Source organism: Amphiura filiformis, chromosome 1 (assembly GCF_039555335.1).
Source record: "Amphiura filiformis chromosome 1, Afil_fr2py, whole genome shotgun sequence".
In the NCBI taxonomy this organism is placed as follows: Eukaryota; Metazoa; Echinodermata; class Ophiuroidea; order Amphilepidida; family Amphiuridae; genus Amphiura; species Amphiura filiformis.
In genome coordinates, this window is record NC_092628.1 from 5827367 (window position 1) to 5971545 (window position 144179).

The 144179-nt window shown below is 35.8% G+C and overlaps 3 protein-coding genes and 1 non-coding gene across 4 annotated transcripts; 1 reads left to right on the forward strand and 3 right to left on the reverse strand.

Annotated features, from left to right (window-relative positions):
• Window positions 1–551: 551 nt before the first annotated feature.
• On the reverse strand, window positions 552–51180 carry LOC140154750 (uncharacterized). Its single transcript, XM_072177318.1, has 5 exons — window positions 51068–51180; window positions 50468–50613; window positions 10933–11044; window positions 1444–1590; window positions 552–805 (listed from the first exon to the last, which is right to left on the reverse strand). The coding sequence occupies exons 1-5, from the start codon at window positions 51178–51180 to the stop codon at window positions 667–669; spliced, it is 657 nt and encodes a 218-aa protein (XP_072033419.1). The 3' UTR covers window positions 552–666.
• On the forward strand, window positions 38819–38892 carry Trnat-ugu (transfer RNA threonine (anticodon UGU)). Its single transcript has one exon. It is a non-coding gene; the product is annotated as a tRNA-Thr (tRNA).
• Window positions 46668–71431, reverse strand: LOC140162900 (spindle assembly abnormal protein 6 homolog). The gene is made up of 4 exons (XM_072186584.1): window positions 71354–71431; window positions 61411–61532; window positions 52109–52257; window positions 46668–51793 (listed from the first exon to the last, which is right to left on the reverse strand). The coding sequence occupies exons 1-4, from the start codon at window positions 71421–71423 to the stop codon at window positions 51601–51603; spliced, it is 534 nt and encodes a 177-aa protein (XP_072042685.1). The 5' UTR covers window positions 71424–71431; the 3' UTR covers window positions 46668–51600.
• Window positions 71432–89155: 17724 nt separating this feature from the next.
• Window positions 89156–89911, reverse strand: LOC140154763 (uncharacterized). The gene has a single exon (XM_072177331.1). It carries the CDS (start codon window positions 89909–89911, stop codon window positions 89156–89158), a length of 756 nt encoding a protein of 251 aa, XP_072033432.1.
• Window positions 89912–144179: the final 54268 nt, after the last annotated feature.

Here is a 144179-nt window from a genome sequence, read left to right on the forward strand (position 1 = left end):
AGCCAAGGTGTGTTCCGTATAATGTGTCCCTGCTCTCTAAACATGCGCGCATATAATGGATTATAGGTACTTTTCATTAGCTGGTATCGTGCCCTAATTATAAAGTATAAATCATCACAACACAGATTATTAAATTTTTCCAACAGGTCTTTCAGACTATGTCGCCAATATTGTTCACAGATACGTTACCATATTTCTAATGGATAACAATCTGTGAAAATAATTAACTAGATGAATGTTCTCATATGTGATGGATCAAGCAGGCTCCATAGTTATATTATATATATGGAACATAACACAATGGTTTCAAAGTAAAAAAATAGGTCTATTAATGGCAAAAGTCCTGATGTTACGTTCATGCCATCACAGATACGTTACCTAAATTCTACCCCCCTTGGAAAAAACGCTGTGATAAATGAAGCCAAATACCATACCAGACTTTAGTACATTGGGTGATGACTGATCAAGTATGGGTATTAAGTCGGTCAGTTTTTACACTTGCACGATTAAGACAAAGATGGGAAAGGGTTTCACAGATGCGTTACCTGATACGTTACCCCCAATACGTACAAGTAATATTGCTCAAAAATGAAGTATTGTTGAAAAATCACCCATGCATTGTTTTGTGTTCTTAAACTATTAAAGTGTACGATTCTGAATGAATTTTTATGAATTCTTTGTGGTTGGCATTTTGTCATTCCGGAGACCAAACTTGAACGCTTTATCGGAGAATGGGCCTCTAGGTTGTTGAAACCCAACTTGTTGATGTTTCTGCTGGAGGTATTTCATGTCTAATGCTGGCTCACTGCAAACAAAAATCAAACATTAATTTATTATTCATTTACATACTGTACCTTACAGTATACTTTTGTGTTATTGTTATATTATATTGCTTTTTGCTTGTTTTAAACATTGATAACCGTGCAGTGGGTCATAAAAACACATTTTACTGTATTCCAGTCCCCCTGCAGAACATGCAATGATTAAAGGAGTATTTCGTGATCCTAGCATCCTCTTTTTATGACATTTTTCAGTACATATCCACGAAAAAAGCCTATTCCCAAAATTTTAGTTGATTCCGATTTTGCGTTTGCGAGTTATACATGATTATGTGTATTACACAGCTCCATAGACAATGCGTTGTAATTTCGTTCTGGTGCACCAGAACGAAAACTCAAATTTCACGATATCTTTGCAAAACGAACTAATCTGCAAGAAATATTTTGTACATAAACATTATGTAGCCCGAGGTTTCCAGTGATATAAAAATCTTAACTTTTTTTGAGAAAAGTGGGGGGATGAGGCTGTGGATCACGAAATGCCCCTTTAATAACCATCAAGACAAGAAGTATCCAAAATTCAAAAAGCACTGAACAGCAAAATCAAATTTTACACAAAAACAAACAAATAGATGGTTAAACAATGAAACAAGCAAACGTATACCTTGATAAGACAGCTGCTGGTCTTGTGATGGTTGACCTAGGGGTGGGCGATATCTCCTCAGGAATGGGCGGTATTGTTAAGCTGTAGGTCATTACTGAAGTACTCCAAGGCCGAGATGCTGCATGGGATGGAGGAAGAACTGGTGACCTGAAATAACAAAAAATATTAAGAAGAAGAATGATGGAGTGGTATTTAGCACAATTAATCAAGAGAAGGATTTGATATGATAATAAGCCTGTGAAAACCAAAATCCTGTCTGACGATTGCAGCGCTATTATCCCGGGCTATTATGCTGCCTGATGAAGTTAATAAGTTTATCATTACTGGGCCTTCAATAGAGGAGGACATTAAACGTCACATAAAGGGCAAGCTGGAAAATACTATCTGGTCTTAACCATGACATCATCAGAATCTAAAAAGGAAAAGGGATGCAACATCCTATGGAATTTTTCTTCCTATACCTGTGTGCTGTACCTTGCGTTGAGTATTGTCCCACATGCTGACTTTGCATGCAGGTTTTACATATGCACAGTGCTGGAACCTAGGATTGATTGCAGATATCTTTTTGAATAGCTGACATTTAACATGAACAGGGATGACTCTTCCTGTACAAAGGACCAAACAGCTTTACGTGACTTCCAAATGACAAGTAAACACCGTACACCTACCTTATATTTGCCCATGCTAAGCAGTGTGAGAAAAAATTCTTCAATTATATTCAGCAAGTAACTGAACATGATTGCAGGATTTCCGACCTTAAAAGAATGTTTTGATAGAGGAGAGGAATTTTCAAGGCAAGCCCAAGGCTTGGACTATCGCAGATCGTATTCTCCCAGATGACAGCGCAACGCCTTAGCCGCTCATGCTGCCATCTCGCCCTCATTGTCTGCACAACAAACATTATTGAAACATGACAGCCACTAAAGGATGTCGCTTTACTGAACCACTTTTTGATAAATTGATTTAATTAGGCTGGTTTGATGCCTGAATAAGTCCATTTACAACAAAATGGCTGATGGCCAGTAATTGCTCAGTCAACACTGCTGGCTGTGTATTATAGATAACACATAAACAAAATACCTATTCAATCATTACAAGATATAACAAAATTTCCCCAGCAAATATAAGCTGATAATACTAATCTCTTAAATCACACACACTTTGAATGATGATAGTACATGTACATGATGTAGGCCAGGACTCAGAGAAGATACCTCACCCTTCCCAGAATCCTTTGCAACATGATACATCACCTCATTTCATCAAATGACACTCCCATTACTTTGAACAGGTAACTTTGAAACATGGGTCGATACTTAAGAAATAAACATAATTTGCAAAGTCTGCATGACCTCTGTTCAATGAGGTACATATCGTCACAATCGACCCAAGCTGTACCAGATAGCAAATCAGGACAGAAAATTGAAATGGGAGAAATGCATTATGAGAAGTGTAAGACATCTTCTCTGGTAGGGACTACTTGCAACATATGGGCTACACGATTTTGAGATGTAATAGGGAGAAAAACCCTGTCTGACTTGTCTTACATGCTAAGATTTTTTTATTTTAACTCAATATCTGGGATATGTTCTCCTCTTCTTTATCTCATCATTGATTTATTCAATATGTGCTTACGTTTTCTTGTATCACTTATTTAAATTTGGAAAGATGGATCAGAAGCGCAGATATCCTCCAATGAGATGGAGGAAATATTAGTAAGTAGAAACTTACTGGTTTTGTCAAGGACAAAATGCCAATGTACATCGAGTTTGAACTCTGAACTCTACTAACATTAAAAACAACGAAATGTTCAGCCCTTTTAAGCCAATAAAAATATTGAAGCCACTCGCTTAAAAAAACAAAAAGCTCCTGCATTACATGCCTTGCTTGTATGGACTTAAATAAAGAGCATTAAGTTGTTTTCATCAGGTCCAAGAGTGTCCAGTCAATAGTAAATACTTGCTGACAGGACAAATTGCAAGTCATGCATACAGGGCTACTGCATGATTATCCACCATCGTACGGTCAACCTGCCTCTAAGCAAATAAAATCTTGGATGACGACTGCAAAAGTTTCTCCTAATCACTACATAACATGGTCCGGTAAACTTGCATCAGAGCAAATAACCTCTTGGATGATGACTGTAAAGTTTCCCCTAAAATGAAATCTAATTTTAAAGAAGAGAAGGCTGGAATGGGCGGTGATCAGATTACACCTACATATATAAAGGCACACTTCAGAGTCCACACCACTAAATAAGATAACCTTGCAGATGATGCATGCAAGAGCAACCAGTCATGCCTGTTAATGGAAGCATGCAACTGCAGTCGTCAAATTCAGAAAAAATCGTATTCTATGAAAATTGGTGTTTTAATATAATTTTTGTATCAAATCATAAGGGCATGTTCCAAAAGTGGAACTTATCTTCTATGTGTTAATTCTGGGAAAATGTTGAGGCTTTGTAGAGATACTAATTTTATTTGATTATTCTATTACTAGTACCTTCACAACACATTTGTCAAAATCACGCACTGTGATTGGTTGAAATGCATCAAGACCTTACCTTACAATAAATGAACCTTGTGTTCTTTTCGCACAAGAACGCACAGCAAAGCGCGATGGAGTGAGTACCATAACACATTCTACGCAAAGCATTACACTTGCTCACGCGTATACGATATACACTGTCACATACGCTTTTAATACACGTACACGCTCCACTTTCAAGTAAACAGCTAAAATACTTGGGCAAAACATTTTTGGTAATAGAAAGAAATAAACGGTGAAACATTATCCTTTTACCTAAATAAAGTGTCCTCGGCAGTGCACATGTTTAAATAATGGGTTCTGCTGCACATCACCCATTATTTACGTTTTTATGACATTATGTGAGTGTAAAGGATAATGCACTACATGTACCCTTTATTTCTGAAATAATATAGTAATCAGATGTGGGCGATTAGAAAAATTGGGTTGTATGATTTGTATCTCAAAATGTTAGCCATCAATATCAGCAACCAGTCACTTTATAGCTGTGGAAATTCCACTTGAAAAGCTGTAATTGTCAGTATAATATGAGGATGAACCAAAAGCTGACAGCATATTCTAACTTTTTAAAATATTCTAAGATATTAAAAGTTTTGTATTAATTTGGGGGAATCTCACAAGTAGTTTTACAAATTGTGCACTTACAGTTTTATAAGTATTGTATAAGTTATAAAAATGAACTTCTTGGTAATGAACACCAGTTGGAATCAAAAGACCTGTCAAACTGCAAGGTAATACTGTATGTGAATTGCCTAGAATCTCTACAATAAAAATACCAAATGTTCCTTTAATACTACAAATTCTGAAGAAGAAAACACAGATTCTGAACTTTCCCAAAAGCTTCAGATCATGCCCTAAAACATGACTGGGGGATGTCATACTGATCAATCCTACTTATAGCTAAAAACATGACTGGGGCATGTTGTTCAATCCACCTTAGCTGTGCCTATTGGTCCTTAAACCTTTCAAACACACACTGTGTAGGCCCTATATCCCATAACACCACTGGGGCAGATCATGTTGTTCATTCCTACTTGGTTGTGTGTATTACAGAGTACTTCTAAACATCCCTAATTTACATAAATCCAATTTTTCAAAGTTTAAACTGACTTTCAGTGCAACAAAATTCAACTAACCTTGAATGTTGGACACATCAAACGTTCAAGGTTAGTTGAATTTTGTTGTGCTGAAGGTCAGTTTTGGTAATTGTTTATCACCAGCACATTATGAACTTACATCCCAGCACATAAATCTCATGTTTCCAGCTTATCTTTGGGCCAAGTACTTCCGCTGATCAAAATATTTGATGAATACTTGAGAATTAATCTTTAGAACCACTTAACCAATGTTGGAACTTGGATTGTGTTATTTAAAATAGATTAGCGCAGTAAGAGCGGGGCGCTCCAACCCGGGGCTCCAACGCAAAGCCTTGTTGAAAGGCTACCCTAAACACCACTGGGGGCATAATCATGTATTTGATTGTCCTGAGCTGTGCTTATTGCATAGTACTTATCGCAACATTCTCAATTTACACAAATATTGTCTTTCCATCTTATCTCTCAATGATGATAAGTTCTGCTTCTAATCGAAGGATTTGACAATGGTAATTGAAGGATTTGACAATGGTAACCTAAGAATTAGTTTTAATATTCACTAATCCAATATGCATGATTAAATGATTTGTGTTTAGTATTTTAAGAGATTATGATAAGAAAATCGTGGAAAACACTTGAAAGGGCAGGTAAATGAACAGAGAAGCAATGACTGTCATGTAATGAAATCCACTTTGAATGAAAATTGATTTCAGTTGATGACAAATGTAAAAGAAATATCTTGTGAAATCTGTATGTATGCATCATACTCTGGCAATTGTTAGATTCTTTAATCTTTAATATAGTTCGGTGATTCCTGTAAATGTTACATTCAGTGGTTTTAAACTATACCTATTTAAGGACACTACGTATCCAGTTGAGGTACCAAAATATTTATACCACTTTCCTCGAGGGATTAGACCTTTCATTAGATTATGCGCGGTATATTAAAATTATGTATGTATGTATGTATTATCTTATTGTGATGCGATCAAGCAAAATCAGTCGGAACTCGGAAATATTGATTTTGAGATATAGCCAAACAAAGGAAATATTTTCTTTTGTTTCCTGTTGTTTTGGAAACTCTTTAATTGCTTATATCTTTGGAACGGGTTGTTCAATTTCAATGGGGTTTTCTGCAAAATCCAGCTGTGTAAATGTTTTTTACCAATCTATAAGAAACTGAAAATTTAATATTTCCGAGTTCCGACTGATTTTGCTTGATCGCATCACATATATGCAAAGAGGAAAAGGGAAGTTTATCAATATCAACAAACATGTCCCTAGTATTGGTTTGGCAGGTTGTTACCTTCAATTGAAGGAAACCAGATTTTGGTTATAATAATCAAAGTAACATAACATTCTTGGAATATTAGTTTAGTATCAGACAAGCAGATGTCATGAGATACACTTTAATATGCCACACTTGACAGATGGAAGATAACAGGGATCCTAAAATACTTATGGGATATCCCTAAACACTCGCAGGGGATTCAGTGGGAAGATTACGCATGTTACAGGCAAGGTATAATAATTCATAGGGAATAAGGACATTCACCCTTGCCTCTCTTTCTGTATCATTTCTTCCTCCGCTCTCCTCCTCCAATACCAAGCTCTGCATTCTTTAAAGGTTTATAACTGTGCATCGGTTATTTGGAGGGCATCATGAAAAATCTGAAACAGTTTGCCTTTGGAACCAAGGCATATCACTTGGGGCATACCCCAGGGATATTCCAAGGTCCAAAGCAAAATGTTCAGATTTTTCACAATGCCCGTCTTGGCCGTCATCTTACTAGTGCAAAGTTATTCATAACTGGTACTTTCATCTCTTCACTTTAAAAATAACACTAAATTTTCCTCAGAAGTTTGCAAAAATATTAGATAAATTTTCTTTTTATACTTTGCTTTTATGCAAAAATTGAACAGACTGAAACAAGATGACCAATAACAGAATTACGAATCACAATCTGTGCAAATATGGCAGCACGCAATCCAAATACGGCAGCCAGCCAGCACGCCCGCAGTTTGTTCAACGCACAGAACGGCACTGACGGAGGTTATAATATCTACGCTGACCCTGATGGGGCGGTAAGTCCACTGTTGAATATAAGTAACTGTGTTTGCGTTTGGGCAAATAAATATAAAAGCTTGGATCACATGTATTGCGTTCGGGGGGGTTCTTCGAAAACAAAATTACGGGGATGTGCCACGCAGACTTTCAGATACTGACTTTCTCTATATCTACTTTTTGCTGTTTTTGCCACCCATCAGTCTACCAATTTTTCACAAAAAACACCCAAAAAGCACCCAAATTTACCATTTGAAATTCAACGCTGCCACAAAATTGAATTTCACCTCGTATAACCGACTGATTTTCCTTGTCACATACAAGAGCATGGCCTATATCCGTCATATAACATTCCATAAAATGGGTGACAAACATGTGAAACTCTACACTACTGTGAAGTGTTGATAATCACACCATTTAAAAATCGTATCCCCCATAGCAGGCAAGCATGGATTTTATAAACTACTAGTGCACCTGCAGCTGTGAGAGCCCTGATGCTGTGAGAGCACTGGCATGATAGCATTTCTGTTTGACCCCAGATGACCTTGGTGTAATTTTTTTCATGCCCCCCTCATACAAAGGATTCCACCTATCAAGTTTAAGGCCAATAGGGCAAAGTTTAAATTTAGCCCCTACATGACCTTTGACCTCGGTTGACCTCAATTTTATTTTGCGCATATATTCCCCTCGCATCAAGGATTCCACCCACCAATTTTGAGCCCGATAGGACAAAGTTTGAAATCCATGACCTTTGACCTTTGACCTCGGATGACCTCCATATAATGTTTTTCATGCTCCCCTCATACGAAGGTTTCGACCCACCAAGTTTGAGCCCGATCGGACAAAGTTTGAAATTTGACCCCTCCGTAATGACCTTTGACCTCGGTTGACCTCGATTTTATTTTGCGCATTATATTCCCCTCCTATCAAGGATTCCACCCACCAAATTTGGGCCCGATCGGACAAAGTTTGAAATTTTGACCTTTGACCTTGACCTCCGATGACCCTCAAAACCACATGGCCAACATGCTTTTCCCAATACCTACCTATATCCAAAATTTCAGCACGATGCGTTGAAGTGCGGCGAAACGCATAGCCGGACAGACAGACAGATAGATACACAGATACACAGACAGATAGACAGAGACCGCTTATTATTTTATTAGTATAGATATGTGTACAAAATGCCCGGGCAAAATGATCAGGCACAACGTAGCGGATGTTGGTAAAACTAGTTTGGAAAACGAGGCCATGTTAGTTTTATAGGGCCAGATAGTATTATACTTTAATAAGTGTTGTTTTTGAGTTCCATAAAACACTTGAATCTCGAGAAATCCACATCCAATTTCGATATATTTTTGGGATAATGTTGCATTATTAAAAGGACATAATATATGGCACAGGGCATATCTGGTTCAATTGTAGGAGCAACATGATCAATATTACTTGTTTTACACCAGCTTCGTGTTTAAATCGCCAGCTCCCATTTAAAATGTTACAGTCAACAAGTGGTGAATATTAACTGAGTCATTCTGAAGATTTTGTCCTTTTTTCGCGTCCTGTTTTTATTTATCTTAACTCCTCTTTTTGTCCTTCTCTTTCAGACATCTTCTTTCTCCTCTTTCTCTCTCCTCCTCCTGTCTCTCTCTCTCCCTCTCTATATCCATTAGTATATTTCCAAATGTGTCCACATTGACAGCGAATGATGGGAAAACAGCTTACACCTACACTCCAATGTCCTATTTTTTTTATTAACTTGAAACATTTTTAAAAATGGGGCATGTATGACAACATCTGAAATGTGCAATACATCTTGAACAGTGATATTCTTTATTCCTCCTTGTGGAGAGAAGTGCTGTTGTGAAAATATCCACAATATCTCAGCAAAACTTTGTCATTTTAGAGTGCGTGGTTCCCAAGGTGGTCAAAGGTAACTGGAACACCCCGCGGGTACTATAACTCATAATGAATCTTTTTTTCTGCATATCATGGTATATAGGAAATTATGCTGTGTAACTGAACGGGAGATTGCTTTAGTGCATTGTGTTTTACACTTGTACTTGTACCACTACAGATGCATGTATTCAAACCAATTAATGCCAAGAGCATTTAGGGCTCACCTTGTTACGTAATGTTTTTTTTTTTTGAGAATTACTAAAATCATACAACACAGTATAATGAAGTCAAACATTCATATTGAATTTGAAAAATTCAAATTGAATTAAAACTTTTCAGGTGCAAATTTTAAGTTTACTTTACTTGTTAGCACTAAAACAGACTAAAGTTTGACAACAAACCATTAGGTTGATAGAAAATGCATTAAAATGGGAGTCTCCATGAAACCATCCCACAAATGGAAATGAAAATGTACTTGTGTATGCATGCAACAATTTAGTATTTTATTTCAGAACCCATGTTTTTTAAGTGAAAGTGCAGCATTACTCTTTTCCCCTGATCAATATTGAACGGAAAGAGAATCTTTACAAATGTATGGAACTTGAAGAATTTGTAGATGTATCTAGGCACAGTGATGCTCATGAATTACAAGTAGTACTTATAAAAAGGTATAAATTTGCATATAATTTTGAAGAAAAATTCCCACTTCTTTATATTACTTAACATGCAAAGCCTGGTATTGAGTTACCTGTGACTTGATCAGTGTATGATTAACTTCAAACCATTTTCAGTAAAACAAAGAACTAAAATGAAACAATCAATATCCATTGATGACTTAAGGCCTCTTCATTGTCTAGACGGTTATCAGGACAATTGGTTAGAAAATTCAAGATACTAATTGAGTAAGCTTGTGAAATAGGCAGGTGCATGTATAGTCAATATATAAAGGGATAAATGAGAATAAAAAGAACGCTACGAATACCTGAGCTTTCTCTATATGTGATACGTCCATAGAGGCCAAATGAGATATTTTTGAAAATTAAGTTAATTTAAGCATAATTATAAATGCGATATTATAAACTGAAAGGTCTAGCATACTTGGTTCTCAAGTTTTATCCTATGTATAAAGGTTGTTTGTAGAGACACTGCCCAGCAAACACAAAACGTTTTAAAAACGTTTTAAATGAGTTATATTTTGGCTTTTGGTTTAGATAAAAACGCTTTCATAACATTAAAATGTAGGGTGATATAAAGGTCATGCTAACGTTTTAAAACGTTTTTTATAAAAACACACTACAACAATATTTTGAAATGTTTTCAAAAAATGTTATTGTAAACTATTTTTGCAAACATTTCTGCCAAATATTGTGTCAATACTTAAATAACATTATGTTGAAATATTTAAACCCAGCAAACACAGAAATGTTCTTAAAATGTTTTTTCAAAACCTTTTAATAACATTTAAATGTCGGGTTATATAAAGGTCATGAAAACATTTTAAAAAATATTTTATTTTTTCAACCCCAAAATAACATTCTGTTTAGAAAGTTTTCAAAAATGTTTTCAAGAATGTTATTAAAACGTTTTTATACCATTTATATAACCCGACATTTAAACGTTTTCTGTAAAACATTTTTGTTTGCTGAGCAGTAGATTATCAAATTTTTTTAAGGTTAGGAAAACGTTTTATACTCTTAATATACCCTTTATATAACCCGACATTTAAACGTTTTCTGACAACCTTTTATAACCTTTTGCGAATGAGGTAAAAAACGTTTTGTATTTGCTGGGTGCTATTTATGTGGTACATACATGTATGACTGAAATTAGTCATTTTTTATTAGGGATGGGATATTAATAAAGTCAAACACAGTAGTTCAAACTTACTGAAGGTGCAGTAGCATGTTTATAAGCAACTTGTGGACCTCCTGATGGTGCTGCATCAAACATTCCAACAGGTCTTCTATGTAACTGACTTGCTTGTTTAACCAGTTGATTACTGTAATCAAAAGAAAGAGAACACCAATGTCAATATATATATTACGCTTCCAAATGGTTCAAATATAAAGCATTGCATACTCTTTTAGATGCATCATACTTCCATGCTGAGATGTACCCACATTGTCATCCTCATGTGCAGACAAGGTAGAGAAGGAAAAATGATTTATTGTATCACAGATATTCATAACAAAAAGATGCCACTAAGCCTACATTAAAGATTACAGATTCTCTATTTGACCGATTTACCTCAATTTGTTTAATGACTTGATTGCTGTAAGAGAAAATAAAGGAAAATATGTATGAACTATGAATAAAACTGAATATGTTGAATGTGGGTAAATGGTCATGTTAACGAAGCACATTTCAGTTTCAGATTTGTACATTTTCATGACTATATTTTGGAATAAGAATGAAAAATGCTTTAAAATGAGGACAAACAACCCTTGAATTGGACCAGAGGTTCTTACGATAGCTCTTGATATTTTGAGAAAATATCTTTTCGGACTTTCTATGTTGAAGCACATGTGGCTAGCATGCAGACTATTACACTTTATAAAGTAGACCTACTTCTGTGCAAAATGTCCTACTTGTTTAGCTGTAATATTCAAACCATGTATATACTGTTTGTTTTTTACCTGTTTTTCCATTTCGTCCTCAAATAATTTCAAACCCTCGTCATTGTAGCTGTGGTTATACAGTCTGGAAGTGCCCAAGATATAGCCTACACATAATGTGCATTCAACTTAGCATACAGGAAGACGCAATAGACAAACATCCATAGCTAAAATCACATGTGAAAATGTTGGGAAGCTTTATGGATTTCATGTATTCCCGATCCCATTGAATGACGCTGAGTGCTAGCTGATGATTGTGATACATGTTTAAATCAACATTGCTTTGAGTTTATTAAAGGGGATGGGTGGAACAAAAACTTCAAATATGAGATGTAATATATGTATTCCACCTTGTTCTTGCCACACTGATGAAATATTCTTCACCTCACCCACAATTCACACATCTTAGCTACTCCGCTGTGTAAGAGCCACAAATTAAACTTCATTTCACCTAGTTAATTTTCTATTTGAATGCTAAAATATAGTGTTTTTGCCACATTCAACAGCTTTAACTCACGGGATATTTGAATTAATTTACTATACCATCCCTGTCAATACATTATTGCTAAGGCTATACTTAATGGATTTAAATGACAGTTTAGAAATAGACTGTGGTCTCCAGAGCAGAAAACTGAGACCCTTGTAAGGTATTTATATAAGTTTACAACAAAAGAGAACATATATCCTACAGGAACAGACAAATAGAGAGCAGACACTGGGCTATTCCAGTTAAAATCCATATACCCCCATGGAAGTCATGACCTTAATCTCCCATACAGAGAGTGTGGGTATCACATGGGTTACCTGAATGGGGGTGACTCCATTTAAAATTCACACTCCCTGTGTGGGAGATTAAGGTCATGTCTTCCATAGGGGTGTATGGATTGCAACTGGAATAGCCCATTTAGAGCTGTTACAGCTGCACATTACAGCCACCTCAATCTATGTGTGTCTTACAGCTAAGACTGTATCATATGGCTTTAAGGCATATCACTCAAGTGGAAAATAGACCATTGTTTTGTTTTGTAAAAGTAGAACATGTTTCCCCAGCGGCAAATGATGTCTCATTTCATTGGTTGATGTAGTGTTCTACTTAGCTTTATAAAAATGATTATTGTCCACATGTTGAAAGCAACATATTCTATAACCCTAACACAACTCATGGTTTTCTTGCTATTGGAAGGGGAAGAAGAAATGAAAAAGGAGAGAAGATGAACAAAGACGTCACTTGGTACCCCCTGAATTTGAACCTCTTAACCCTCTCATGCCAAGCAGTTAGATCACCGACCTGTAGCCATGGGGGTTTCACTGACATGGCCAGCGATTCCTGTATATATGACTTCGGCTGATTGCGTCATAGCATCACATTGAATATATGCATACACAGTGGTTTTGATAGTGAGTTTTTAGTGAGTTTCAGTCGCGTTAGGTTAATTTGTACATCTTTGTCTTTGCTGTGTTTTTAGTTTGCTATCATGTGCAGATGAAGTGGGTATTTGACTCATTCTATACCCAACTGTGAACGATGATAAGTTTTACTTTTTTTAACATACTCCCTCTCAGAAAAAAAGTAATTTGATAAAGTGGAACACGGGTTCTCAACTTCATTGCTCGCGGACCACTGAGGGCTAAAATCAATGCAAAGATTGTTGAGGGACATAATTATACACCTTGGTTTGCTATGTTTACTGTACATCATTTTCAGAGCTGTTCAAGGGCTAACCACTCGTCAGATCTGGTCTGCGGACCGCCAGTTGAGAACCCCTAAAATAGAACATTATCCTTCAAAACCAACTTTTTAGGTAAAATCGTGCCATTTGCAGCACTGTGTAACATGTGTTAAGTGCATATCAGATATTCAGTCAAACGGATGACCCAAACTAAGATTCGATAGCTTTGAAAGTAAATAAAATATGGGCAGAGCAGGAAATGTATCTCTTTTGTGACACCGCAATGATAGATTTTCTTTGGTGTACCTGGAGAAATCATCCCATTGAAACAAGAAAATGTAGGACAGCCTGTAACCCTGCATAAGCACTGACGATATGATCTGGCAACGTGATCATGCCAGTTGGTTGTCACTTGATTTTTGTAGATAATGTCTGTCTTAAGAGGTGATCAACTTCTTTTGTGGGCTTTTAATTTCAAGTTGAAGATAATCTATCTCAGGAATGGAAAATCAAATTTCAAAGTCTTTTCTAAGATGCTATAGTTTGTTAACTGTGCAGGGAATATGAAATAGATAAATTATATTGGGTGAGTGGTTCATTTAGCTTGATCAAATCATGACAATTCATTGACTACTGAGTAGCATATTGATGCTTATAGTAGCAGTGGGCTATACATGGGTGATATTTAGTTTGATTTTCTAAAGAGTTTTTTAAAATTCCATTTGCCCTATCTCAGCATGAAATGACAAAATTTTTGGCAGGGGGTCTGAGAAAAAAGTGTGCAGTGCCCTCTTGTTTCACCATACCTTATCTTTGTGGAGGAGTTGATTTGAGTACAAAATCCTTCATAGTACTCCTTTTCTGGCATATTGCTATGATTTTGGTGTCTAAATATATGTAAATGAGCTAAAGATACATACTTTTGAAAGTTCCACGAAAATCAGACATTACGTTTTCTTAAAAATTGCCATTTTGGGTCAAAATTGAGCGTGAGGGCGCTTTTCAAGATTTTGCGCAAAGTTTCTTCCTTTCGGTATTTTATTGTTTACATCTATGTAGATACACCGAAGTTTGATCTGCTCGAGAAATTTGAGCTTTTTAGCAGAAGTAGTTTGTCCGCAACGCTCATCAGAACGTTCATTTGGATGTCACCATTGGATTTTACATGATAAAAGTCGTTGACCCCCATGTATTTGTATAGCAGTATCGAAGGAACATTCAAACGAGTGCTAGGGACAAACTACTGTGATAAAATGCTAAAATTTCTTGAGCAATTGAACTAGTGATCATCTTCATAGCTATTAACTTAAAAACAGCGAATGGATGTAACCTTGCGAAAAATCATGAAAAGCGCCCTTATGCTCAATTTCGACCAAAAATTTCCATTTTTAAGAAAACGCAATGTCCAATTTTCATGCACCTTTCAAAATTAAGTATTTTGAGCTCATTTACATATTATGTAGACACCTAAATCATAGCAAAATAATTTTGTACTCGAATCCACTCCCTCCACAATGATAAGGTATGGTGACACAAGAGGGCGATGCACACTTTTTTCTCGGACACCAGGCCAAAAATTTTGTCATATCATGTTGAGATAATAGAACAAAAAAAACAACTGTTTACAAATAAAAATAACCAAAAAAGTCATTTTGACTTCGATATAGCCCACTATTACTTATAGTGTGAATGATTCATGGGTAAAACTTAATGCAAATAGCAAATGAACTTAAACATTAAAACATGGTTTGTAACTTTTCTGCTGGCCTCCAACTCACATTTATAACTTGTAAATTGTAATATTAATACTCTGTGTGCTATCCATATTATTCAACATAAAAAGTCCGAACTTTTGAGATGTTTTCTCAAAATATCAAGAGCTATTTTAATAACCACTGAACCAATACTAAGCTTGTTTGTACTCATGTTAATGCCCTTTTCATGCTGATTCCAAATATGGTCATGAAAATCTACATTTCTGAAATTTGTGTATTTTTACAAAAAATGTTGAAACTCGTCGTCTACGAGTATAGTCTGAATGGAGACTAGGTTTAATTCAATTCTCATCATCATTAACCCATACTTGCCATGCATAATTATAAGAAGCACACTGCATCAGTCATGTAGTGTGAATTCCAAAGCATAACCTGATTTAATTAATATTAATCAAATATTTTCATAATTATCCATGATTACCAGGCACAGCAAACACATTATAATTCATCATAGCATGCAAATTTGAACATTTTAAAATCCTATGATTGTGTATTCTACAAAATAGTTTTATTGTGTACCATGACAACTATATTACTCATAAATCATATTACATGCATTATTATAATACGTCATTAATACATCCTTGTTCACTGATTTGTTGAAAGTTTTCCATGTGCAAGTTCTATTATACGGTATACGGTATTCGCTATACGCTATTCGATCAGGCGAGTATAGGTCAGTTTGCCAATTTTAAAACTGAACCTTTGTCTAATTAAATGCTTGTAACTTTACTTCTTGAGGTCACATTGCATTCAATGAGGTGTCATAATGTGCAGAATTAGATAGTACATCTATTAAAACAATAAATTTACCCACATATGGTTTAGTTGTAATATTATGAACACGCACGATTCCCACTATACTATACTATACTATACTATACTATACTATACTATACTATACTATACTATACTATACTATACTATACTATACTATACTATACTATACTATATTATATACCTCATATATAGATTCCTGTCATCTGATTGGTTGAATGTGCAGTCATTGAATTAATTATGCCCTCAAAATGAACTATGGACCGGTCACGTGCGTCCCGATCAAACTGCGCAATCGCAACATCCACGTATCCATTCGGTATATAAAACAAATATTGACTACTTTATTCGTGACATGGTTAAGATTATAGGCCCGCGGTGATCTCAAAACCATGCTGTCACCGCGGGCCTATAATCTTAACCATGCCCTCATAGTAGTCAATATTTGTATACTATACTATACTATATTATACTATACTATACTATACTATACTATACTATACTATACTATACTATACTATACTATACTATACTATACTATACTATACTATACTATATACCTCATATATAGATTCCTGTCATCTGATTGGTTGAATGTGCAGTCATTGAATTAACTATGCCCTCAAAATGAACTATGCACCGGTCCATGGAAATGAACTATGGACCGGTCAAGTGCGTCCCGATCAAACTGCGCAATCGCAACATCCACGTATCCATTCGGTATATAAAACAAATATTGACTGCTTTATTCGTGACATGGTTAAGATTATAGGCCCGCGGTGATCTCAAAACCATGCAATGACCCTCGGCTGCGCCTCGGGTCATAGCATGGTTTTGAGATCACCTTGGGCCTATAATCTTAACCATGCCCTCATAGCAGTCAATATTTGTATACTATACTATACTATACTATACTATACTATACTATACTATACTATACTATACTATACTATACTATAATATAATATACTATACTATAATATACGCAGGTATACGGCCTTTTCGAATAGTGACCTCTTATGTGACCCGGTACTATGAAATTGCTTTGCTCGATTAAAGCTATACGCGTGCGCCTGCAAAACATGCACCGTATACCCGAATAGTATACTTCTATGTGATCGCAGCCTTAGATAACACACAATATATGACATGTTTAATGAAGATAGAACATTAAAAAAATGTTATCTAATGAAGATAGCATTGTTAGAGATAATGAAGAGAGCATTGTTAGAGATAATTTGGACATTGCAAAAAAACCCCAATACATGCTATCTACTGAAGATTGCATTGTCAGAGATAATTTTGACATTGAAATACATGCTATCTAATGAAGATAGCATTGTCAGCGATAATTTGGCCATTGAAAATACATGTTATCTACTGAAGATAGCATTGTCAGAGATAATTTGGACATTGAAATACATGCTATCTACTGAAGATGGCATTGTTAGCGATAATTTAGACATTGAAATACATGCTATCTACTGAAGATAACATTGTCAGAGATAATTTGGACATTGAAATACATGCTATCTACTGAAGATAGCATTTTCAGCGATAATCTGGACATTGAAATACATGCTATCTACTGAAGATAGCATTGTCAGTGATAAAATGGACATTGCAATATGAGCTATTTACTGAAGATAGCATTGTCTGTGATAATTTGGAATTGAAATACATGCTATCTAAGGAAGATAGCATTGTTAGCGATAATTTGGACATTGAAATGCATTTTTAGAGATAATTTAGACATTGAAGTATGTACTATCTATTGAAGATAGCATTGTTAGAGGTACATGTAATTTGGGCATTGAAATACATGTTATCTACTGAAGATATCACTGTTAGAGATAATTTGGACATTGAAATATGTGACCCACCATAACAAAACCCGCCGTAAGTCGCAAAGCATGAATTGGAGATACGGGCCGTTGAAGTTGGAATAGGGGTGAAAAATCATCATTTTTTTATGTTTTAGTATCTGAATGTGTGTTCTTTCATAATAACGAAGTATTTTTACGATATTAACAATGTTTTTACCTTCAAAATCCTGACATTTCTCAAGCTAGTCATTATCAAGATATTCCCAAAATATTCCTAAACATGCCGAAAAACGTCATTTACTTCGATATATTTCATGATTTTACCGCTCGTGTATAGAATTATCCAGCACTTTACCTACACATGCGTAGTCTAGAATCACGTAACCTCTTCACTTCAACCAATCACAACTTGAAACGTCACTCTCCAAGGTCACGTGACATTACCATATAAGGATCCAAGGTCACGTGACATTACCATATAAGGACATGCGCAGAATTCAACTCCCTCCACCAAAACAAGGCACCGCATTTAAGTGGAGGGAAGTGGAGCCTCCACTTAAATACGGTGTTATCTACAAAATAGGCAACATCATTTAAAACACATTTCAACGCAACCAGCTACTGAAGCAGTTGATGTTATAAGCGATGACAACGATGGTGTGTCAGGCAAAAAGCATGATAGTGGTACAGATTTGGATTCACGTGCTATCTACTGAAGAAAGCATTATCAGAGGTAATTTGAACATAGAAATACATAGCACTGTTAGAGATAAACACACATATGGGTAAAGTCAAAAATAAATGGCACCGTTTGGTTATTGATGCCTGCTGCGCTAATGAAAAAGACCAGATAAGAAATTCATCTTTCAAAAAATGTGTTATGATATGTTCTTTAACCACAGCAATTTGTAGTATCATAGCTGTCATCTAAAAAATAATATGCCCAATTTTCTTCCCCATGGTCAGGAGTGTTACATGTTAGCGTGACAAGAAAAAAGGAACTTGTAATTTTAATCATGCACAGTAAAATATAAAAGTTTTTCATTTGTTTTCATGACATTTTGTGAAGTGTCAGCTATTATCAAGTATCAAATTATTACATATTAGTCGCTTAATAGTCTACTTATGAACATGTGAACACTACATGGTGCGAAAAATAAAATATGTTCCAAAAATCACTTGTCGCCAGATTGTGTAGCATTGTAAGGTTATGATGACACTAATAATCTATTTCAGTCTGGTTTTAGTAAAAACAACACTTGGGCCAAACTTGGAAAAAATAGGAACTCAAAAACAAGAAAAAGATTTGCCATTGCTTGAACATGTTTGCTACAGCTATCTAAATAGGCAATGTCAGAAGTGTTACACAGAATTAATTGATTGGCAATAATTCAAATTTCTGAAGAAACTACCAGTATGTTGGTGTTCTTTTAGCCCTGAAAATATATTCCTGAAGCCAAACTGCTGCAATCAGGATATATTCAAGACATATGTACATAAAACCATGGTTTTCGAGATTTTCACAAAATTTTCACTCCTGACAATCAAGTGTAAGTAATTTAGGTTCAACAATAAAATTGAACTAATGTAATTCAAGTTTTTGCCCCTTTTGAGATAGCCATAGATAGTATCACCAAAAAATTACAAAAACTACTTTAGAAAATGTTATTTGTAAATTTATATTTGAGGCTATACAGTTACTATAGCAAAGTGTCAGGAGTGTTACAAAACATGCAAGCTGGGCTCAAAAAATAAAATTGAACGTCAGTCACCTAAATTCTGTGCTTTTTTGAGAGTGCCAAAGATGTTGTCAACAAAAATTACAAAGACTGTGTTTAGAAAATGTAGTTTATAAAATATTTTAGGCCATACAGGCACTATACAGTGTCGCCCTACTTTGATTGATCCTTACATCAATTTGAAGAACAATGTGATGCTAAAACTTCAACACAGCTTTTGCACATCATATTGCATTATAAATACAAACTTAAACAGGAAATAATTTAAGACGTTTCTTGTGACAAACAAAAACTTTTGTTCCTGATTTCCACAAATTTTTAGGTGTTTTAATGAAAATTTCAATTTTTTTTTAAAACTTTGTTTCCATGTGAAAAATTCAGCATGACTATTTTAGTTTAGCATCTAAGTAATTCATTAAAACTCAAAGAATTAATTATATGCATAATCTTGTCAAAATATAACAAGGAATGACATGGAACTTTTGTGTTATGTTTCTGAAGATTTTAGACTACTTTTGCCAATAAACCAGTTGAAAAAATATATTTAGTAACATCACTGATGTAATTTTTTTCTTCTTGACTTTAGATATGTTGTGCTTACAATAAGACAACAATTACATTTCTGTTTGTAATTTTTACCCTTTTGTCACACTTTGGTGCCATTATTTCTGATTATACCCATATGTTATCAACTGACGATAGCATTAGCCCCAATTTGAACATTTACTGATGAAAGCATATATGTGACGTGTCATGTCAAAAGGAGACACTTTTGGGCAGGATCGTAAATGGAGAAATAGCCAAAAATCTGCCTGGGGGCGATATTTTCACAATTTGGATTTGTTACGAATTTGTGATGTTATTCATGTTTAAAATATTGTCTGATAGGTTCAGACCAGAATATACCTGGCATCTTGTATTTTTTGATACATTTTTCAAGGTAATTCCTACTCTCAACATTGTCAATAATATTTTTAAAGGCCGATATCTCAATTTCCAATTTTATAATACCGTAACTTACGAACTCAATATCTTCGCTTAGGAATATCCGATTTCATTGGGGAAAACGGCGTTGTGGAGCAAAATATCTCTTTATTTAAGATATGTAAAAACCTCAAAATTGATAACCTGCCCAAAAGTGTCTCCTTTTGACATGACATGTCACATATACATTGTATGTAAAGCATAGTATATGTGCTCTTTAAAGTTTAGATGATACAATTGTAGTCAATTTGATGCTGAATCACATATGTAAGTTAGTGGGTGGCATAGCTTAGTACAATAATGTCAACATGTTTTGGTAGTAAACACATAGCATACGCTTAACTTGTTTTTCTTCAATCTAAATCCTCCTTCAAAGCTTTGGAATCATTGTATCATGGAAAAACAAAACATACTACATTATAGCCTAAGTGTAAAATTACAGACAAGTAGTTAGACTCATGAATGTATGCATTTAATGTATGGTTCTAGATTTACATCATAAATTCATAACATTAACGGTTTTATGCAGGTCTAATACATAATAAATAACACATGAGTAAAATGTGTGATCAGAGGATTAATACTTTGCCAACATCAATCAATATGTCAATGAAGTTGTCAGACCTACATTTAATAAATAGTTATTATGTCCAGGTATATAGCTTGAGGTGCATAATCAAAAGGGAGTATATTTCACACCCACACATACTGCCAAACAATAAGGACTAGGGATTTTGCCACTGAGCACCTACTGCAATAAGGAGGTCGGATTCTAATCACCAAACCATCAATGTTTCTGATATACAAGACCTGCTCTCACTAAATGAGTGGAGAGTTGCCAGGGAAGGAAATGAGATATGGCTCATTGAACATGTCACAAAGCAATAGAAAACAACAGAATTTGCAACTTTCCTCTCAATTTGTGAGAGCAGGTCTGAAGCAGCCAGGTAACACTGGATATGACTTACACCTACATATGGTGGATGTTCATGCATTTTAGGTTTTTTGTTTTGTTTTATGGTCTCTAGAGGTAGGTAGGAGACTTTTAGCCCTGGAGAGCAGTTACGTTGTGGAAATTGTGATCAGCAATTTTCTTTGGTTATCATATCCCTGCTTTTCTAAGCCATGAAAACTGATTCAGCAGGCCCGCTATCGATTCGATATACTTAGAGCAGAGCCCAGCAAACACAAAAACGTTTTTAAAACGTTTTAAATAAGTTATATTTTGGTTTTTGGTTTAGGTAAAAACGTTTTAATAACATTAAAATGTCGGGTTATATAAAGGTCATGAAATCGTTTTAAAACGTTTTGTATGAAAACACACTATAACAATATTTTTAAAATGTTTTCGAAATGTCATTGTAAACTATTTTTGCAAACATGTTTGGCCAAATATTTTGTCAACACTTAAATAACATTATGTTAAAATATTTGCACCCAGCAAACACAGAAATGTTCTTAAAATGTTTTTTACAAAACGTTTTAATAACATTTAAATGTCGGGTTATATAAAGGTCGTGAAAACATTTTAAAAACGTTATTGTAAATATTTTGGGCAAACATTTTTTGCAAAATATTTTCAACCCCAAATAACATTTTGTTTAGAATGTTTTGTACCAAGTTTTCAAAAATGTTTTTGGAATGTTATTAAAACGTTTTATACCCTTTATATAACCCGACATTTAAATGTTTTCTGTAAAACATTTGTGTTTGCTGTGCAGTAAATTACCAACAAATGTTATTTAATGTTATGAAAACGTTTTATACCATTAATGCACCCTTTATATAACCCGACATTTAAACGTTTTTTGACAACCTTTTATAACCTTTTGCGAATGATGTCGAAAACGTTTTGTGTTTGCTGGGAGGTAAGTGGACAAGACTTACAGATATATAAGAATAAATTGAAAAGTAAAAAAGAAAATCCCAACGCCCTAACGTTTGACACATCTTACATAAACCGGATAACCCACATGCACCCCCACACACACATACACCCAAAACAAGTTTGGAATGTATAGGCACTTTGCCCCCAGGGCACTTTGTTCTCAAAAGTTTTACAAACACAATTTGCAAAGTTGATTAATAAAAAAAGATGCAGCATGATCTGAAATTACAATGTTCTAAAGATGCTTAGCGTAGCATAAGAAAATGTTGAATTCAAACACACGATGCAGCTTTAAAAATGTTGATTTTGAAATTTTTTGTTTATAATACAAGTGTCATGGTTTTCTGTCATAAGGGTCCGTTGTGGTCCTGCCCCTTATTGGCCCACAACGACCCCGAAAAGGGTCACGACCCACAGTTTGGGAACCGCTGGGTTAGGGTTGCAAATTGGAGTTAGCATTGTGGCTGACAGCAGGAATCCATATACAATTAAAATCTATATGTGCAGTAGCATGCATGCACATGGATAAATCGAAAACTAGTTACAAGATGCCCCGACCTGCTTGCCAGCTTCCAAATGTAGTGGACTATAGATGTTGATGATTTGTGTTTACCTGCTTTAATTTGTCATCTTGTCAGGTTCAAAACAGGTTGAGATGACATATAAAAGAAGCCAACACTTGTGTGTTAAATTGAATTCTCCATGCTCACAAATGTCATCAATTTATTGATATAATGGCGTGAATAGTAAGAGGCTATCTATGACAACAGCATCCTGAAGTAGCAGTAGAATGCAGCAATATGGCTATAATATGGACTTATCAGCAGGCTAGAGGTATATACAGAGAATACAAGATTGGAATTGTGCGGATTGTTGAATTTATTCCTATGAGTATCGTTTGCATATTATAGAGTGCAGTATAAGCAAGGCTGAGCACTTATGTGTTACAAGAACCAAGCTGGGTGTTTTGGTTTTTGTAAAACCATGAGGTAATGCATTTCAGAATAATTGACCCTTGACCCTTAAAACGAGGGTTCACCCACACAGGGATGTGAGATTCCACAAAGTGTGTGTTGTTTGTGCATTAACACTTTTCATTCACAGGCTTTAATTACTGGGTACAATTTACAAAAGCCTTCTGGTGTATCGCTAGAAAAGCGTGACAAACAAAAATACACTTTTTGCTCATGTATTTGCAACCTTGTTTTGGTAGGAAGATAGCTGATATGTGGAAATGGTCAATAGAAGTAGGAGCTGAAGACCAAATGCCACAGCTATTGCAAATTAACACCCATATCATGTGATTTTCCTCCTGACATAATGTACACTGTCTAACATCCATGGGCTCTCTAGGGATGGGGTGCTAATTGGGTTGAATACCCCCGGGGTAGGGGGTACTCAAGTTTAGTTTGGATAGGGATGTGCCGCTGAGAATTTGAAAAGGTACCCATCAATATCAAGAAATTTGGACCCATTGATATATATATTCGGCCAAATTTAACACAAATTGTCTAAATTTGTACAAATTTTTCTCCAAATTTAGGAGAAATTTAAAAAATGTTGCAGACAGTGGCTATTTTCTGAAAGGGGTCATTGATATTCCAAAAGACTGAAAATGCTACCCATGTTTGCGGCACATCCCCATATAGTCACAAGTACCCCCCTGGGTGAATACCATAATATGAGTAATGCCTGCATTAGATACACATTTTCAATTTCAAATGGAGTCACACACATTTAGGTAACCCAATTTAAAATTCACACTCCTTGTGTGGGAGATTAAGGTCATGTCTTCCATAGAGGTGTATGGATTTCAACTGGAATAGCCCATTTATCCACTTTCATTGCATCTGTCTCATTTACAGTAGTTGCTTCATTAGTTGCTTCATTCCCAATTATATGCAAATAAGATAAGCCTAACGCCTAACCCTTATTTGTATATTGGGGAACATTTAAGTATCTGCCCATTGCGCTAACATCACCATGATCTAATACTTGATTTATATTAGAACTTTCCCCATCTCTGCACCCTTTTTCTCACTTATTTGCATATAGAACAGCATGCATTGAGGATAGATTTAAAACCACCACATCTTTTTGTTTCTTATATCCGAGGAATTTCCCAACGGATGCAGCCCAAAGGAATATTCAGCTCTAGGTGGAAAGAAAAATATGCAGTCGTTCCTAAAATAGCTGATCAATGCAAAGTCTCTAATGTACAAATTTGGAGATCAACACACGTCATGAATGATGCCCTAGACTATATATTTGAGTCAAACAGTCCTGAAAATACAAATTTAGGCCAAGTGGTGCACCTTTCCTGTAATCAAATATCAGCCTCTGAAACATCCTTTTGACCTGTTTTCATCCCCTATAGTTATCAATTCCTGCTGTTCACTGAATAACACGTTTCATACCCTATAGCAACAAGTGTTTATGAATACTAAAATACACTCAAAGTACCTGGTATGGATATTATCGAAATGCCATGAAGTTGGCTTCAGTTTTCATATTTGAATCATATAATACTCATCTCTGACTGCTGCTGACCACATTGAGGATACATGTCATGATATAGGACAGAAAAAAATCGGGTTCTTATTTAAAAAAAACCATATCTTTTGAACGCAGCAGGAGCTGCAAACACTTTCAGATCTGCACAAGCTTGAAGACTAGCTAAATAGATGGGTAATGTCTTACAATGCATCAAAATACTTCATCATGAAGATAACAAGCCCAGTTTGGTTGCAATACGATTTAAACTGTTCATATGACATCAATTTTAAACATCCGGTACAGAAGTACGAAATGCGGAAATCGGACAGTGCAAAAACAGTATGCCTCGTGGTGAAGGGATAATAAAACTCAAACAATGTTAGATTGCAGAAAGGTAAATAAACTCTTGCAGAGTCTTTAATAGCTGTCTGCAATTGATGGGGATTCTACAAACATTGTGGGTAATTAAAAATATAAATGATCACTTTGGTGAACAGTTACAACAATTTTGTACTAAATACATCATTGTATCTCTGCATTTTCTCTTCACTTCCCTTTAAATTGGCCATGTTTTTCTTGTAGCACAAGTAGATGTTTTCAAGTCCAAATCTGCATGTACATATGGCCTAATTGATTTCCTCTCTCTACATGTATGTCAAGGTCCATTTATATAGTCCCAATTCTGTAAGCAATACCATATATGGCTAAGTATCACTATCCACTCCAGCCATCAGCCACCACTCAAAACAGGTCAATAAACCCAATACCTTACTGATATCATCCTTTTGGTCTGGAGAAACTTGCACAGTACAGAATATCAAACGTAATAGTCCCAGTTTAATGAATAAATTGAGCACGGCTGTCTCTTTTCACTCTAAACAGACGAATCAGATAGTTGGATAAAGAGGATGGGACTATAAGCCAGACAATTTGAAGGAGATAAGGAGTTGAGTGACCACTTGTTAGGAAAACGAAAGTTCAGTCCTCATTTCCCTGCATCAGAAATGACAAAATTCATTAAAAGCCTGATTGCACGGTCATCTCAAAATGTGGTTCTACCTCAAAGTGTGTGCTGTGTATGCGTACGCCTGTCAAACGCATGATTTAATCACCGTGTATACGCTTTGCAAAAGTCTTCTGGCAAGCAAGAAACAAAAAGGCACATTTTGCGCATTCGTTTGCAGGGAGAACCTGGTTTTGGTAGCAAGATGGCGGATCCGTGCAAAAAAATTAACAAAAATGGCAGACAACTATATTTTACTCATCTGGTGACATGTAAAGCATAGTAAGAAAACAAATCCCTTCACCTCAGACTCAATGCCTTGCTGAATAATTCAGCAACCCCTGATCCAGCAAATCCAAGTGACTGATTTTAATCCCAATTAAAAAAGACATTTTTATTTGTTTTTAATCCCTTTATTTTTATTACTTGATACCATCTTGTACTTCCAATTCTAGATAAGCCTGACAAAAATATCTGTGATGATATAAGAGTATTTTTTTCAAGTGCAGGTCTTACCAATGTGGTTATTGAATCTACATACAGGGTTGATAAAAACAAAATATGTGGTACTACTTTTATTTTCAATCAAAGTACAAATTAAAATTTAGTCTGAAATGAAAGCTCAAGCTTGGGAGTTTTATTGCATACAGGCTGTATCAAAAATGATTGGTACCCATCAATTTTTGGTGTTTATTAACAAGCCTGCTTCTTCCATTTTCAGTATTGGATCCTCTTGAAATGCCCAGAATGTGTAGTTAAACCTATAACATTCATCTATCTATAAATTAGGCAAAAAATCTTGTATTTTGATGTGACAGCCTCGTCCATAATCACTGGAAACTGATGAGTACTAACCATTTTGATACACCCTGTACAACATTTATTACATGCAGTTATTGTCTAGATTTGGGAATGAATGGAGGGTTACACCTGAATATTTGAATGGGGGAAAAATATCCCCATTATAATTGCTTAATGGAGTGGTTTTTGAGATATGTGTCATTTTATGAAGATGTTTTAAGAAGATCATAACTCAAGAACAACAAGACCTACAAAAGAGTAATTGTGATATTTGAATTATTCATCAAGTCTGCTTCAAAAAACCACAACAATTTTCATCAGAGGTTATTACTATTCACAGGATACCATATTTTGACCTATTCACAACAGCTAAATACTCTAATTGGCCTTATGAATTAAAATTGCTATTACCCACTGAAGGCTGAAAATGTGTTGTAACATGTTGTTGTTGTCGATATATGAACATGTCACAGTCCCGGGGGGGGGGGGAGGTTCTTCAAAAAATTTTGTACGGGGGGGGGCCACACAGACTTTCGGATGCTGACTTTCTCTATACCTACTTTTTGCTGTTTTTGCTACCCTTCAGTATACCAATTTTCAAGAAAAAGCACCCAAAAAGCACCCAAATTTGCCATAATTGGGCGCTTTAATGGCATTTTTGCCCAAATACGCCCAATTGGGCGCATTGGTATCCACTGAAAACCCACCCATCGATATACCAAAATCGCTGAAAAGATACCCCAAAACCGTGGCACATCCCCGTATACCTTCAACCAGGAAGAACCCCCCCCCCCCGGGGTCACAGTGGTCTGGATAGCAATGTTCAAATTGAAACCCGGTATTTTGACCTACCCTGAACAAACGTTGCTATCAATTTAAGATAAGATAATATTAGGTATATCACCTCAAAAATAAGCGCAGCAGAAAAACGTTATTTAATGTTTTTACATGAATGAGCTTTATTAAAGCATCAAAAATCAAAAAACGGAATTGAAATCGGTCAATGCATTGTGATGTAGTGTCAATTTTAAGATGCTCGTAAATGGAATTAAAACCTGCCACAAATGGCTATAATGACAAAATTGGCACATTTCGAGATTTTGAAGGTTTATTTGGACGCTTGCTTGAACAAGCAGCGTTAATTTAAGTACCACAGGTTAAATGCCTATCTTTCCTAACTTCGTTAAAGAAAACAAAATTTAAAAATCTATCATTGAATAATTATAATAAATTAACCAAATATACTATTTTAGCAAATTCAGCCAATCTGCAGACAAATTAAAGGTGAAAACATGACTAAGTTCAGCTAATTAATATGCAAAATTGATGCCAATAGAAAACCGTACATGATATCAGGGTGCGGTTTTTTTTTCACACATATGTATACAGAGTTATTTTAATTGATAACAAAAAATACACAAAAGTAATTAATTATGCAAATTAGCTAATTACAGGTAATTATGTATTCATGATATTTTTATGTAAATTAGGCATGAGTTATTTTGTGTTTTTTCAATATTTAATGAAAGTCTATTCATTCACCATAAATATGTCAAGTATGAACCTGTTATGATGTTGAATAAAGAAACTGCAGTTAATTACTTAAATATAATACAAAACATACAAAGTTTGACATTTTCACGATGTCTGGAATAGAATTTTCATTTTTTTCTGTAAACATGGTATGTGTCACCATTGCTCAAAGCCAAATCCGAAAAGTAAAAATCATAATTCATTTGCAATGAGACTTTAAATGAACATTTTGTTATCTGGATTAACATGGGTTGACAAATGGTAAACGGAAAAGCCATCCCCACTGTACCGCGTATACAAAAATAGTATGGCCTTGGACACACACAATGGCTTAGAGCTATTGAGGTTGGGAAATTACTCCCTAAAAATATCTTTGATATAATGTTTTGTTTCAACTAGTTTTCTCGAAGTGTTTCATTCGTTTTCGACGGAAATAATTTACATGCTAAGAAAGATTAGTATTTCAGCTAAATGGTGGTAGGTCCCTTTATTTCAACAGACCTATATTTACTGATTTATGAGCGATCTTCAAAAATCCATAAAAACAGGCAGTAGCTCTTAAACAAAACAATTTTTAATTTTGAGGGACCCGATGGTAGCCTCGGAAAGGCTTCACACACCATATATTAAAAATTCAAACAATTTGGATAAATGAAGCATACTGAGGAAATTCATTTATCGACATGGATGTTTTCTAAAATTGGCCAACTTTGAAGCGCGCTCTTTTCAATTCACTGTTATGCTTGCATGCACAGTGTAGCAGAATTATTGTGCAGCCACTGTGACATACCTAATAATATACCTTCAGGCCCCTCCTAGTCGAGCTCCAGAGTTGATTGAAATCATATCACTGTGAAGGGGGAGCATACTTGCTTGCTTGCAACTGTTACCCTTTTAATTATACACTAAGAGCATTTTCTTTATTATGTTGCTGTCACATAGCCTGACATCGTCTACGGCAGGTGAATTTAGTGGTGTGATTACCTGTGATGCCTGTAAAAGTCAGCGTAAACTGTTTCTATATTCCTAAGGCTTTTATTTTTATTGATACCCTTTTTGCACTTCAGATTTAAAAGCCTGACAAAACAGAACATCAATTTGCTATGACATAAAGTGCTTTGAACCAATTAGATACATAATATACAGGCTTGATACATAGACAGTCTACACATTATACCCTTAATCCGTAACAAATTATTTTTGCAGCAACCTTTTTGCTTTTGTGAAATGACAATATGTCTGATATTCAGTGGCAATTAAATTTTGAGAATTTTCTTGGTCCAACATTATATGCTTTACAAAAATGAAATAGATGTTTCTTGGAATTTAATTTGCAAAATCAAAAGGTTTTTGTTAAGCATAAGTTTTGCTGAAGGGGTATATTCAAATTTTTTGTACACTTTCAATTGTAATTTTTTCCTCTGAAGGGGTATATAACACATTGCCCAGGTTTTTTAATATTTATTTTGGAATACTTTTTCAACAATGTAAGTCTCAATATCACTGAATTGTTGACCCAATTTCTTTTTCAACAGGCAGGGCCTTCAAGAATCTCCATTTTTGTATGTTGCAGTCCACCATGAATGCTTTTATAAAATTACCTGTGCCACATCTTAACTTTGTTTCTCTACCCCTTCTTGGATATACAATGTATAGATTAGGAAATTTGGGTATGTGACCTTGACATACGATGCTGGCTAATCTGCCAAAAAATGTGTGAAATTTGTCAAATTGTCTTTTTGGTGAAAGGCGATATTCAAATAATCAATGCTTATATGAAGGCAGCTGTAGACCCCCATTACCAGATGAAAATATCAGGTATTTCTATATCAAATCATAGAATCATAAAATAGCAACAGTAATGTTTTATTGGAAATAATGCAGGCCACACCTTCCTGAAGCTTAAACTGGCCCATAAGGAAAATGACCTGCTACGCTCAATTACAACGCTTTCAGTGAAGACCAGAGTTGAAGCGTGGATGACGTCAACTGTATAGTCCCATAATCTCTGCAGTGGACTTTTGACTCGCAATATCATAAGTGCCCTAAAGTATTCTCTTATTTGAAAGCAAAATGCATCCTCCCTTCAGGGGTGTCCAATAGAAGCTACTTACAAAGAAAATGCCACTATAGGTAAAGGAATAGAAAGAACAAAATATATTTTGCAATATTCCATTATCAGATGAGCAAAATACTTCCATTCATGGTCAATGGTCTTGAGAACACTTGTTGTGGTTCAACTCGAGTTCAGTAGTGACGTAGTTGCATATTTCGCATCACAGTATCGATTTTAGTGAAGCTTATCTCTTACGGGTAGAAGCATATTGTATCAGTGAAATTTGGATGCAATATAGATGCAATATACAGTAAGCCAAATAATTAAGGTACCAGCAGTTATGTTCTGTTCACCCCTGTATATCCTAAACAAAGATGAATATGTTAAAATTCAAACCAGCAGCCAATACCTGTACCCTTTAGCTCTGATATAAGACCCCACTTGTTTAAATTGGAAAAGAATTAAAGAAATGGTGGTCTAAAACCCAAGGAAGTAACGAAATCAAAAGTTGCACTTTCATGTTTTTATAAATGGAAAGCACATCGCTAGTTTTATGTGCAAATCAATGGAAGCACGGCGCAAATTCTCTTGTTCGAGAATACTTTGTGTACAAATCATTAGGGCATTTAATCAGGTAATGGAGCAAAACTGCAACTTTTGAATTTGCATCTTCCTTAGGTTTTAGATCATTGTGGCTTTATTTCTTGACCAATTTTAATGAGTTGGGTCTTAAATCAGAGCTGAAACATTAATTATGACATTTCCGCCTTTGTTTAGGATATACAGGGGTAATAATAACTGGTACCTTAATTGTTTTGCAGACTGTAGTTGCAACCTTCATATATACAAGTAGTCCAATAATAATATCATGTGGTTTAATAGCAGACTTGGCATGCAACACCATTCTATTTTAAAGTTGATTCTTGAGTTTCTCAGTGCCCGCCCAAAATTCAATTTTAGAATCTTTAAAAAAAATAATATTCAAAATGTTATATTTTGTCTTTGTTTTTAATCCAAAATTCATGAAACATGGTCCAAATACTAAGTATCTCTAATTCATGTATATTTCTTGACTCTTTTTATTGAGTTCATCAGGATATAATATTATATATAAAACCCACATTTTGTTGAATAATGAATGATTTAAAGGAAGGTGACCTGATATATTTGGAAAATCAAATTCTTTAAAACTTACGTATAACATAAAATGTCATGCCTTTCAAGCAAAAAAAAAAAAAGAACATGTAAATGTTTTTTTGTAAATGTGACTAATTCCTAATGGAATTACCGACATTTATACAGTGTGATATTGGTAGTCTACAGTGTTTTTATTAATGATAATCATCATGATCATGTAATATATTGATTTCAAATGAAAGGCCCTATTTTTCTCATAAACATATTGAAATTAGAAGTTCCAACTCAGTGTATTTCCCAAGATATCATCAAAAAACTGCCTAATTAGTCTCAACTATGGTATATACCATAGTTAAGACTAATTCGGTAGTTTTTTGATGATTTCTTCGGAAATACACCGATTTGGAACGCCAAATTTCAATATGTTTATGAGAAAAAAAATATGAGCTTTCATCTGATACCAAAATCAGCATTTTGATGAGGTAAAGTGGGTGATGAGATTTTAAATCAGGTTACCCACCTTTAAATAATGCAAATCAGGTTACCCACCTCAGAATTGATATTCATTGGCCTACAATCATTCAGTTCACTTTAAATGTTAACAACACAGGACCATTAAAAGTAAACAGAAATAAAAATAAACTGTAAACGTTTTTACCCCAAGCTCTACTTAATTATTTACTTCATTTTGCAAACAAACTAGTAAAGATTCATCATTAAAAAAGCAATTTATTTTGATGAAATAAAAACAAACTTGTAGATGTTTAGAACAATCTTATTTACAACAATAAAGCACATTAAGTTATCTTTTGATAGTTGTGAATTATTCAGTACATTAAGGTAAATGAAAATATTAACACTATATTATCTTTCTAGAAATTACATTTGTTGATAACTTTATCATTCATGAAGAATAAGGAAAAAGGACTCTTGACTTTTACCCAGGTTTTTGGCGATATTTTGATAAATCATAGATGATAATTAGCTGAAATTACAACCAGAATAAAAAGTGAAACAACTGTTAAACACATTTTTCTCCACTTAAAATGCACAGCAATTTCCAATTATGAGATTCTAGATGCAACAAATATTGCCCAACTTATTACAGTCACATGATATTCAATATACATGTACATCAAACAAATAAAAAACTGTTTGAATTTGAAGATTTTGAAAAGATGCTTTTTTTTTCTTTTTTTTTATCTGTGCTTATATTTCGACTCCTTCCCAACTTTTATACTTTTGCATAATGAAGTTATGGTACTTTCCTACATGCATTTCTGAGAGGGCACAGCTGCCTTTAATGATAGCTAATTACGTAGTTTGATTTCAGAATTGAAAACATCCACTCAGACTTTTTATAGGACAATATTTTTCAAACTTGCTTTCAGTAGACTGCCACTTACATGCATCGGTGAAACTAACAGAACATCCTGTCTTCCCACCAATCTTGCTGCAGGGTTGTAGCCATGAACTATAAAAGCTGAATTGGTCAAGACCGTAAGACGGCAGATTTTGTCTTTACTCACATCACCCTCATTAATGTGTAGTGTTTGTTGATCTAAAAACAGCCAAGGCGAACAGGTTCTCGATTTGTGGGTGTTGCTGCAACGTATTAATGCCCAGGATCAGGAGCTCCAGCTTCAGACCTGTGATTCTATAATGGATTATTTTATTTCATTTGTGATCTCATAATTATTTCCTTTTTTCACAAGTCTTTACATAAAACCCTGCCATGCATTATCACAGCATTTCTAACAAAACCAGTGCATATAGCCCATAGTTTGGACAAATTAAGAAAATTGCTTTATTAGGGGTGAGATAACAGCTGCAATGTGCAGATTGACTTCGTTGATGCTCCACAAACAACGACTACCCTATTTGGCAAGTAGGCTACATGTACATAACAAGGTTCAATGTGTGATTTCACTACTGCATCATGGGATAGCATGGGTGTTCTCCTGTGAATGAGACCCTTAACATGGCAGTCTCATTCACTTTACACTTTAGGCAGCAATAAGATCCAAAGTACATTTTCAACACTTTCTAAATTTGAGATCCCAGATCCCATTAATTCAAAATCTTTCCACATAGTTACATTACTTGTCCCAGTTATTCAACATTGGTAAGAATGCATCTCCTTGATGACCTAAATATAATATTTAACTTCAAAAAGTCATGAATAAATAAATTGGCAAACAACCAAGTAAAAGCAAGCAATTTTGCAACTGCGATATACAAAATTGTAAATGCCTACCCATGAACTAGAAATATGCAGACAAACTTTAAGTTGAGAATTTTCATAAAAAGAGTATCTGTGAATCTTATAAAGACCCTGTTTACACAGAGCCTGAAGTCGACTTAAGTTGAATTTGAACTTGACTTTATTTGTGTGTAAACAGGGTCGTTGTGTTTTGAACTCGACTTCAGAAGTTCTCCCTGGAGCCACTTTTATCAAATTCAAACTTCACTTTGAAGCATGACCAAGTGATGGCGTAAAAGTCGAATTCACAATTTGTTTTGAAGTCGACTACCATGTAAACACCCCATCAGCAAATATTTATGCTAATAGTTGGTCGCAATCTAAATCCGACGTCGCAATTGAAGTCGACTTCTCTCTGTGTAAAAGGGGTCTATGATATAAATCTTATCTCGCAAACATACCATGAGCTAACAATTGCGGCCAAGTACGTGTTAAGTCATTAAGAAAGGCAATTTATCTGGATATGGGTACAGATACAATGGAAAGTGTACCAACATTATCTTCACCTTTAATAAAATGTCAGCAATGATGAGATTAAGGGAGCGTACACTCATATATTTGCTACTAAATTACTTTAAGTGACAGGCAAAAAAACCCTATTCTATGTGCCCGATTGACCCAGATATTGAATATTGGGGATAATATATTGTTTTCGCTAAAAACTATCCAGCATTGTAACTATTAGTTTCACGCCTCACGGCGCCTTATAATCTTTCTAATCTTATAGAACCAATTGCTATCTTCAAATGGATATTTATGATGAGAACTTACCAACATCAACATTTAATTTTGGCAACATTTGGGCAACATATGTACATAGCAACTGTATTAACAAGCACTCCACAATGCAGCTCTACAAAGATCTTCAAGTCCATTTCTAGTTCATCATATTGGTCAACGAACCAGACAACGGCTCAAAATCCCAGACCACTTGTTCCAAATAAGGCAAATATCAAAACAATCCCTGCCCGTACTCTAAAGATTTTCCCTATATTCTACACATAGAGCTAAATTGAAATACAAGGGCATGTTTTCATACCAAATAAGATTGTCAATATGAATAAAAGCTAACTTTGTACAATGCAGACAAACCTTTAGATATGGCTGATGTGCCCTTCAATTTAAAGCCATAGTGCAAGATATACTGTCCCAAAAAAATTTATGATATTCACAGACTTTCAACCACAGACAACTACAGACTATTATCAACAGTCAAAGTCCCTGTGAATGCTGTGAATTCTCGCATATTCATGAAGGCCGATCATTTGATTGTGCCGTGTCTAGCAATCATGCCAGCGTGCCTTCGCGTATACACGCTAGAGCTTTGCATATCTTTGCGTTTATAAGAAAGACCGTAAAAATACGCGGTATAAGTACATAGCAGTTTCACCTGTCGCATTTCATAGCACAATCGGCCCTCATTATCGGGTGATGCTGAGACTTTGACAGTTTTGAGTTTGTAATCTCTTTTGTCCATGCTTTCAACAATGAGAGTTAATGCCTTGCATGCTGGCCATATGGGTCTTCAACATAAAAAGTCCAAGTTTCTAAAATATCAAGGGCTATCTCAAGAACCACTGAACCATAACTAGGCTTGTTTGTACTCATTTTGATGCATTTTTAAATGCTGATTCCAATGAAGTGGAGAGAGTTAACATTATTTGAATTTTGAATTAGAAATAGCCGATAGCAAAAAGCAGGGTTGGGTGTTGGGGTTAAGAATACAAAATTATTCTTGTCCCATGCAGACATAGACAGACACACAACAAATTGTCTTCATCAGTAATTAATGTGAAACACAGATTCTATGAACATCAACAACACATTCCAAGTAAATTTGCACATATCTCCTTACCTAGCGAGGCTTCATTGGCTACCTGTCCACCAATGTGTTAAGTTTAATTTGCCTTTTTATATGTACCAATATTTGAAAGACTCTACCAAAATATCTCTCCTCTGATATTGTTTTATACAACACTCAAAGCATATCTCATCATTATCTACGTTTATCATACTAGGCTCAATATTACCAAAACACATCGATTTTGTGATCTGTCTTATTCAATTAAAAAAAAAATCATTGCAAGCACAATTTGTATGATGTGTTATTGGCTGCTTCAGTTGCTCGACAGTCTCCTATATACGTACATATCAGCCTTTTTGTGTTCGAAATGAAAACATGGGACACTTAGCACGCAACAGCTGAAAATTGATCGTGCGAAAACAGACACTATAATACTAGCCACTTACGAAGCAATTCTCCCCAACCCAAATAAATGCTCTCAAGTGGTCTATTATGTAGAGATTAGGTTGCTCAGAGTACAGACGATAAACAGACCAATAGTCTGGACGTTGCAACCAAAGGACGACACTCCTCTTGCACATGCATGGTCATTCTATGCCATCCAGGGCTATATGTTTCAACCCAGTGGTCCATAACATGTGGCTCATCGGTCAGGTCCAACCTGTTGACCACTTTGATGTCTCAAGAATCCAATCTGGCTACTTGACCAAGCTTTCATGGTGCACTGGGAATTGCCAATAATTATATTGATAGTATGCCTCTTAGCTTTCAATCTAGAATATTTGTCATGCTCTATGCATAGTAGCAACCAGGGCTGGACTTTTACACACACACGCCCACTACACACGCCAACGGCGTGTACTTTTTCCTGTCAGGCGTGTAACATAAAAGTACCGATCACAGTACACACTCTATTTGGCAATTTTAGGCTAAAAGTTCCATTTTTTTGCGCTCTTTGTATGAATTTGTTCTACTTTTGCACTATAGAGCCCCTTTTCAGCCCCAATTTTAGCTTCAATATGGCAAAACTGTTTGTGCGCTTCACACGCATTTGTAACGTAAACTTGGTGGTGGATATGCATATTAGCAAGGATTGTGAATATGGTATGGCCATTGACCAACAATTTCAATGTCACGGAGGTCCCCCTAAACGACTTCGGAATAATTTTAAATTTGGTATCTACCAAAACACGTTTCAAAACGTAAAAAGGGGCCAAGTTTAAAAAATCTTTCCTGTGTGGCTTTTCACCCTTTTTTAAACTTGGTCCCATTCAGTAAAGTGGTACCGTAATAACATGAAGAATGAGTCCTAATTTCTACATGCAACAATTAGGTTTAAGACTGTTCGAAAGCGGTGCAATATGACGTAGGCTATGTATTATCAAAAACATTTGAAGGTTTATGTTTCATTATATTGCGTGTTCATAAAGAGTAGTAGAGTATTATATATACTTAGCAAATGTTACATATTACAGGCCCTACATCTGTACATAAGGCGCAGGATCGCACAAGACGATGAAGAATTTAACAAAGTGAGTATTTGCTACTTTTGCTTAAATCAAAATACATTATAACGTCTTTACGGAAAAACTTCAATCAAGCACGAACATTAATTAATTTACTCTACAAAATGAACACTGACAACTAAGCAAACAAACAAGTAGCCTAAAGATGACTTCGTATGGGTCTTTAGAAACTTTCATAAATGGGACCAAGTTTAAAAAAGGGTGAAAAGCCACACAGGAAAGATTTTTAAACTTGGCCCTTTTTACGTTTTGAAACGTGTTTTGGTAGATATTAATTCTTTTTTTGAGGTAAAAAGATATTGCGCGGTAAGTGGTTCTTTGTAGCCATGCGAGGCGAAGTAGTTGATATCCATATTTCGCGGTTAATGGTTCTTTGTAGCCCTGCGGGGCAAATTAGTTGGATATCCATATTTCGCGATGAGTGGTTTTTTGAAGCTTCGAGGGGCAAACTAGTTGGATATCCATATTTCGCTGTAATACAAAGCTGTCTTTTTATCTAGTGTTTAGACAATGTTTACTCAACCATTGCTATCAATGGATGTTGCCATTTTTGACGATTTCCAACTTTTGAAATGCCCAAAATGAATCAATAAAATCGTGTATAAGATATTTGCGGGGATATTTGGGCGCGATTACAAAAAATTAGAAAATAAATGGGCACTTCTGGGTTGGGTATCTATAGAGGCCCTGCATGAAATTATTGATTGGCTCCAAACAAAGAATTTGAACCGGTGTCCTTCACCGTAGTTATGGCGGAGTACAGTCCATTCAATCAAATGTTGTCATCAACCTATTTGATCGTAGTGCAGGGTTATGTGTGTGAGACGAACTGTCACGGTAGATTGCAATCATGCTTTTGTTGAATGCATTTGAGTAGTCTGCCATATTTACGGGATGATACGTCACATGCAATGCCTCTATAGATTCTATAGAATTTAAGTATGATATATTTTCGATGGTAATATATTTTCACTTTCAAAGTTTGTAGTTTTCATAATTGCAATTTCTGAATATTATATAAAAAGCGGGAATAAGTCTATAAATGTAAGAGTATGGGATCATTTTGAATGTTAATAAATGCGAAACGCCGGCGGTAGACACCTGCAAGATCAGGGATTGCCGCGATTCTTGCAGTAGCTTTTATGAATAGAATACAATAGTGGATACAATAGCGGATACAATAGCGGAACAATAGAGCTCTCTTACGGGTAAATAAACCTCGTCGCGTTTTGCTAATTTCACTTCTTCTTTTTCATGAACTAACCGTTATTTCATTAAGTAACCGTTATTTTTTAAAACTTGGCAAAACCTCGACACGAGGTTTTTAATGAGTAATGTATTTACAATGGCATGTTTTGAGACTAGGGACAAGAAATTTGTGTGACATGAGATGCTCCCTATTCCACGTATGTAAATCATTTACGCCGGAACACTTCGCGCGCTCGCAACTACCATTTGCACGATGTGTGATTTTACAGTAGCTGTAAACCAGTTTTAGCCTGTTCAATTTTTGAAGCTTGGGCGAAATATAAGTTGTGATTACAATTAGTTTTTGATGAATTAAACATGACAGATAGGAATTCAGTTAGTAACTTTGCATCAGTCATATGCCAGGCATTATGAAAAATCTAAACATTTTGCTTTGGACCTCAGAATATCCCTCGGTTCCAAAGGCAAAATGTTTAAATTTTTCACAATGCCCTCCAAATAACTGATGCACAGTTATTAACCTATACACAGCAGCTGTCTTAAGTAAACTTCAATTTGAAAAGTCTATTGCCTTGGGCATTCTGGACAAGAGAAGGCACTATAACATTAACACAGAATCATCAAAATGAGAGGGAAACATTATTATTAATTTTTTTTAAATTCTCCAGCGTGCATCTTTAGCTCAGTTGGTTAGAGCGTCGTACTTGTATTACGAAGGTCGCCGGTTCGAATCCGGCCAGATTCACTTTTCTTCAACGTTTACGTGCCCTGGCTACTCTGGGGAAAGATTCCAATTTGTTCATCCTATTAACCTGGAGAACTAAGTTTATTAATTTTCATACTTATGTAATTTATTATAAATATGCAGTTCTGGTGCCTTCCGCTAGGAACGCGACGAACATCATTCCAAAAGGACAGTGAGCAGTGGTATGGGTTGCAAGTCTGATGAAGATGATAGATTATCATAGAAACGTCACTGAATACGTGAGTAAATATACCATATTTTACTACTGGATTTGATATGATGAACTTTCAAAACCATTTTAAATACAATCCAGATGAACTTGTTCAAAGATTTGAGAAGTAATTATGGACAGGAAGCGGTCAAAGACCTCCGTTCGCTTGAGAACATTGAACGTAAAATACCAAGGTTCAGATGTCACAGAGTGTTTACTCTCCGTGCTAAAGACAGTGGATTGATACCACCCAATCTACGCACCAAAAATGCTCAGTTTATAATACATAAAGCCAATAAAGCTCTTGTTAGGGACAGGATTCGTATCATAACCAACAAAATCAAGACTTTTGAGAGTGAAAAAACGACAGCGAAAGAACAATTAAATTCCCGCGATATATCACATGACCTTCAAGACAAAATCTCGCGTCATGTCGAGTTTTCTCACGAGAGCAAATTCCTACATGTCCGGGAACGTCAAACCCGAAAGTTACAATGGCTATCGGAAAAACAATCAACTTCATCAACTTGGAGAAAGGACAAGATTACAGTGGAACCTGATCTCAGCGGTACTCAACTAAAAAGATGGGTGAAAAACTTGTCCAAATATAAACTGTCTGAGCCACAAACAAAAGTTTTAGCCCGCGGTTTAGGTTTTGCTGTAAGCCCTGATTACATCAACCATCCGTCCATTATCGACGATCATATAGTCGCCGTTGAAAAAGCTTGTTGAAAACTGCCCAAATCGGAAGCAGAGCAACTCCGCGCGGAGATCGTCGCGTTGGGACATTTAAATCTTGCAAATCCCTCCCTCAGCATCAGCAAGGATGAAAGACAAGCCATTAAACAGCTTCAGGAGGAAGATTCTGTCCTTGTTCTCGGTGCCGACAAAGGCAGAGCTACTGTCATCATGGATAAACCTGAACATTGAACTGAGCTAAAGATGCACGCTGGAGAAATATGAACAGGAACAAGAAGGGAAAATACCCTTTCTTGACACTCTCATAATAAAGAAACCCGACGGCTCGGTCAAACTCTGCATTTACAGAAAAAGTACCCAGACTGACCAGTATCTGCAGTTCTCTTCCCTTCCCATCACCCGCTCCGCCAGAAACTTGGTGTCATCAGGACCTTATTAGATAGAAGTGATTCCATTGTGACAGAGGAGGATGACAAAGAGCAAGAAGAGCAACATATCCACAAAGTCTTGTCAATATGTGGCTACCCCGACTGGGCTGTGAAAAGAGTCAAACATGACAAAAACAATCCAAAACCTAAGAAAACCACCAAGAGTAAAACCAACGAAGCTAACACGTCCAAAGGCCTTGTTGTGGTTCCTTATGTTGCGGGACTTACAGAACGCGTTTCGCGTGTTTTTCGGAAACACGGGTTCTCAACAGCCAGCAAACCACATAGAACCTTACGTAATATGTTAGTCCACCCAAAGGACAAGTTAGATTCCCTTCAAAAAACAGAGGCAGTTTATGAAATCCCTTGCGCGGATTGCCAAAAACATATATTGGTGAAACCGGTCACTCTTTTGGTGTAAGACTCCAGGAACATCAAAAGGAGGTGCAAACGTTTGAACTTAAGCAATACACAAGAACAACTCACAAATCACGGATCAACACAAATCTGCTATCACGGATCATGTTGTGGGTAAAAACTACAACATTGACTGGGATCAGGCTAAAGTTATAGACAGAGAGTCGGACAAAACTACCAGATGGCTTAAGGAAGCTATCTGGATTCGGAGGAGAGGAGACAATATTCTCAATAAAGACGATGGGGCATACAAGTTACATAACATCTTTGACCAACTCATCGCCACGCCCCCTATGACGTTCGCCAAAAGGACAGTGAGCAGTGGTATGGGTTGCCAGTCTGATGAAGATGATAGATCATCATAGAAACGTCACTTAATACGTTTCAAAACCATTTTACTACAATCCAGATGAACTTGTTCAAAGAACTGGGAATAATGTTGATTTAGCGGTTGTCCAGTATGGAAGACATAACACTTGACAAGAGCACTACAGATAAATAGAGAATGAGGTGCTGATTTAATTCATTCCCCTCTTCCTGTGCAACATTAACACAGGTCTGTGACTCCTATGAAGTTCAAATTGAGGGCTTAAAGTCAGAACCATCTATGTCCAAAATTACATGTCACTCATTTCGGCAACACATGAACGGTTAATTATGCCCTCCATAATAAATGTGACTTTGGGGTATATGCATGGTCATTTGCAGCTACTAGCGTCCTTTATACGTTGCACGACCGTGCATATACCCCAAAGTCATTTGCATTTATGGAGAGCAGACGTAACCGTCCATTTGTTGCCGAAATGAGTGACATGTAATTTTGGTCATAGATGGTTAAGCCCTCGAAATTTATATAGTAACCGCTGTATAAGTGAGATTAAGTATACATTTTCGATTAATTTTCCGAATTTGCCACTACTTAACTGTTTTACTTTTTATAATTTGTGATTATATGCTTCCTAGTGCTCATTTTTAAATTGCAAGTTTTTGACAAAGGCATAAAGTAATAAAAGTCATATAACTAATGCAAGCAGCAGGACAGTACACAGATGTATGAGCCATGCAAACTGTGCTGAGAATATATATCTATATCAGCTACCCCAATACCAACACAAATATCCCATCCATTGTCATCGTTAAATGCAAGACTCGAAGGATATTGGCAAACTCTTGAATAAACACAAGTACTAAGTGACTTTATTTTCAAGGCGTCCTATTTGACCCATTTCACATCGTTTATTACAGAAAAACAATGCTCTTTTCTGTACCATATTCGTACACCGTTAGTTAAAACATGAGCATTTTTAATCAAATATAATGTAAGTGTGTCAAAAGAAGCTATATCTTACGCTACTGGTATTATTGACTTGCTATTAAAGGCGCGATTACAAAAAGCGGTGTGCAAGAAGATAAAACCGAACCTGGTCCACACTAAGAAGTGCCTCATTCGATAAAACTAGTTACTCTTCAGTTGTTAATGATATTGAATTTAAACAATGTAACTGTTCATTTTTTTTGCCAATGGTATTTCCACTTATAGGTTACCAAAGTGGTCTTTCCACTTGCAAGATTTAAATGTTGCTGAATTTTCAGTGAAGTAGTTGTAGTCCTTGCCCCTATAATATACATATATCTTATTTGTCACCAATGCGCTATAATTTTTAGAAAAATGCAAAATAAGCACAAAATTGGGCAGGTGTGTAGTACCCCCTTAAGTAAATGTCCAAGGAATAATTTGCTATATGGCCACACACTAATAGTCGGATATAACTTACTTATGAGTGTGAAATATGACTAATATGTTTTGCTCTAATATTGACATAATTATGAGGTATATTGAATAAGAATATAACGGGTAACCAGTGGGCACCCTTGAGCATTCCGAGGAATTCAGGGTCAAAGTTTACGTAGGGGTCAAAACCCAAAAATTGTTCCGATGGTTCTAATGGTTCTAAATAGAGATCCTAAGGCTTGATATAAGGGACAGATATGCCGGACAGATGAAGTAGACAGACAGATATTTTTAAATGCCAAATCTGGGTATATTTAATTTACTCAGAAATTTTATTTCATTTTATATCACAATTTCATACAACTCTACAAACATTCTAGAGGCAATTTGTAATAAATATTATATACAAATAATGGTAGCAGCTTCTTCTGCTGCTTGCTTTACCTTATTAGTGTTGAATATTTTCTACTTTGCCTAATGGCTATACATAGACCATCACATACGCGTCATGGTAACATTTTGCGAACAAATGTTCTTGATATTAAATTATTATTTTAAACACAATCAATAATGCTGTAAATGTTCCTAATAAAGTATTGCTTACCTTTAGATTTTGGTAGCTGCAAACGTCTTGATATCATTAAGTAAAACATATTATGAATATTCATCATTGCTCTGGAGATGTTCTTTACATCTCAGAAGCTTTCAAAATTAATAAGAATTTTACTCTCAGAGGAGGCAAAACATTCACCAATGACGCCATGTATTTCAATAAATATTGACAATGTCTAGGTCGGACAAAAATATCATGAATATTTATCAATGCTCTGTACGGGACACAATAATGCGGATAACTATGCGATTACGTTCATGAGGTTGATTGTTTTGTACCCTTAGGGGAGATATAAATCGAGGCCATATAGACAGCTAGTGGTATTGACTGCTAAAATTCGGATCAATCCATATTTGGGCACACAATTATACATCAAGAGTGTATTGAGGTTATTTTATCTTTGGGGAAACATTGGCAAGACCAATGGGCCTACCCAGATAGCAAGACAACGTTGGCCCAACGTTGGCAATGGTCGGCATGGTCGCGGTCGGTAAGCCGACGCCAAGCCAACGTTGGACCAACATTGACATGCCAACCTTTAGTCATGGTTGGTATGAGAACGTCAGGCCAACGTTGGGTCAACGTTGTTATGCCAACCTTATATTATGGTCGATATGCCAACGTCAAGCCAACGTAGCCAGCCAACCTTAAAATGACGGTCAGCATGCCAATGTTGGGCCAACGTTGTTGTGCCAACCTTAAATGATGATCGGTATGCCAACGTCGAGCCAACGTAGCCAGCCAACCTTAAAATGACGGTCGGTATGCCAACGTTGGGCCAACGGTGTTGTGCCAACCTTAAATGATGGTCGATATGCCAACGTCGAGCCAACATAGCAAGCCAACCTTTAAATGACGGTCGGTAAGCCGAGGATGGGCCAACGTTGTTGTGCCAACCTTAAAATGATAGTCGGTATGCCAACGTTGCACCAACGTAGCCAGCCAGTCGTAAAATGACGCGTTGTTACGTGGAGGTTGGGCCAACGTCGTCGCAAAAACGGTTGGAATCCCAACATTGGACCAACGATGGTATAAACGGTTGTTCAAGTCATGGAAATTGTCATGTTTATAATTATTTTCTTTTTACTACTAAGGCGTAAGAGTGACATTAAATAAAGACTATAAAAGCCCCACTAGATAAACTTATAATAATATTAAATATTATCAAATAATAGTAATAATAATAATAATAACAATAATAATAATTAATAATAATAATAATAATAATAATAATAATAATAATAATAATAATAATAATAATAATAATAATAATAATAGGCCTAATGAATAATAATGATGATAATGATAATAATAATGGTGATGATAATAATGATAATGCTTATAGCCTACTAGGTACCCCCGGTATGTAATTATATTTAACAATATTGCTTTGGAATTAAATCAACAATAAGAATTTTATTTTTATATTACTTTTTTTTTTAAATCAACATTTATAGAAAATGTTATCAATATTCACAGTAAATTTGATCAATATCCCTAAAAATATGCACTTTGGCAGGTTTAGTCATGAAAATATAGCTTATATTTACTTAAAACACTTGTTCAACTATGTAATCCCAGTTAGCTCAATTGGTAGAGCATCAGACTGTTAAACAGAAGGTCCCTGGTTCGAATCCCGGTAGGTACTAAGGTAAGTGACTTGTGTAAGTTAAGGTAGTTAATTTGTCTTCGTTGTAAAATAGAGAGCCAGGTAATTTAAGACTTAAAGTAAGCACAGTATACACAAGTAACTAATTGTTTTCATTTTTTTTTCTCATTGGGCTTGTTTGCCAATGGTTGGCTCAACGTTGGCTATTGGTTGGATCAACGTTGGTCAAATAACGTTGGCCCAACATCAAAGATCCAACGTCGCAAATTACATTTGCATTGCGGTTGGGTCAAAGTTGGCTCGACATTGGCCCAACGTTGGCCCAACGTGGTGGTGGTTGGGTGCCTGGCCAAAATCACGTTGGGCCAACGTCGAAAAGCAACGTTGACCCAACGTGGTAAGGTCAGTTTGCTCACGTTGGCCCAACGTTGGGCCAACGTAGTGTTGCTATCTGGGTAGGAATTCAAATTTAGCTATTGTCTTTATAATGAAAGGTTTAAAACTTTTAACTCATCATTTCTCAATGGCAAGTTTTGGAGTTATTAAAATGTTTAAAGTGGTGACTGAGGCTGTCAATCGGGTCATACAGTTTTAAGATTCAAACAGCGCAGTAAATTACAAGACAGATCCCCGACTGTTTCCATGTGCTTGCCATCCACCCATTTCCAGTGATTGGAGATAAAAAGCTCTGTCACATTTGAAAACAATGTTAATGTATTTTAATTAATACAATAAAAACTTAAGCAACAAATCTAGCCTGTTCTTTTCAAGTGGATCAATGATTTTATTTGGAAATGCCACTGGGAGAGTACTGGACATCAAAAACGTACCAATCATTCTGACACCGATGGCGAAAGCTGAACACTTCATTTCTATTTGTTAGAATCCACACTTCAGGTCATCACCTTTGGAGCCAGTGATCATGGTGATACTCAATATCAAGGTAATTTGAGTATTAGGGCCTGCATGGTTAAGGAAGTCCGGAAGTCCAATCCACAAACCATAAATATTGGTCAGTGGTGCAGTAGGGATATAATTTACCTAATAGGTGTCATTGACTCTGAAGAGTGCTAGAGTTTTACTATTTCGGTGGGAAGGTATGGCATATTGGGTAAGTGTCCCTCAAATACATTGCAAACTTGCGGAAATCGAAAGCGGAATTGTGACATGATTTTCATTTGAACAACTATTTTAGTGTCATCCCTAAATTACAGCAAGGTTTAGGTTATAGGTAGAATATGTGAAGGTGCGATAGATATGCAGGAATTGCTTTCAGTAAACAGTAGGCCATGTTTACAAGACAGTATTTACACACAAAATGCATATAAAGATACCTAGTTTTGGTTCAGTGGTTCTTGAGATGATACAATGATACAACATTATTGTAAGATGGCAGTAGCATTTTACGATGCTGGGTCCACATACAGAATGGAATTTTGCAAGCAGGTCGTGACATTTGGCTTTGAACTTGTAATTCGAATTGTAACTGGAAGACTGACAACATATTTTACACTATCAAATACAAATATAGAGGTCATTAACTTTCACTCAGTTCCATGCAATTAACTTTTGCAGTCTCACGTCAATTCTGTGATTTCATATTTTAAATAGCTTCAGAGAAAATTGATATTCTGCCATAACCAGTACATAGTCTTGATTACAACTCTTACATGTCAAGATTTGTGACATGCAATGTGGTCAAGTACAAGTCTAATGGTTAACAATTCTTTCCATTATTTTTCTCTCAACAAACCAAGCAGTCCTTTGTTGAAGACTACATATTACTGCAAAACAGCAGACTTAAGGTGCCTGAAGAAATTGACATTTCACACATGTTGAACATACAAATAAAACATATAACATACCATTAGGAGTAAATTTTGCACACAAGCAAATAATATTTATGGTTTTATCAAATACTTACAGGTTAGATAACATCGAAAGTTAATTATGTTTCATGATTTATGGCTAACATAAAATGAACTCGCACATAAATACATTAGAGTGACTGACTCCCATGTGTACCATAGGACTGACGGTCAAACCAAAGTAAATACCTTGGTCAAACAGTCCAATGAATATTGGCCTCACAATTTTCATTCAGAGTGAAAATTCATCAATCATATTTAAATGTTACAATAAAGTATAAATTGTTATTGTTAACAAAGTAATATTGAACTGATTGTTATTGTTAACAAAGTATGCTTTATGCTAGTACACAGCAGGCATGGCTTTATGTTAACATGTCTTGACATTTCTCAGGACATCAAATGTTAGCGATAGCTTTCCTGTGCCTGCAGTCCTAATGGATATGATTGCACCATTTAATTCTGTAGACTATGTCATTGCCCTGTAAGTCACTACCACAGTAAGAATACATACCCTCGATACAAATATCTATCTCAAAGACAATCTATTATTCACAGAAATAATGTGCTGTAATATGACCATATGACAGTAATTCTTTAATACATACATGTATGTGATTTGTGAGCATTGTAATACAAACTTGAATATTGACAAAGCATCGATTCTATGTCACACGTTTTATGCACAACTGCTGCGGTTGTAAAATTGAGATCTAATAATCATTGCCTCGTGTATCCAGGCAACCCTAAGAAAGAGAAAACAAAGAAAAATGTCTCTCAGTAGTCTGGATTCTGCAATTATGATACAACTAATTAGGACAAATTAAACCACAGCAAAGCCACATCTGCTGCAAAAACACTTTCACTTAAGACACATTGCAAATACGATATCTATACACATTTGGATATATATTTCCAAGTGTAATACAATAAAAACAGGTCATATTACCCAAAACAAAGGAAGATAAACAATGAAATTCTCCAAACTGTCATACATGTGTAGATTATCTGATTAGATGCTATACTTGCCTGCAAGGGAAGGTTTTCTTTAACCATGTTAACAAACTACAAATGTAAAAGTATCTTGAGTCATCAAATGTTTGAAAATTCCCCATTCAAATGGGTTTTTATCTTTCCCATTCAACTTAATAAGTTTTGGCAAAACAGCTTTTAGAATGCGTCTTTCGTGATCTAAATTCATCTAAAATTGAAAAAAGAAGTACTCATTTTGGTCCCAATTCCACTATTTATGTCCCATTGTGGGACACTCCAATATGATCGATTGCTCATAGCATTACACATGCAATGATATCTGTGGTCCCAGCAGATAAGGCATCTGTTTTACATGCATGCTTTGTATGCATTTTGAGTGAAATTTACTTATATAAAAAATGTGTTCAGTACTAATAAGTCCTCACAAAAAGTAACACAGCCATTATAAATACCCCTATAGCTTATATAATTTCAACACAGGAGGATGCTTTATTTATGTGCATTTTGATAACCCATTCATCCAATGTTGTTCAGTATTAACAACACAGTACAAAAATACCCGAATTTAAAAGTTGCAGTTCACAGCGATCAATGGTTATTACGAAACATTGTGGCATGTAAAATCCACCATTATCTTGGCACTGAATTCAAATCAATTCAAGAAACTGCAACTTTTAAATTCTGTGTTGTTAATATTGAACGACATTGGACGTATGTAGTATCAAAATGCGCATAGAATCTCATAGATAAACCACCTTTCTATGTTACAATATTGTGTTATATTTTTGAGGTCTTTATAATGTGCACAGGATGTAGTATAGTATTGCTACCCAGCAAACACAAAACATTTTATAGAAAACGTTTAAATGTCGGGTTATATAAAGGGTATAAAAATGTTCTAATAACATTCAAAAAACATTTTTGAAAACTTGCTGCAAAACATTCTAAACAAAAAATAATATTATTTAAGTGTTGAAAAATATTTTTGAAAAATGTTTGCCCAAAATGTTTTACATTAACCTGTTAAAAACATATTCATGACCTTTATATAACCCGACATTTAAATGTTATTAAAACGTTTTGATTAAACATTTTAAGAACATTTTTGCGTTTGCTGGGTAATCTCAATATCATTAACTTTACAGGCTTTGTCAAATATGCTGGCGGTACTTTCAGTCCCCTATACACTATAAGCTAACATTATTTATGTACAAGGTTGAACTTGATATTTTAATTATGAAGAAAGGAGGCAGCCTACATGGCTTCTCTCATTAAAAATCTATGAGTATAGTCAAGTCATCTTGTATTTTCTTCCACAGAGTAATTCTTGAAACAATTAAGAACCCATTTTCTGGGCTATTCCAGTTGAAATCCACCCCCCATGGAAGACATGGCCTTAATCTCCAACATAGGGGTGTGAATTTTAAATTGAGTTACTTGAATGAGTGGCTCCATTTGAAATTTACACTGTGTGTGAGGTTAAGGGCATGTCTTCCATAGACGGATGAGTGGCTCCATTTGAAATTTACACTCACTGTGTGTGATATTAAGAGTGCACCAGTAAATATAAGTCTCCTACACCCTGGGAGGAAAAATCAGTGTTTCAAATTAGGAAAAGTGCAATGTGACTTAATATAATACAATAGAAACTATTAGGCCCCGATTCATATTTAATCCTGATTTAGGCCTGGGAAATATATTGTCTAAACTTTCAAAATGTATTACATTCCAGAAACACCTGCAAGCTATTTGTGAGGTGGTGTAAGATGTATGGGCTATAGCCTAGGGTGCTTTAGTCTGCATTTTTTCTGGAAAAAGTCACTGGACTCCGTATATTTTCTCTACACTGGATGTCTTTATCTCACCTTCAACTTGCAGAAAGTGTAAGTTTTGAAGAACTGAGTCGCTCTGGAGTCAAGAAAATGATGTTTTCCTGGACCCCGTTTGTACAGAAAGTCAATGGAGGCTATTTACTGGTGTGCACTCTGAAGGGCATGTCTTTGGATTTTAACTGCAAAAACCCAATTCTACCTTTTTTATGTCATGCTTATCTAGGCATTTTACATATATCAAGCATATCTAGGCATTTTACAGCAGAAATCTAGGAGATAACGCTGATGAAACTTCTGCAGCACAAATGACCTGGTAAAGGGGTTGCGTTACGAGTAGATAGCTGGTCGGAGCATTTTTACAGGACATGCAATTGTAGCCAATGAGCTTATTTCCCTGATCAGCACTGACTGTAGCAAAGTCATTTATCATGGTACATCTGCCCCACTTCTACCAGATGAGCCACATGGAGAGTGGATTTAATGAATTGATTTTCTTCTTGTTCATCTGTACAATTATACTGCATTCAATATTATTCATTGTGTAAGCTTATGAATTGAGGCTAACTTTGATAGCATAATAGGATAATGGTTTTAAAGTTTGAATAACATAGATATATCAAATGTATTGTAGTACTACTACATTATACTATAATAATATCAAATATACACAATCAAATTGATTTAGCATCTTAAGTATAATTACAGCTGCAAAGGAAAACATTCAAAATTGAAGTAGTGGTGGGAAGTTAAGTGTTTTATTCTATTATATGAGGTCCATAATTCCTATTTGTGTCATCTTAGCTATTTGATTTACAGCCATCATGCAATCATGAATTATTATTTGTTTTATTATTTTTAACCTGATTTTTTCATGTGTACAATGTATACATAACTATTTGAAAACCTAGTTTCCACAGAATTAGAGAAAAGTTTGCAACATTTAATTTGTGAGTTATGCCCCGATGTTTAATCCCTGGAGCATATGCATTCAGGTAATTATAATTTATATAACTTGCCAGGATTGCTTCATCATTTGGTGCTCAAAAATCATTTTCTATTGTTCTCTGGTATGATCAATGAACCATATCTCTTTTTCGACCATGGCGACCGTTTGCTTATTTGTGATAACAAGTCTTATTTGTAATGTTTAAACATGTGTTAACTTTCACCTACTTTGAAGCAACCAAATGTGTTGTGTTGGTAGGAAAACAAAGTAATTGTGACTAATTATCACAATGGCAATAATAGATCTCCCGTATAACTTGATAGTTAAATCATCAAGGTAGTCATAGTCCTTTAATTTTGCTTCATTATTTTTGCTTAAAATAGAGAGTAGAAATTTCTAACAGTCATTACGATTATTGTTATTTTAATTGAAATAATACATGTTTGACAGAAATTGTACATCATGGCTTTAATGCGATATAATTTGATGATAAAAATAAATGGGGGACAACGACCTTTTCATTACTCAATAATCATGTTTGCTGTTTGCTAACTCTACCCATATGTGTCATTTTCACATTGTATTAATGTCATTATACACCATTACATGTGCAATTTGCTCCATTGTAATAAGCATCGCTTCTATAGTTTATTCACCCCTTTGTAAGAAAATTAGAGCCAAGATAAGAAAATTATATGTTATGGCTGGATCATGATTTTAATATTGGGTTTTGCAGAGGAAACCAAGAACATGACATAAAAGCAAATCTTGTTTTGGGTTTGAAAATAAAAAATAAATAAATAATAAAATAAATGGGATGATATTACGTAGTTGTTTGTAATTGTTGTGGGAAGTATGCACTCATGAGTGATGGACCACCATTAGATGCTGGTGTGCTGGTACTAGGATGAGGAGGTCCTGGTTTAGGCCCTGATGACATCTCAGGCCAGGGATGATATTATGTAGTTGTCTGCAATTGTTGTGGGAAGTATGCACTCATGAGTGATGGAGCACCATTGGATGCTGGTGTGCTGGTACTAGGATGAGGAGGTCCTGGTTTAGGCCCTGATGACATCTGAGGCCTGGGATGATATTACGTAGTTGTCTGTAATTGTTGTGGGAAGTATGCACTCATGAGTGATGGAGCACCATTAGATGGTGGTGTGCTGGTACTAGGATGAGGAGGCCCTGGCTTAGGCCCTGATGATATCTCAGGCCTGGAATGATATTACGTTGTCTGTAATTGTTGTGGGAAGTATGTACTCATGAGTGATGGAGCACCATTAGATGCTGGTGTGCTAGTACTAGGATGAGGAGGCCCTGGTTTAGGCCCTGATGACATCTCAGGCCTGGGATGATATTACGTAGTTGTCTGTAATTGTTGTGGGAAGTATGCACTCATGAGTGATGGAGCACCATTAGATGCTGGTGTGCTGGTACTAGGATGAGGAGGCCCTGGTTTAGGCCCTGATGACATCTGAGGAACTCCAGGTTGATGAAACCCAACTTGTTGATGTTTCTGCTGGAGGTATTTCATGTCTAATGCTGGCTCACTGCAAACAAAAATCAAACATTAATTTATTATTCATTTACATACTGTACTTGACAGTATACTTTGGTGTTATTGTTATATTATATTGCTTTTTGCTTGTTTTAAACATTGATAACCGTGCAGTGGGTCATAAAAACACCTTTTACTGTAGCTATTATTAGTATCCCTTTGTGTTTTAAACAGAACATGCAATGATTAATAACCATCACGACCTTTAAATAAGTATCCAAAATTCAAAAAGCACTGAACAGCAAAATCAAATTTTAACAAAAACAAACAAATAGATGGTTAAACAAGAAAACAAGCAAACATATACCTTGATCTTGATAAGACAGCTGCTGGTCTTGTGATGGTTGACCTAGGGGTGGGCGATATCTCCTCAGGAATGGGCGGTATTGTTGAGCTGTAGGTCATCACAGAAGTACTCCAAGGCCGAGATACTGGAATGGAGGAAGAACTGGTGACCTGAAATAACAGAAAAAAAATAAGAAGAATAAGAATGATAAAGTGGTATTTAGCACAATTGATATCAAGAGAAGGATTTGATATGATAATAAACACATGAAAACCAGAATCCTGCCTGATGATTACAGAGATATTATGCTGTATGATAAAGTTAATAACTTTATCTTTCTTGGAAAAGGCCAGGCTGAAAAATACCATCTGGTCTGACCATGACATATCAGAAAGGAAAAGGACACAACAATCTATGGAATTCTTCTTCCTATATATGCTGTACCTCAATTGTAGAGTATTATCCAACAGGCTTTGAATGCAGTATTTACATACATGTATGCACAGTGCTGGAACCTAGGATTGATTGCAGATATCAGAACTGGGAATAGTCTCCCTTCTTTTTTCGAAAAGCTGACATTTAACATGAACAGGGATGACTCTTTCTGTACACAGAACCAAGCAGCTTTGTGTGACTTCCAAACGACAAGACAATGCACACCCACTACTTATATCTGCACACACTAAGCAATGTATGGAAGTGAGAAAAAATTCAACAATTATATTCTGCAAAGTAACTGAACATGATTGCAGGATTCCTGACCTTAAAAGAATGTTTTGGGAGAGGAAGGGAATTCTAAAGGCAAGCCCAAGGCTTGAACTATCGCAGATCGTATTCTCCTAGATGACAGCGCAATACCATAGCCGTTCGGCAATCTCGCCCTCATTTTCTGCACAACAAACATTATTGAAACAAGTGACAGCCACTAAAGGATGTCGATTTACTGAACTACTTCTTGATAAATGGACTGGTTTGATGCCTAAAGTGCATTTTATTAATTGCCCAGTCAAGACTGCTGGCTGTAGATCAAACATGATAACTTTACAATCATTAAAATGCCTGATAAGGCCAGTAATTGCCCAGTCAAAACTGCTGGCTGTATTAAAACAAAATACCTATTCAATCATTACAAGATATAACAAAATTTCCCCAGAAAATTATAAGCTGTTGATACTAATCTCTTAAATCACACACACTCTGAATGATAATTGTACATAATAGGCCAGGACTCAGAGAAAATACCTTACCTTTTGAAACATGATACATCACTTCATTTCATCAAATGACACTTTAACCGTTTGTTTTCATAACGAGAATAGACTGGCTAAACATGGGTGGATACTCAAGAAATAAACATATTTTGCAGGATCTGCATGTCCTCTATTCAATGAGGTACATATCGTCACAACCAACCCAAGCTGCATTAGATTGCAAATCCGGACAATATTGAAATGGGAGAAGTACATTATGGGAAGTGTAGGACATCTTTTCTGGCAGAGACTACTTGCAACATATAGGCTTCAAAACCCTGTTTGACTTGTCTTGCATGCTAAGATTTTTTATTTTAATCAGGCATATTCACCTCCTCTTTATCTGCTTATTATCTCATCATTGATTTATTCAGTATGTGCTTACATTAGTAAAAATGGAGATGTTCAGATCTGATGAAGTCCTCCTATGAGATGGACGAAATATTAGTTTAGTAAACAGTTACTGGTTTTGTCAAGCAAAAATCGACAATTGATGTACATCGAGTTTGAAATCTGAACTCTTCTAACATTAAAAACAACGAAAGGTTCAGCCCCTCTAAGCCAATAAAAATATTGAAGCCACTCGCTTAAAAAAACCGAAATGCTCCTGCATTACATGCCTTGCTTGTTTGGACTTAAATAAGAGCATTAAGTTGTTTTTATCAGATCCAAGAGTGTACAGTCAATAGTCAATACTTGCTGACAGGGCAGATTGCAAGTCATGCATACAGGGCTACTGCATGATTATCCACCATCGTACGGTCAACCTGCCTCTAAGCAAATAAAATCTTGGATGACGACTGCAAAAGTTTCTCCTAATCACTACCTACTATGGAACGGTAAACTTGCATCAGTGCAAATAACCTCTTGGATGATGACTGTAAAGTTCCCCCTAAAATGAAATCTCATTTTACACAAGAGAAGGCTGGAATGGGCGGTGATCAGATTACACCTACATATATAAAGGCACACTTCAGAGTCCACACCAATAAATAAGATAACCTTGCAGATGATGCAAGAGCAATCAGACATGCCTGTTAATGGAAGCATGCAACTGCAGTCGTCAAATTCAGAAAAATCATATTCTATGAAAATTGGTGTTTTAGTGTAATGTAAATCAAATCATAAATAAGGGCATGTTCCAAAAGTAGAAATTATCTTCTATGTGTTAATTCTGGGAAAATGTTGAGGCTTTGTAGAGATACTAATTTTATTTGATTATTCTATTACAAGTACCTTCACTACACATTTTTCAAAATCGTGCACTGTGATTTGTTGAAATGCATTATGTGAAAGACCTTACCTTACAATAAATGAACCTTGTGTTCTTTTCGCACAAGAACGCACAGCACAGGGCGATGGAGTGAGTACCATAACACATTCTACGCAAAGCATTACATTTGCGTACGCGTATAATATTTCTGCGATATACACTGTCACATACGCTTTGGATACACGTACACGCTCCACTTTCAAGTAAACAGCTAAAATATTTGGGCATAAAAGTGATATTTTCTCTTTAAATCGCACTATTTTGTTTAAATTCTGCTGCACATCACCCATTATTTACGTTTTGATGACATTATGTGAGTGTAAAGGATAATGCACTACCCTTTATTTCTTAAATAATATAGTAATCAGATGTGGGCGATTAGAAAAAATGGGTTGTATGATTTGTATCTCAAAATGTTAGCCATCAATATCAGCAACCAGACGCTTTATAGCTGTGAAAATTCCACTTGAATAGCTGTCATTTTACACAGTATAATATGAGGATGAACCAAAAGCTGACAGCATATTCTAACTTTTTAAAATATTCTAAGAATTAAAAGTTTTGTATTTGCTATTTAGGTGAATCTCACAAGTAGTTTTACCAATTGTGCACATACAGATTTATATGTATTGTATAAGTTATAATTATGAACACCAGTTGGAATCAAAAACCCTGTCAAACTGCAAGATAATACTGTATGTGAATTGCCTAGAATCTCTATAATAAAAATCCCAAATGTTCCTTTAATACTACAAATTCTGAAGAAGAAAACACAGGTTCTTGAACTTTCCCAAAAGCCACAGATCATGCCTTAAAACTTGACTGGGGGATGTCATACTGATCAGTCCTACTTATAGCTAAAAACATGACTGGGGCATGTTGTTCAATCCATCTTAGCTGTGCCTATGGATCCTTAAACCTTTCAAAAACACACTGTGTAGGCCCTATACCCCATAACACCACTGGGGGGCAGATCATGTTGTTCATTCCTACTTGGTTGTGTGTACTTCTAAACATCCCTAATTTACATCCCAATTTTTCAAAGTTTAAACTGACTTTCAGTGCAACAAAATTAACCTTGAATGTTGGACACATCAAACATTCAAGGTCAGTTGAATTTTGTTGTGCTGAAGGTCAGTTTTGGTAATTGTTTATCACCAGCACATATGAACTTACATCCCAGCACATAAATCTCATGTTTCCAGCTTATCTTTGGGCCAAGTACTTCCGCTGATCAAAATATTTGATGAATACTTGAGAATTAATCTTTAGAACCACTTAACCAATGTTGGAACTTGGATTGTGTTATTTTAATAGATTAGTGCAGTAAGAGCGAGGGCGCTCCAACCCAGGGCTCCAACGCAAAGCCTTGTTGAAAGGCTACCCTAAACACCACTGGGGGCATAATCATGCATTTGATTGTCCTGAGCTGTGCTTATTGTATAGTACTTATCCCAACATTCTCAATTTACACAAATATTGTCTTTCCATCTTATCTCTCAATGATGATAAGTTCTGCTTCTAATCCAAGGATTTGACAATGGTAACCTAAGAATAAGTTTTAATATTCACTAATCCAATATGCATGATTAAATGATTTGTGTTTAGTATTTTAAGAGATTATGATAAGAAAATCGTAGAAAACACTTGAAAGGGCATGTAAATGAACAGAGAAGCAATGACTGTCATGTAATGAAATCCACTTTGAATGAAAATTGATTTCAGTTGATGACAAATGTAAAAGAATTATCTGAATATTGCATTATCATACTGTTTGTGAAATCTGATGTATGCATTATACTGTGTTTATTTGGCAATTGTTAGAATTGAGGATCTTAGAGTTCAGTGATTTCTGTAAATGTTACATTCATTGGTTTTAAACTATACCTATTTAAGGACACTACGTATCCAGTTGAGGCACCAAAATATTTATACCACTTTCCTCGATGAATTAGACTTTTCATTAGATTATGCGCGGTATATTAAAATTGTATATGTATGTATTATCTATAATTATGCAAAAAATAAAAGGGAAGTTTATCAATATCAACAAACATGTCCCTAGTATTGGTTTGGCAAGTTGTTACCTTCAATTTAAGGAAACCAGATTTTGGTTATAATAATCAAAGTAACATAACATTCTTGGAATATTAGCTTAGTATGAGACAAGCAGATGTCATGAGATACTGGGAAACTTTAATATGCCAATACACTTGACAGATGGAAGATAACAAGGATCCTAAAATACTAAATCCCTAAACACTCACAGGGGATTCACTGGGAAGATTACACATGTTACAGGCAAGGTATAATAATTCATAGGGAATAAGGACATGCACCCTTGCTTTCTTCTCTTTCTGTATCATTTCTTCCTCCGCTCTCCTCCTCCCAATACCAAGCTCTGCATTCTTTAAAGGTTTATAACCGCGCATCGGTTATTTGGAGGGCATCATGAAAAATCTGAAACAATTTGCCTTTGGAACCGAGGCATATCATTTGGGGCATACCCCAGGGATATTCCAAGGTCCAAAGCAAAATATTCAGAATTTTCACAATGCCCGTCTTGGCCGTCATCTTACTAGTGCAAAGTTATTCATAACCGGTACTTTCATCTCTTTACTTTCAAAAATAACACAAAATATTCCTCAGAAGTTTGCAAAAATATTAGATACACTTTGCCTTTACAAAAATTGAACAGGCTGAAACAAGATGACCATTAACAGAATTACGAATCACAATCTGTGCAAATATGGCAGCACGCAATCCAAATACGGCAGCCAGCACGCGTGCAGTTTGTTCAACGCACAGAACGGCACTCACAGAGGTTATAATATTTACGCTGATGGTGTGGTAAGTCCACTGTTGAATATAAGTAACTGTGTTTGCGTTTGGGCAAATAAATAAAAACGCTTGGATCACATGTATCGCGTTTATTCATGAGGATATGAACTATTTACTTTCTTTCTATATTTTTATAATCTTTATTTCAATGCTTGTGAGCATCTCTCTTCCCTCTCTTCATAATCAAGAAACTTCACTCATTGCTATGTTAAAAGTCTGTTTTCTTCAATCGATAGGTCAGTCACTCAGTCAGTAAGTCCAATCAAAACAGCAATTTGAGTAACTCTGCCTATAACACAGGAACATCAATACCTTTGTTCAAATTGTCTGGCATGCTACAATCTGAAGTGTTTTAGATATCACACAAACCAGTAATAGCACTCTGCCATAATAAGCAAGTCAGAATAATATGAATATGATACAATAATAGAAAGGGAGTCACTTTGCTAACAAAATTCCTGTTTAATATAAACTGAGCTCAAAAAGAAACTTATAATTTTTCACAAGGTCATATCTTGAAATCCTGTCCATCAAATTGAACCAAAATTACACACATATTTACTTCAATACTCTACTCTTAACACATGTCAGTAACCAAGCAGTTATCCAACTGACACAACAGCAAAATCAGGGTTCGCAGGTTTTTGCCGCAGGTTTTTGCCACTTGGCAAAAACAGTTTTTGCCAGTTTTTGCCGGCAAAAATGGCAAAAACGAAAAAAGTGATTTATAGTTCAGTTTTTTCATCTCAAAACAAATAATTAAGTTACAAAAATAAGTTCCAGAGTGTAACAAGGCCAGATTTTGTAATTATAAGCAATATATTAAGAAATTAAAGGCATGCGTTTTCATTGCTCAAGTGCAGTTAACCGAAATGTGGCATGTATCAAATTCAAAACTTTTTCATTTAAGGACTTAATGAGACAAAAAATATGTTGAATGATTCGTTAAAAGTTGTGTGTTACTGTTTATGAGCTTCCTGTGTCACGTTTTAATATTTGAGTGACTATATGTGAGTTTGTGCCAGTTTTTGCCATTTTGCCGGTTTAAACCAGGCAAAAACTGGCAAAAACAGTTTTTGCCAGGTTTTTGCCACTTTGTCGGCAAAAACAAGTTTTTGCCGGCAAAAACCGAACCCTGAGCAAAATGCACTGACATGGGACAGCTTCCTGGACCACATTCACAGCCCAGTCCTGTTTCATGAAAAAAGTGTATGAAAAGCAGAAAGCAGCACCGTTTTATCATCTGTGCAAGGATCTTGTGGGCATTCTCACAGATTTTTTTGTCCTGGGTGCCAAATGTTGGGCTGTGAAAGTGAAGGAAGTCCAGGAAGCTGTCCCATGACAGTGAATTTTGCTGTTGTGTCAGTTGGACAACTGCTTGGTTACTGACATGTGTTTGGAGTAGAGTATTAAGGTAATCCTGTGTGTAATTTTGGTTCATTTTGATTGACAGTATTTTAAGATATGACCTTGTGAAAAATTATAAAGTTTCTTTTTGAGCTCAGTTTAGATTGCTCTTGTCACTTTCACAGACAACAACATTTTACGCATCTTATCATAATGCAATACATGACACCTGACACTGCCTGATAAGATATGCTAATCTTTATTTGTAAAATGGAAAGAAACTCAACCCTGCCACAAAATTGAATTTCACCTTGTATAACCGACTGATTTTCCTTGTCACATACAAGAACATGGCCTATATCCGTCATATAACATTCCATAAAATGGGTGACAAACATGTGAAACTCTACATTACTGTGAAGTGTTGGTAATCACACCATTTAAAAATTGTATCCCCCATAGCAGGCAAGCATGGATTTTATAAACAATATTTACTGGGTAAGAAAATATGTGTGCAAAATGATCAGGCAACACGTAGTCGATGTTGGTAAAACTAGTTTGGAAAACGAGGCCATGTTAGTTTTATAGGGCCACATAGTATTATACTTAAGTGTTGTTTTTTAGTTACACGAAACACTTGAATCTCGAGAAATCCATATCCAATTTCGATAGATTTTGGGATAATGTTGCATTATTAAAAGGGCATAATATATGGCACAGAGCATATCTGGTTCAATTGTAGGAGCAACATGATCAATATTACTTGTTTTACACCAGCTTCATGTTTAAATTGCCAGCTCCCATTTAAAATGCTACAGTCAACAAGTGGTGAAAATTAACCTATAACTGAGTCATGATTTTATCCTCTTTTTCTCATCCTGTTTTTTTTAATCTAGATTGTCTTCTACTCTTTTTGTGCTTCTCTTCAGACATCTTATTTCCCCTCTTTCTCTCTCCTCATCCTAGTCTCTCTCTTTGTTTGTTCACTCTCTCTCTCTCTCTCTCTCTTTCCCCTCTTTTTTTCTCTCTCCCTCTCTATATCCATTAGTACATTTCCAAATGTGTCCACATTTACAGCGATTGATGGGAAAACAGTTTACACTTACACTCCAGTGTCCTATTTTTTTTATTAACTTGAAACATTTTTTAAATGGGGCATGTATGACAACATCTGAAATGTGCTTTACATCTTGAACAGTGATATTCTTTATTCCTCCTTGTGGAGAGAAGTGTTGTTGTGAAAATATCCACAATATCTCAGCAAAACTTTGTCATTTTAGAGTGCGTGGTTCCCAAAGTGGTCAAAGGTAACTGGGACACCCCGCGGGTACTATAACTCATAATGAATCTTTTTTCCTGCATATCATGGTATATAGAAAATTATGCTGTGTAACTGAACGGGAGATTGCTCCTGTGCATGTATTGTAATTTATACTTTCAGAGAAAGTTACCATTACTAGAGCAGAGTCATGCATGTATTCACTCCAATTAATGCCAAGAGCATTTAGGGCTCACATTGTTACGCAAAGGTTTTGTGAGAATTACTTAAATCATGCAACACAGTAATATAATGAAGTCAAACATTCACATTGAATTTGACCCGGGAAATTCATATTGAATTATAAATTTTCAGGTGCAAATTTAAGTTTACTTTAATTGTTAGACTCGAGTTTGACAACAAACAATACAGTCCTCATTAGGTTGATACAGTATTTTTTTAAGTGTATTCAAATGGGAGTCTCCATGAAACCTTGTAAATGAAAATGTAATATGTATGCATGCAACTGAGTCCTTAATAGCATTTTATGTTGGAACCCATGCAATATTGTAAAGTGCAGCTTTACTCTGCCCCTGATCAATATGGAACAGAGAGAGAGAATGTTTACAAATGTATGGAACTTGAAGAATTTGTAGATGAATAACATGTATGTACTGATAAAAAGGTATAAATTTCTATATTTTGAAGAAAAAAATCACCCTACTTTATATTGCTTTACATGCAAACCCTGGTATTGAGTTACCTGTGACATGATCAGCGTATGACTAACTTCAAACCATTGTCAGTAAAACAAGTGACATCAATCAATATCCATTGGAGGTAAAAAAAAGGCAGACTGGTCTCTTCATTGTCTAGACGGTTATCTGGACAATTGGTTAGATGATTCACGATACTAATTGAGTAAGCTTGTGAAATAGACAGGTGCATGTATAGTCAATAATACTATGCATAGGGATAAATGAGAATCAAAAGAAAGTTACGAATACCTGAGCTGCCTCTATATGTGACACATCCATGGAGGCCAAATGATACATTTTTGAAAATTAAGTTACTAAAAGCATAGTTATAAATGCAAACATTACAATATTATAAACTGAAATCCTAAAAGGTCTAGCATACTTGGTTCTCAAGTTTTATCCTATGTATAAAGGCTGTTTGTAGAGACACTGCTTCCTTGCACAACAAGAAACAGTAAGGTATTTCTAAAAATATATATATATATGTTGTATGTGGCAGAGTATGTAACTATTTATGTGGTACATATGACTGAAATTAGTCATTTGTTATTAGGGAAGGGATATTAATAAAGTCAAACACAGTAGTTCAAACTTACTGAAGGTGCAGTAGCATGCTTATAAGCAACTTGTGGACCTCCTGATGGTGCTCCATCAAACATTCCAACAGGTCTTCTATGAAAATGAGCTTCATTGACTTGCTTGTTTAACCAGTTGATTACTGTAATCAAAAGAAAGAGAACACCAATGTCAATATCAATATATATTACGCTTCCAAATGAACTATGAATAAAACTGAACGTGTTGAATGTGGGTAAATGGCCATATGTTAACGAAGCGCATGATAAACCGCAACATACAAATGAAGCCAGAAAGCTCACAGCCAACAAATATATAGTCATAAAAATAATGTAAGAGCATCACACAACATGAATTATAATGGATACAACTGCTGTTTCAATGATATCTTGAAAACATTAAAAGATTGAGATAACATGATGGGTGTCAGTAGTGAATACATTTGAGGAGCATAATTTGACAAAGTGCAATTTGAAACTGGTTTGAGTGACTTGACATCGTTTGGTTTCATGACACGAATAATGTCTTAGGCTGAGCGGATGCTTGCGCTAACTAGGCAGTAGGGAGAGAGTTAGGCATGATGAGAAGTAATTTTATTTTATATATTTCACGGTAGTTTCCTACTTTTTACTTTTGTATTTATCATGATGAGAAGTAGCCAGGTACAGGTACATTTGTAAATATACACCAAGATTTTGAAAGCAATTCAATCTGTAACCAGCAGTCAGTGGAAATGTTTCAGATAGATTGTGGCATGATCTTTCTTTAGAGCATGATACACAAAGCTTTGCTGCACAGTTCTGAAATTAATTATACATTGCAGTCTTTAAATTCCCGTGTTGGTAGAGCCATAGAGGAGAGTGTTGCCATGATCAAGTCTTGACAAAGATGGCAGGTTTTGTTATCAAGGAATGTCTGCACCTGTAAGATGGTGCATAATTGAACATTTAAGCTGGTACGCAAAGATGTAATTTGAGGTGACATAGTCATATATTAATACCAATATGAATATAGTGGGTATAATAATAGCAGAGAGACGAATAATACATAATGTCAATTCTGGTGCATAAGGCTCTGGAACTTGATCATCATCATCATCATCAGCCCATATCATCCCACTGCTGGGCAAAGGCCTCTCCCAGATTTTGCAAATTTCTCCTGTCTCCTGCAATTCCTGTCCAGGCTGCTGTTCCTAAGTAGCTGACCAGCTCATCTATCCATCTACAAATGTAGCTTGAGGTCATCCTCTTTTTCTTGCTCCATATAACAGTGTGAGCTGACTCCATCATCCATCTGTTATCCTGCTCAGATGACCAACCCACTTCTACTTCATTCTTTTTACTGCTGTTAAAACATCCTTTACTCTTGTTTGTTCCCTAATCCAGATGTTCTTTTTCCGGTCTCTCCTTGTATACCCCAGCATCATCCTTTCCATACTTCTTTGTGTACTATGAAGTTTTCTTTCCATATCTTTGTTTAATGTCCAAGTTTCAATTCCATATGTTATGGCAGGTAAGATGCATTGATTGAAAAGCTTCCTTTGTCTCTTTATATCTGCTGAAAGCTGATAACTTGATAATTTAAGCAAATACTTATCACTCAAAAATATATACAGTTTTCATGAACATCAATACTTTCTGCTTTACAATGAGTTAACAGATTATAATGAAGTTTGTGCATGCCCTCAATTATCCCATCCGTATACTTATGAACAATAGCCCATACATGTATATGTAATTTAACATGCTTTGATAAAGGACACACTTCAATGTCCTTTTTAGAATTGTCTGGTTTCTTGTTTACAACTAAGTCCATTCTTTCTCTTATTACACGACATACAGTAAAACAAAACAAGAAATAATTTAAAGGGATAGTATTATGGATGGAGAGTGATTTATCTACTTGTCACTAAGAGGATCTATGCTCTGATTTATTTGAGAGGAATTTTGATCAAACCAAGAGCATCTTAAAGAAAGAAACATGATTGTGATGCACAATAGAAATGGGGAACACTTTATAAAGCAGACCAACTTATGTTCAAAATGTCCTACGTGTTACAGCTGTAAGAGACCATGTCTTGATTGTTTTTTAACTGTTTTTCCATTTCATCCTCATATAATTTCCGAGCCTCGTCATTGTAGCTGCTATCAGTGGTTATACATTCTGAAATTGCCCAAGGTAGGCCTATACACATTATGTGCATTCAACTTAACATGCATGAAGATGCAATAAACAAACATCCATAGCTGAAACCACATGTGAAAATGTTGCGGCACTTTATGGATTTCAAGTATTCCTGATCCCCTTGAACGATGTTGAGTGCTAGCTGATGATTGTGATACATGTTTAAATCAACATTGCTTTGAGTTTATTAAGGGGATGGGTGGAACAAAAACTTCAATCAAATAAATTATGAGATATATTCCACCTTGCCCTTATACATGTTATATGAAATAGTGTATTCTCCACCTCACACATCTTAGCTACTCCGCTTAGACAATAATAACTGCGCACCATCTATTTTGAGGTCATTGTGTGAAATTGGAGGGTTTTGTTTTGGGCCGAGGTATTTTCCGAGGCCCAAAACAAAACCCGACAATTTCACACAATGACCTCAAAATAGATGGTGCAAAGTTATTATTGTCATTCATTACCGTTTTTTGTACAAAATCCTATCTTTCCTTCGTATTATTTGCTGGAAATTTTTCGAATATTTCAATTTATTTAGTCGTCATCCCTCATTAATAATGGGCGAATCCTGACTACATGACGTCATTGGCATGGATACAGGGCATTTATGCTATCCATATTCCGGGGCCCCTTGATTAATTGATTAATTTGACCGTTGACTGCGGTACTGTTGATTGTTGCTACAGAAATGTATTTTTACATGAAACTTTATTTTTATATCGTGACATCGTGATATTTGGCTATCGTAATTGTGCATGCATGAGACGTGTAGGCCCTACGTGTGTGAAATTGGAGTCAATAGAGAGATTGCGATTTTCCAAACGTAGACGTAGGACGTACGTTTTTACGTACGTTAACACGTACGTTTTTACGTAGCTATGTATTGCAGTGAGGCCACATACTTTACCAACGCTCGTGTTGTGGCGCTATGTCCTATAGTCAGTCATCTGGTGATTTGTTTTGCATGAAATCAGCCCGGGTAGTCGGTGGGGTCAGGGATCAATAAAGGGATCTTAATCCTCTCTACGTCATACATAAATTCGCCCAGTCTCATTTCCCTAATATTAAATTTAAAAAAAAATGGAATTTCAGTTCGGCACAGGTGGGCCTCGAACCCACGCCGCTGTTACATACAGAATACAGAAGTCCAGCGCACTAATCCACTGGACCACATGAAAGTTCGGTAGCCATATTGAATTTTAAACATATAGGCTATAGGCAACTCCAACATTGATCGGGTATAGACCACTTGACATGTGACGTCATTGCCCGGCAGTATGCGCGCGAATTATGACAATTTCCATTGTTCTTTGCCCTGCAGTGTGCGTACGCATCGTAGTTTGCTCAGGGCACGTGCGTTTCAAATCGCCCACCATATTTCTTCTAGTACAAGAAAGCCATTGAACAGTGTAGCGGTTTGTTTGAGCATATCGACAGACGAGTCCCTCGCCTTTGTTGATAAACAATGATTTCATATTAGCATACAGTACTCATCAGTTAATAGCCACTTGGTGAATAGATGGGCATTATCAGCTGTCAAAGAGATGTCTTATGCAGCTGCCAATCACGATAGAGTCTTGAAAACATTTTGTTATAAACCCAAAAGTGATATAAGGACAAAACTGTGCATGTTGGTACTTGATTGTTTGGATTCTTATATGTTGAAAATCCATTGTAGTTGTATTTTATGTGTAGTGTATATTGTTTATAAATTATACAGCTTTTCAATTTTGGGCATTAATGCTCTGTTGCACTGTTTTCATCAACCTATTTTATCGTAGTGCATTTCTTATGTGTGTGAGCCGAAATGTCGTGGTAGATTGCAATCATGCTTTTGTTGAACTGTACTCCGCCATAACTACGGTGAAGGACACCGGTTCAAATCCTTTGTTTGGAGCCAATCAATAAAATAATCCAGGGCCTCTATAAGTTAAGAAGTGACGTAATAATCGCAATAGATGAATACAATGTTTGAATAGATCGCCCAACCATGCCAACACAAGCAGATTGCACTAATCACCTGTGTATGTCTGCAAACATAGATTGAATACAATACAGCTCTTTTCAAAAATACTAATCTTATAGGTGCGAGTGAACCGTTGCCTTGCCAGAGGTCTATACTTTGAATTTGTGTGTAAATAAATAAATAAATAAATAAATAAATAAATAAATAAATAAATAAATAACCGATCAGGAATTGTGCATATTTGAACGTGTTCCTAATGTTCCTAAAATATCTGAGCCAAACTTTCCTTGCCCCCCCCCCCCCCACTTTCGACCTGCAAAAAAAAATGCTTGCCCCCCCCCCCTTTGACCTGCCAACCAATCTTTGACCCCCCCCCACCCCCTATAATACTTCACCACCTCGGGGATACACAAAGTTATTGCACCACCCCTCAGCTGTACAAAAAAACACATGATATTTTGACTATAACATTCGTCGAGAAAGACTCGTTCTCTACGTTTCCTTTACCTAGACTCGAGGTAAAATCAGCCTATTTCCACGTGGAACCATGGTGGAACGTACGTTTTAATGCTACGTTGAGTCCAAAATGTCAAATCGCAAGGTAATTTTTATACGCAAAGTATCACACACATTTCAATAGACAATCTCTGCGTATGAATATTGCGTTTAAATTTAGTCCATTTTTAACACATCGCTGTACCTTTATTATAATGATATGTTACAAACAAACAAATCATAATAATAATTAGACTTTCCTTCGTATGTTCATTATCCTTGACTGTCTTTAACATATTGTGAAATGGACAAATTTTGTGCATTTTCAACGATGTATCTACGTCGATTTCGCACGTGGAATATCTTCAAAAATAGCTAAATACGTGACCTCGCTTCGATACAGGATAGTGGTTTTGAATAGATCAAAGTACGTCCGATGTCTACGTTTGGAAATCGCAACCTCTCTACTCTTGGCCCAAGATGCAGATTTTCTGAATGCGATATGCGTGAATGAGTTGCATCAATCATGATTATTGCACGCGGCCGAGTTTATATTCTCATGTTTACAAGTGGACCTGGATATATTGTATACTTGGATTTAAATGGATGAATAGTTCTACCATTAGGGTTTACACCCGGTAAGTAGGTTTTATAGGTTTTATAAATGTGATTACAATTTTATTGGCTTAAAATCAGAATTTTCTCTTGACCCACCAAAGGCTGACAATTATACCGTACGTACCGGTGGCTGAGTGACAGTAAAAATAGAGCTCAGGTTTTCCTTGCACTGTATCTTCAAATCTCTAGGCCCTATTTTTCCATATTGGCCAGCATGCTTATAATTTATATCATCATGATTACTTCTACGCTTTTTTAGCCTGGCTTGAGCATTTTGTTTAAGTCTGGCACTGCTGGCCCAACCAAGCATTCATGCCTGTCCGGCATCATGAGCGCGAGCATTCAAGTGTCTCTGCACGGCGCGACCGTTTACCGAGCATGCGAGGACCGTTTAAACAAAGTTGCAGAATGATCCGAGAAAAATAGAATGGAATGTAATGATGCTCTAAAAATGAATTTAAAAAACAGTTCCAGGTTTATATTACCTAGCCCGAGGTAGCCTACTCACAGTCACACCTCCGTCACTACGATGACTGACTTTCTATGGTGAGGAACAACAAATGCTAGGCCTAGCTAGCATGCTAGGCCCCCTGTGCCATGATGTTTCTGCTACATGATATTTGTTAGGCCTACCATTTACAAATACCTGAAGAAATTAATTGTTTATATTGTGAGGAACATGGGAAAGAACAACCAGCATGCCCGGCCAGCATAACTATTTATAGGGCCATGATATTTTGAGCTTCATAACTATTTATAGGGCCATGAATGATATTTTGAGCTTCAAATTACCATACAAAATAATAAATAGCTAGCCTATTCAGTAATTTTCTCATCTGGATGATAATAAAAATCAAGATTCATATTTTGTTAGTGGTTTTAAAGCCGGACGTGTAATTTATTTTACAAACAAAATATAAGATTTATTTTCCAGTTTTGTCAATAGTCCACCATGCACAATACTGATGTTTTCCTGGGTTTTTTTTTTGGGGGGCAAGCCGTGTTCCCGCTCGTCCACATTTGCACTGCACACAGTACGACGATACTCTCGAAGAGAGGAATGCACTCACCGGTAGAAGAAGAAATGTTTCATTTCAAAAATATCTAATTTCATGACTAAATATCCTTCAAGTACACAATAACAAATTTATATTTTTACACCTTCACTGGGATGTCACGGAGGCTTGCGCCTTAAAATAATTTTATTGTAATATCGTTTGGTTCCTGCTGTTGTTGCTATTTCTTGTTGTTGTGACTCGTCTATTCTTTTGTTTTTTTCCTGTTTGGAATTCCCCAATTGTATTTGTTACGGTCATACGATGCAATCATAATTATTGAGAGAGCAATATTGAGAGCAATAGATGCCGGGATCGGCCAGCAGCTGAGACCTAGACGCAGGTCGTAAAGCTCACTCCGGGAGCTCACTCGATCAACGTAACACAGGGACAAACATATTAGGAAAAATTGTTTACATTTATTCAATATTCATTCAAAACAGGACCCTGTTTTGTTTAGAATGTGTGTGCATATTTATTGGTTTACCTGCTGTGATCGGACTGCTTTTATTTATTTTTTTGAAGGTAGTCGCCATTTGAATTGGACGCTGCAATTCGCAATGATGCCAATTCTTTATCCATGTTCGGGGCCCCGATCACCCCATGTTTTGATTGCTACGTCAGACGCGGAAGTCATTGTTGCGCGTCCGGAGTCAATTGTGAGATATTAATGACCTCGAATTGCGTTCGCGGTTTTCACAAATAATAAAATATGATTGGATCACACGCATCATGCATATTCATGAGGTTATGAATGTGTAAGAGCCACCAGTTAAACTTCATTTCCCTTAGTTAATTTTCTATTTAAATTCAAGCAAAAATATAGTGTTTTTGCCACATTCAACAGCTTTAACTCACGGGTGATTTGAATTAATTTACCTGTCAATACATTATTGCTAAGAGCAGAAAACTGAGACCCTTGTAAGGTATTTATATAAGTTTACAACAAAAGAGAACATATATCCTACAGGAACAGACAAATAGAGAGCAGACACTGGGCCATTCCAGTTAAAATCCACATACCCCCATGGAAGTCATGACCTTAATCTCCCACACAGAGAGTGTGGGTATCACATGGGGTTACCTGAATGGGGGTGACTCCATTTAAAATTAACACTCCTGTGTGGGAGATTAAGGTCATATTTTCCATAGCAGCGTATGGATTGCAACTGGAATAGCCAATTTAGAGCTGTTACACCTGCACATTACAGCCATCTCAATCCATGTGTTTCTTACAGCTAAAACTCTATCATATGGCTTTAAGGCATATCACTCAAGTGGAAAGTAGACCATTGTTTTGTTTTGTAATGTAGAACATGTTTCCCCATCAGCAAATGATGGCTCATTGCAGTGGTTGACATAGTGTTCTACTTAGCTCTATAAACTGATTACTACTGTCCATATGTTGAGAATAACTTATTCTCTAACCCTAACACAACCCATGGGTTTTGTTTTTTTGCTATCGGAAGGGAAAGAAGAAATGAATCAGGAGAGATGGTGAATAAGAAGTCACTTGGTACCCCCTGAATTTGAACCTCGGACCCCAATAAAGTAGAACTGGAGCTCTCAACTTATTTACTTTACTTATTTACTCAATTTATTACCGAGGGCTAAAATCATTTCAAAGATTGTTGAGGGACACACTTTGGTTTGCTTTGTTTACAGTGCATTTCAGGGCTGTTCAAGTGCTAACCACACTGGTCAGCAGGTCGGATCTGGCCCACGGCCCACCAATTAAGAACCCCTGAAAGAGAACAAAATCCTTCAAACCAACTTTTTAGGTAAAATCGTGTCATTTGCAGCACTGTGTAAAGTGCATATCACATATTCAGTCAAACGGATGGCCCAAACTAACATTCGATAGCTTTGAAAGTAAATAAAATATGGACAGAGCAGGACATTTATCTCTTTTGTGACAACGCGATGATAGATTTTCTTTGGTGTACCTGGAGAAATCATCCCCTTGAAACAAGAACATGTAGGACAGCTTGTAACCCTGCATAAGCACTGACGATATGATCAGGCAACGTACGTGATCAGGTGAGTTGGTTGTCACATGATTTGGAGATACTGTCTGTCTAAAGAGGTGATCAACTTCTTTTGTCGGCAACTTTTAGCTTCAAGTTGAAGACAATCTATCTCAGGAATGGAAAATCAAATTTCAAAATCTATTCTAATATGCTATAGTTTATTAACTGTGCAGGGAATATGAAATGGAAAATTTATATTGGGTTACAAGTGGTCCATTTAGCTTGATCAAATCATAATTCATTGACTCCTGAGTAGCATAATTGATGCTTATAATGCTGAATAATTCATAGGGCAAACTTAATGCAAATAGCAAAGGAACTTGAATATTAAAACATGGTTTATAACTTTTGTGCTGGCCTCCAACTCACATTTATAACTTGTGAATTATAAAATTGCACATGTTTGTAAATTGCAATATTCCACATTATGAATTAAAAAGAGCCAAGCAAGAATCTGGAAGCTATCAAGTAAAGACTGTGCTTGGAAGCATTGTGGTGACAGGTGATTTTTAAGTCACCTGTCAAAAACACTTAAAAGTGTTTGAGGACATTTTGTGGTCACCTAATTGACTGGCATAAAGGTCATGCAAAGACAAATGACAAGTTCTCATTTCAGAACACTGAGATAAATAGGACAAAAAACTACATAAACCAGACACACATTCCATTTGGGGTACACAGCAGGATAGCTCTTTCATATGTGATGAGAGAGTAATGTGTAGTGCAAAAGAATGTGAGAAAAATACACCACACCTAACATTGACACAAAGTGCTACCTAATGCTTCTCATTTTCAAGAACGCTGGTTAACAATAAGCAGAGTATTGTCTCATTTCGTAAACAAAAGCCCACACAGAATTGTTTTCTAGCGTTCGCTTTATAATCGTTCACCCAACTGAAACTATAATACCAGCTCATTGCTTCATTGTACATGTAAAGCAGAAACATATGTTGTGTGTATTTAACCAGAGAAGATATGATTTAATCAGTTGAGCTGTTTTCAATTAGTGTTATCTTGGTTTAATAGCTTTTAATGGGGTTTAAGTCCTGCAAAGGTCGTGGTGAATTTTACTGTAGACATGACTGCATCATGTACATGCTTAAAATAGCATTTTAATTTGTGGATTCAATTACATGCTATCTACTGAAGATACAATTGCAATTAAAGGTAATTCGGCCATTTACAGATGTGCTATCTACTGAAGATATTGATTTGTTGGAGTCAATTTGAAGAACGTCCATTAAAATTCCCATTAGGTGAAGTGCAATTGTTAATTAAGATATGGCATAATTCCTGCCCGCTTCCACAGCATTATAAATGTGTCGCAGAAAATGGACCATTATGACAAAATGAAGCATCTATAGACCACTTGACATCATTGTTTATCAACAAAGGTGAGGGACTGGTCTATCGATATGCTTGAATGAACCGCTACACTGTTCAATGGCTTTCTTGTACTATGAAATGTGGTGGGCGATTTAAAATGCCCTGAGCAAACTACGATGCGTACGCACACTGCAGGGCAAAGAAAAATGGAAATTACCATAATTAGGGCGCATACTGCCGGGCAAATATGATGCCACATGTCAAGGGCTATACACAAACTCACCATTTTCATTTGTTTTCAGCAATTGTTTACTTTCCTCCAATTTGGCCTTCACACTCTCAAGTTTGTCCATTAAATTCTGATTCTGAAAATGAGATAAACAAATTGAAAACATTGAGTAATGAAGGCATAACATGTTTTACCGTTGTCATACTTGATGCAATTGACCACAGGAAATGGAAAATTAAGAGCAACTTTGCCATTTGCAGTGAAGCCCGTCATACTAATTTGGCAATTCCAATTTTTGCCAGGGGGGGGGCAATTGCCCCCCCTGCCCCCTCCCCCCCGGCAGCTACGCCACTGGCCCCACAGGTACATACTTCTGGTTGTGGTAACCACAATTCACCATGTTTTGTTCACACCATCTAAATGAAGCAGATGAGACCTGTTCTCATGATGGTACATTGAACATGACAGAAAACAAAAGAATTCTCAGTTGAAAATTTCACCATGAACAGCATGGAAACAATCCTATGCACTATAAAGCTTGTAATCCCAAGATTATGAATCTCGACATAACTCAAAAATGAAAATGTGCAAATTGATTCATCGTAAGTCCTTTGCATTAGGAAATAAACCTACGATACCATTCCGGGGTGATCATTTAGTAACTGGAAAAGTTCTGGAAAAAGTTACTGGTTAGTGGGGCATTACTCCTGAGTGTTATAGGCATACATATGGTAGTTTCAATTATGCATTTTTCAAACCATGCATCACCTAACCATCAACAAATAATGTGACACTTCATATGAAAAAATATACACTCTTGACAGACATAAAGAAGATTTATAAATGCATGCAAGTAGTTTCTTTTGACACGTTTGCTATTATTCCCAATTATGACACGTTTCTTGTCAGATTTACACAATTCATGATCTGAAATTATGATACATTAAGGTAGTCGTCATTGCTCCGCAAATCATTGCTTCATGCACAACAAAGTCTCAACTAAACAATTATTCATAAAGTATGGATTTATTTCATTGCTGATGACATATATATAATAATTCAAATTCTAAGAGGATGATAATTATTGATCAAAACACCACACATCTGTAACAATGAAGTATACTTAGTACTTTCTGTTTCTTCATATTCAGGAAGTATAAATATCATGACATGGAAACGTACTTCCTAAGAATTAGGCCAGCCATTAAACACTCAATCATACCAAATAAATAAATAAATAAATGTAGATATTTATATACTATATAGCGCTGAATGCCGTATACAGCCTCAAACCGCCTTCCCATTGCACCTGGGTGGGGTGAGGCAAGCGAGGAAAAGCGCCTTGCCCAAGAGCGCAACACGGTGGTGGGACGGGGAATCGAACCCACGCACATCGAGCAAGCTCTCAGAGTCCAAGGCCGTAACCACTGAGCCACCGTGCCCTCAAATGTTAAATATAATTAATTTCTTATAAGAAAGAATGGCATAATCAAGCCATTCACGTATAACTCAAGCAAACAGCAATATACGCTTAGACTGTATACACTACATAATAATATAAAGTATGAATTTTATGGTTTCACAGTCTACGGATTTGACATGAATTCAATCATCATCACCACGAACCCATACTTGCCATGCATAATTTATAAGAAGCACACTGCATCAGTCATGTAGTGTGAATTCCAAAGCATAACCCGATTTAATTAATATTAATTAATTATTCTCATAATTACCAGACACAGCAAACACTTTATAATTCATTATAGCATGCAGATTTGAACATTCTTAAAATCCTACGATTGTGTATCTAAAAAAAAAGTTTTATTTCATACCATGACAAAGTCATTCCTCAAAAATCCTATTGCATGCATTATTATTATACTTCATTAATACATCCTTGTTCACTGATTGGTTCAAAGTTGTGCAAGTTCTATGTGCTATTCCCCACTAAACATGGCATTCACATTAGGGGTACATTAATAGAATGGTTGCAAGCGTCCCTCAAGCATAAATAACTGTTTAGTCATAAAAAATATATGAAGATAGCATTGTCAGCGATAATTTAGACATTGCATTACATGCTATCTACTGAAGATAGCATTGTCAGCGATAATTTGGACATTGAAATACATGCTATCTACTGAAGATAGCATTATCAGCGATAATTTGGACATTGAAATACATGCTATCTACTGAAGATAGAATTGTCAGGGATAATTTAGACATTGCATTAGATGCTATCTACTGAAGATAACATTGTCAGCGATAATTTGGACATTGAAATACATGCTATCTACTGAAGAGAGCATTGTTAGAGATAATTTGGACATTGAAATACATGAAGATAGCATTGTTAGAAATAATTTGAACATTGAAATACATGCTATCCACTGAATATAGCATTGTTAGAGGTAATTTGGACATTGAAATACATGCTATCCACTGAAGATAGCATTGTTAGATATAATTTGGACATTGAAATACATGCTATCTAATGAAGATAGCATTGTTAGAGGTAATTTGGACATTGAAATACATGCTATCCACTGAAGATAGCATTGTTAGAAATAATTTGGACATTGAAATATACATGCTATCTACTGAAGATAGCATTGTTAGAAATAATTTGGACATTGCATTACATCACTATTACATGCTATCTACTGAAGATAGCATTGTCAGCGATAATTTGAACATTAAAATACATGCTATCTACTGCAGATAGCATTATCAGCGATAATTTGGATATTGACATCATCAGCCGTATTCAGCCCACTGCAGGGCGAAAGCCTCCCCAAGTTGGCACCAAAGATTCCTGTCATTTGCTTTTTGGTGAAGCCCAGCATACATCTTTCCATGCTATACTGTGCAGTTTTCAGTTTTTGCTCCATCCTCTTATTGAGGATTGACATACATGTTATCTACTGAAGATAGAATTGTCAGAGATAATTTTGAAATTGACATACATGCTATCTACTGAAGATAGCATTGTCAGAGATAATTTGGACATTAAAATACATGCTATCTACTGAAGATAGAATTGTTAGAGATAATTTGGACATTAAAATACAAGCTATCTACTGAAGATAGCATTGTTAGAGATAATTTGGACATTGAAATACATGCTATCTAATGAAGATAGTATTGTTAGAGATAATTTGGACATTGAAATATGTGCTATCTACTGAAGATAGCATTGTCAGAGATAATTTGGAAATTGAAATACATGCTATCTAATGAATATAGCATTGTTAGAGATAATTTGGACATTGAAATACAAGCTATCTACTGAAGATAGCATTGTTAGAGATAATTTGGACATTGAAATACATGCTATCTAATAAAGATAGAATTGTCAGAGATAATTTGGACATTGAAATATGTGCTATCTACTGAAGATAGCATTGTCAGAGATAATTTGGAAATTGAAATACATGCTATCTACTGAATATAGCATTGTTAGAGATAATTTGGACATTGAAATACAAGCTATCTACTGAAGATAGCATTGTTAGAGATAATTTGGACATTGAAATACATGCTATCTAATGAAGATAGAATTGTCAGAGATAATTTGGACATTGCATTACATGCTATCTACTGAAGATAGCATCGTCAGCGATAATTTGGACATTGAAATACATGTTATCTACTGAAGATAGCATCATCAGCGATAATTTGGACATTGAAATACATGCTATCTACTGAAGATAGCATTGTTAGAGATAATTTAGACATTGAAATAAATGCTTTCTACTGAAGATAGCATTGACAGCGTTAATTTGGACATTGAAATACAAGCTATCTACTGAAGATAGCATTGTTAGAGATAATTTGGACATTCAAATATGTGCTATCTACTGAAGATAGCATTGTCAGTAATAATTTGGACATTGAAATACATGCTATCTACTGAAGATAGTATTGTAAGAGATAATTTGGACATTGAAATTCATGCTATCTACTGAATATAGCATTGTCGGTAATAAGTTGGACATTGAAATACATGTTATTTACTGAAGATAGTATTGTAAGAGATAATTTGGACATTGAAATTTATGCTATCTACTGAATATAGCATTGTCAGTAATAATTTGGACATTGAAATACAAGCTGTCTACTGAAAATATTATTGTAAGAGATAATTTGGACATTGAAATACATGCTATCTACTGAATATAGCATTGTCAGTAATAATTTGGACATTGAAATACAAGCTATCTACTGAATATAGCATTGTCAGTAATAATTTGGACATTGAAATACATGCTTTCTACTGAAGATAGCATTGTTAGAGATAATTAGGAGATTAACACACATCATTACTGAGGATAGTATTAGCGCCAATTTGAACATTTACTGATGAAAGCATTATATATAGCATAGTATATGTGCTCTTTAAAATCTAGATGATAGCATTGAAGTCAATTGGATGCTGAATCATGTATGTAAGTTAGTGGGTGGCTTAGCTTAGTACAATAATATCAACATGTTTTGGTAGTAAACACATAGTACACGCTTATCGCTTAACTTGTTTTTCTTCAATCTAAATCCTCCTTCAAAGCTTTGGAATCATTGTATCGTGGAAAAACAAAACATACTACATTATAACCTAAGTGTAAAAATACAGACAAGATGTTAGATTCATGAATGTATGCATTTAATGTATGGTTCATAACAAAGACTTGATACTAGATTTACATCATAAATTCACAACATTAACAGTTTTATTGGCTATTGTCAATACATAATAAATAACACATGAGTAAAATGTGTGATCAGAGGATTAATACTTTGCCAACATCAATCAAGATGTCAATGAAGTTAGAATGCTTTTCAATAGCTTTTTAATGTCAGACCTACATTTAATAAATGGTTATTATGTCCAGGTATATAGCTTGAGGTGCATAATTAAAAGGGAGTACATTTCACACCCACACATACTGCCAAACAATAAGGACTAGGGATTTTGCCACTGAGGCCCAACTGCAATAAGGAAGTCAGATTCTAATCAGCAAACCATCAATGTTTCTGATATACAAGACCTGCTCTCGCTAAATGAGTGGAGAGTTGCCAGGGAAGAAAATGAGATATGGCTTATTGAACATGTCACAAAGCAATAGAAAACAACAGAATTTGCAACTTTCCTCTCAATTTGTGAGAGCAGGTCTGAAGCAGCCAGGTAACAGTGAATATGACGTACACCTACATATGGTGGATGTTAATGCATTTTAGGTTTTTTGTTTTGTTTTATGGTCTCTAGAGGTAGGTAGGAGACTTTTAGCCCTGGAGAGCAGTTACGTGGTGGAAATTGTGATCAGCAATTTTCTTTGGTTATCATATCCCTGTTTTTCTAAGCCATGAAAACTGATTCAGCAGGCCTGCTATCGATTTGATATAAACTGGCCTCAAAAAGAAACTTATATCTTTTCACAAGGTCATATCTTAAAATCCTCTCCATAAAAATGAACAAAAATCGCACACAGGATTACTTCAATACTCTACTCTAAACACTGGTCAGTAACCAAACAGTTGTCTAACTGACACAACAGCAAAATGCACTGACATGGAACACCTTTCTGGACCACATTCACAGCCCAACAGACTTCTTTTGCTGGGTTCCAATTATTCACCTGTACATGAACAAATATTACACACAGGATTACTTCAATACTCTACTTTAAACACATGTCAATAACCAAGCAGTTGTCCAACTGACACAACAGTAAAATGCACTGACACAGAACAGCTTCCGGGACCACATTCACAGGCGAATAATTGGAACCCAGCCAAAGAAATCTGTTGGGCTGTGAATGTGGTCCATGAAGGTGTTCCATGTCAGTGCATTTTGCTGTTGTGTCAGTTGGACAACTGCTTGGTTACTGACATATGTTTAGTAATAGTTTAGTATGTTTATAATTTTTGTTCATTTTTATAGACAGGATTTTAAGATATGACCTTGCGAAAAAATATAAGTTTCTTTTTGAAGCCAGTTTACTTAGAGCAGAGGTAGGTGGACAAGACTTACAGATATAAGAATAAAAATAAATTGAGAAGCAAAAAAAAAAAAAAAAAAAAAAAAACCCAGCCCCTAACGTTTGACACATCTTACATATAACCCACATGCACATATCCCCCCGACACAAAACAACCAAAACAGTTTGGAATGTATAGGCACTTTGTTCCTAAAAGCTTCTAACTGTAGTAGATAAAAAAAAGACTAAATCGCGTCTGACGTCATCTGTCAATCAAGCACGGTTTGTTTACAAGTGTCGAGCTGCTGAACGCGGCGGTATAATCAGGCGCCTTATTGTTAATTTTGCACCTTCAAACATACAAACCATCTCAAAAGTTAGATAGGAAATTTTCTTTCCCGAAGGCACCATGTCAACAATGCCTAGAAAAGTTGCTTTTTGACTTGTAAAAGTACGTATTTTTTTTGTTGCTATTTTCTGCTATTTATTTCCTCCGATCGGCACCAGATAAATCGTCTTCCTTTTACGCGCTATTAACCAATCAAGGATCGTAGGGAATTTGATTGACAGTGACATTAGACGCGATTTAGTCTTTTTATCTCTGTCTTTCATTATAACACTGGTGTGTTAAATTGAATTCTCCATAGTCACAAATGTCATCAATTTATTGATATAATGGTGTGAATAGTAAGAGGCTATCTATGACAACAGCATCCTGAAGTAGCAGCAGAAATATGGCTATAATATGGACTTATCCGCAGGCTAGAGGTATATACAGAGAATACAAGATTGGAATAGTGCGAGCTGTTGAGGTTATTCCTATGAGTATCGTTTGCATATTATAGAGTGCAGTATAAACAATGCTGAGCACTTTTGCACATCATTTTAAGGACATGCTTGTTATTAAATATGTTACAAGAACAAAGCTGGGTGTTTGTTGTTTGTTTTGTTTTTGCAAAACCATGAGGTATTTAATTGACCCTTTACACGCTTATCTCAAAACGAGGGTTCACCCACAAAGAGTTCTTTCGTGAAATCAAAAGAATGCATCAATTACAAATGCAAAACAATACACAATTGTTTTTACTGTTTTATCATGATACAGGTATAATTAAAAGATAAATATTTCACATTCTGCTGTAAAATTAAATACCGGCATTTTATTAAGGTAAATACTGTTCTCTTTGTTACTCAAGACATGTTGGGTAAAAGACACACATATACTGCACACTTATGTTAATGAACTTAGATAAGGTTATGAAATTTGACAAATTAATGAAATTAGACAAAATAATGCACGCGCCCATGTTGATGCGTCTAATGCACGAGCCCCGAAGAGGGGGAGTGCATTAGACGCATCAACATCAGCTACCATTGGTTTACATTTACTGCCCTATTCCCTAGTAAAAGTGGCACAATTGTGATTTTACCCTTTCGTTGTTAACTAAACATATCTCGAGATTTAAAAAAGCAAATTGAACAGAACAAACATTATTTGAGAGCTAAGACTATGCCCTTGACGTTGATGTAAGCATCATGTCACAACGGTATTTTCTAATTGTCACAGAAGGCGCTTTTCACTTGCACAATTTTTTTTTTTAGACAGGCTGTATATAATGTGTACGAACATTTGACCTAACATCTATAACTAATACTTACAATAGAATTTGGTCCTTAAAATATTTCCATGTCATTGCCCATCAAGTCACTGCCACGGGAAGAATAAATACCCTCGAAACAAATATCTCTATCAAAGACAATGTATTATTCACAGAAATAATATGTGCTGTAATGTGAGCATTGTAATACAAACTTGAATATTGGAAAAGCATCGATTCTATGTCACACGTTTTATGCACAACTGCTGCGGTTGTAAAATTGAGATCTAATAATCATTGCCTCATGTATCCAGGCAACCCTAAGAAAGTAAAAACAAAGATCAATGTCTCTCAGTAGTCTGGATTCTGCAATTATGATACAACTAAATAGGGCAGATCACACCACAGCATAGCCACATCTGCTACAAAACACTTTCACTTAAGACACATTTCAAATACGATATTTCACATTTGGATATATATTTCCGGGTGTAATCCAATGAAAACAGGTCATATTACCCAAAACAAAGGAAGATAAACAATGAAATTCTCCAAACTGTCACACATGTGTAGATTATCTGACTATACTGGCCTGCAGGGGAAGATTTTCTTTAACAAACTATAAATGCAAAAGTTGAAAGTATCTTGAGTCATACAATGTTTGAAAATTCCCCAATCAACTTTTTTATCTTTCCCCATTCAACTTAATAAGAAAACATCTAGTTTTGACAAAACAGCTGTTAGAATACATCTTTCGTGATCTAAATTCATCTAAAATTGTCCAATGATATGATAGATTGCCCATAGCATTACGCATGCAGTGATATCTGTGGTCCCTGCAGATTGTGTCCCCATAAGGCATCCGTTTTTAATAATACATGCATTTGCATTTTGAACAGAACAAACATTATTTGAGAGCTAAGACTATGCCCTTGACGTTGATGTAAGCATCATGTCACAACGGTATTTTCTAATTGTCACAGAAGGCGCTTTTCACTTGCACAATTTTTTTTAGACAGGCTGTATATAATGTGTACGAACATTTGACCTAACATCTATAACTAATACTTACAATAGAATTTGGTCCTTAAAATATTTCCATGTCATTGCCCATCAACTTTTTTATCTTTCCCCATTCAACTTAATAAGAAAACATCTAGTTTTGACAAAACAGCTGTTAGAATACATCTTTCGTGATCTAAATTCATCTAAAATTGTCCAATGATATGATAGATTGCCCATAGCATTACGCATGCAGTGATATCTGTGGTCCCTGCAGATTGTGTCCCCATAAGGCATCCGTTTTTAATAATACATGCATTTGCATTTTGAGTGAAATTTACTTTTGAGATAATTGGCGGTCATTCCAAATCATCCCCAAGTCAACGAGGTTCAGGAATGTCCTCTCATTATTAATTGGTGATTATATATACATACCTAGACAAAATTCAATGCTTTGTAACCCAGCACTTGAACAGGATTTAGCCAAAACAAACAAAGACTAGAGCTATTTAAGGATGTAAATAGGGAGAAGCTTATTATTATCTTCAGCAATAGGATTATTGATTGGTTTAAAAAGTGTTTGACTGGCGCTATCAAATGAGATACATGTTGCACCAAATTGAGGTACCTATGAATACGACCTTCACGCACATTTTACACTGTAACTCGGAATACAATTTGCAGACAATACAGACATTTTGAGACCTTTTCTGTGTTTGACCCTATGGAGTCCAAATTGCAATCTTTGACTTTTTCGCCAATAACTCCAGACTGATTGGCCGTAGGTAGGTCAAACTCTATATTTTCTGAATCCTTGTAATATGGATAATATTTTGCAATAGGTTTTAACAAAATCGAAACAATTTTGAAATTTGACCCCTATGTAAATTTTGATCATGAATTCCTCAAGGGTGCCAGTGGGCACCCGTTATATTCTTATCCAATATACATCATATGTCAATATTAAAGCAAAACATGTAAGTCATACCAAGCTTTACACTCATAAGCAAATTCTATCCGACTAAAGTGCGTGGTCTATTGGTAAATTATTCGACATTTACTTCAAAAAGTTCTTTATGCATGAAGTGAACATTTAAATCCTGCAAGTGGAAAGACCACTTTGTAACCTACAAGTGGAAACACCACTGGTAACAAAAATAAACAGTTACATTGTTTAAATTCAATATCATTAACTACTGAAGATTAACTAGTTTTATCGAATGAGGTACTTCTTAATGTGGACCAGGTTTGGTTTTATATTCTCGCACACCGCTTTTTGTAATAGCGCCTTTAATAGCAAGTCAATAATACTAGTAGCGTAAGGTAGCTTCTTTTGACACGCTTACATTATGACTTGATAAAAAATGCTCATGTTTTAATTAAGGGTGTACGAATATGGTACAGAAAAGAGCATTGGTTGTTCTGTAATAAACGATGTGAAATGGGTGAAATGGGACGCCTTGAAAATAAAGTCACTTAGTACTTGTGTTTATTCAAGAGTTTGCCAATATCCTTCGAGTCTTGCATTTAACGATGACAAAGGATGATATACCGTAAACGTTCGCCTAATGGCGCTATGGAGTGCATGGAAATGAGAGAGCGCCATCCCTGTAAAAGTCGACTATTATCACTGATCATTAAGGGTACGTGTAGTTAAAAGGGTGAAACCTATCGACACATACAATTATGAACAAGATCGAACAAACTTGTTCATGATAATGCGATAATCATTCACCTGATACGTTGTGGCCCAGTGAGCAGAGCATTAGACTATAGTGCGAGGATAAAGAGAACTTGTGGAAAAGATTGATGGTTCGAATCTCATGTCATGATGTAGTAATTTCTGACAGATTATGATGCCTGTCAATGTGTTTTTTTCTGATTTGAGCAAATTTTATTCTCTATTTTATCTTTAACATTGTTTATATAATTTTATTATTTTATCTTATATGCGTCTTTTTTCATGCTTTGTTTTTATCGTTTCATTTTAATCAAATGTTGTAATGAACCTATTTAATTGTATAAGCATTTGTCATGTGTGTGAGACGAACTGTCGTGTGCGACAAGTCTTTCAATTCGCGCGAGTGTCCTTGCCTATGCATCAGTGGTCATAAGAGGCATATCATTTTATTCGAAGGGGGTCCCAAATATACAGGGGGTCATAAAGTCTTGGAAAGAATAATAGGAGGGGTCATAAAATGTTTTATGACCAAAATGTAGGGAGTCACACGATGACCACAGAAAGTGTGTTATTTTATTCAAAAAGACTGATTTCAATACAATTTTGGGGTTTGGGATCATAAATTTTTTGTTGCCGAAATGAAATTTTATTGACGCAGACTTTTTGTAAATTTGGGACCCCCTTCCGAAAAAATGATAGCCCTCTAAGAGGATTCAAAAGATAACCTCTGCCCCAATAATCCCTAGCTATATTTGTTTGAAACTGTTCCACGGAGGATGTATCATAATAGGCTCAGTCTTCAAATGATATAAATAAAATTTGAATGAGTGAACGAACAAAATCATACAACGACCAACTGAATAGAGGCTGTGCATATGACGTATCATCCCGTAAATATGGCGGACTACTCAAATGCATTCAACAAAAGCATGATTGCATCTACCGCGACAGTTTGTCTCACACACATATCAAAATGCACTACGATCAAATAAGTTGATGACAACATTTCATTGAATGGACTGCACTGCGCCATGATTACGGGGAAGAAACCGGTTCAAATCCTTTGTTTGGAGCCAATCGATAAACGCAAGGCCTCTATAGCTATCATTGAATACTGGCTAGGATTCCACAACACAATGAGAACATGTTATAAGGCGCTTTGGAAGGCACGCAATACCCCAATGGCTTTCCATATTATGTGCACTCAACAACTATTCAGTATCGAAGCCCGGTATCAAAGTTACGTAATGTTACTCTGTCAACGGGATCACGCGCTTTAAAAGTAATGAACCACGATCGAAACAATCAGTATAGAAAAAAGGCATACCAAAATAGCGTGATCGTAATGATCGCCATACAAACAGTGCTTGGTTTCGATACCATCACGGAGTTACGTATAGTTAGGGGAAAAAGTTCACTTTGGTGACCACTCTCTGGCTAGTAAGGTTTGACGATTGATTCGTATTCTATGGACCATTTAGAAAAAAATTAGCCACCATGTCCCTCGCGAAAATCCCGGCATTTTTCGCTAGAGGCCAAAATCCAAAATGGCCGCCGCCACCATTTTGAAAATTTAAGTTTTGAACCAAAGCACCTATAATCATGCACAAAGACACTTTTTCGGATATGTCGTGTTTGATGACGTAAAATCGATATTATATTTCTGCTAGATATTGTATGTAACATATTATCGATTTTTCGTCATCAAACATTCGTTAGAACTTAAATATTACTGGAAATAGAATGGCAATAGATTAAATAACGTACATATTGTACATACAATATTGTACGTACAATTCTCGGAGTCTGAAGCTCGCTTTACTGTTAAATGTAGTGGAATATATCACGCATTGATAGGCAGCAGGTGGAGCAAATTTTGTCAGCGGTTTTTGTTGCCGTTTGTTCGCAGTGCCTATTATTCTAAAAAAAAAAAAAAAAAAAAAAAAAATCACAATATTCGTTCGTAAAATGGGGACAAAATCCAAAAACTTTTCTTGACCCTTCTTCACATAAAAGTGGGAGTAGAAATCAAGATTCGAACAAGTACCATTCACCATTCAAGGCGCACCCTCTACCGACTGAGCTAACGGGTCAGACAATAGAAGAGTGTAATTTTGAACTGAAGAATAAAAAAAAAATATGAAGAAATTACAATGTTATAAAAAGATTTACCAAAATGAGTTAGGTATAACGTATGAATCGATTTACAAATTAAGTCAAATGGCACTTTGAGAAAGAATACCTGAAGAAACCCAAAAACATCTGCTGCTCTAGCAACTAACCTAGTGACCTAAAGTATTGGGTCATGTCACGATATTTTTTCTGAGGCATTATGTCCAGGTTGCTCAATTTAACATACACGTATCCTTAATGCTGTTGAGATTTTACAAGGATGGCGCTCTCACATTTCTAAGAATCCAAAAGCGCCATTAGGCGAACGTTTACGGTATTTGTGTTGGTATTGGGGTAGATGATGTAGATATATATTCTCAGCACAGTTTGCATGGCTCATACATCGCCAAATGTACTGTCCTGCTGCCGGCATTAATTATATGACTTCGCGTACTTTTATTACGTTATGCCTTTGTCAAAAACTTGCAATTTAAAAATAAACACTAGGAATCATAGGTTCACAAATTATAAAAAGTAAAACAGTTAAAAAGTGGTAACTTGACTCAGAAAATTAATCGCGCGAAAATGCATACTTCAGCTTACTTATACAGCGGTTACTATACTTTCGATGGCTTAAAGCCAGAACCATCTATGACCAAAATTACATGTCACTCATTTCGGCAAGAAATGGACGGTTACGTTTGCTCACCATTATTATACAAATGGCTTTTGGGTATATGTATGGTCACGTATAACAGACGCTAGTAGCTGCAAATGACCATGTATATACCCCAAAGTCACATTTATTATGGAGGGCAGAATTAACCGTTCATGTTGTGCCGAAAAGAGTGACATGTAATTTTGGATATATGGTACTGGCTTTAAGCCCTCACTTTGAACTTCATAGGAGTCAAAGATCTCATAAAATATTTTACGTTTCACTACTACTTCATTTTTCTGGAGCTTCTTATTGAGCTCTTCAACTGCTTGAGACACTGAATTTACTATAATGTGTTATCTGTTCTTCTTGTATAACATATATATTTACTTAAACTTACACAATGATAAATAATAGTTTAATGTTGCACAGGAAAAGGGGAATGAATTAAACCAGCTTCACATTCTCTATTTATCTGTATTGCCCTATCAAGTGTTATGTCTTTATACTGGATACACCACTGAATCAACTTTACTCCTAGTTCTTATCATCAACAAGAAGGTAACATTTGAAATGTTTTTCAAAATGTGAAAGAATCATCACATCAGACTAAGATATCAAAGCAGCCAATCAAAAAAGCTGTTAGAAAAGTACGAAACATGCATTGAGTGTGTATATTGTGCACTACCCGTACTACGCGCAGTGTTTCGCGCGCATTCGCGTCGCGTAGGATTGATTAATTTTTCGGGCGGGCTGATGCATTTATATTTGGTTCTGTTTTCCAACATTTTTAGTGATAATTTGTTATTATAAAAAAGGAAAAATCACGTGTTTTTTTCTTCTCGTGTATGAAATAGATTAATAAACTTGTATTACTTATTGCTTGAGAAATTAGACAAAATAATGCACTTGCGCTGATGTTGATGCGTCTAATGCACTCCCCCCTTCAGGGCTCGTGCATTAGACGCATCAACATCAGCTCGCGTGCATTATTTTGTCTAATTTCTCTCCCAATAAGTAATACGCGTTCATTAACCTATAAGTATATTCGGGGTTTTGGTGGCTAGTCTCAAGTATTGCTTGAGAAAATGATGGAAAAATCCTAATATCACGGTCGAATACAACATTTCAGATAACTGTAGCATAATATATTATATTCAGCTAGAATGTTCTGCCTCATCAAAATACTGGTAGAATGTATTGCACGAGGATGAAAGTATCGGTAGCATATTTGGTAAATCCTATGAAATGATATTTGAGTATTAAATTTACATACTATGATGGAGAAATCCCCATATCACGATCAAGTACAACATTTCAGATGGATTTACTATATTCATAGAACTTACCGCCCAACTCTTCTGTCTCATACATAAATAATGGTAGAATATATAGCGTGAGGATGAAAGTATTGGTAGCATATTGGTAAATCCTCAGAAAGTGAATGATATTTGGGTAGCAGCCGTATATATAATGTTATAGTACTAAACATGGTTCGGTTCCTCACCAGTTATTCCTTATTCTGAACTGAGTAAGGATTGGTTTATTCTTAATTAAACAAACCCTAAACATAACCACGGGCATATCAACGCAAGTAATGCTACAATCCATATTGGAATGTCACTCAATAGGACCAAAATAATGGAATTGGGATCCAAATTGATATTTTTTCATTTCTGCAGTTTTGAGTATCAAATGGATTCTGGTCATAGAAGACAGATTTTAGAAGTGTTATATCAAACTTTAAGCATCGAAAAGTTTCTTAATGCCAAACATGACGTTTTTCTTATCAAGTTGATAAAGGGATATATTCAAACACATTGAAGGCTCAGTACTTCCATAACAAGATACTTTCGTCTTAACATATAATTACACAAAACAAAAAGAAACAAAACCAGCTTGCGCATTGTATTTTTTTTTTCAAGAAAAGCTAATGAAAAACAGATCAATCTGTGACAGTTTGGAGAATGTTCGTTATTGGATATCTTCTTTTGTTTTGGGTAATTTGACCTTTTATCATTGTATTTATACACTGGGAAATATATTCCAGTAGGTGAACATATCATATTTAAAACGCGGCTTACATATAAATGAAGTATTTTGTAGCAGATGTGGCTTTGCTGTGGTTTAATTTATCTAGTTGTATCATATTGCAGAATCCAGACCATTGAGAGACAGTGTGCTTTGTTTTTACTTTCTTAGGGTTACCTGGATATACGAGGCAATAATAATTGGATCTCAAAAAGTGTGGTGTGAAATGGAATCACTGCTCTTCAAGTCTCAAGTGTTTTATGACAATACGTACAAATCAAATACATGTATGAGTTAAAGAATTACTGTCAGTCACATTACAGCACATATTATTTCTGTGAATAATAGATTGTCTTTGATATAGATATTTGTATCGAGGGTATTTATTCTTCCCGTGGCAGTGACTTGCTGGGCAATGACATGGAAAGTAATTACATATATTTAAGGACCAAGTATTATTTATAGATGAAATTCGGGGGTCAAATTCTTGTACGTGCGAAAATGAACGTAGATACATCGTTGAAAATGCACAAAATTTGCCCATTTTACAATATGTTAAAGACAGTCAAGGATAATGAACATACGAAGGAAAGTCTAATTTTTATTATGATCCTTCTTGTTTGTAACAAATCATTATAATAAAGGTACAGCGATGTGTTAAAAATTGACTAAATTTATACGCGATTTCCATACGCAGAGATTACCTATTGAAATGTGTGTGATACTATGCGTATAAAAAATGACATTGCGATTTCACATTTTGGACTCAACATAGCATTAAAACGTACGTTCCACGTTAAAATATGCTGGTTTTACGACAATCCAGTTTGGAACCGAGACTAGCAATATTTAACACCGTATTAACGTACGTAAAAACATACGTTAAAACGTATGGTCCACGTGCCGCGTATGGAACATCGCAATCTCTCTATTATTTCGGTGTCTGCTAAACCAAAGCATGCTTTGTTAACAGCTTTACTACGGTAACATGATTGATGAATTTTCACTCCAAAAAACTTTGACAATCAATACTATGGTACACTTAGGAATAAGGACTTGATAGCATTCTTCAGTTCATTTCTCTTATATATTTTAATGTGTGGTCGTTTCATACCATAAATTATGGAACGTTATTAACTGTCTTAGTGTTATCTAACTATATGACAAAACCAACACTACGTGCTTGTCTGCAAAACTGATTTTGAAATGCAATCAAATGGTAGGTTATGTTATATAAACCCCTCAAATAAAGAAAATCCGCAGTTATGTAACCAGTCCTACACCAAAACTTGATCTTATTATGACAACTTGATTGATAGGGTCGTGGCAAAATCTTGTTAGCTCCAATTTGATACCCAATTTGCTAGCAAATACTCTAAATTGACGAAGATTGATACCAGTAAATGAACGTTTGTGCATTTTCAAAAGTTCAATTTAGAGTGTTTGCTAGCAAGGGTATCAAATTGGAGCTAACAAGATTCTGCACACGACTCTTTCAATCAAATTGTCATAACAAGATCAGGTGTTGGCGTAGGACGGGTTACATAACTGCGGACTTTCTTTACGCTGGAAAAATGAAGCAGTATATTGAAAAAAGATGAAATAATAACATATAAAAATAGGTTTCGAACCAGCGACGATCAGAGAAGCATCAAAGAAATCAATTACAACGCCTTAGACTGCTCGGCCACCCAACTATTACATCCTACTCAGTGACAAAGAAATATATTCATATCTGGCGTTACGCAATATTGGCATATGCCCCGGCCACATGCCTGTGGGTAAAGATCCTACGTAATAGAAAGCACGGAAGATGCATAAAGGGTCTATACCTGAAGTCATACTTACCAAATAAATATAATATAGCTTGAAACAAATTAATCAGGATTGTGAAGTAAACTAAAGTTTTTGATTATGTAGTCAAATCCAATGAAATTCTACTCACTTAGACAGTTTCGTCTTCCTGGTCGGAAGACTTCTTCAGTAATGCGATGATCCACTGGTTTTCCCGCGAGACTTCTCATCCCTAGGGTGCACAGTTCTTAGTAGTGGATCATATATGTGATTTAGAGAATATACACCTTCATCGCGATTTAGCGTCTCCTGCCCCCTCTTTCTGATCCATAATGCCTCGCGTATCCATCTTGTGTGTTTATTTGAGTCCTTTTCGAGAATCTTTGCCCCCTCCCAGTCAATGACATGGTTCTCCTGTGCTACATGGTCGGTGATGGCCGACTTATGCTGTTCAGTGACGGATTCTTTTCTTTTTGCTCTGGTATATTTAACATCTTTGAGTTTTTCAGTGTCTTTTCTGTGTTCATTCAGTCTTGTTTGGAATTTTCTCCCTGTCTCGCCGATATATGATTTCTTACAAGTTTGGCAAGGGATTTCGTATACACAGTCGCAGGATTGTGAGGAGTCGATCTTGTCCTTAGGATGCACAAGCAATCTCTTGAGGGTGTTGTGGGGCTTCATGGCCGTGCTGATACCTTTCTTTTTGACAGATCTTTGCAACCTTTCAGAGACTCCTTGCACATAGGGAATGACAACCATTCCTTTGCACCGATCCGCACTGTCTTTACTATTCCTGCTCACCTTAGTCTGTTTATTTTGAATTTGTTGTTTTGCCTTATCGATGGACCATTTAGGGTAGCCACACTGCGCTAACGCTGATCTTATTTTGTTTTCTTCCTCTTGTTTGTCCTCCTCCTCAGTGATAATGTTTTCCATCCTGTCAAGTAAGGTTCTAACCACCCCTATTTTTTGATGGAGAGGGTGCTGCGACGAAAAGTTCAGCTATTGATCTGTGTGAGTCTTTTTCCTGTAGATTAACAGTTTCACAGATCCATCGTCCTTCCTGATAATGAGGGTGTCAAGGAACGGTATCTGGTTGTTTTCTTCCTCTTCGTGCGTGAACTTGATGTTCTTAGTGGGGTCGACTGTGTTGAGATGTTCCGTGAGTTGTTGCGTAGTCTCTTTTTTGATGATTTCCAGGATGTCGTCAACATATCTCTTCCACATCTTAGGCTTGCACTCCATGGGTGCTGTGGCAATAGCTTCTTGTTCGAGCCATTCCATGAATATGTTGGCGATGATTGCACTACATGGGCTCCCCATGGCGGCTCCGAACTTTTGTTTGTATATAGTCCCCCTGAACGAAAAGTATGTTGTCGTTAACACAAACTCCAGTAACTCCATTATGTCATCAACGTTCAAATTAGTTCTGTTCTTCAATGTCTTGTCATCTGACAGGCGGTTCTTGATGATACTAAGTGTCTTGTCAATCGGGGTGTTGGTAAATAAGGACACGACATCGTGTGAATTAAAGATGTCCCCCTCTTCGATGAAAACCCCTGCTAGATCCTCCGCTAATTGGCGGGAATTCACAACATGGTGCTCCGTTTTTCCAACCATTGGGGCAAGGATTTCGCCGAGTGCCTTAGAAGTTTGGTATGCTATTGATCCGGTGTAGTCTACAATGGGGCGAACTGGGTTGCCCTCTTTGTGAATCTTGGTTGTACAATAAAGGCGTGGAGTGACCTCCCATGTCATTGACTGGGAGGGGGCAAAGATTCTCGAAAAGGACTCAAATAAACACACAAGATGGATACGCGAGGCATTATGGATCAGAAAGAGGGGGCAGGAGACGCTAAATCGCGATGAAGGTGTATATTCTCTAAATCACATATATGATCCACTACTAAGAACTGTGCACCCTAGGGATTAGAAGTCTCGCGGGAAAACCAGTGGATCATCGCATTACTGAAGAAGTCTTCCGACCAGGAAGACGAAACTGTCTAAGTGAGTAGAATTTCATTGGATTTGACTACATAATCAAAAACTTTAAATATAATATAGAGTTCATTGACGTGTAGGCAATTCTTTGTATACGTTGATTGTATAGTGATTTAATCACTGTACAGTCAACGGATCATTAATGCGGGAAGTATAAACGTTGTCGTGCACTTTTTTGAGATATTAATACAGCACCGAAGACAACGGCTTTTCCGAAAGCAGCATTGAACCTTGAAATCAGATGTAAATTGTGGGTTGTTACACGGAATTCAAAGTAATTATATCATAAAAAAACTCGGCGAGAGGAATACGATACTTATTCAGAGCCAATCTGCATTCTGTTGTTTGCAAAAGCCGACGATTAGATCAGTAAGCTTAAAAGGGATTAAAAACGCCAAAATGCAGTCACAAAATTTATAATATTACTAAATCACCACAACGAATTGTAACGTAGTTATGCAGAAAAAAGTTGTATTAACAATAACAAAGTATGTGCCAAAAGATTTGTGTTTGGCATGTCGCTTTCTTGAAATATCACCAAAATATCAAATTTCGGAAAAAGCGGCCCAAAATAGAAAACAAACATGAACCTTCCAAAATAAATGCACATTTGAACTGGTCCGGTCATTACCTAGTGATGTTATTTTTGAATCTTTAAGTTTGCCCTTACCCCATCCATTAACAGATCATGAATGATTGGTACTAATTAACCTTTAATGTTATTGCAAGACTCGGCTAGATATATTGATTGAGTTTTATTGCATTAATTCATGGTCATTTAGAATTTAAAATGCATGTAACATTGTTTTCAAATGTGATGGTTTTGTCACTAATCATTGGAAATAGGTGGTGACAGTCTTACGGAAACAGTCGGGGATCTCTCTTGTAAAGTGGTTGTTTATATCTTAAAATTCCGCGACCGATTGACAGCCGCACCCTTCCCTTTTACTCCACCAAAAGTTTTACTCCAAAAGAAATAACGGATAAAAGTTTCATGCCATGGTATTCCAAACCATTACTACAATACTAAATTTGTCATGGTCCCATTGGTTTTGCCACTGTTTCCCCATCCTCAATAGATTCTGTATGTATGTTCAGTCCTATCATGATTATCTAAAGTCTGCACAAAAAGTAACTCAGCTGTTATAAATACGCCTATAGATTCAGAACTAATAACTGTTTTCACAATATTTCAACATAAAAAGAAGGATGATTTATTTACGCGCATTTTGATACCCCATTTGTCACAGTTTTGCTCAATATTGACAATACAGCAGTGTTTTGAAAGAAAAATACCCTAATTTAAAAGTTGCAGTTGTTTGTATTGATTTGAAGTAAGCGCGAAGATAATGGCGGACTTTACGTGTTTACAGTGCTGGCATTATAACCATTGATCGCTGTAAACTGCAACTTTTAAATTCGGGTATTTTTCTCTAAAAACACTTCTGTGTTCCGCTGTGTGTTGTTAATATTGAACAACATTTGACGAATGGGGTATCAAAAAGCGTGTAAATAAATCATCCTTCTCGCTATGTTGAAATATTGTGAAAACAATTATTAGTTCTGAATCTATAGGCGTATTTATAACAGCTGAGTTACTTTTTGTGCAGACTTTAGATCTAATAAGCAGTCAATGGCATCAACACAAAACTGTCTATATGGCCTAGATATATTGATGCCCTAAGGGTACGAAGTTGTCAACCTCATGAACGTGATCGCAAAGTTATCCTCATTATTGTGTCCCGTACAGAGCATTGATGAATATTCATGTTATTTTTGCCCGACCTAGACATCAATTTTTGAATGTTTGTCTCTACTGAGAATAAAATTCTTTTCAATTTTGAAAGCTTCTGAGATGTAAAGGACATCTCCAAAACAGTGATGAATATTCATAGGATATTTTGTTCCATGACATCAACAAGTTTGCAGCTACCAAAAGCTAAAGGCGAGCGATACTTTGTTGCGAATATTTACAGAATTCCTGATGTAAACATTTGTTTGCAAAATGTTAACAATATTATCGACAAAAATGTTTTCATTTGCCAAAGGTAATTTCCAGAAAATGTTTTTAACATATATTTCTATAGATTAATATTGTTGTGTGTGGCAAATGTATGGTTTGGTTAGGAGTGCTTTTGATATGCAGGTAATAAAGCGAATTGTCTTTATGTATAGCCATCGGGAAAAGTAGAGTAGGAAATTATGCTTTTATCAGAAGAAACAAAGAGCAAAAGCAAGCAGCAGAAAAAGCTGCTACCATTATATGTATATAGTAATTATTGCCAATTGCCTCAAAAAAAAAGTTGTACCTGAAATGAAATAACATATCGGAGTTAATTGAATTTACCCAGGGGTTCCTGAATTGTTAGAAGTTAATGTATTTATCTATTTGTTTACTTCCATCTGTCTGGCATAATTTTATTTACCTAATTATACAGTAGTTAATTTATTCATAAATTGCATCAATTGAAATTGTGGGTCCAACAATTTGTTGCATTTGCACAAATTCAAGCGATTGTAAAAGGTATCGCAATACAAGCTGCTATACAAGTTATTTCCATATTAGGCTATTTTAGGAAATTTTACTTTGACACACATGAGCTACATGTGAAAAAAATTCCACCGGGAGGATAAACAAATTTCTAAAGGTTTTATAAAAATTTGATTTAAATATGCAAATTAACTTTATTTTAACTAAAATTGATGAAAATTTATCTAATTATACTTCTGATGATTTCTGCCTCATCACAGGCAATAAGCGCACTCACCAGCGTTTGATATCCAAAATCACCTCGCTTACTGCCACGATGGGTCTGAAACTCAAACCTGCAAAATGTCGTTCTTTGTCACTTGTCCGTGGCTCGTCATCCGATTTGCTTTATCAGTTGGGTGAGACTACTATACCTTCAGTCAAAACTGAATCCCATAAATTTTTAGGGTCTCTTATCACTTTTAATAACAAAGAATCTGTTATTTACGAGTATGTCAGACAGATGTTGACATCGGGCCTAGACAACATCAAAAACTCCCCCATTCGTGTTGAATACAACATTCGCATTTATGTGCAATATTTGCTTCCATCCTTGAGGTATCAGCTTACTGTGAATGACATGTGCGCAACCCATCTTGAAAAGCTGGATGCCCTTGCCAACAGGTATTTAAAGACATTTTTCGTATTCCCCAACCTGGCACCATGGCTTTCGTTCACATGCCAAAAGGTTTAGACATCAAATCTATCTCGGATCTGTACCGTGAAGCTCATTTAACAGCCCACATCTCTTCTAGAGTTAAAGGAGGTCCCCTTGTCAACCACTGTCTCGACACTCGTTTCAATAGGGAACAATCCAAAACAAAGAAAAAAATCTATTACTCATGAAAGTGAATCGGTTTTTAAATTGTAAATAAATCTGTTGACAATCCACTCAAAACTATTCAAAAAAATGCTAAAACCTATTTGAAGGATCAAGTTCAAAAAATGCGGCACTCGCATGTTAAAACCCTCCTTGTTCAAGGGCGATTTTTCGATCTTCTTGCTCTAGAAACAACATGTCACCATTGGAAGAGCATTATTTACAATCTTCCCCACGGTGTCCTAACATTTTTGGTCAATGCCCTTGGTGACACAATGAATAATAAGACCACTCTCAAACGATGGGGCAAAGCAGCATCTGATAAATGCAGAGCTTGCGGGAACCGTGAGACCCTCCACCACGTGCTTAACCATTGCAAAACTTCGATTGAAAAAGGTCGGTTCACATGGAGACACAACAACATTCTCGTTATATTGTCAAAACCATTATATTGGGCTTTATTAATGATGTTAATCCTCCCCAAATTTTGTCCGACTTGGTAACCAGAGCAACTAACATTCCTTCCCCCACAACAATTCCTTTTGAATGTTCAACTACAAACCTGGTTCCTGACATTTGTCTTTTTTGGAAAAACATTAAAAAATTAGTCATAATTGAGCTCACTGTCCCTTTTGAATTCAACGTTGCTAAAGCTCATGTTCGAAAGTGCAATAAATATGCCCCCCCCCCCCCTGGTCGCTGACATTGAAGACTCTGGTTACGAAGTTAGTCTTATTTGTTTAGAAGTCGGTTAAAGAGGATATATTACACCAGACAATATTCATCGGTTAAAAGATATCTTGGACCTGTGCAATCACCCGACATCCTTCAAAATATTCAGGGATAATCTTTCAAAACTGGCTATTGTTTCATCTTTCAGTATTTTTCATTCAAAACAAGAGCCTTCTTGGATTTGTCCACCGTTTTTAGAAATCTAATATTTTGATATTGTTAATCTGGGTGTCTGGTCTGTTTTAGGCTGCTCTTTTTACTCTTCTGATTGTAATTTTTATATTATATGCCTTTTTATATAACATGTCTTGGATTTGTGTGAATTTATACTTATGTCTTGCGTGCCACCATCAACATGGGGCACTGATCTAGACCTGTATATTTTTGTTTTCCTTTTTATTGAATAAAAGTGATGTAAGATTGGATAGTTAATTTATTCATAAATTGCATCGATTGTAAAAGGTATCGCAATAAAAGCTGCTATACAAGTTATTTCCATATTAGGCTATTTTAGGGGTTGATTGCAATTGGAAAGGCGCTTTGCTAACAAAAGCTTACAGCTACATTGCTTAAATACCATATTGTAGCGGAAATAGATTCAGAAGAGAGATGGCGCCCTTCAGTTATTTGGGATCACGTGATATCAGGGTATATAAACCGGTGCGCCGATCATTCTTTACTATTTCGTACCCTGCGGCCTTCGAGGTAGGTTGGTTACCTCTCTCTGCACCAATTCCACTACAACCGCTCCGGAATCCGATCACTTGGATCTGCCCATAACTCCCAATAAATGATCAAGAACAACAACATAGATCCGACTCCCTGCCTGACTCATTAGCAGTCCGGTCCGACTGCCTGATCAGGAAATACTCCCGAGTCAGGCAGCATGTTGCCGAGTCAGGCAGCATGTTGCCAAGTCAGGCAACACAGGCTTTGGTAACCCTTCCGAATTTGAGAGACTAAGGACTAATTGCTCATGGTGATTTTATAGAAGATCGGTGGAAATTTTACCTTGACACACATGAGCTACATGTAAGTTGACAATTTTTCACCGGGTGAAAAAAATTCCGCCGGGAAGAAAATAATTTCAATAACAATACAATTTCTACTAATTGTACATCCATTGATAATTTTATATATTTTACCTACTTCTTTACTCTAAACCAATATATTAAAAGATGCTATATTTGAAAGAGAGCATTGCATTGTGGGATACCATGTTGCCTGACTCGGGAACATGCTGCCTGACTCGGTAGTTTTTTCTGATCAGGCAGCAGGACCGGACTGATTAGTGTGACCAGTATTCGTAAGACTGTGCGGATTGGCCGCACGCCCACGCCACGCCACAAGAGGCCTTAGACGCTCGCTACCAGATAGTTTCCGCCACAACATCATCAAATAAGGCACTTCTTAGTGTAGGCAGGGTCCAGTTTGATCTCCCTACACATCACATTTTGTAATTGGGCCTTTAACATATGTAGCGTAAGAGAATTGTGGGTAATAGCTTCTTTTGAAACGCTTTGATAAACTACCAAATGGAAGGGTATATGAACAAGGTAAGGAAAAGAGCAATAGTGCCGTATTTCTGTAATAAACAATGGGAAATGGATCAAATGGGAAGGCCTTGAAAATAATGTCCATTTACTTAGTACTTTGTGTTTAAACAAGATTTCGCAAATATCCCACATTGACGATCAGATATTTGTGTTAGTACTGGGGCAGTTGACACACCTATTCCCAGTTTGGAAGGCTAAGACATCGTCAAATTACTATTCACTGACCTACTTCCTGTTTCAGGTGCCATTGTTATGCATTTTTCAAAAGCTTACATCAAAATGACACAATACTTTAAGGAAGCATAGAATCGCACATTTTTAATACAAGTAAAACAGTTCAAAATTGGTAAAGCTCGGAAATTTAATCGCGCGAAAATGTTTACTTACACAGCTCTTACAATAATTTGACCTTCATAGAAGTCACAGACCGCATAAAATAGAGTAAAATATATAATATTTTACATGCACTAGTTGTACTTTTTCTTTGGAGCTCTTAAACTACTTGAGAGACTGAATTTACTATAATTATAGAAAGTGTATTTTCTGTTATTCTAGTATAATATACATAGTAGTTAAGTTTATTTTCTTAAGTGATTCATAAGAGTTTAATGCTGCACAGGAAGAGTGAAATTAAATCAGCTTCTCATTCTCTATTTATCTGCATGGCTCTGTCAAGTGTTATGTCTTTATACTGGGCATAACACTAAATCAATATTTACTCATAGTTCTACAACTTATGTTATCATCAAGAAGGGGGAAATTTGAAATGTTTTCCAAAATGTGAAAGTGTCATCACATCAGAGCGATAAACTTTCAGGCAATTTCCTGTGTTTAGAAGTTGGTTTCTTGTTTAAAGAATAACATTTAACTGGTAGAATGTATTGCACGAGGATGAAAGTATTGGTAGCATATTAGTAAATCCTATGAAATTGAATGATATTTGATTAGCAGCCTTACATATAATGTTATATCACTAAACATGGTCCGGTTCCTAACTAGTGAAGGGGTGTTATTCTGAAACTAAGCATAACTCAAACCCTAACCTAAACTTTGGAATATGCTCAATTTTGTAATTCGGAAGAAGGCCCTTCGCAATAACGGGCCCACCTCCTAAAAACTCCTCAACACGTTATCCGCAGAAACTTATTTCACACAAAATACATACGAATAAGCAGGTATGTCATCACATGCTATAATATAGGCAATCCGCTATATTGAAATGTCACTCAATGTGACCAAACTAGTGAAATTGGGACAAAAGTTGTATATCATTTCTATCTACAATAATTTATTATTTCTATCTATGGTTGTATTATTTTCTATCTATTCTATGTATTCAGGTCACAGAACGCAGATTATAAAAGTTAGTATACCACTGAAATTTTTAGCCTCTCCGGGAGCCTCTCATTGTTGTCTAAAGCCACAATGGGCTGTTTACCTATTATTAAAGTTGATAGAAGGATATCCAAACACCTTGAAGGCTCGGTAACAAGATGCTTTCATGTTAACGCCAAAGAACAATGAATAACTTTGTTATAGAGGGAAGCTATCATTTGGGGTCTGTTAACGTAAAGTCATAGGGCCCACAAGTTAAGTTTCACCTAATAGGTTTTTTAAATAAATCGAAAAATATATTATAATGCAGTCAAGTTTCATTAACAAAAACATAAACATGAAAAGGTAACTTTTTAAGCAAATGAATAGGACTGGTCTGCTTTATAGACTCAGATGCAACTTTTAAACCTGCCCCTTTTTATATAATGAACTGTTGTGACTGAACGCATTGACTTGTGACGCTACAAAAAAGTATTAGGGGAAACTTATAAATTGTGTGAATCCTATAGCATGAAGCATGTTATGTTAAAAATAACGGGTTATACTGTATTGTAACATACAATATGATTGATGAATTTTCACAGGGAACTGTGTGGTTAAGATTCCTTGAACTGTTTGACTATCAGACCTGTGGTGCACTTGGGAATAACTTAATTGTGTTCTTCTGTTCATTTCTCTTATGTATTTACACATGTATTGGTTTCATGCCATAAATCATGGAACGTAATTTGCTGTCTTGATGTAATCTAACTTGTGATTTGATACAACCAATACTATAGTGTGCTTGTCTGCTAAACTGATTTTGAAATGCACTCAGAATGATATGTTATATGTTTTATTTTTATATTCAACATGCATGAAATTTCAATTTCTTAGGTACCGCAGGCCTGCTGGTTTGCAGTAAATGTTAACAATTATGGACGGGATTGTTTGTTGAGAAAAAAAATGGAACGAATATTTGACCAGACTTGAACTTGATCACATTATTGCATGTAAAAGAGCATGCGTATTATTGTTGTAATCAAGGGGTAATGGCTCTCAGGTACTGGCTATGGCGGAATAATTATTTTCTCTGATGCTGTGTAAATATGAAATAACAGAATTGATGTGAAACTTTGAACGTTAATTGTGGGGAACTGAGTGAAAATCAATGGCTTTTATTTTTCTTTTAAATGGTTTTGATATTGTATTTCTTCAAGTTAACATTGTTTGCAAATGTCAAGAACTACTTGTTTTTACCGTTTCACAATAATGTTGTATAGTTGCATCTCAAGAACCGCTGAACCATAACTGGGTATGTTTATGTGTTACATAAATGCCGTCAACACCAAGCAATTGTTACATACCACCTTCACATATACAGCTATATACCTTGCTGCAATCAAGGAAAAAATAGTTGACACAAAAAAGTTGTTTAAATGAGGGTATTCCGCTAACCATTTCCACAAGTTTGCCATGCATTTAAGGCAGATACTCACCCATTATGCCACACTAAATTCCCCACCTACCATCAATCAATGTTGAAGGCCTTGCCTTCTGCAAACATGGTTTTCAAACTGTGTGGGAATATTTATATGTTGGGTCTTTGGAGTATTGAAATAAAGTAGCTTACAATATTTACATAGCTAGTGACCTCAATGTTAGTGATCTGAATTTCAAACAAGTCATCAACTTCTACGCAGGCCTCTGGGAATTGGTTAAACATTTCTAGTACGATGACTGATCACTTGATGTTGAGTTTTTATTTCATATCAACCCTTAAACATATTGCAGTATAGTGGAAAATCCGAAAATCGATATCTGACTAAAGCCCGGGCATTAAAATTACTGCTTCAATTGTATTTCTATTATATGTATTCATGTATGTTTTTTTTATTCCATTACCTCATACAAAACTTTCAGTGATACAAATTATACAATTCTCATACCAATAGTTAATGAAGTGTTCACACATTGGACTTGTGACCTTTTAGTGGATGCCCTGAGAGTTGAAAGCTTAACCATAACACTGTCTATATCACCGATGCCCTAAATAGTTAAACGTTAGCACTCTTCAGAGTCAAGGGCTCCTACAATATAAATAATATCCCTTACTGACCAATATTTATGGTTTGTGGGTTGGGCTTCCGGACTTCCTTAACCATGTAATACTCAAATTACCTGGATATTAAGAATCATTGGTTCCAAAGGTGTTGACCTGTAGTGTGGATTCTAACAATGAGTATTAATGAAGTTGCACATTTTCGCTCGTATCCTCTTAGTGGATACCCTGGGAGTTGAAAGCTAAGCTGCAATTACAACACTGTCTCTATTGATGATGCCCTAAAGAGTACAAATCTAGCAATATTCGGAGTCAACGACTGGAAAATATCGCTACTACAATGCTGGCCAATATTTATAGTTTGTGGAATGGGCTTCCGACCTTTCTCAACCATCTATTAAATAAGACCAATAAAATAAAATGAAATAAAACAACAACAACAAAGGAACAAAACAAAACAACTTCTTAGTTCATCCTCCTCCGACTGATGTTAATCTTGAATCTTCATTGAAAATCGGGAAAACTGTTTTACTGCGCAAAGGAATAACCGACACTTATTTCAGGAATTGCAGTATTGTTTCTTTTTTCTTTTGAATTTTCCGATATCTTGAACAATATTTAAAGCAGTTTCTTCAAGATATATAAAGCATAAACGAGGTGACACGGGAGAAGTAATTCATTGGTAGAGCAACAGCGCAGTCACCTTCGGAGCCTTATTTCACCCTTATACAGATGAGCACTCCATTATAACGCCTCTTTGAAGGTGTCTTGGGAAGTATTTCTTGAACTGCATATCTCCTTGTCTTGGGTAGGCATCAATTGATTCTCTGAGGTCTCTGGACTTAGGACCAAACTCTGGTGGATTAATCCAGTTTTAAGTGCGCACAACCGTCACGCTTCCCTCAGAGATAGATTTAATTAAACCATCATCAGAGATTGGACACTCCATCCTACTTTCAGGCTAGGAACAGCTGGTATGAGTGCTAAGTCAATGCCCCTATATTACCCAGCAGACCCTTGAGCTCGAGTCAGCTGAGCAGAGCTTGCACTGCTGGAACTGGGATGTGGAATGTCATTACGGACAATGACTGGTCACAGGAACCTAGTCTTACTATCAGTTGGAGGGGTAGTTCATTGGTAGATCACCAGCGCGGTCATCTTCGGAGTCTAATTTCACCCTTCTTAAGATGAGCACTCCTGAGGTAGTTCTCTCTTGGAAGATGACAAAATTTGAAAAATCACCTTGTTGCAGTCTAACTAACAAACGAACAAAATCAGCTTGTTACACTAGCAAGTGCCACACCGTTGCAACGGTCCACCCAGGACTAGTGTATAGCTATGAAAAGTGTCGTTGAGGAATATTTATAAGTGTCAATGGGCATATTTAAATCTGAGTGTCTTTTGCTGGATCGTCTTCTTTATCTTCACATGGAGACGGTTTCCAGCATTGAATCAGGTCTATCTGTCGGAATGCTTTGCTTTGACGGCATATCACATAGCTGGTTCTGAGTGCGGTTTTAGAAGCCACATCCATGATGTTACGTCTCTTTCCACTTGGTACTCCGAGAGCAGCGATGCATTTTGTCAGCGATGTGTTGTAAATACCTCTGCTTCCAATTTCAATTGGAAAGTAGTGCGTACACCATCCCCTATTTTCGCAGTCGGCTACAAGATCTTTGTATTTGCTTTTCTTTCGTGCATTGGCATTTCACAGGGTTTCTTTCATTGGGACTGTAAGCTCAATGATAATAACTGTTTTGTAATATCAGGACGTTTTGCAGTCTCTGTGATTATGGGAGGAAATACTACTTGCTTATGTTCCTCATCCATCAGAAATTCCCAGTCATTGGCCTTCTGTAAGAGGTTTGTTGGATATCTTTTTAGAAGAGGCAGTGCTGGATTCCGGTAGGTTATACCATCTGCAGTGCGGAATTTGATAGTAGTCATATAGTTGGTATCTTCTGGAGGGGTGTACGACTTCTGAATTGCCAATCCGCATTATGCCATTTGTTACAGCTTTCTGTGTTCCTGTGTTCTGGGGTTTCATGTCTCTTAACAGTATCTGGTTCTTTTTGAAACCAAGGCCTGTTCTGTCTGTTTGGCCTCTGCACATCTCACTCAGTATCAGATGTCGCTCTCTTTGTTCAAGTTCTCTGACTCCATTCCACCTTGATTGCAGTCTTTGTAGAGAGTCTGTGTTTTTCCATCTATAGAATACTTGTTGAGATGGTACTTGGTGACTTGCATGCATTTTGCAAAAGTATTGAGTCTTTTAAGGCCAGAGTAAGGGGAGACACATTCGTCCACACCCGAATTTGAGATTTCTTGATATTTATCAACACTAAGATGTATTCTTTCACTTGAAACTAATACAAATACAACTTCCTAATATTTACTTGTATTTTTGCTTGATTTATTTCACTCTTTTCAACTCTAAAAAGTCACATGGCTCAAGACAGCTTAGTAAATTGGCGGGAAATAATGAGTCGGCAATGCGAGAATGCGAAATATTGTGATTACGCGCGCGATTCGCGTCGCGTGACGCGGCGCAACTCTGCGCGTATGTCCAACGCAGTCAAGGCGCATTCGGTATGTTGTTAACGCCAGCAAATGTGATGTAAACAAAACAAAAATTTGCAGTGAAAAACTCCACTTAGATTTTTTAATTATTTTGGATTTAGGCGCACTAAAAACAGACATTATAGATTCATTAGTGCAAAAAGATGCATATTTAGACCAAGCACCAGGTACAGCTTTTACAAGCGTGAAAGTCTTGCCGTTTTAAAATATAAGGACGTTTTGTGCATAATTTTGACATTTTTTTACTAAAACGTCGATTTCTCAGAGTTCATTTTTAACAATATTGTACGATTTTTGTGACAAGATAACTCGAAAATATGCTAGCAAAAGGTAAACCTTTTGCACTATCGTTTGGAGCCCATCAAAGTCTAGGGAAGGTTTTCTCATTTTTTCAAAATATTTGTTTTGAACAAAAATATACACCATTATGTGCAATTTTTAGCTTAATAGAGTGACAAAATTGCTTTTTTACATGTTTTTTGCAATATTTCGAAAAATAAGACGAATTTCAAAAAAATAAAAAAACCTTCCCTAAGTTCATGTCTCTTCTCCATGAAAAACTAACTAATTTTTTTTTACTCCGAACGGATTTTTTTTTAAGTTGTCACAAAAAAATTGGGGTAAAAAGTGCATTTTTGTGATTTTTTCAAAAACTCGAGATTTTTGAACAAATCTGACGTCACCATGGGATTCCTTGACTCATTTCCTTTCCAAAAATGTATAGTTTTATATACTTAAGACATACAATTCAAAAATAATGATGCTCGAAAAGGTCCGTGTTCTCTCCCATTACTCTGCCCTTAAGGTGAAGCCCATACTTCTTTCTGTTTCTGTATAGAGCACTGTTGGTGGTACATCTGCTTATTCCTGCCCATCTTTTCAAGTATTTGGTGCAGGTAGCTTCAAAGCCCTCGATATATGTCATTGGGAAGTTCTAGATTGTAAACTCCCATGTCATTTTGGGTAGGATTGCATTATTATATATCCACATCTTCATGATTCCATTGAGTAGGCTTTTGTCTTTTTCACTTTTTCAGCATATCTGTTAGTTTCTGCTTTACAGACTCTCTGATTTCCTTATCTTTTAGATCGTTGAAGATAAGCTTGCCGAGGAATCGCGTGGGATGGTCGTGGATATACGCAATCTCTTCTTCATCTATTGTCAACTTTGGATCGTATGCCACATATTGTTGTTTATGTCCCTCTTGATTTTGTTTCTTATTTGGGACAAATCTCTTCATGGCTTGGGATCGACATTTGCTTGGCTTTGCCTTCATTGACCGAGTCCACCTCAGGAAGTCATTAACGACGTTGACCAGTTTCTGACAGTCTTCTGGGTTTCTTGCAGTTAGTGTAAGGTCATCAGCATAAGCTTTGACTGAAGATTTGATGGACGAATCCTTCATGCAGTACCCCCAGATGGCTATGCTGGTCAAGAAGATCAAGGCAAAGATTGAATACTGCCAGGAATAGGATGCAAGATAGTGGGCATCCCTGGAATACTCCTATGCTGCAGTGTATCCAATCTGTTGTCCATTCCTCAGTCTTTACATAGATCAAATCAAATCACATCCATTTAAGATGTTTAATTAAGCTAATTAGGTCTGTATGTACATGTTTTGGACACGAAATTTAACTTTCTTTTTTCAATCCGACCATGGAGCAATATCTTGATGTTGAGTGTCAAATCTGATGATGACCCGATGTGTTGATTCTAGCAATTTTATGCCAATAACCTGTTAACAATGATCATTTTACAGTGCATCCTAATGTCTAATGTTTATTGCAAGATTTACTCTTACAAATACAACCTTCGACCCATTTGAAATTAACAGGATTTGTTACTTTTAAGCAACAAATCCGGTTAACTTAAAAGTTCTATTGCTTCAATCCATAGTCATTTAAAATGATATATCGTCGGGTGCATTACATAGTGACGGATGTTGATTTTTGTCATTTTTTTGAAAATTGGCCAATGTATTTTAAATAGTGAGTAGTATAATATTACCAAGATTTGAAGTTCAAGTTTGCATAATTAATTAGTTAATTAATTATGCAAATGACGGATGTTGATATATTACATTACCCGACGTTTTACATAGTGACGTATCTAAACATCCGTCACTATGTAAAACGCCGTTTACTCGGAAAAACAACTAAATTGTATGGCGTATCTGTCACATCCGTCACTATGTAAAACCATTATTTTTCAATTTGAACGTACGTAATTCAATATTGTTCATTGAAACCATGATTTCTTAACGGATGTTGATGACTGGGTATAAACCAAAAACGTTTACGTAGAGCAGATATTCAATGGATCATTATTTTAGTAAAATATCACTTTTAATACATTTTTAATGGTTCGAGTTGATTCGACAATTATTTAGAGACATTATTTCAAAGCGTTACAATATAAAAGGGATGATTAAGTAATAAAAAAATGAAAATATGATCCTTTTTAATGAGTAGGTTATTGAAAGATGATCAAAATATCTTTGAACAAGTTCATTAGGAATGTTGATATCAACTGTGAATTTTGTTCATTTTGAACAATTCCAAGTAAAACGAAGTTGGTTTACTCACGTTTTAGTGACGTTTCACCACTACACTCACTAAAACGTGAGTAAACCAACTTCGTTTTACTTGGAATTGTTCAAAATGAACAAAATTCACAGATGATCAAAATATGTTCAGAGGCGTTTAGAGGTGGCTCCAAATTGACAGATAATACAGTGTAAATTGGTAAAAACTGAATACAATCATTGGCATTTTGTAAAAAGAAGTTACAGCTTGTGTGATTAGCTATATCATGAGAGTGAGAACTAGTAAGATCAAGAGTAAATACTCAAATACAATATGCCATGTATGTCGTGGGCACTCGTGACGAGTCGGTTTTATCATGAAAAAAGCGTTTGATAATAAGCGTAAAGAACCGACGGATGCTTCGAAGTCCTTCCTTAATGATCCGACTTTTATGCGCAAGACATAGTGACGGATGTGTGACGGATGTCCATAGATCAACATGAGAGACCAGATTAGCGTGTGCGATATTGGCGCAAGACATAGTGACGGATGTGTGACGTTTTTACATACTGACGTATAACTTTGTAATCATTTTACTGATTTAATAGCGAATAATTCTTCATGTGATATTAAATGTTTCAAGATACTTTAGATACTAGTTTTTTAAAATACAGCAACTTTTGGAGGATTTTACTTGTTAGTGTTCTGCTATGGTTGATCACAAATCGGCGTACTCTTTGATCGCGTCTAACTCAAAAACTTTTTTTCTGGCGAAGTTTAACATCCATCACTATGTAATACACCCGACGGGATTATATGTAATATTGTTCTAGATGTGACAGTTTTATCACAGGAAATTGCTGGAAATGGGTGGATGACAATCATATGGAAACAGTCGGGGATCTGTCTTGTAATTTACTGTGCTGTTTGAATCTTATAACTATGACCCGATTGACAGCCTCGTCCCCCACTTTACTCCACCGGCACCAACGGTTTTACTTACTCCAAAACTTTTTCTGTTGAGAAATGATGAGTTCAACGTCTTAAACCTTTTCATAGTCAGTGACTCTCAATGGATGAATATTCATGCCGCGGTATTCTAAACCATTACTAGAATAACTAAATTTGAATTCATGGTCTTGCAAATGTTTCCCAAACCGCAATACATTCGGATGTACGAGTGCCCAGTCTTATTTTGATTTATCTATATATATCTAAGCAGTCAATACCATCAATGCAAAGCTGTATGAGTATTATATGGTCCAGATTTATAACTCCCTCAAGGGCACTAATCATAAACGTGATCCCATAGTTATCCTCATTATTGTGTCCCGTACAGAGCATTGATGAATAATTATATTCATGTTATTTTGTGAGACCTAGACAAACAAGAGTCAATAGTTATTAAAATATATGGTTGTATGTCTTGCCTCTACTGAGAGTAAAAATCTTATTAACTATCTGAAGTGAAAAGAACATCTCTAGAATATTCATGACTATTCATAAGATGTTTAGCTCTAAATCTAGATATCATCAATATCTCACAATTATAACATCAACAAGCTTACAGTTGCAGCTGTTTAAAGCTGAACGCAAGCAATACTTTGTTGGGAACATTAAAACATTAATCTATAGTCTGGCTGATTGTGTTTAAAAATTATTTCCAGAACATGCTACTTTCATCTGTGTAATTTGCACCATAATCATGATAATACCACAGGCGTGAATATAATTTTCAATAGCTTGATACTGGTTTGGGCAAGTCTATGTTTTGGTCATGAATGCTTTTGCTACGCAGGTAATATACATGATAAGGTGAATAGTATATATAGCCATTGGCCAGTACTTGTGCAAACGAAATCCGTGTATTATTATTTATTTATTCATTTCAATCTTTATTATAAACAATTACATCAAAACAGATCGAAAAGTAGACATACAAATCCAGACAAGAGTATGGCATCAGAAAGAATTCAGTTGCCATATCTCTGCAGGAGTAAAATGGATGAAAGACAGTAAACAAAATATATTAAAAACAATAAACATTTCAGGATATGTACAGATTACAAAAGCACCTAGGAGATTGACCAGTCCTGGTCATATTTGGAGTAAAAGATTGCATATGAAGCCAGTATTGCACGTTTACTGAGGTTGGCTTGAAATTTCTTGCACAGTATTTTGTGGGGTTTATTACCCAATGAAACAGAGGTGAAAATGTTTTGAATATTGCACTTATTGTCGTCAGTAATGAGGCCTCTGCTGCCAATTTCAATACAAAATAACTCGGCGTCATAACTCTGTCCCTGAAGATCCATGATCAAACTTGAGTATTTGTTTACCTTGCGGTCGTGAGAATTTCTGATGTTTTGTTCGAACGGAATAGTTAGCTCGAAGACAATGATCTTTTTTGAGTCGCGGTTGACGAGGACCAGGTCTGGTCTCTGTTGAGTTGCCAAAATATCAGGAGGGATAGTAGTCCCCGCAACTTTGGTTGTACCAGCTAGGTCACAATAGAAGGTCCATGATGGGGCAGCTATTTCCTGAAGAGTGTCATGGATGATACGAAGGACAGAGTCATGGCGCCAAGTATACCTGCCTTGTTCGAGCATAATCTGGCAGTGGTTTAAAACATGGTGAAGAGTTTCTTTTTTAAAACATAAATTACAGTTTGTGGACAATTTTTTGCCCCAACGGCTTAGGTTATTTTTTGTTGGGAGGGTGTCCAGAAAAGAGTTGACCATGAATTTCATGACACCTTTAGGCATATTAAAAATGAAAGACTTCCAAATATGATCTGCCTTTTCAAGGATGGAAACGCGCAACATGTCACCCTGGACAACAAGATCTTTAAGTTGGTTGATCCAGGTTTCATTGATCTCATCTTTGATAGACTTGATTAAGACATCTTTTTTCTTTTTGTGAGATGACATGCCAGTACTTTCATTACATACCTCAAACTTACTTTCAGCATAGCAAGTGACAGAAAACTTCCTGGACCATTCAGATTCTCTAGCAAGCTTGGAATCTAATGCATTAATAACCTTTTCATCACCTTTGAGCCTTGATGACATATAGGCAGCAGAATGAGCTTCAAGGTACACTTGACGGATAGATTTTATATCAGTTAAATGGGGAATATGGAGAATACCTGGTGTTGCTGATCTGGGCAACCCAATCCATTTTTTCAAGTATCTATGAACTATGGCGTCGAGAGCAAGAAGGTTTGTTTTAGTAATGTCATGAACAGTGAGCAAAAACCGGCATGCAGGTAGAAGGTAGTTTTATACACCTGAAGCTTATACTCTCCCCTGACAAGAAGGTTGTCAATTCTATCAAGCCGGGTAACAAGGTGGTCCCTGACATTATCAAACACTTCTTCTTGCTTTCCTGAAAAACAAAGATGGGAACCAAGAAATTTATGAGGCTTCTGAAATAGGTGTATTCTACTCTTCTCAATATGAATAGAGCAAAAGCAGCAGAAGAAACTAAATAAAATAAAACTGCCTGCTAAATTTTAGTAGATTTGTATAAAATTGGGATAAAAAATGAAATAGAATTTCCGAATGAATTAAAATTTGACCAGATATGGTCAGGCTTATGCTCCTGCAAATGGAAATACGACTTTGGTAATAAAGTAAACAGTCATATAGCTCATGTGTTATCAAAGTCTTGGACGTTTCTGCAACGGGACAGACCACTTTGGTAACTAAAGTGAAGAGTGCAAGACAACTTTATATAAACAAAAGGAAATACATGTATTACATTGCTTGTGCAAGTGGGAAGATCAATTTGGTAACAAAATGAACAGTCATATTACTTATGCTGTATCAAATTCTCGGGCGCTCCAATCCTGCAAGAGGAAAAAACCCTTTGGCTGTAGACATGGCCAGTCACGCTGCTTTTTTCTTTTGAAAATCTTAGGCACTTTTGCCAGTATGAAGATCACTTTGGTAACTATAGTCACAGTCGAGTCACAATGCTTATGCCGTATCAAAATAGAAATAAAAATAGAAAGACCACTGTGGTAACAAAGTGGACAATGCTATTACTGATCCGGATCAAAGTCATAGACGTTTCTAATTGTGGAAACACCACTTTTGCACAAAAAGTAATGCAGCCGTTATAATACGCCTATAGCTTCAGAACTATTAGTTGTATTCATAATGTTTTGTCATAGAACAAAGGATGGTGTATTTACGCCCATTTTGATACCCCATCTGTCCAATGTCGTTTAATATCACCAACACAGTAGTGCTGTTAAAGAAAAATATCCGAATTTAAAAGTTGCAGTTTACAGCGGTCAATGCTCATTATGCAAGAATTATAAAGCCCGTCATTATATTTGCGGTCAGTTGCATTACTCAAGCAAGTCCAAGGTGCCCCATACAAGAGCAAATACTAATTTCTGTAACATAAATGAACAGTCGCGTTGCTTACGCAATATGAAATTAAGTCAAATTAAATTCAAGTCAAACACTAATCTTGATTGAATGAAGACGATGATGAGAATGGCGTCCAGTTTGATCTCTCTGGATATCGCCTTTATTAGCAAGTCAATAGCACATTGGACTATTGATAAAAATAATGTGGGCTTCTTTAGTAAGGGTGTACAATTTACATGGTAAGGAAGCGTTGGTATTTCATGTAATAACCGACGGGAAATGGGTCAAATTAGACCCCGAATTAGACCAAGTCCTAAATTTAACTTTCGAATATTTGTGTTGGTAATAGGCAAATGACGTATGTTGTTAGAACTCAAGTTCCATTTTCAGCACAGTGTAAATAAAATAAACAATATAAAGCAGCAGTCAAAATGGTTCAGAATATCAAAATGGAAAACTGCTACTGAATCACTGTATCTTTATCACGTTTGTCATCAGGAAAGTTGAACTGATTGAAGTGACTAGTGGGTAGTAGTCGGCGCAGTACCCCGGTTGTTTGATGTGATCATTTATTAGTTTTTAAACAAAACATCATGTACAACCACATTTTTAGGCTTAAACAGCTTAAAGCGGTCAATACTAATGTATACAGATGCTTTTGAGTCATTTTCAACTTTAATTTCCCCTTATTTACAACATTATTCACTTTCACAGCATTTTTTTTAAAGCTTTGTCGGATATAAAATGTATCTATTTATGACAAGATTGGTGGCGCTATTTAGATACTGGAAATTACTCTTTCAGGCTTTTAATAAAAACAATTCCTTTTATTTTTCGATGAAATATGTTTACAAAATTTCTTTGTTGCTTGTTTCACCTATTCCACCTGTTTAAATGGCAGTATTGATTACATACCCCTTGCAAATTAAGAAATATGATTTATGATAAATAGCGCCATATAGTTTGCATTTTCTTAATAATGAAGCCAATTCTATATACATCAAACAACCGTGGTACGAAGACATCTTCCTTGCGGAGAACAAATAGCTATGTACGATTTCTGGTACGATTCAAAGAGTCCACAGAGTCTTGGTAAATTTGCAGGAAACTAGTTCCAGTAATTGGAACTCACGGCTCCGACAAGTCCTCAAACGTTCGAAATTTGTAGTTACTACAACTATCTAGAAACAAGACATTTTGCGGCAGAATACAAATAATATACGGTATCTGATTTCTAAAACCTCGGGGATCAATCAGTTGATATCTAAAACATGTAGGAGTATCATAGAAGAATTAAGTCTCATCATTACTCTTCTCAAGTTCTAGACTTTATTCTTTGATATCTTTGCTTCATTGACAACATAATACTAAATGACAAAGACAATTATGTAATTTTCTATACATAATATAGGGATTTGTGCACACTTTTAATCTGCATATAAATTAATGTACAATGCATGGTTTGATACTAATTAAGCTTGCATTTCTGCTGAATGACTTGGGGGATTCATTCCTTGCTGTTACTTTCAAGATCACATACAAATTTCTTTGGAATTCTAAAAATCGAGTTCTAACTTGTGCATTACCTACCATTGCTGATGTTGAAAATCCCCAAAGTTGATGAATTAATTTATTTGTTTATTTTGATATGTTTCAATTGTATTTTTGCCTGTATCTCAATTTCATTATTGCCGACATCCGTCTGATTGGATACAATCATGTCCCATATTATATTTCAGGTAGAATGTATTGTTTGACACACATCCACTTATTGAGTTCATATTCCCGTTAGCATCAGCTGAACCAGATCCATCCTTTGCGCTCATTTTAGTGATCAAAATTTTACCCCAGCACCATACCGGGTAGGACCGGCCGTCAAAGATGACCATAGAGGGAGGGTTGGCATGGTTGGTGAGGCCCACCGCAGGGCTTTCTACAGTAAAATCAATGATTTAAAATTCGCTCTTGCAAAATTATTCCTAGAGCTACTGACTTTTTACTTGTTAGTTAGGTTTAAATAGTCATTTCCTTTTATATTTAGGAGACAGTTCGTAGAATTTTGTAGAATTTATAGGCGAAAATCAATTTTGAAATTAATTGAAAATTTGGGGGTGGGGAGGTGTAACCCCCTAGGCCGTGTTACAAAATATGGCTCAGTAGTTCTAGGGTTAATTAGCATGATTGACATGTCCTTGAAATAACGTTAGACCCGGTCTAATATTAGAAATGGTATAGCCATGGAGGTTAGACTTACGGAGGGATCCTTTAACTCTTTCCATTCCTCATTTACTCCTTTACTAGCAGCCATATAATATTAAGCTACAGTGTATTTGCCTACAATAACACAGCATAAGGCATGTAAATACTAGTCTCTGCGAGACTAATCTCCATATTTAAACCATGTCTAAAGTTTGCTGGTTTTGTGGATATGAGCCAACGATTCTAATGTAATTTAGCACATGTTTTTGTTAACGTATTGAATGCATGATTACAGGAAGATTTGTAAAAGGAATATCATCTTTAAAATGTGACAACCATTATTATTTTAAAGTAGAATAACCTATCGATATAATTAAACAAGATTTATACATAGTGGTGTATTATAGTTTTGATTTCATCATTTGCACAGACCTACATACACACTATTGTGATAAGGGAGTATGGACCAGAGAAAAGAAAAGTAGCATCAGAAATGCATAAGAAGAAGAGAGGAGCAGATAGAAGAAGAGGCAAGAGGCGTTGCGTTCGCGTCAATTTCATATGAGTGTAACAGCCTCAAGACCACGTCTGAGCTTGGTAATCCTAATAATTCCTTGCCATTTTGATACTGTTGTGTGATTTTGCTGTGTGATTTACTTTTGTGAAGAAAACGAGTTACAACAACCCCATGTTTATTCCTTGACCGATTTCCTATACGATGTGGAGAGCCATTTATATAATTCTAAATCTCTAGTTCTTTCGACTTTGTCAACAAGAGCTGTTAAGATTTACGGTCGCCCGCAGTTGATCCATACTGCTATGAAAAAGCTGGATACAAAGTCGATTTCACTTTCTCTTGAGCTGTCTTTCAAATCCTCTCTCCATCTCATCGTCAGTCACGTTATCTTAGTTCGTTTATTTGTAAGCTCCCTGACATTTTTGAATACCACCCATCTCTTGATTTTATTTATTTGTCAGGTGTCTCTATCTGTCTCTTAGGTTGACTCTTCATCTTCTCAATTAGATTTGGTGGTACTATTAATACCTTCACACTATCAGCCGTAAGTTGTGTATATACGAAGGCGAAGGTCATGTAAAAAGTTCTGCCTCCACCTTCATATCTCAATCATGCTGCGTGATACCTCAAACTCTAAGGACCTTAAAATTCAATTGTTCATATTTCTGTAGGATGCGTAGTTCAGGGATTATGACGTCAAATAAATCAAAGGTCAACGACCTTTTACATTATATTCAATTTTTGAAAATGCTCTGATTCGTCCAAAACTTGTCTCAGATTGTTTCAAAATATCAACCTGTGCATGCTTATAATAGTTAATGAATCAAAGAAACCTAAAATGCATACCTGACAATAAGAATGTCAAAAACCACCCAGATTATGAAATTATTACTTGTCTGGATCATTTTTGAAATTTGAATACTATGTAAAATGTCATTGACCTTTGATCTATTTGACGTCATAATCCCTGAACTACGCATCCTACAGAAATATGAACAATTGACTTTTTTTGTTCCTTATGATGAGAGGAAGAGTTTGAGGTATCACACAGCGTGCTTGGAGTAACTTTACATTTTACATCATTATGACCTTTGACCTAAGCTGGTGACCATAAAAAGTATATGAGATTTTGGACACAGGTAGTTTTGCATTCCTATACAATGTATCTAAACATATGTCCAGCTTTTGACCACAATGTTTAGCACTCAGTTTAATTTTTGGAGTTTTTACCTGTCTAAATATAGAGTCTCTCCAATATTATGGAAGGTTGTGCTCGCTCGCGCCGCGCGCAATATGTGAGCACATTAGCTGGCCAACTTTGCCATCGGATGACATATGCGCATTGATAATGCGGCGTAAACAGGGGGTGCACTTTAAACACATATCTAAACTTCAATAATGTTTACTTGTAACGCCTTTTAAACTCTTCTGGGTGTTTACAAGGTAAAGGTAAAGTAATACTAAATTAAACAGTTTTAACGCTAAACCAAAAACATATCCGTTCCTAACTGAAAAACACCTCAGATCATTTGGGTATCAAAGGTATATTGCTTGTAGAAAATAAACACCATGTTTATGAACTTAACATATTTGTGTTTAAAGTTAAGCACTGTAATGACTATACACATTTAGTTCATAAACAGTGTGTTTATTCTTTCGTAATGAAATTTGTATGCAACTTTGCCGAAATTTATACAATTTGTCGACAACTTATGCACCTTTGCGTCATCTAACTTGCGGAACTTACAGAAATAAATAAATAATACTGTTTAACTTGATGTCAGTAAACCAGCTGTGTACTTTCATCGTGTTGTAAAAAATTATAATTCAATTAAATGGATATATTGATATTTGAAATGAAAACCTAGCCTCCACATATTTTTTTTCTGATTATTACATTTTACAGAGACTGTAATTTCATGAAATTGTAGGCAGCTGTTTGCAACTTATGCAACTTTACAAAGTTTGCGATCGTTTTTGCAATCTGATTTACATTGTTTAAACATAATACCATAAACTTAATGACATTAATGAGCCTGGTTGAACTTTCATGGAGCTGTAGGTAATTAAAAATAATGAGAAGTCTATTAAATAAATCCAAACCAATTTCTTTTCTGATTAACATTTTATAATAAAAAACTGCGTTAACCGGACATTAGACGAACCAGGCGTGTATTTTCAACAAGTGGATTGACATTTTTATATGACAGCTTCCCAGCAAACACAAAAACGTTTTTAAAACGTTTTAAATAAGTTATATTTTGTGTTTTGGTTTAGGTAAAAACGTTTTAATAACATTAAAATGTCGGGTTATATAAAGGTCATGAAATCGTTTTGAAACGTTTTGTATAAAAACACACTACAACAATATTCTTAAAATGTTTTCGAAATGGCATTGTAAACTATTTTTGCAAACATTTTTGGTCAAATATTTTGTCAACACTTAAATAACATTATGTTAAAATATTTGGACCCAGCAAACACAGAAATGTTCGGGTTATATAAAGGTCGTGAAAACATTTTAAAAACGTTATTGTAAATATTTTGGGCAAAAAGTTTTTGCAAAATATTTTTTAAACCCCAAAATAACATTATGTTTAGAATGATTTGTACCAAGTTTTCAAAAATGTTTTTGAAATGTTATTAAAACGTTTTTATACCCTTTATATAACCCGACATTTAAATGTTTTCTGTAAAACATTTGTGTTTGCTGTGCAGTAAATTACCAAGCAATGTTATTTAATGTTATGAAAACGTTTTATACCATTAATGTACCCTTTATATAACCCGACATTTAAACGTTTTCTGACAACCTTTTATAACTTTTTGCGTATGATGTCGAAAACGTTTTGTGTTTGCTGGGTTACTAAGGAACAACAACGAGATGTCCTTACGATGATATTACTGCAACAGTTGGAAAAATTATAAATGAATCATGTTATTAAATCTTTAAAGTTAAGTTTTTAAAATGTAAGTTGAAGAGTAACACAAGGGTAAGTTCTTGGACCCCTATTATTTATCATACTAATTATAGAGAGTTGTCCGTCCGTCTGCCCGCGCGGACGTGCGCCTCGGCGCAGCGTGCGTAATGCGAACTACGCCGTGTACGTAATACCAGTGGACATGATAATTGATCCCTGAATTATCTTGGGGTTTGTTTCCCTTGGAATGTCAAACCTCTAACAGCATCCACACGGGCAAAACTCCTGACTGAACCATCAGCGGTTCTGTTCCTCTGAGAGTCTGGCTCCCGTCAGGACAGCTGGAATTAACGTGCTTATCGTATCCTTATGAGAAGCACAGCTGGAATTAAAGTTAAGAAAAGCAATGAATTCCGATAGAAACACTATAAATAAGAGGACAAAACAAAGAAAGCAAACAGTAATTATTCGCCTCATAACAAACAAAGTGACGGATAATTTGTTTTCGAAATGCATTTTCAAGATTCTAAATAACATACTAAAAGTAAACGCGTAAATTAAGATTGCTTTAATTGTTTTTTTGGGTGGCGTGTGCACTAATGGATCTGAAATTTATCCTCGTTAGATGTATTTGCAAAGTAATTTGGGATGACTGATTCTACACAGTCGTCATTAAGAAAAATCTCGTTCACAGCTAATTCTTTACTGGCATTATGGGTGCATTAATAACAAAACAGTTTCCTTACGCGCTTCAACTTAAGTATTGTTTAATGTTCTAATTAATTTAGGAAACGAACCCATAATTAGCTATAATTAATAACAAGAATATCAGCCATTTCACAAAACATTCAGCATGTCTCTACTCAGTCGGTAAAATGTAAGTTCATTGGATGATTGACTTACCACATCATTTTCGGATGAAAAAAGTCCCGTCAAAGAAGGTTTTTTGATAATTGAAAAAATTATAATTAATTTGAATTCACGACAGGTCTCAATAAAAATAAAAATAAATGAGTTCAAATGTTCAGGAAATTAATCCAGGGTCCAGGTTTTACTTCACACCATATTTCTCTGATCTTTAGCTTGTTTTATAAACATTATTTCCGTTGTTTCATCAAATTCAAATATTATTTGTCAGCTATCTTATCAACAATATTTCCTTAGTCTTAAATGCCATATCGTAGTCTCACATTTTGCGGATCTCTTTGTTACTTGGTGAAGTACAAACTTATTAAAAGAAAAAAATACTGTGCAAACGTCGCTATCCGAGCCTTTATCGCAATTTGCTCAAATTTCTTAATTCATTTCTCTATTGTATTCATAACGATATTATGTCACGTGCTACTGCCTGTAGAGGTACATTCTCTTAAGCATTTAAATTCTTACCAGATTTAGGAATTACAACGGATAGAAGCAAACAATACCCTAGAAGGAGTACAAATTAAAAATTCTCCAATTTCACTCATTCCAAATAACTTCATCAAAATGATCAAACTAAGTGTATTCAATGGCCAGCATAAAAAACCTCAATCTTTTTACTGCCAAAAGTAATATTTCAATTGGTTTATGACGTTAATAACTGTGTAGAATATTTAGCAGAAACTAATAACAAGACTAAGACATTATTCTGTGTATCAAATTTCCAATTGAACAATGTTCAAAATTGGTGAGAAGAAGCATATTGAGTTCGCATCAGCATAATAGTGTAAGCGATTTGAGCCTTGTGGCGCATAATGGTTGTTGTAATGTCAATGTAATGAAATAGTGAAGTTTTATATTATGAACTTGAATGTCATTTTGAATACCACGCTAAAAAGGATATCGACAATGTCGATAACGCTCATATGTGTATGTTCGCTTTATTGTAACTTAAATCTCTTCCATTCCCTAATTAAAGTAGATGTTTTAAATATCGCAGATTCCGGATTATCTCGACAAAGCGTGAATGGCCTCTTTGATGGGTCAAGAACTTAAATATATGTACCTTGGCACTATAAAAGAAAACCACATGAGCCAATCAGTGGTTCACAGCAGCTTAGGAGAACAGTAAAACATCTGTTTTTAATGCATTACTGTAAAGGTAATGGGTTGGCGCTGCGGTTTACCTGCTTTTTGAAGCCAATTCATGCCTTAAAACCTGAGATTCGAGGCGGGAATGTATTCGAGGTGTTCTGTAGATAAAATGAAGGACATTTCATGACTAACAAGACTAGATCTTGGAATTTGAACTGCGAGGTTGTAAGATCGAACTGAGCGGCGGAGATGAGAGTCAGTCTGCAGCGGTCAGGTAGTAAGTAGTATATAGTTAGCACTAGAAGTCTGGCACATTAGTACAGTACATTCGATGGAACATTGTAGTAGCACCTTGTGCTAAAGACTGGCTGGAGGTGGTGTTTGATGCGATCTATGATGCGATACACCAATCTGACCAATCCAATTACGGGTCACTCTCTCTCGACGGTGGAGACTAGTGCGTTGGGCTACTGTCTTTTCCATCTTGGGAATCACAGGATTCCAAAATAAGTCCAAAAAGCCCCATATTTTTTTTTATTTCCGTGAGGGGCATTGTACCAAATAATTCTGCGGGTGGGGTGATAATCACAACTAGCCTTTGCATTAACTATATCTCATAAAAGTGTGCATTTTATATCTATTTTTAGCTTCACTAGCACTCTGTTACATTAACTTACAAAAAGAAAGAAAAGTAATCTTTACACGCTATCAAGCCCATTTTGCTCAATCATACTTTCATCATTCATACATTTTGAACTTTTACAATGGTAAATCGTCATTAATTACTTGATTCACAATACATATACGGGAAATTGTATGATGCCGATTCTGTGGTAAGTGAGTGATCCGTTTTAAGAATTTAAAATTAAATTAGGTAAGCCGGTAATGGGACAATGCCAGACAAATACACGGGATGCGGGCCAGACGGAATATTTTGTACTAATTGTGAGAGCGAAAACATCAGTAGCAATTTCCTGTAGACGGCTACAATTCCGCTGCGCCACATACTGAACTTACTGATTGGGTTAGCGAATCTGTTGTGTGAGTCTCACATCACTCCACGCCATACATAAATTCTCCCAGTCACATTTCCCCAATATGAAATTTAAAAAAAGGAAAATTAAGTTTGATAGAGGCGGGGTTCGAACTCACGGCGCACCGCTTTGGACACTCTATGAGGCTGGCGCCTTAGAACACTCGGCCACTTGTCTTGTTGGTAGCCAGTTGAAACTTATTTGAACATATAATTGCAACTTCAACATAGGCCTACCACGTGACAAGCAAAGGCAGAAAACGTACCATATTTTGGAATTTTATTTGCCTAAAAACATCAATGTGTATTAATAGCGCTCAATTGTTGTTAACTGCGTGTTCTACATACAGAAATCCGACAATAAATGGGCCTCTACATGGACAATACATTATATCGATTTTGACTCGCCGGACACGTGCGCTCGTACATCGTATATACACGTGTGTCAGTATAATACTATAGTGGAGCCTACAATTTTTCTTATATACACGTTCGATATTTTTATCGTTTATATAAAAATTCCACATTCCACAATTCCACAATAAAAGATTAGATTACCATCAAAACGAAACAGTAATCTATGGCGGGGTCTAATGTAATTTTTACATAGAATTTTCAACGGTTTTGTTTTAATCCTTATTCTTGCTCAATTAAAAACATACTTTGGCGTATATAAAATTTGAAATAAAATATATTTCATTGAAAACCCTCTCACTCGGCTATTTAAAAAAGGTAACCACGCTTCCCTAGAATGTGCAATAAATTAGCATTAAAAGTTTTCTTATTTTAGCAGCATTCCAGAAACACTTGTCGTTTGGCGAAAAGAGGAGTAAGTCTGTACTAATCTATGCGGGTGTTGATCACCCCCTCTCTAAATTTAAATATAACAGATTTGTATTATAACTAACTTTGATCAACGCTAGATTATTGCCGGATTATTGCTGGGTAATTATAGATGGCGTTGGGATTCAATCTATCATTATAAAAATATTTGAATCATTCAAAGAGCCTTTGGAGTAAAAGTTGTCGTGTAATGATTGACTGACACAATTGAATACCTAAGTGAAAGAAGGGCCCAACTCCACCATTTTACACAAATGAGTTAGATCCAGCATTTTATTGCCAGCAGACTATTCTTCCTTGTGTGCGAAAGAAGGGCCCAAATCCAGTATCTAAATAGTCTTTCAAGTACACTTAATCATGGATTTGCATGGAACATGGGTTGAAGAGGAGTTTTGTTAATCCATGAAATCTGCTTCTAACTACAATCAACTTTTTTGTTAACATATAACATGCTTCTATTTGTGCAATTAATAGATTACGTCCAAAGTTATGTAGCTATTTATAACACATCTGCTTACGGAATAAACACTTGCAGTATACATTAATATTGTTGGAAGAAGGGTCAAACTATTGGAACCTGTACCTTTACCACTCTACATGACTTTAATGTAATAATGTACGTTAATGTATTAAAGGTCCCTTGAAGTTGAAAACATTCGGCCTCCAAAAGATTTCCAAATATTAAGGTTTTTCTTAATATCTCAAAAACAGTTTTGATGTAGTTGGGTGATTGGGTTCTTCTTCATCTTAGGTATTCAAATTCAATCAATGACAAAAATTGATTTTTGTAATCGATCAAAAAAAACAAACGTTTTATATCAATTTCAAATTTAGCCTGAAGCCGTCAATATGGCCCGTCTCGCCTTTTTTTTAAGGTAAAAACTGTTTTATTATGCACAAGCGAACCATTATTGACGCTACTAGTGCACCTGTAGCTGTAACGGCCCTGTAGCTATTAGGACACCAGCTGTATGATAGAGATACTGCTTGACCCCTGATGACCATTTTGACTTCACGACATGTTCCTGACATATCAATGATTCTTTTTACCACGTTTAAGCCCAATGGACATACTGTAACATTTGACCCCATACGACCTTTGACCTTGAGAGACCTCGGTTTGATTTTGTTCTTGGTCCCGTGATATGGAGAATACTTTTAGCCAGATTGGGAGAAGTTTGAAATTTTGACCCCATATGACCTTTGACATCGGATGATCTCGGTGTAATTTTTGTCATGCTCCCCTCATACGAAGGATTCCACCTATCAAGTTTAAGCCCAATAGGGCAAAGTTTAAATTGAGCTCCTACGTGACCTCAATTTTGTTTTACGCATATATTCCCCTCATATCAAGGATTCCACCAAGTTTGAGCCCGATAGGACAAAGTTTGAAATCCATGACCTTTGACCTTTAACCTCGGATGACCTCCTAATAATGTTTTTCATGCTCCCCTCATTCGAAGGTTTCGAACCACCAAGTTTGAGCCCGATCGGACAAAGTTTGAAATTTGACCCCTCCCTAACGACCTTTGACCTCGGTCGACCTCGATTTTATTTCGGGCATATATTCCCCTCGTATCAAGGATCCCACCCATCAAGTTTAGGCTCGATCGGACAAAGTATTTTGACCTTTGACCTTGACCTCCGATGACCTTCAAAACTACCCATTAAACAGCGCCCGCCTGGTACCCATATATGTCTGAAATATCGGAACCATGCGTCGAAGCGCGGCGAAATACATAGCCGGACAGACAGACAGACAGATCTTATTATTTTAGTAGTATAGATTTCACATATCGGTAAATCATTGTATTGGTACCCTTAAGCATGAGGTTCAATTTTTATAATCACTTTAACCTATTTTCATACTGCCAACAGATTACTCGTATTACAGCGGTAAAGTTGAAGTTTCCATATACGAGTCATTTAATAATTGTTAAAATAGGAATCATTATACGATGGTCGATTTTTCTTAGTCAACCTCATACAATCTATTTTCCTGCTTCTGCATCTCAATATTATTGTGCTATGTATATTTTAGTATTCGGTCTCATCACATGCCATGTAACCAATCAAAGGAAAGAGTCTGTCTCCAACAAACAGAAAAGAATCAACCAAAAGGGTGTTTCACAATGCCCTGATCGAGCTAATAATGAGACTAACCATGAAGTTAAAGTCAGAAGATATTAAGAAAGACACTAAAGTATAAAAAACTTAGCAACTATGACAACATGCCCAGTTAGTGCTTGTACTGTCACTGTGGCTTTCCACCTAAATCAAAGTTATCAACAAGAGAGAGCAAATTAATTTTAAACACAAAACAACTCAAAGAAGGAACGTTGTTACTTCGATATGCATTTTTTTTAAACTTTTGATAATTGACTTCCCGTGGAAGTACAGAATGATCCGCCCCTTATCTAGGAAAAAACATCTAAAGGTCGTTTGAATAGTCTGGGTTAGGGTCATGATAACTGTAAGATATTAATGTGCATATATTTCTTAACATATCAAAATATGTCAATAGATCTTGAAACTGATACGTTCCATATGAACGACTTCAGAGCCACAGGAAAGTAAATAGGTCACTGGTGTAATATCAAGAATATTATCATTATGGCATTACTATCACATTGTTCTAAACTTATTATCTATACTACACACCGTCAAATATGTTGCCTCTATTGTGTTAAGAGGAACTTCATGCACACACAGCGCTTGGAAATGATGGTACACGGTATGTTATCATAACCGATCTTTTGTAGATAGATTACGTTTTTATCAGGTCACAGGTGTAATAGCAATAATATTATGATATTCACATTCTTTTCAACTGATACCAATGTATTAATACCACACACCTGCTACCTTTTTATGTGTTAATGATCAGTAACCTCTTGCCCCTGAGCAGGTACACAATGAGCCATTTTGAGTCATTTAACTAAAAAATGTACTTATTAATATTGATGCATTGAGCTCATAGGAATAGGTAAAGGAAGTCAACAATCACATTTATTTTTCATGTCTTGGTGTTCTCAAGGCCAAAATATATCAAAACGTTTGTTCCCCGCTCCCAAGTCTGGTCTTTATAGAACCCGGTACCCATACATTCCTCTTGTATGACAACTTTATTTGTTTCAATATTTGAGTGTAAACATCGCCAGATCATGCTCCCCTCTAAACCGCCTTAACCCTTGAACTACGGAAGGGGGGTAGAGGTGTTGTACCAACCACACTAAGATTTCGTATACGTCATTAAAAAACCCGCACCGTTTACGACCAGACGTCCTTAGCTAATCGAAGATAAATCCCTTACGCTAATTTTAGTGATAAAGTTTTACCCCAGCACCTTCCCAGGAGGTAGGACCGGATATCAAAAATGACCATGGGGCGTGTTGGTGGTGAGGCCCCAATGATTTTCAAATCTCTCTTGTGAAATTATTCCAAGAGCTACTGACTTTTTACTTTTTAAAGTATTAATTTATCTTTATATTAAGAAAATTCGGTGACAATTCCATGTTTATAGAATTTTTAGCTGAAAATCAATCAAACGGCTTGTGCCCCCCAATCAGACCCAGTGCCCCAATCATGGTCGGTGCAACCCCCACCCCCCAATGCGATGACCCACGCTACGCCACTGGAGAGGAGAGGAGAGGAGTCTACCTAGCCTACCCCTCTCCCTTTCTCGATCCCCCTTTCCTATCCTACACCCATATAACCCATGGCGACGTCCCGTCTCAATCTCGCTCTCTAGTTCTTACTTTTTATTAAGGCTCCTTTTTTTTATTATGACTAACGGTCCTTTTTTAAAATTATGATTAGCGGTCCTTTTTTAAAATTATGACTAGCGGTCCTTTTTTTAATTATGACTAGCGGTCCTAAATTTATATTATGACTAGCGAATGTGTTTCTCTATTATGACTGGCGGTCCTTTTGTTATATTATGACTAGCGGCCGTGAATTTTTTCATTATGACTAGCGTCCCTTTTTCTTGATTATGACTAGCGAACCTCTTTTTGCATAATGACTAGCGGTCCTCTTTTTCTATTATGACTAGCGACCCTTTTTTTCTATTATGACTAGCGGTCCTCTTTTTGTATTATGACTAGCGAACCTTTTTTTCTATTATGACTAGCGGTCCTTTTTTTATATTATAATTATTGACCCTTATGACTAGCGGTCCTTTTTTTATATTATGATTAGTGAACCTTATGACTGACGACCCTTATGACTAGCGACCCTTATGACTGACGACCCTTATGACTAGCGACCCTTATGACTAGCGGGTGTTCACCATTTGCATAGTCCCCCTCACATTATGATGTCATAACGACATTATGTGGAGAATGTTTGTACTTATTTTGTTATCACTGGATAGAGGAGACATTTAGCCCATAGCTATATATTAGTACCAAATATAACGGTATAATTATGACGTTTATAAATTGAAAATTGAGAGGTGGGGTCGCAACAAGCCGCCTCTTCGTAATCCGTGTTACAAAATATGACTCAGTAGTTCTACGGTTAATGATAAGTACAGACATGCCTAAAAGTTAATATCTTTGGAGAATTTCACATCAAAGTGATGCATCAGAAAAATCAAAGAGTCTTGCGAAATAGTATTGGAAAGCTTTATATTTCCATCACAATTTTTGTAATTTGTGTAATAGTATCAAGACATACAACAACGCAATGAATAAAGTGCACTTTCTATATATTTCCTGCAACACCTTTGAATAGCAATTTTGTTTCACGGCGCAATGCATCGATATTCACTGTTAATTGTACATGTCCTGCTGTTAATCCCCGAGACATTTTAATTTAGCCTCGTCTAAGGGATTGACCAATCCACCGTCAGCTGTGCTTTTGCAATATATTCAAAATCACAAGTCACGAACAATGAAAAAAAAAATTATTGCCTCACTACGGTCGTAGGCATACCGTTTAATTCTCATCAGATTCCTAGTATCTTAAATCCCTCGACGAATCATCGAATTTGAACTCAAATGTGTATTATTGATGGAGAAAAGAATAGCACAAAAGTAAATATAAAGTGCGAGATTTGGTTTCAACTTATTCGATACAAAGTTCAGTTAAAATGATTTCCGGGATAGAGCACACTCTCTAAAATCCTTTATTATCTGTCTGTGAGCTGCATCTTTTGTAGACATTCCATCTGCAGTTGCTCATTAGTCAGGTATAATAGTAATAATGATATAAAATAATAATAAGACAAAGTCTCAACTTTAAGACTAATATAAACCATGTATCTTTGCTTTTCTTATATTAAGAGGACGATTATGCATATACAACGCTTTGAAATGATGTATTTATATAGCTATCCATTGCAGGCAACGTATCAAGCCACCTGCGTGAGAAACATCATTAATTCTAGTTTAAATGGTCAGTGTTTTGCGCCTCCTGAAGCATGGAAACTTTTGCAAAGGAAATTCATGTTTAGGATTAATTTCTTCAAAACAGATTCATGCCTGGACTCATGTGTAAGGATTTCTCACGAAAAAAAATACCTACGTCCATCCCCACATATGGCTCCCTGTGTGGCACATATTTCTTTTGACATTGGGTTCGCATTTGTTGACAGAATAACATTTCACGAACAAATGCGCATTAATACTTACAGAATCGAAACTAAAATACTAAATATTACGTATTATAGAAAAAAATCTGCGCGAAGCGCAAGAAAATTTCAAATTGAAAAGCTAAAAAAAAGTCAAATATGAGGTTCATTTTCTTCACTAACTGTGACTAATTTTTTCCAACCCTGAAATAATGTTTGTCTTGTTCTGAGGTGGAGCAAACGTTGTTGTCTTAGTCTGAGGGGGCGAGACAATTTTATTTTTCAAAAAATACCCAGCCCACCCCTTGATGTCTAATGGTGCGTCCTTAAGTAACGTACTCAATAAGGGAATAACACGTCAAAATGATGCATCAGAAAAATAAACAAGTCATGCGAAATGTTATTGGGAAGCTTTAACAGTTTCATCACACTTTTGTTGTTTTTGAAATAGGTATTAAGAAATATAAAGATTTTCATAAAGTGCACTTTCCATTTTCCACTAACAAAACGATTATTCACGACGCGAGGCACTCAATCCTCCACCTTTTGTTTTTAATTATAAGTCCTTAATTGTATATTTCCTGCTGCCATACTCAGGAAAGGCCTTAATCCAGTTCAGTCTCCTCCAAGGAATTGACCAATCCGCCTTTAGCTAGATGCTTTTACTATATCTTTAAAAGCACAAGTCATGAACGATGAAAACAAAATTAATTGATTACTGCTCCACTATGGACGTACTGTTAACATGTCAACAAATTCGATTTTCTTCTTTTAAATCCCTCAACGAATCATCGAATCAGAAAATATTGTTGTCTTTTAAAAGCGTATTTGGTCCTAACTGTAACTATTGATGAATGAATATTGTTTAAATATAAATTGCGAGATGTGATAGAAAAATCACGAAAACATTGTTTTTAGGACATTCTCTGAAATCCTTTATTCTCAGTCCAATAGCTATATCCTTGGCTTTAATATAATAACGGTGTGTCAAAGCGGTTGTTTGTAGACACTTCAGCTATGCATTAGGTCGCAGGTGTGATACAAATAATTTCGTGATATTAATATTACATTATTCTCGACTAATGCATTGCTACACACCATCAGATATTTAGCCTTGTTTAAGATGAAGTTCATGCTCAATTGCATATACAACGGTTTACAAATATGACATATCTGTGTTATGCTACTATGGTGATCTTTTACAGACATCTTATCAAGTCATAGGTGTAATACCAATAACATTATGATATTTACACCATTTCTTAACTGATACTTAGGTACTACGAGGGTCATTCAATAAGTTCTACCCTTTTCATAATTTTGTAGTTGATCTCAAAACTAAAATAAGATTTGATACACCGAAAACGGTAAAAAATCGAAAACATTTACATGAATAATAAGTGTGTATCCTTCTCACGAAATTAGTTCAATGTGCAAGTGTTATGATTATGCTAATAGATTATAGCAGGTAACAGCAACATAACCATTAATACAAATGCATTAACATTAAACAATTATACAAGCATCCAATTTTTACTGTTTGGTGGTCCTTCAGATCATGAGAATCCGCTTGGAGACTATCTGTATAACTTTACGTCAAAATAATGCTTCGGAAAGATTAAACAGTTCATGCGAATTGTTATTGGAAAGCTTAACATCGTGTTTTTTGTTATTTATGCAGGCCTAAGAGGTATCAAGAAATACAAACACTGTAATAAAGTGTACTTTCCATTTTCCATAACACATTTCAAAGCGATTTTGAATCACGGCACAATGCATCGATATTCTTAAATTCACCTTTTTCATTATAAATCCTTAATTAGACACTTTCAACTGTCTTTCCAAGAAAGGCTTCAATACAGTTCAGCCTCGTCCAAGGAATTGACCAATCCACCGTAACTTAGCTGTGCTTTTATTATAGCGTTAAAAGCACAAGTCACGGTGAAAACAAAAATTTCCACTAATGGTCTCACTGTTCAAATCACAATTTCTTTTAAATCCCCTCGACGAATCTTTGAACCACAGATTTAAAGTTGGTTATTTTTTCTCATATAAAAACGCATTTGGCACGAACGATAGAACCAGAATAATGATTGCTACTCCGCTTAGAATCTCTCCGTTCAACAAATGGAAAAAAAATATCAAATTATCTCTTTAACGCCCGCGAATCTTAGAACCATCAATTCATGTCAATGTGGATTAAAGTACATGCACACTTTTATATTATTGACATGATTAAGGGCTGGGGTATGAAGGTTTGGACAGTATTTATTTTGGGACATCAGAGCACATCAGACATATCGAATTGCATTCTGAATACGAAGAATGCCATTCTGATATCAAATAATTTGGATTTTTTGAAATTCGCAATTTAATACACATTTTATGGCAAAACATTAAAAATTGATATTTTTGATATTTAACAGTACTTGAAGTAAACTTTATAAATCTGATGATTTATACTTAAAGTGTATGTAGGTGGGATGAAAAGCCGACGATCAATTGAAAATTTTGACCTTTCGTATTGAAGATATGGATTTTTTTTCCCAAAACACCAAAAAAAATTAGGTCTTTTTGGAAAAAAATCCATATCTTCAATATGAAAGGTCAAACTTTTCAATTGACCGTCGGCTTTTCCTCCCTGCTACATACACTTTAAGAATATATCATTAGATTTATATAATTTACTTCGAGGACTGTTATATATCAAAAATTTGAAAAATATCAAATGTTTATAATTTGTCATAAAATTTGTATTATATTGTGATTTACAAAAATGAAAATTATTTGATATCAGAAAGACATGCTTCGTATTCAGAATGCAATTCGATAGGTCCGAGGTGCTCTCATGTCCCACAAAAATACTGTCGAAACGCAATAAACACTCATTTTAGATCCCTTAAGAGAAGTGGTTTTAAATTGATACGAAGTTCAACCTCACTAGTAAACCTGTAAAATGAAGCCCAGGGCAGACTCTTTGTATTCCGTATTGATCGAATTAAAAAAAATCCAGTCGAAAATGATATACATAGAACTCCGGGACATAGAATTACATTAAGAACACCTGTTTTCACGTGAAAAGAACAATATTTGAATCCTAATTCGTCGGCTGTATTCCATAGTGGCGTATGGTGATTTTTGGTCATTTTTTTGAAAATTGCACATATGTTTTTAATGATGTTCTCTTTCATTTTTCTAAGTCTCATCAGTCATAATTAGCTAATTAATTAGTAATTAATTAATTAAATGTGGCGTATAGTTACAAAGTGACATTTTTTCTTTTTTCATAGTAGCGTATCGACCATACGCCATTTTATAATTTTGAAATATCGGCAAAAATGAAAAACATCGTATGTCATAGTGGTGTACACGTATCGGACCTATACGCCACTATGGAATACGAACGACGAAAAGTAACGCCATGGGGATTACACGGCGACCGAGGTGGCGTAAGGTTAACGTTAGGTTAGGGTATTGCGTTTTGTTTGTTTTCCATAGTGACGTATAGTTTTATTTTCAGTTTGCCAGCAATAGTATGTATTTATTTCTTTTGAAAAATATATAACAATAAAATCTATTTAGTTTACTACAGAAATTTCACATCATTTACAAAATATAATGAATGTCTGATTTACACAACTCGATTTTAAATTGGCATTTCTTCAAACCCGATTTTCTCGAAAAGTTGTTTATTCGCGGCGCCCCACTATACGCCACTATGGAATACAGACGACGAATTAGCAGGTACGTGTCATGCATTTTGTCTGGTGATAGGCATATAATTAAAGCTGCAGAAAATTTAACGAACAATTGGCACTCTTCAAATGCATAGATGTCAAATTTGTGACCTGCAGGATAAAGATATATGACCTACAGTGCGCTTAGATCATTTGACCTACACTGCGCTAAGATCATCTGACCTACAGTGCGCTTAGAGCATCTGACCTACAGTGCGCTTAGATCATCTGACCCACAGTGCGCTAAGATCATCTGACCTACAGTGTGCTTAGATCGTCTGACCTACAGTGCGCTTAGAATAGCTGACCTACAGTGGTTTATAGCATCTGCTCTGCTTCCTTTTGTAGTCATTTATAAACTATCATTATGGTTATTGAGGTCACTAACATGTCTATGTCTATTACTGTCGTTATCATTTTATTGAATTGAGATTAATATTGAGATTGAGATTGAAATATTGATATTAACGTTTGTGTAACATGCTCTAGACATCAGTATTGTATTTTCAAACACAAAACACAAAACGAAACGTTGGTTTAGTATCGGGATACTAGTAATTTTATAAGTACCTAGAGACCCCTCAAACACTATATAATTATAATTTTATAGTGGATTGCTGCTACAGGAATTCACCTATGATCGTTGTTTATTAAGTGGCTTCAAGTGATGTCGTGATTAACTGTGTGCTTAACACAGGCCCAAAGTGTACTATATAAGTAAATGCTCTTTTAGCTGCATTATCGTAGAGGGTAAGGGGGCTGGCATTTTCTTCGGAAGGAGGGGGGGGGGGTGGGGCTCCCAAAAATACAGGGGGGGTCATAAATTTCTGGAAAGAAAAATAGGGGGGTTATAACATTTTTAATGACCAAAATGTAGGGAGTCACAAGGGAAGGGAAGCAGCAGCTACAGCTACATCTACAGCTACCTGTCTATCTAGAGAATCACTAGAGTGTCAAAAGGGTGAACTTAAGGCGTGGGGTATGAGCGACCTTGAAGTACAGGTATCTGGAGAAGGGAAGCAACGAGTTACCCCAAATCACAGCGACAGGTAGTGACTTGGCCGCCGAGTGTTAATATATATTTATTTTTGGAAGGTTCGTGTTTGTTTTAAATTTTGGGGCGTTTTTCCAAAATTTGATATTTTTGGTGATATTTCAAAAAAGCGACATGCCAAAGACAAATCTTTTTGCACATACTTTGTTATTGCTAATACAACTCTTTTCTGCATACCTACGTTACAATTAGTTTTGGTGATTTAGTAATTATTATACATTTTGTGACTGCATTTTGGCGTTTTCGATGCGATTTTAGGCTTACCGTGATTTAACGTTGATATCTGGTCTTGCTCCTTTTATAATTTCACTTTGATCGTCGGCTTTTGTAAATAACAGAATGTAGATTGGCTCTGAATAAGTCTCGTAGTCATCTTGGTGGGTTTTTTCATGATATATTTAGTTTGTATTTGCATGTAACAACCCAAAACCGACCTCTGATTTCAGGGTTGAAGGCTGTTTTCGGAATGCCCGTGGACTCAAACAAGTGCACGAGTGGCGACTATGGTTTTATACTTCCCGCATTAATGATTGCGTCTACGCCTAACAATATACTTCTTTTTATATGTTGTCTGTAGCTGGTATATACACTAGTATACAAAGAATTGGTTACATGTCAATGACCATTAACTTCAGGGATAGACCCTTAGATTATTTATGCGCCTTTCTATCATGCAGTAGGGCCTATCTTTACCCGCAGACATGTGCCCGTGAAGTGCACGTTAAAGGTTAATACATTTCTTTGACTTCAAAGAAACTGTGTGATTCTATGGTCTAGCGGTCTAAGGCGTTGTGGTTTCTAAGTTGCTGTTCTCGGCGTCGCTTATTCGAAACCGTGCGTCTGTCACTTTTCTTATGCTGCTTTATTTTTCCAACGTTAGGGCCTAGAAAAACTAATTTATAATTTCTTTTGTATTATTTATCTATTTATTTATTTATTTATTTATTTATTTATTTATTTATTTATTTATTTATTTATTTATTTATTTATTTATTTATTTATTTATTTATTTATTTTATTTATTTAATGACGTTTTGGGGCTCGAGAGAACGGACACATTTATTTATTTATTTATTTATTTATTTATTTATTTATTTATTTATTTATTTATTTATTTATTTATTTATTTATTTATTTATTTATTTATTTATTTTTCGATTGATTATTTGATGATTGAGTGAGCAGATTTATCGATTGCTACTTTAGTTGTGGGATTTCTATTTGATTTTGAATGACATCGTACATTAGTATTGATTTTTGCCGTTTAGCATCAAGAATTAATATCACAGGTTTTAGTGCAGATAGAAAGTTGGCTAGTGATACTATCCGTTGATTTTTAAAGACTTGGGAAATTTCTGCAGTGAGTTTATTTGGCGCGCGATCTCAGTTATTCATTTTTTGATGGCTGTGCCTGTTACAGACACCCTCCCTCTGGAATCCAAACCACGGTTCGCTCATCACACCTCCCTTAAGCAGCTACAAATAAACATAATTATATCATACCCGTCGATCATGCTACTGTTTTTTCCATGTTAAGCAGCTATTTAAAAATGTTGCGATTTGGTAGCTCACAGGATCTTCCGAATGGTAGTGAGCTTTGGCAAAAATTCAAATATGATCATATTATAGCGAGTGTGTAGAAGAATTCAAATATCATATCACATATATACTTTTGTAGGGGATGCTGAAAGAACAACTTTTTTGTAAAACGTACATAACTCATTAACAAGAATAAATCAAGCAAGTTTTCAAAGTATATGATTTGTTGAATTAACTTTTGTTGAAGACTGAAGGTTTCAGTCGTAACGTTGGTTCGTCCGTCAAAATCGGTATGTCTGGTTGACCAGATTTAAATTAAATCTTAATTTCAAAGTGTTATTTTTCAATAATATATTGATTTAGATAACAGAAATCGGTTTTTTTGGCTGCTTCGACCAACAATACCTCATCTACCCTTAAGTAACTGAAGGCCAGCCCTGTAATTCCTATAATCTGCCAACATACTACATGACATACGACATTTCATACCAGGTAACAACAAGCCAAAATCCGATGTAGATCTTTGCCATGTTCCATAGCTTTTTTATTTAGAAATTATTTTTAAAATATATTTGTCCGCGTCATAAGAACAACTTCTGCTATTATATCTCCAGGGTAAAGATTTAGGATTAAGATTTGCGACTTTTAAAGATTATAAGGATAAGAATAATTATGGTATAGATGTTGAGAATAGCGAATCAATAGTATAACTGGTTTTAAGATGGTATCTTGGTGTTAGGATTGTTAAGGCTGTTGAGGGTAACACAAACATTGACGTTCCGTTTTTACATAAACCTAACTCACTGCAAAATCCGGTTACTGCTTTAAAAGAGACAAACATAGAGGGTTCTAGTGAGGTTGATTATAAGAAACAGAAAACATTTATATACAACTCAGAAAGTCAATCGCAGGCAAGTCGCAGTGAATAAATTGTCAATTGCAAGTAGATTTGCTGTTTGCTATTACACGACAAGCATTCCTAATCTGTTTTCCCTAATGACTCAACTACAGACTGATGGTAAATATCTCTGATGTCTGTCAACTTGCAACAAGTCATTCCTCTGTCACTGAAAGGTCCATTTAGGGCATCATCAGCCTGTATGTGAGATGGTAATTGGGATCTTATAGCATTGACTGTATAAAGAGACAAGAACAGACACTTGTCCAAATTGAATTTAAAACCAATAATGTGATGCTATCAAGCAACATCAGTCGGAACTCGGAAATATTTAAGATATATTTGAGATATAACCAAACAAAGGCAATTATTTCCTTTTGTTTCCTGTTGTTTTGGACATTTTTTACTTGCTCATTTCTTTGGAACTGGTTGTTCAATTCCCAGGGGCGTAGCGATAACCTCGGGGGCCCATGGACAAGGAGCAGTGCGGGCCCTTTTACCATTTCCTTTATCAGCCATATCGTCCTAAGTACATCCCTCATTTTCTCCACATTCAATTCAAATAAGAAGGTCTGTATTACCACGGATATTTTTTTCAAAGTAAATAATACCATCACGCAAGATTCATTCATTCAAGAGAGGGGTTGTCATGGTCCCATAATTATACTGATATACTAGGCACTGAACAAATGATAGACGAGTTTAGACTAAAACGAATGAAGTTTTGACGAATGAACAAAAAGTCACCTGAGATCGACCGGTAATCGAATTGGAAATATATCGCACTTCATAAGTACGTTCACGCGGTAACTGTGCATTGAACCATAACATGCTGATCACTCGCTCCTGTAAGATGTGTAAGATTAGTATCTTTGAAAAGAGCGGTATTGTATTCAATATATCATTGTAGACATAAACAGGTGATGTGTGCAACCTGCTTGTAATGCAGCGCGATATATTCAAAAAATGTTTTCACCCTATTGCTATTGGTAGTTAATCCGATTATTACATTACTTCAGCGGCGAATAGGAGCAATTGTCCTAGTAGTTAATAGTCAGTCACTCATCACTTGCATATACAATATAAGTCGAGGAAATTCTCACTGGACGATTACCTTGCATAAGGCACCCATCACCTTGTCAGTCAAGTTAACCTAAATATTGTGGTTCCTGCTGTATCTATTGCAATATTTGAATCAAATATTGATGAAACGTCAATTCTGTTTAACCTGCTTCCTATATCTTGTTATTCTCCAGTGTATTGGAAACAAAGTGTGGTTTATTCCGGGGGAGGTTCGTAAATTAAGTGGTTCAAGTGGATCAATGATTGCAATTTGTATTTGAAATAACCCATATCCGCATATTCGGTTATCAAATAAAATATCAACATTTCATTCATGAAGTTGGGACCAATATTGGTCCCAGGAATTTGTCCCAGGATGAATTGCAATCTGTGAAGTATTTTTGTTATCAATGTTTTATCGTTTATATTGTAATTTGGATAATATGCTTTCTACACTTTAATCTCATTTCTGCTATTATGCTATGTCAGCATTTCTCAGAGTTCACTTTTGACAACATTGCAAGATTTTTGTGACAAGATAACTAAAACAATGAGGCAATGATTATTACAGTACAGTAGAGGGCGTGTATCACCGTCCATACCCCAGACAAACAAGTACCTAGACCTATGACTTTGGTTCGCGTAGTGAAGCCGACACTGCTTACCAACGACTTTGACAAGGACGCCTACCCGGACGCAAGCAAGCAGATATGTTCGCGTCTATGGAACATGTTGCATTTGACGCGAGCGATAATGGCGCAACAATCACGCAAACGAGCGCGTCTTTCTCTCCAAACATGAACGCTTATATCTCCGCGTCCGACCAACCGACCAAAATCACCTTGGATACGTGGCTTCACCTACTGCCACGGTCAGGGATGGGCAGTCATAGGTCTAGGTTGGTATGTCTATGGTCCATACACTGAGTGGCCATACTACCTTTGTGTGGAACTATACTGAAGTCTACTGTATACCTGTGACCACGGCTATTTGTCAGATGCGAACACTTAAAAGTTTTAAGACAACTCCAGAGGTGTCGCAGATTTACCTCCCTGTACAGTACGTGTAACTAACCGCATCTCTACGTGGTGAAGGTCGTAGCCTTATGGTTTTACACCGTGGCAAAAGCATCTGTGCTGTACACAGCATGTCTAAGTGCGATACGGTTAAGAGAATTTGGTCCCAAAATCCATCTGCATAATGTAGTCAGTTTAGACAATCCCAGACATAAGTCCATTCACAGTTTAGTTCATTCCTGTGCTATTTTGTCAATCACAATCAATAACAGGTTACACTTTATTGTAACATACAATATATGATTGATGAATTTTCACTCAAAAAGGAAATTGTGTGGTTAAGATTCATTGAACTGTTTGACTATTAGACCTGTGGTACTCTTGGGGATAAGGACTTGATTGTGTTTTTCTGTTCATTTCTCTAATGTATTTACACATGTATTCGTTTCATGCCATAAATCATGGAATGTGTATTATAGTTGTAATCAAGATGTAATGGCTAAGGCAAAATATTAATATTCTCTTTGCGGTGTAAATATAAAATAACAGAATTATACGAAACTGAGAAAGTTAATTGCGGGGAACTGAGTGAAAGTCAATGGCTTTTATTTTTCTGTTAAATATGTTGTAAATCTTATAAGTTAACTTTTTTTCAAATGTCAAGAACTACTTGATAAATTCCATTCTGCTTGTGGTCCCAGCAACGTAAAATGTTTTTGTCGTTTTACAATATTGTTGTATCGTTGCATGTCAAGAATCGCTGAACCATAACTGGGTATTTTTATGTGTTACATAAATACCGTCCACACCAATCAAAAGTTTGCCATGCATTTTAAGGCAAATACTAACTCAATATGCCACACGCCCCGACCTCCTATCAATGTAGAAGGCCTTGCCCTTGCAAGTCTTCTGCCAACATGGTTTTTAAACTGTGTGAGAATATTCACGTGTTGGGTCTTTGGAGTATTGAAATAAAGTGACTTACAATTTACATAGACAGTGACCGCAAAGTTGGTGATCTGAATTATAAACTGCTACCCAGGCGTCTGGGAATTGACCGGGAGAATTGGTTAAACATTTCTAGTACGATGACTGGTCAAATGACGTTGAATTTGATAGCCGAACCCTAGTTTGAACATATTGCAGTATAAAGAAGATTCGATATCTGACTAAAGCTCTGACGGTACAATTATCACTGCTTCAATTGTATTTCTATTATATGCATTCATGTATATTTTTTTTATTCCATTACCTCATACGAAACTTTCAGTGATACAAATTATACAGTTCGCATACAAATAATTAGTGTTCACGTTTTGGACTCGTGACCTCTTAATGGATGCCCTGAGAGTTGAAAGCTTAACCATAATTTAACCAATATTTATGGTTTGTAGGTTGGGCTTCTGGACTTCCTTAACCATGTAATACTCAAAATTATTTGCATATTAAGTATCACTGGCTCCAAATGTGATGACCTGAAGTGTGGATTCTAACAGCAGATAATGACTTTTCACATTCTGGGCTTGTATCCTCTTAGTGAATACCCTGAGAGTTGAAAGCTAAGCTGCAATCATAACACTTTCTCTATTGATGATGTCCTAAAGAGTACAAATCTAGCAATATTCGGAGTCAATGACTGATGTACAGCAAAAATCGCTGCCATGCTACAACGCTCACCAATATTTATAATTTGTGGAATGGGCTTCCGAACTTACATCCATATCAAAAGGATGCGCTTGACGGCTGCTGCATGTGTCTCATTTCACATAATAACTGGGAATAAATGCCAGACTCATTTCAAGTGGAGGTCACTTCAAATCATCCCCAAGTCACATGGCTTATTAATACAGAGAACATTCCTTATAAACCATGTCACTTGGGGATGATTTGAATTGACTTCCACTTGAGATGAGTCTATGAGCTATTATGTGAAATGAGGCACATGTAGCAGCCGACAAGTGCATCGTTTTGATATGGATGTGAGGCCAACAAAATAAATTAACCAGGCTCAAAAACAACAAACAAACAAACAAACAAACAAACAAAACAACAACAAAAAACAAGCAATCACACTTTTTAGTTAATCCTTTTCTGACTGAGCTTAATCTTGAATCTTCATTGAAAATCGGGAAAAATGTTTTACTGCGCAAAGGAATACCGACACTAATTCTGAGAATAATGTAGTATTGTTTTTGAAAATTTTGAGATATTGTAAAGCATAAATAAAGTGATACATTCGAGAAATACACCAAATCATATCCATTTAAGATGTTTAATTAAGCTAATTAGGTCTGTATAAAATATATACATGTTTTGGCTATGAAATTTAACTTTCTTTCTTCAATCCGACCATGGAGCGAAAGGACCTTTACCTTATCGTTAACATCTTGATGTTGAGTGTCAAAGCTGATGATGACCCGATGTGTTAATTTAATTGTATATCAATAACTTGTTAACGACCATCCTTTTACAGCTGTATTCTAATCGAATGATTGGTACTAACCATTTTTAAATGTCTATTGCAAGATTTACTCATACAAATATATACAACCTTCGACCCACTTGAAATGCACAGGATTTGTTGCTTTCACAAATCCTGTTAACTTAAAAGTTCTATTGCTTCAATCCATAGTCATTTACAATAATATATGTGTAACATTGTTCTAGATGTGACAGTTTCATCACTAGAAATTACTGGAAATGGGTGGATGGCAATCATATGGAAACAGTCGGGGATCTGTCTTGTAACATACCGTGCAGTTTGAATCTTAAAACTGTATGGCCTGATTGACAGCCTCGTCCCCCACTTTACTCCAGCAAAGGTTTTACTTACTCCAAAACTTTTGCTGTTGAGAAATGATGAGTTCAACGTCTTAAACCTTTTCATAGTCAGTGACTCTCAATGGATGAATATTTATGCCGTGGTATTCTAAACCATTACTAGAATAACTAAATTTGAATTCATGGTCTTGCAAATGTTTCCCCAACTGCAATACATTCGGATGTACGAGTGCCCAATCCTATTTTGATTTATCTACATCTAAGCAGTCAATACCATCAATGCAAAGCTGTATAATGGTCTACATTTATAGCGCCCCAAGGGCACAAATCATGAACGTGATCCCATAGTTATCATCAGTATTGTGTCCCGTACAGAGCATTGATGAATATTTATGTTATTTTTGTGAGACCTAGACCAACAAGAGTCAATATTTATGGTTGTATGTTTTTCCTCTGCTGAAAGTAAAAATCTTATCAACTAGTGAAAAGAACATCAAAAATATGCATGGCTATTCATAACATGTTTTGTTCCAAACCTAGATATCATCAATAGCTCACAATTATATAAACATCAACAAGCTTGGAGTTGCAGCTGCTGAACACAAATAATACTTTGTTGGGAACATTAAAATATTAATCTATAGCCTGAATGATTGTGTTTAAAAATAATTTCCAGAACATGCTATTTTTATCCGTGTAATTTGCACCATAATACTCTAGGCGTGAATATAATTTCCAATAGCTTGATACTGGTGTGTGCAAGTCTATGTTTTGGTCACGAATGATTTTGCTACGCAGGTAATAAAGTGAATAGTCTATGTACAGTCATTGGGCAGTACCTGTGAATATGAAATCTGTGAATATGAAATTGCTTCTGAAAAAGATGTATTCTACTTTTCTCAATATGAATAGAGCAAAAGCAGCAGAAGTAACAAAGTGGACAATAATATTGTTAATGCGGATCAAAGTCTTAGACGTTTCTAATAGTGGAAAGACCACCTTGGTAACAAAAAATAAATAAAGACTGCACAAAAAGTAACGCGGTTATAAATATGCCTATAGCCTCAGAACTATTAGTTGTATTCATAATGTTTTGCTATAGAGCGAAGGATGTTGTATTTACGCGCATTTTGATACCCCATCTGTCTAATGTCGTTTAATACCAGGCCGTTGCAACTCATATACTAGCGCAATACAAAAAGGTGGCGACAGCGTCGGCTTTCCCTGTGTATTACTCTGCGCTTACATGGCGACAAATTGACTCATGGGCGGCGCCATATTGGAAAAGTAAAGAAAAATGCTGCTGCCAACACGATAGTACTAAAAGCTACGTTAAAAAATATGCGTAGTGCTGTGGAGACTTATGCTAATTAAAGAAAAATGCTGCTGCCATCTACGTCCACATGTTGCAAGCGTGACGATCGCTGACCTCACATCGATAAACGGAGTTGTTATTCCATCGCACTTCGCGCTCTATTCTTCTTCCATGTTAATACTACCAACACAATTGAGCTGAAAAATACCCGAATTTGAAAGTTGCAATTTACAGCGGTCAATGGTTATTATGCAAGAATTGTAAAGCCCACGATTATCTTCACGCTGCGTTACCTTTTGTGCAGTGTTTAGTTACATTGCTTGTGCCATGAAAATCCTAGGCGCTCATGCAAATGGGAAGATCACTTTGGAAACACAATTAACATTTGCATTGCTCAAGCAAGGTGCCCATGCAAGAGGAACTTTCGGTAACAAAAATGAACAGTCGCGTTGCGTACGCTGTATGAAATTAATTAAAATTCAGTTCAAGTCAAAGAATAATCTTCATCAAATAAAAACATTTTCTGATCAGAATGGCGTCCAGTTTGATCACTCTGGATATCGCCTTTTGTACTTGCACCTTTATGAGCAAGTCAACAACACATTGGACTGTTGATAAAAATAATGTGGGTTTTTGAATAAGGTTGTACGATTTATATGGTGATGAAAAGTCGGTATTTCATGTAATAACAGACGGGAAATGGGCCAAATTAGACACCGAATTAGACCAATACCCTTCAAGTCCTGAATTTGACTTTCGAATATTTGTGTTGGTAATAGGCAAATAACGCATGTTGTTAGAACTCAAGTTCCATAAAATATACAATATAAAACAATATAAAACAGGAGTCAAAATGGTTCAGAATAGCAAATATTAGCAACATGGAACAGGAAGATGGAAAAACTGGTAACGAGTCACATCTTTATCACCTTTGTCATTAGGAAAGTTGAACTGATTGCAGTGACTAGTGGGTAGTAGTCGGCGCAGTACGAAGACATCTTCCTTGCGGAGAATAAATAGCTAGTGGATTTCTGGTATGATTCAAAGTCACAGAGTCTTGGTAAATTTGCAGGAGGTCGTCTAGAAACATGAAACAAAACATTTTGCGGCAGAATACAAATAATGTACGGTATCTGATTTCTAAACCCTCGGGGATTAATCAGTTGTTGATAGTTATCAAAATATCTAAAACATCATAGAAGACTCAAGTATCAGATCATTACTCTTCTCAAGTTCTAGACTTTATTCTTTGATATCTTTGCTTCCATGACAACATAATACTAAATGATTTGATTTTTGTTTTCTGTCTTTTTCAAGACAATTATGTAATTTTCTATACATAATATATGGATTTGTGCACACTTTTAATTGGCATATAAATTAATGTATATGACGATAAGTACAATGCATGGTTTGATACTAATTATGCTTGCATTTCTGCTGAATGACTTGGGGGATTCATTCCTTACCGTTACTTTCAAGATCACATACAAATCTCTTTGAAATTCTAAACATCGAGTTCTAACTTGTGCATTACCTACCCTTGCTGATGTTGAAAATCCCGAAAGTTGATGAATTAACTTATTTGTTTATTGTGATATTTGTGATATTGTATTTTTGCCTGTATCTCAATTTCATTATTGCCGACATCCGTCTAATTGGATACAATCATGTCCCATATCATATTTCAGGTAGAATGTATTGTTTGACACACATCCACTTATTGAGTTCATATTCCCGTTAGCATCAGCTGAACCAGATCCATCCTTTGCGCTCATTTTAGTGATCAGAATTTTTACCCCAGCACCATACCGGGTAGGACCGGCCGTCAAAGATAGACCATAGAGGGATGATTGGCATGGTTGGTGAGGCCCAAAGCAGTGGTTTCTACATTAAAATCAATGATTTTCATTTCGCTCTTGCAATATTATTCCAAGACCTACTGACATTTCACTTATTAGTTAGGTTGAACTAGTCATTTCCTTTTATATTGAGGAGACAGTTCCGTCAAAATCACATTTTTGTAGAATTTATAGGCGAAAATCAACTGTGAAATTAATTGAAAATTTGGGGGTCGGGAAGTGCCGTGTTAAAACATATGGCTCAGTAGTTCTAGGGTTAATTAGCATGGTTGACATGTCCTAAGACCCGGTCTAATATTAGAAATGGTATAGCAATGGAGGTTAGACTTATGGAGGGATCCTTTAACTCATTCCATTCCTCCTTTACTCCTAGCAAAGTTAAACTGCAGCCATCTAATATTACGCTACAATGTATTTGCCTACAATAACACAGCATAAGGCATGTATATAAATACTAGTCTCTGTGAGACTAATCTCCGTAGTTAGACCAGGTCTAAAGTTTTTTTCAGATACGAGCCAACGTATTGAATGCATTACAAGAAGATTTGTAAAAAAATATCATCTTTAAAATGTGACAACCAAGTGGAATAAACTATAGACATAATTAAACTTGCGCTAGTTTCAAGATTTATACATAGTGGTGTATTATAGTTTTGATTTCTTCATTTGCATAGACCTACATACACACTATTGTAATAAGGGAGTATGGACCAGAAAAAAGAAAGGTAACATCAGAAATGCATAAGAAGAAGAGAGGAGCAGATAGAAGAAGAGGCAAGAGTGCAACAGCCTCAAGACCACGTCTGAGCTTGGTAATCATAATAATTTTGATACTGATGTGTGATTTTGCTGTGTGATTTACTTTTGTGAAGAAAACGAGCTACAACAACCCTATGTTTATTACTTGACCGATTTCCTATACGATGTGGAGAACAATTTATATAATTCTAAATCTCTAGTTCTTTCGAATTTGTCAACAAGAGCTGTTAAGATTTACGGTCACCCGCAGTTGATCCATACTGCTATGAAAAAGCTGGATACAAAGTCGATTTCACTTTCTCTTGAGCTGTCTTTCAAATCCTCTCTCCATCTCATCGTCAGTCACATTATCTTAGTTCGTTTATTTGTAAGCTCCCTGACATTTTTGAATACCACCCATCTCTTGATTTTATTTATTTGTCCTGTGTCTCTATCTGTCTCTTAGGTTGACTCTTCATCTTCTCAATTAAATTTGGTGGTACTGTTAATACCTCGACACTATCAGACGAAAGTATTGTGTATACGAAGGCGAAGGTCATCCAAAAAGTTATGCCTCCACCTTCATATCTCAATCATGCTGCGTGATACCTCAAACTCTAAGGAACAAAAAAGTCAATCGTTCATATTTCTGTAGGATGCATTGTTCAGGGATTATGACGTCAAAAAAATCAAAGGTCAACGACCTTTTACATTATATTCAATTTTTGAAAATGCTCTGATTCGTCGAAAAAGAGTGTGTTTATTCTTTTGTAATGAAATTTGTATGCAACTTTGCCGAAATTTATACAATTTGTCGACAACTTATGCACCTTTGCGTCATCTAACTTGCGGAACTTACGGAAATAAATAAATAATACTGTTTAACTTGATGTCAGTAAACCAGCTGTGTACTTGCATCGTGTTGTAAAAAATTATAATTCAATTAAATGGATATATTGATATTTGAAATGAAAACCTAGCCTGCAAATATTTTTTTCTGATTATTACATTTTACAGAGACTGTAACTTTACAAAGTTTGCAATCGTTTTTGCATTCTGATTTACATTGTTTAAACATAATACAATAAACTTAATGACATTAATGAGCCTGGTTGAACTTCCATGGAGCTGTATAGGTAATTAAAAATAATGATAATTTTAAGTCTATTAAATGTCCAAACCAATTTCTTTTCTGATTAACATTTTATAATAAAAAATGCGTTAACCGGACATTAGTGAACCGGCCAGGCGTGTACTTTCAACAAGTGGATTGGCATTTTTATATGACAGCTTACCAAGGAACAACAACGATGTCCTTACGATGATATTACTGCAACAGTTGGACAAATTATAAATGAATCATGTTATTAAATCTTTAAAGTTAAGTTTTTAAAATGTAAGTTGAAGAGTAACACAAGGGTAAGTAAGTATTGGACCCCTATTATTTATCATACTAATTATAGAGAGTTGTCCGTCCGTCTGTCGCGCGGACGTGAGCGTCGGCGCAGCGTGCGTAACGCGAACTACGCCGCGTACGTAATACCAGTGGACATGATAATTGACCCCTGAATTATCTTGGGGAATTACCTTGGAATGTCAAACCTCTAAGAGCATCCACACAGGCGAAACTCCTGACTAAACCCAATGGTTCTGTTCCTCTGAGATTCTGGCTCCTGTCTGGACAGCTGGAATTGACGTGCTTATCGTTTCCTTATGAGAAGCACAGCTGGAATTAAAGTTAAGAAAAGCAATGAATTCCGATAGAAACACTATAAATAAGAGGAAAAAACAAAGTAAGCAAACAGTAATTATTCGCCTCATAACAAACAAAGTGACGGGTAATTTGTTTTCAAAATGGCTTTTTCAAGATTCTAAATAACATACTAAAAGTAAACACGTAAATTAGGATTGCTTTAATTGTTTTTTTTGGGTAGCGTGTGCACTAATGGATCTGAAATGTATCCTCGTCAGAGGTATTTGCAAAGTAATCACAGTCGTCATTAAGAAAAATCTCGTTCACAGCTAATTCTTTACTGGCATTATGGGTTCTAATTCATTAATTAATTTAGGAAACGAACCCATAATTAGCTATAATTAATAACAAGAATATCAGTCATTTCACAAAACATTCAGCATGTGTCTACTCAGTCGGTAAAATGTAAGTTTATTGGATGATTGACTTACCACATCATTTTAGGATGATAAAAGTCCCGTCAAAGAAGGTTTTGTGATAATTGAAAATATTATAACTAATTTGAATTCACGGCAGGTCTCAACGTCTAATTGAATGAGTTCAAAGGTTCAGGAAATGAATGCAGACTTCAGGTTTTACTTCACACCATATTTCTCGGATGCGTTGCTTGTTTTATATACATTATTTCCGTTGTTTAATCAAATTCAAATATTATTATCCCAGGTCAGATGTACTGAAGCAGAAGCCCAGAAGCCAGGAAACCAATAGCAGAGTCCCTCTTGTGGTCACATTTCATCCTAACCTCCCTCCTCTCCGCAGCATCACTAATGACAATCACCATATACCTCAAACCTCAGATCGGCTACAACGAGCAGTTCCCGATAGCCCCATCCTGGCCTACAGACGTCCTCGCAATCTTAGAGATCTTCTTGTGAGAGCTGAAGTCCCCCCTCTTTCTGATACTATTCCTTCCACACAACAGGGTACTTTCAGATGTGATTCCAACAGGTGTGTTGTTTGCAAGGACCATATCCAAGAAGGGGATTCTGTCGCCAGTAATTCCAACAATTCCTCCCACAGGATCAGGGGCAACATCACCTGCACCACATCTAATGTCGACATGATCCTACAGGGCATTGAGTCTTTAGGTAACCGCCCCGACACCGTCCGTGCTAGCAGGGAGAAATTCTGGATGAAGCGCCTTCATACCATCCAGCCACACGGTCTCAACATCCAAGAGGAAAACGACTAACTTGTTTTTCATCATCATAATATTTTGCCCCCCCCCCATTTATATCTTCTTTTTTTAAACCTTTTTCCCAGTTATTTTATAATATTTTTCCTCCACTTTATTTTAGTTTTTATTTCCTATTTACATCTAGCATTTTGTAATAATGTTCATGTACTTGCCATTCATTCTCATCTTTCTATTCAGCCCATTGTCTTCATTCATATCCTTATCCCTCTTACTTCCATTCAGGACATCCCACTTCCTGCCCCTATTGATATTTTCCAAGAAACACTTACTATGTCTTCTATTGTCTTGCTAATTTCCTTTTCCTTTATGTCCATGTCCCTATATATATAGGCCTATGCATGTTTGTGTGTTGTCTTGTCACTCTGCCTTTGATAAAGATCCTGCTAGGATCGAAAGCTCAGGCCCCTAAAACTTTGAAATTTTACTTAACAGGCTATTTTTGTGGATAAGCAGTTTACAACAGCTCACCTTTTAACGTTCAAATATTATTTGTCAGCTATCTTATCAAAAATATTTCCTTAGTCTTGATTCATCTCTCTAATGAATTCATAACGATATTATGTCACGTGCTACTACCTGTAGAGGTACATTCTCTTAAGCATTTAAATTCATACCAGATTTAGGAATTACAACGGATAGAAGCAAACAATACCCTAGAAGGAGTACAAATTAAAAATTCTCCAATTTCACTCATTCCAAATAACTTCATCAAAATGATCAAACTAAGTGTATTCAATGGCCAGCATAAAAATCCTCAATCTCTTTACTGCCAACAGTAATATTTCAATTGGTTTTATGACGGTAATAACTATGGTGCAGAATTTTTAGCAGAAACTAATAAAAAGACTAAGACATCATTCTGTGTATCAAATTTCCAATTGAACAATGTTTAAAATTGGTGAGAAGCATATTGAGTTCGCATCAGCATATTTATAGTGTAAGCGATTTGAGCCTGGTGGCGCATAATGGTTGTTGTAATGTAATGTAATGGAATGGAATGGAATAGTAAAGTTTTATATTATGAACTTGAATGTCATTTTGAATACCACACTAAAAAGGAAATCGACAATGTCGGTAACGCTCATGTGTGTATGTTCGCTTTATTGTAACTTTTATCTCTTCCATTCCCTAATTAAAGTAGATGTTTTAAATATCGCAGATTCCGGATTATCTCTACAAAGCGTGAATGGCCTCTTTGATGGGTCAAGAACTTAAATATATGTACCTAGGCACTATAAAAGAAAAGCACATGAGCCAATCAGTGGTTCACAGCAGCTTAGGAGATCAGTAAAACATCTGTTTTAATGCATTACTGTAAAGGTAATGGGTTGGCGCTGCGGTTTACCTGCTTTTTGAAGCCAATTCATGCCTTAAAACCTGAGATTCGAGGCGGGAATGTATTCGAGGTGTTCTGTAGATAAAATGAAGGACATTTCATGACTAACAAGACAGACTAGATCTTGGAATTT

What these genes read in the sequence shown, in the direction of transcription:
- LOC140154750 (XM_072177318.1), bottom strand. Translation starts at nt 51,180, where the DNA reads ATGTCATCAGGGCCTAAACCAGGACCTCCTCATCCTAGTACCAGCACA. An exon ending in ACACATTTGGTTGCTTCAAA is followed by an intron (nt 11,045 to 50,467) that starts GTAGGTGAAAGT and finishes TTTTGATTACAG; the next exon opens with TAATCAACTGGTTAAACAAG. An exon ending in AACATGCTACTGCACCTTCA is followed by an intron (nt 1,591 to 10,932) that starts GTAAGTTTGAAC and finishes TTGTTATTTCAG; the next exon opens with GTCACCAGTTCTTCCTCCAT.
- LOC140162900 (XM_072186584.1), bottom strand. Translation starts at nt 71,423, where the DNA reads ATGGACAAACTTGAGAGTGTGAAGGCCAAATTGGAGGAAAGTAAACAA. An exon ending in GCTGAAAACAAATGAAAATG is followed by an intron (nt 61,533 to 71,353) that starts GTGAGTTTGTGT and finishes TTTTGATTACAG; the next exon opens with TAATCAACTGGTTAAACAAG. An exon ending in AGCATGCTACTGCACCTTCA is followed by an intron (nt 52,258 to 61,410) that starts GTAAGTTTGAAC and finishes CTGTTATTTCAG; the next exon opens with GTCACCAGTTCTTCCTCCAT.
- LOC140154763 (XM_072177331.1), bottom strand. Translation starts at nt 89,911, where the DNA reads ATGACATGGGAGGTCACTCCACGCCTTTATTGTACAACCAAGATTCAC.